The sequence below is a fragment of the Pipistrellus kuhlii genome, unplaced genomic scaffold, assembly GCF_014108245.1.
Source record: "Pipistrellus kuhlii isolate mPipKuh1 unplaced genomic scaffold, mPipKuh1.p scaffold_m20_p_1, whole genome shotgun sequence".
Classification (NCBI taxonomy): Eukaryota; Metazoa; Chordata; class Mammalia; order Chiroptera; family Vespertilionidae; genus Pipistrellus; species Pipistrellus kuhlii.
The window spans coordinates 69,577,953-69,722,131 of NW_023425404.1; the positions used below are offsets into that span (position 1 = coordinate 69,577,953).

At 40.4% G+C, this 144,179-nt stretch overlaps 1 protein-coding gene and 1 pseudogene across 4 annotated transcripts; one reads left to right on the forward strand and one right to left on the reverse strand.

Moving 5' to 3' along the window:
• Positions 1 to 1,840: 1,840 nt before the first annotated feature.
• SCFD1 (sec1 family domain containing 1) lies at positions 1,841 to 95,434 on the forward strand. 4 transcript variants are annotated; one of them, XM_036450866.2, is made up of 25 exons: positions 1,841 to 1,981; positions 6,792 to 6,862; positions 9,824 to 9,912; positions 12,549 to 12,639; positions 14,426 to 14,548; positions 16,832 to 16,919; positions 19,409 to 19,498; positions 20,474 to 20,529; positions 22,273 to 22,358; positions 25,047 to 25,146; positions 35,972 to 36,111; positions 40,459 to 40,549; positions 41,875 to 41,948; positions 42,629 to 42,710; positions 55,609 to 55,705; positions 61,391 to 61,461; positions 64,637 to 64,716; positions 70,831 to 70,893; positions 73,808 to 73,883; positions 77,235 to 77,288; positions 81,253 to 81,305; positions 83,675 to 83,708; positions 85,842 to 85,907; positions 90,133 to 90,201; positions 95,204 to 95,434. In XM_036450866.2, the coding sequence occupies exons 1-25, from the start codon at positions 1,948 to 1,950 to the stop codon at positions 95,225 to 95,227; spliced, it is 1,902 nt and encodes a 633-aa protein (XP_036306759.1). In that variant the 5' UTR covers positions 1,841 to 1,947; the 3' UTR covers positions 95,228 to 95,434. The 4 variants fall into 4 exon arrangements, with proteins under 4 accessions (XP_036306759.1, XP_036306768.2, XP_036306781.1 ...); XM_036450888.2 differs by lacking the exon at positions 9,824 to 9,912 and having other exon boundaries at positions 1,857 to 1,981; XM_045585191.1 differs by lacking the exon at positions 6,792 to 6,862 and having other exon boundaries at positions 1,940 to 1,981.
• Positions 95,435 to 140,674: 45,240 nt separating this feature from the next.
• Positions 140,675 to 140,774, reverse strand: LOC118710697 (annotated as a pseudogene).
• Between the last annotated feature and the right edge of the window lie 3,405 nt (positions 140,775 to 144,179).

The following is a 144,179-nucleotide window of genomic DNA, read 5'->3' on the forward strand; positions in this document are numbered from 1 at the left end:
GTCAACAGAGCTAAATATCAACAGTACAACGATTGAAATTTCTTTTGAGAGCCAAATTTTTAAAACTTAAACAACTTCTAATGCTACTTCTTCAATATAGACTCGCCCAGGCTGTGCTATTTTGTGGAAAAGCCACACTCAAGGGGCCAAAGAGCCTCATGTGGCTCGTGAGCCACAGTTTGCAGACCACTGCTCTTGTCAATAAAAACAAACTCCAATGATGATAAAAATAACTATTAAAAACATTAGTGATAGCACTAAATAAAGCAGTAAATATTCCAGTTAATTTCTTAATGACTATGCTAATTAGCTATAAGAAATGAGAGAGAATGCAGTTCTTAAAAATTTCATAACTTTTACCAACCTCACCCTATGACCTCCAGTTCCCAGCCCCTAGTACATAAAAGATACATGATTCAGTAATGAACTTTCACCTTTAAGCTGAATAAGAAAGGAAAACCTAATATGTAACATAAATGTAGTTATAACTGCATTATATAATTGAAATTTGCTTAGAGTAGAACTTAAATGTTCTCATATATATGGTGATGTGATAATTAAAGGGGGAACCCTTTACTTTTTGTTTATCACGATGTACGCTCAAATATCTTACAAATTTTGTCAATTATTCCTTCATAAAGCTGAAAAAATAATAGGCAACACCAAGACATTTACTGCAAGACAGATGGTTACACAGATTCAGGAATAGGCTTGGACTGAAATATTACACAAGGAAAAAGAATGTAGGCTCACTTTAAGGTGTTTCCTAGAGGTGGTTAAAATAAGATCACCTTAAGTTTCATAAAAATAACTTTTATTTGTACAATAGAGAAATTAATGTTTTGTTATAGAAATGAGCTTTTTGGGTAATTAGGGTAATTATTAACTTACGTCTCATGTAAATTTTTATGTTTTCAAAGCATATTTTGAGGCTCAGGGTCTACGATTTCATTTCAGAATGAACATGCTCAACAGCTCTTGCAATGCCATCAATGAACTCATTGAACATATGGGAGATGAGCTGTCACTGTATCCATTTTTACATCCAATAAAATATAGACTAAATTAGAAAACATCAATATTGGGTACATTTGATCATAACATGACTTCAAGTGTATATTACAACACCAGTCTTGCTGAAGGCGGTTTGGCTCAGTGGATAGAGCATGGGCCTGCAGACTGAAGGGTCCCAGGTTTGATTCCGGTCAAGGGCATGTACCTTGGTTGTGGACACATCTCCAGAGGGGGGTGTGCAGGAGAGAGCTGATCGATGTTTCTCATCGATGTTTCTATCCCTCTCTCTTCCTCTCTGTAAAAACTCAATAAAATATATTTAAAAAAAAAAAACACACCGGCTTACCGTCTCTCCCCCAAAGTAATGTTTTATGATTTTGCAGTTATCTAAGGGATGGGAGGAAACATCACTTTGCCATTTTGCACCCTTCTGGCTCCTGTGTCAACGTTAGCAAACCACCACCATAAACCTGGATCACTGAGAAAAACATTGCTCTGAAGCAGCCAGTGAAGGGGAGCCAAGAGGATACAAAGGAGGGAGCTAGCGTGTAAGCGCCCCGTTGGTTCCAGGAACTTTTCCCGTTAGTCCGGTGGTCTGAAAGTGACCGGTGAGAACAGACCAGCGTTTACCTTCTCGGCACTACACCGCGCCCCCACCGTCAGAGTTCAACTTCAAGCGGCTACCCCTTGAGAGGCGTGGCTTGACTAGACAGGATGAAACCGCATTCTAATTCCGCAGCAGAAAATCTCCATAGGGTTCCAGGTGGAACCCGCACCGGGTTTCACCGTCCCGCCGGGGCGCAGCCGCGGGAGGGTCCGCTCCCGGGAACTTCCTCCGGCCCCGCCCCCCGCGTTTTGCTTCCGGGGCGGCTGCGGCGGCCACGTCACCCCGGGCTCTGCTCGCCGGCCCGGCAGTGGACGGTGGGAGCCAAGATGGCGGCAGCCAGTATTCGAGAGAGACAAACAGGTACCGAGGCCTTGGTTTCCTTCCCCTCCGCGGTCCTGTGCCTGCGGGGGGCCGCCCTCTTCCTGGGCCAGTCGCCGCCCTCGGTCGCCGCGCTGGGAGCTGGGAGGCGGCCCTCCCGGGGGTCCTCCGGCTCCCGGGGCCCCTCCCCTCGGAGTCCGTGGGAAGAGATGCCGCGGGCTCGGGCCCGGGCCCCTCGCCGGGGGCCGGAGGGGCTGGCGCCGCGGGCCGGGCGCGGCGGTCCTGCTCCGTCTCTTTCCTCCGAGGCCGACGGGACGAGCTCTGGCCGGGGGCGTTTTCCCCTCCGGGTCGCCTCTCTGGGCTTGTTTCTGTGTCTGGTTTAGTTCTCTCCGTTTTAACGGTGAAAGCTTGGTGTTCTGGCGTTCCCACCGTTCCCACCGCAGTTAAAAAACAAGTGTTCTTTTCAGGGCATCTTACGTTGGGCCGTTTCACCTTTGGACTCAATCACTGGGGCTACTTGTCTTGAGAAATGCTTGCTGGAATGGGATTGAAGAATGGCAAGAGGAAAAGAAAATAGCCTTACCATTTTAACTGTTTCACTGATTATTGTTTTTAAACTACATGTACAGTATATACAGTGAAACGTAGTGGGGGAGGGAAGTATATATTTCTTCCCTGGAGCTTTGGTATTTTTTTCTATCCTAGATATTCTTAGTGTTGCCTTAATTTTTTAGACAACTTGCATTTTACCTTACCTGTTAGCCAGTTGTCTTAAAAGTTACCAAGCTGGTAGTTCTGAGGAGCTAATGGAAATAAGCCATCAACAATGTGCATACTTGTAAATCCTGTCTCTTGTAATTATTTTATGTTGCATGTAAATTTGAATAGGAAAATAATTGGTTATGATTAATGTGTGCTATAGCAGGGATTTTGTGCTTGATGCCTTCCTTTGGATTTCACAGAAAAAATTAATGGCAGACTTCAGACTGACAATGACACACAGTGCATACTGAGTTGTGTTCTCCTTTCCCCAGTAGGTAATGTAATATAAGCTATCAGATGAAGGCAGGCATAACTTAAATACATGAAAGTCTAACAAGACTTGGGGAATACTTGCCATTCATTTTATCTGTGGAAGCAGATACAAACCCCACTTGTTTTAAAGTATGGTTCTGACAGCTTAATGAAGCTCAGTGAATTAGATTATATTACATATTAAAAAAAAGATGTGAAGGAACACTCTTTACCAATACAAAGGAGCTTTTTTAAAAAATGAAAATTGTATGGTAGTAATTTTTATATGCAGAAAATGTAGAATTTAAAATCTAAGCATATTTCTGCAGAACTAAAGTTAATTATAGCAAGATTGCACATCACTACTAGATAGGTTATGCCAGATTAATCATTTATTATCTTAGTACCCACAAATTCTGTTTTTTATTTTCAGATAAAAATAAACCCTATTATACATATTATAGTTGCAGAATTAAACATCTCCCTGATATATATTGAGAATGTTTTGGGAAATAACTCGCAGTCAACTCTCAGATATTCTAAGTACCAGACAGTGTAATACAGAGGAGTTTGCAATGTATTTGGGTAGATAATGGTTGATATATATTGAGCATTTAGTATTGCTGGGCAATGGTTTTAGTGATTTTCATATGTATTATTATCTCCATTTTGCAGATGCCTGTTTTTTGCTTTGCCTCTCTGAAGAATCTTTATTCATCTTAAAGGTCACCTCAAAAGCCATCTTGTTTGCATGTGTCCTAGACCACTGCCCTCTCTATTTCTGCCTTTAGCTCAACAGGCAGAATCCCGTGTTACCATGGTCCTTCTTGCATGCCTCTGTGTTGCGGTTCTTGCTCAGCTCCCTCACTTCTGAGCATTGGAGAACCATAGATCAACTGCTTTCTCTCTTGTGATCTCTTGAACCTCTTGGATAAATAGGTATTATCTACATACTGATGATCCCCAAGTTTATCTCTCTAGTCCGTCCTCTGAACTCAGTATACCCCATATCAATTAATGGCAGCTCCATTGTGTAGTTGCTCAGGTCAAAAACCTTGGGAGTTTTCTTGACTTGTCTCATATCCCACATCAAGTCTGTCAGTAAATTTTGTCAGCTCTGTTCTGAATTTTTGTTTTTTTGTTTAATATGTTTTATTGATTTCGGAGAGAGTAAGGGAGATAGAGAGAAACATCAATGATAAGAATCCTGCATGTCCCTTACTGGGAATCGAGCCCAAAATCCTGGCATGTGCTCTTGACCAGAATCAAACCCGGGACCTTTCAGTCTGCAAGTTGACGCTTTATCTACCCAGCCAAACCAGCCAGCGTGTCAGCTCTATTCTGAAGATATTTCCAGGATCTGACTGTTGTCATTGCTATCACCCATGTCTAAGCCACCATGAATTTCTGTAATAACTGCCTACTTGGTCTCCTTGCTTTTACATCCCCGTCCTCCTCCGTTTTTCTTTGCACAGTACTCAAATGAACCCTCCAGCTGCTTCCTGTTTCAATCATAGTAAAAGCCAAAGTGATTTTACAGTGGTCTAATACAGCAGTCACCAACCAGAGGTCTGCGGATCACTGGTGGTCCGTGAGGTCCAAAAGGTTGGCAACCGCTGGTCTATAAGGTTCCATATGATCTGATTCGCACTTAACTGTTTGACCTCATTCCCTATTATTATTCCCTTTTCTATTATAAATACACTAGACTTCCTACTTCAGAGCCTTCATATATGTTTTTTCTATTTAGAATATTCTTTTAGAGGTATCTGTGTCTCACCCCCTCACTTCAAATGTTACCTACTCAGGAGACCTTTCCTGACTAAAAATTCCACCACTACTCCTTCTTCCCCTTCCCTTCCTTGTTTTTTTTCCATAGCACTTACCATGATCTCACATTCCACATGTTTTATTTATTTTGTTGTCTCCCCTCCCCCAACTAAAATGAAAGCTATTGTACTTGAGGATAGGTACTTTTTATTGTCTGTTTTGTTTAGTGCCAACAACTAAAGATGTGTCCAGCAGATGGTAAACACTACTAACATTTGTTGAATGAGTATATAGTGAATGAATGCAAAAAAAACATTTCAGGCAAGGGTGATACTACAAATCTCAAACTGGGTAATTTTTATTACTGGGTAATATATTTAGGGCCAATAAAAAAAATTAGTTTGTCACTTGAGCTAAAAGCAATGATTTATGCCTTAGGGTGTTACTCTGATGAAAGTAAAATTATATTCTTATGCCCTGACTGGTTTGGCTCAGTGAATAGAGCATCAGCCTGCGGACTGAAAGGTCCCAGGTTCGATTCTGGTCAAGGGCACATTCCCAGTGGGGGGTTTGGGGAGGCAGCTGACTGATGTTTCTCTCTCGTCAGTGTTTCTAACTCTCCGTCTCCCTTCCTCTCTGTAAAAAAATCAATAAAATGTTTTTTTAAAAATTACATTCTTATATATTATTTGGATACAGACCTTTGCTTTATTAACAAACCCAGTGTCAAAATCCCTGTTAACAAGTTAGCCCTTCAGTGGATAGAGCGTCAGCCTGGGGACTAAAGGGTCTCGGGTTCGATTCCAGTTAAGAGCATATGCCCGGATGGTGGTCTCAGTCCCTGGTGGGGGATGTGCAGGAGGCAGCCAATCGATGAGTCCCTCTCATCATTGATGTTTCTATCTCTCTCCCTTTCTCTCTGAAATAAAATTAAGCACACACACACACACACACACACACACACACACACACACACATAAGTTAGCCCAGGCTCAGAGTTGGGGATACTCATCTAGTTGGGGCGAGAAGGCAAATACCTGCCGTTACTGGCCTCTCAGTTAGCGAGGCCTACCTCTGGAGAACCCTACACCTGGGGCTCCCGTGCAGCTCAGGCTGTGGTTCTTCCCAATTGTCCTAGGTCAAGAGTGTGAACAGCTGTTCCTAGAAACAAGATTTTCTCACTCGGGCTGAGTGCCAGGATGGTGGCATCTCTTGCCTGAAGGTGGGAGGAAGAGCTTTTAAACACAGTGGGAGAGTTAATCCTGCTATGCCTCATGTGCTAACCATCTTTATGCAAAGTGGGTTTTGTTTGTTTATTTTTTGTATAATACCATAACACCCATGAGCTACTGAAGTAGGTATAAATAAGTATTGGCAATGTGTATTACTGCCTGGGCATTAGGTACTAATATTTTACCAAAATGTTGTGCCTGTATGTACACACAAAAATATGCAAGTATATATCTGAAATGCAATTTCTTATTTTACCTGCCTTTAATAGAAGGTTTTCTAATGAGTGAATATGCTGTAAATTAATATCTAGGTAATTGGAGCATTATGTAATTATCTAATACCGTAGGAGTTGAACTTATAGATTATTCTGTATTAATAATAAGGCTTATTCAAAATGCTTTTTAAAATCAACTAAGTAGATTTTAGTGTTGCCAGTCTTTTAAAACTTAAATCACCTGAAGAGTACCTACTCTATTTGGCCATCTTGTCTTCACATAGAGGTACATTGAAATTTTTATTTTCCTTAAAGTTAATTATATCTGAGTCTATTATTTGTAACACATGAACAGATGAGCAATAAAAAACACAAAATAGGCCAATGGGCGTGACTCAGTGGTTGAGCATGGACCTATGAGACAGGAGGTCATGGTTCCATTCCCAGGCAGGGCACATGCCTGAGTTTCAGCTCAATACCCAGTCATTTGATTAATTAGTTTTACTTGAATAATGTGTCTATTTTGTTCTGAGGTAGTAAGTAATAAATGTGGGGGGAAAATAAAATCCTAAAAAAAAAATAAAAAAATGTTATATTTAACAAGACTCTCTTTATTTCCAGTGGCTTTGAAACGTATGTTGAATTTCAATGTGCCTCATGTTAAAAACAGCACTGGAGAACCAGTATGGAAGGTAGGAAAGTTTATTTTAATGGGGACTATTTCCTTTTTCTCAGCATTTACTGGAGGGTGATTGGATAGGATTTTTTTTTTAATACTGAACAGTAGCACATTTTGGTGATAATGCATGAATATTTTATTTTTATTTAACATGACTTCTTAATATGAATCTTTTTGATAAATGTTATATGGAGTAAGACAGGCAATGATAGTAGCATTTCACCTAGATACTCCTGATCTCCTGGGCAGCACCCCTTTCTTAGGTGTTTACGCTGGTTTTACTCTGGTTTATGTTTTGTTCTTTAGCTCCGCTAATCCAGAGTTTGGATCTTGCAAGATTGCTCAGGGTTAGTGAGACTCTGGGGATTGGTCCATTTTTATCAACTCTTGAGAGACTGATCTATAAACCAAAATGGCACTAGCTGGTTTGGCTCAGTGGATATAGCGTTTTCCTGCAGACTGAAGGTTCCCGGATTTGATTCCAGCCAAGAGCACATGTCTGGGTTGTTGGCTCGATACCTGCTGCACCCCTCTCCCCCAACAGTGGGCATACAGGAGACAGCCAGTCAATGATTCTCTCTTATCATTGATGTTTCTATCTCTCTCTCTTCCTCTCTGAAATCAATGAGAAAACAAACAAACAAACAAACAAACAAAAAAAGCCACTTCATTAATTTGTGATTCATAAAATTGTCAGTAAAACTGGTAATTGGATCAGAAAGCAATCCATAATCTTTCTCCCTGAGAAATGCTGGGGAAACCTTTAAACTTCCTATTCAGCTACTTCATTCTAAACTTCATGCTCCCTCTAGCTCTTTCTTCAAAGAGAGAATGCAATCAATTAGTTTCAAACTTATCAGTTTATAATCACGTTAAATTTCTCTCTTGCTAGGAATTAAGAACAAGTCACCTTGGTTTCAGTTTTGGGCATTTCGAAAATTCTCCATGAGTCCTTAGAAGTACTTTGGTTAAAGCTATCTATATTGAATTATTCATAATTCAAGTTTGAGCATATCCCCTAATTGCCCCTTTTCTTCCTCATCATTTATGGTTATCACCTTATTGTCCCTTGCATAAACTATACTTATTTATTGTTTTTTCTTAATGCTTTTATTGATTTTTAGAAAGAGAGGAAGAGAGATGGATAGAGAGATAGAAACATTAATGAGAGAGAAACAGGCCCCCTACTAAGGATCAAGCCTGAAACCTGGGCAACATCAATTTGTTTTCTATATCTGTGAGTTTGTTTCTGTTTTTATTGTTCATTTGTTTTGTTTTTTAGACTTCACATGTAAGTGAAATCTTCCTCTGACTTATTTCAATTAGCATAATGCTCTCTAGGCTCATCAGTGTTGTTGCAGATGGAAAGATTTCATTATTTTTTATGTCTGAGTAATATTCCATTGATTATGTGTACCATATCTTCTTTTTCCAGTTGTCTATTGATGGGCACTTAGGTTGCTTCCATACCTAAGCTATTGTATATGAAATGTCCTTTCTCTCTCTCTCTCTCTCTCTTTCTCTCTCTAAATTCTCCCCAGAGGATATTTTTTTCCATTACTTTTTAAACAGAGTGGAAAGGGAGGAGGGGGAGGGAGAGAGACATCAGTGTGAGAGAGACACATAGATTGGTTGCCTCCTGAATGGTCCCCAACTGGGGTCGGGGATCCAGTGGCAATGGAGGCACATGCCCTTGACCAGCAATCAAACCCATGATCCCTCGGGTTGATGCTCTACCACTGAGCCAAGCCAGCCACGGTTTCTTTGTCTCTTGATGGCCTTTTTTTAAAAGTCTTATTTTATCTGATAAAGGTATTGCTAGCCCAGCTTTTTTTCTTTTTCATTTCCATTTTCATGAAATAGTCTTTTCCGTTTCTTTACTTTCATTCTGTCTGTGTTCTATCTGAAGTGGGATATTTGAAGGACTATTTATCCCGTTGTCACTGAGGGCTAGGATCCCTCATTCTTCAGGAAGGACCTCCACAGCCATGATATCCATCCCACTTTTTTTAAAAATATATTTTATTGATTTTTTTACAGAGAGGAAGGGAGAGGGATAGAGAGTTAGAAACATTGATGAGAGAGAAACATCTGTCAGCTGCCTCCCACACACTCCCCACTGGGGATGCGCAACCAAGGTACATGCCCTTGCCCGGAATCGAATTTGGGACCCTTCAGTCTGCAGGAGACACTCTATCCACTGAGCCAAATCAGTTAGGGCCATCCCAATTCTTAAACTGCCACACATGGGAGTGGGACCAGACTGTTCTGTATGTCTGCCCTTCCTACCAGTCTCAGTACGGCTTCCATTTGCCCTTAGTTGTAGGAGTTCTGTTCAGCTAGTCTTCAGGTAATTCTCAAGGATGGTTGTTCTGTCATTTAGTTGTAATTTTGATGTGGTTGTGGGAGGAAGCAAGCGCAGCATTTACCTACTCTGCCATCTTGATCAAAAGTCCTCTAGTATATATTTTTAACATAGAAAAAGTAGTCTGTAAGAATAAATTTATGTAATTATTAATTTATTTTAGCCTAAGTAGTAATGTTTTTAAGAATGGATTACTGGCCGAAACCGGTTTGGCTCAGTGGTAGAGCGTCGGTCTGCGGACTGAAGGGTCCCAGGTTCGATTCCGGTCAAGGGCATGTACTTTGGTTGCGGACACATCCCCAGTGGGGGATGTGCAGGAGGCAGCTGGTCGATGTTTCTCTCTCAACGATGTTTCTAGTTCTCTATCTCTCTACCTTTCTCTCTGTAAAAAATCAATAAAATGTATTTAAAAAAAAAAAAAAAAAGAATGGATTACTGCATGAATGGACATTTTAAAGAAAATGCTAGAAAATATTAAATTGGTATATGTATAAGGATTCAATATACTTGATTCATTAAAATAAAATATATACCAACATTGTCTTAGTATGGTCTCTCTGTTGACTCTTCACTGATAATGATGTCTAAAACCCACAATTTTTTTATTAGGTGCTCATTTATGACAGGTTTGGCCAGGATATCATCTCTCCTCTTCTATCTGTGAAGGAGCTGAGAGACATGGGAATCACTCTGCATCTGTGAGTTTTAACATATTTCTAATAATGGCATTTGTTTTCAAATGGTTTTTAAAGATTTCTTTGGGTACCTTAAAATTATTAGGGGACATTTATAGGAAATATAATGTTAAGTTACAGTATTTCATAGAATAACATTTTTTAATCTTTTATTCTCAACCCTTTTTAAAAAAAAAATAAAAAATGTATTCTTATTGATTTCAGAGAGAAAGAGAGAATAATCAATGATGAGAGAGAATCATTGATTGGCTGCCTCCTGCACACCCCCCCACTGGTGATCAAGCTAACCCTGGGCATATGCCCTTGACTGGAATAGAACCCGGGACTCATCAGTCCGCAGGCCAACACTCTTATTACTGAACCAAACCAGTGAGGGCAACCCTTAACTTCTTATGTTAAAAATAAATCCTCAGTCTAAGAATTTCTAATTTCAGAATTTAAATTTTCTCTCATCTTTTTCTACAGATTGGTTTACCCTCTTTAGAAAATAACTGGTGGTCTTAAGATCTCTTTCAGCTCTGAACATTTTTTAATTTAATTTACATATACTTTTAACATTAGTTTTCCATTAATATGAAAAATTTAAGTAACTGAAGTAATGGCTTAATCACTATAGGAGGCTATCTATGCTGTCTTCTTAACTACTGAATTTATTTGATTATGTTGCTTCTTATATGTTTGATAAATTGCATGTGCCTTTTCACTCTCTTCTTTATAGGATGACTACAATATTGTATATAGAAGGACACACAAAAGATTGTACATAGAATATTACTTATAGAAGGATGACTATAGAATATAGTAGAAATCAAATTTTAGTTCTATTTCCTGATACAGGCACAGTAAAATCTTACAATGAAAAATAAAGACATTTTGTGATTTGATGTTGCATATTTAAATGAATATACTGGGCCTGGATTGTAAAAAAGAAAATTATCAAGTGATAAAAATCTTTGAGTGCTTAGATAATCTCTTATGCATTCTGTTATGTAGGGGAGGAAAATTCTCTTAAAGGAAGCATTTATATTTCTTTCATTTAAAAAATATATTTGACTTTATGGTTAAATTTTTTTACTGCTTCCAAGGACTTTCAGCTTCCTGTTTTTTTCTCTCTTGGAGAACTTCACTTTCCTTCCACTCACCTCCCCAACCCTTTTTCTTTGAAAAATGGGAATAAAATTCATTTTGAATGTGCTTTAAGTTCTCTTTCAAGAAGAACATTAGTAGAAAAGGTATTAAAAGTAAGGTAACTGGAGTATACTAGGTGTACCAGTTAATACGGAGTTTTTTCAATAGATGGAGTTACACATATGTTGATATATATGCAATTTTATATGTATGCTATTTTGTTGTATTGACAGCAAACTTCAAAACTTCATATGTCAAATTTTCTGAAGGTGTTAACAGCAGATATTTTTACATTTAAAAATGTTGAATTTTGTACCAAAAAAAAAAGAGCATTTGGGGGAAGTTTTAATTCATTACTTTATTTGAAGAAAAGTGCTGCTCAATATTTCAGGAAGCTTATGGTGAGCATGCTCCATCTCAAGATACTTGTGAACACTGGTTAAACCCTTTAAAAATGATGATTTTGTGGTAAAAGAATGTCCAGGTCAACCAAAAAAGTTTAAAGACCAACAATTAAAAGCATTATTGGATGAAGATACGTGTCAAACTCAAAAACAACTTGCAGAAAGATGAAACGTTGCTCAGCAAACAATTTCCGAAAGTCTTTTTTGCATCAAATTGTGACTGGCAGTGAAAATTGGATTTATTTTGAGAATCCCAAAATCATGGGTTGATCCAGGACAACCACCAACATTGACTGCAAGGCCAAATCGCTTCAGAAAGAATTTGGTGGGATCAGGAAGGTGTGACATATTATGTGGGATCAGGAAGGTGTGATGTATTATGAGCTTCTAAAACCAGGTAAAACCGTTAATACTGATCGAAACCGACAACATATCATCAAATTGAACCACGCTTTGATCGTGAAACGACCAGAATATTCCAGAAGACTCGGCAAAGTAATTTTGCTTCATGATGACGCACCGTCACTCACTTCAAAACCAGTTCAAGACACATTAAAAGATCTTGCCTGGGAAGTATTAACCCACCCGCTGTATTCACCAGACCTTGCTCCTTCAGATCATGTCTTGTTCCGGTCACTGGCACATGCACTTTCTGAGCAGCACTTCAAAACGTATGAAGAAGTGGAAAATTGGGTCTCTGAATGGTTTGCCTCAAAACAAGGAAAGTTCTATTGGGATGGTATCCACAAATTACCTGAAAGATGGGCGAAATAAGTAGCTAGCAATGGACATTACTTTGAAATAAAGCACTTTTGTTGTTTCTCTTAAAATTATTGTGTTTCCTTTGATTACAAAATCCGCCATTATTAACCAGTATACTTAGTAAGAAATTAAGACTTAAGAGATTAGGATCTTACTATATAAATAGTAACACTGATACAACGAGAAAGCTGGGTTAAATAAATAATTACAGCAAGAGCTTTTAGAGTAGTGGTTTACTGTTCTTGAACTAATGAACTATTATACTTTGGTGAATAGTGATTTAAACTGTCTTTTTAGATAAGTGACTAAGAAAAAAGTGAGTTTTATGTTCTTTATGTCTTCTAGGCTTTTGCACTCGGATCGAGATCCTATTCCAGATGTTCCTGCAGTGTATTTTGTAATGCCAACTGAAGAAAACATTGACAGAATGTGCCAGGTAACATGAGTTCTTATTTTCCTGACTTTTGAATGTGAAAACAGATTTTTTTTTTTAACTCTAAAGATACCCAGTGTGAAAAATCAGAAATTCCCTTACTCAATTCTCCACTTTGATTTTTTTGAGACTATGTTTGAATTTTAAATACCAGTCTCACAGGTTAAAATTATTTTTTTGGCAGAAGAAAATTTTATTGATTAAGATTGAGTCTAGCTTAAAAAAAAAAAAACACACACAAACAAACCAGAAAACCTAACACTATAGCTTAAAAGCGGGATTTTTTTCTAAGATAATAGTAAGCCTGGAAGTAGGATGTCCAAGGTAGCATAGCTGCTCTATGAGGTAATCAAAGACTCAGCCTCCCTCTGTCTTTCTGATCCATCATCTTTAGTTTGTAGCTTTTCATTGGTTTGCTTATTGCTTCATGGATGCAAGGTAGCAGCTGCAGTTGTAAACATCACAGTTTTGCTCAAGGCAGGAGGAAGGGCAGAATGGATATATCAACCCTGGCTGTTCATTTAGATCAGGAAAGCATGTCATAGTGAGCGATCGAACTCCCAGTCTCCTGATCAAACTCCCGAGCAGACAATTTGCATATTAGGCTTTTATATATATAGATTTAATTTTATAAATCTTCCTACTTATCATTATAGATAGATAGATAGATAGATAGGTAGATAGGTAGGTAGATAGATAGATAGATAAGATAGATAAATGATCTCTAAAACTGTTTCAGTTTAAAAATACAGGATGCATTCTAGCTTTTTCTTTTTCAAGTTTATAACTTCTTTCTCTGATAATAAGAAACATGGCTCTTAATATCCTTAACAGATTTACTTATTTCCTCAGTCCTCTCAATTCTCAGTCCTTTAATGATTCTCCCAACCTTTGTAGAACTACTGCCCTGCTCAGCCACCTTCTTCACACAGGCTCCAACTCCTCAGTTTTTCACATTCCAACATTTCTGAAATCACATGCATCTTAAAACTTATGGTGTGTTATAGCATTTTATTGCAGCATTAATTCTTAATATTACATAAAAAAAATGGTGCCTGTTATGATTGGAAATATTTTAGCTTTGAAAAATGTGGTTATTTTGCCTGAAATTTAGGAAGATAAGTAAATTTGCCCTTGCCATATGACTCAGTGGTTGGAGCATGGGCCCTGCACACTGAAGGGTCTTGGTTTCTATTTCTGGTTTGTGTCTGGGTTCCGGGTTCTATCCCAGCTCCAGTCTGGGCTTGTGTAGGAGGCAGCTAATCAATGTCCCTCACATCAATATTTCTCTTCCTCTCCCCTCTCCAATTAGTTTTTGAGGCTTATGTCTTAATGTTTTTGCTTTTCCAAAATTTATTAGTTTTGTTAAATAATGTAATTAGCAAGTTAAGCGCCATGTCAGTCACCGGTGACTGACATTATACTTTGCGTCCAAACCAGTCAGTCACTGGGCCACTAGCATATCGTTGAAATCAGATATCTTGTACTAAAAAGAAAGGAAGACAAAACAGGCTTGGCGCTTAACGTGTTAATAGGATTTCATTGATAATATAACTAAAATATAACTAATTATTAATATATCTAATTAGTTATGTTTGGAACCAAGTAACCAATACTTCTTTATAACTTTGTTCTCTTAAGATACTTACTTTGATTGTCATTTTTATATAACTTGTCTCTTAAATGATATATTATCCTTCAAACCTTGCTTTTATGATATCTAAAAGATTTTATTTGTGATCATTCTTTATACTAGCCTTTAAGAAGGAAGTGTTCATTGTATTTATAGGATCTTCGGAATCAACTTTATGAATCATATTATTTAAATTTCATTTCTGCTATTTCAAGAAGTAAACTGGAAGATATTGCAAATGCAGCATTAGCAGCTAATGCAGTACCACAAGTAGCCAAGGTAAGAGGTTTTGGTTGCCTGATGAAATTTTGTTAATATAAAATGTAGTAATATTCTGAAACCTGTTAGTTGAAATAGGTATCTAATGTACAAAGGACCACCTAAGAATATTCAGACTCACTACTTTTAGAAAGAGTTCTGATAATGTAAATTATCTTCAACTTGACCTGGACAAAATAAATCAAACCAAAGAAACATACTTAATGAATTTGAAAGATAAAAAGAAGAAGCTGAATCAATGTTTGTTTTAGGCTGGGATTAGTATAATCTTTTTAGCTCAATTTAGAAATATCTTGCCAGTTGTATTATCATAAATTATACTAAAAATGTATTTACATTGTTTTATCTATAATCACTTATTTACCATAACAGCTCTAGCTATTTTCTTACTTAGGAGAGAGGGTCTAAAAAAGCTATACTGCATATCATAAGAAAAATGAAATTCACAATAAACCAGCAATTCTACATCATAGTGACAGGTTCAGCTTTGTTATAAAATCTGTAAAATATATTCTTGGTTATACCCCTGTGCTTCTTAACTTTAGATGAGACATAAATGAAATTCTGGAGAATAATATAGAGTAAATAAAAGACTAAACAACCATGCATTTGCTTCTTATTTTTCTCACTGATTTTAGATAGTCTTCATTCATAGATTTAGATAATACTCTATTATTTCTGATTAGTTTTTGAGGCTTATGTTTTAATGTTCTTGCTTCTTCAAAATTTATTAGTTTTATATAAAACTAGGAGCCCAATGCATGAATTCGTGCATCTTGAAATGAACTGTGGGCCTCAAGGCTGCAGTGGGCACCGGGACGGGTCTTGGCCCATCCTCCGTACCCCCTCCAGGCCCTTCCTGCCATGGCCTCCCAGTCCCGTCTGCCAGCAGCCCCCTTCCCACCACCACTCCCACACTCGCACCTGCTGATGGCGCAGAGTACAAATGGAGCTGGTGCCATCAGTGGGTGTGAGCAGCGGCTGCTGCCCCGATCACCCCTCAGGATCAGAGGTGATGGAGACTCCCTGAGGGGCGATCAGGGCCCTCAGCTACCACTCACACCCACTGATGGCACCCAGCAATCTGGGCTGGCACTGGGCACTGGCAGCAGGTGCCAGCAGCGGCTCTGGTGCCAGCGGCCAGTGCAAACAGGGCTGACGCTGGCACTCGGTTCTAGAGGTGACTGCTGGCCTTGATCACTCCTCAGGAGCAGGGGTAGGTGGAGAAGCCCTGAGGGGCGATCGGGGCTAGCAGCTACTGCTCGCACCCGCTGACAGTGCTGAGCAATCAAAGCCAGTAGTGGGTGTGAGCAGTGGCTCTAATGCCGGCAGTGGGTGCAAGTGGGGCCAGTGCTGGCAGCAGGTGCAAGTGCCAGACAGGTCTTGTAGCATGTGGGAGCAAAGGATTTTCAGTAAACACCAGAGACTTGCACCGATGACAGCAATCAAATCCTTGTGTTGGTCTGGTGCCCCCACTTACCTGCTCCACTATCCTGCCGACACCCACCATGTTCTGTGCTCTGTTGCCTGCTACCAATGCCTTCCACTTTCTGTGCGTGTCCCCTGGCAGTCAGCACATGTCATAGCGACCAATTGTTCAGTTCTGCCATTTGGTCTATTTGCATATTAGGGTTTTATATATATATTTATATAGATTACAATTTTAGTTTTCTTAATTTGTCTCCTGATTTTATTTCTGAAGAAGTAGTATAATTTTCTCCTACTTATAAACATTCATGGTAGAAAAACATGACTTTATTAGATAGGCGTGTTTAAATATAAAAATTTTAATTGTGCTTTTTCTTCAAAATTGATAGCCATTTCCATCCCAACCATAATTTTTTAAAAAACTTGTCTTCATAAATTTTGTTTTCTGAAAACATTACTTTCCTCCTTGATAATTTATTGCTTAAAGGCTTTTATTTTATTTTATTTTATTTTGTTTTATTGATTTGAGAAAGAGAGAAATACATCATTTGTTTTTCCACTTATTTATTCATTGTTTGATTCTTATATATTCCCTAACCAAGAATCAAACCTGCAACCATGGTATATCAGGACCATGCTCTAAAATAAGCCAGAGCTAAAGGGTTTATTTTGTTTTTGTGTGTTTTTTTATATATATATTAAGTTTATTCTTGCCCAGTTAGGCAATCTGTTACGTAGTATGATTTTAGCTATTGAATAAAATTATAATTTTTGCCATTGGTATATTAAATCAAACTAAATGTGCTTTATTGTAAAATTGACTTGTAAACCTTTTGTTTGTTTGTTTGTTTCTAGGTTTTTGATCAGTATCTCAATTTTATTACTTTGGAAGATGATATGTTTGTTTTATGTAATCAAAATAAGGAGCTTGTTTCATATCGTGGTAGGTAAAAATAGGAATATTGAATTCATTGTTAACAAAATGAATGGTGTACTGTAAAAAAATGAACCTGTTTAGTACAGTCCAAAACCAGCTTTGTTTACAGCTATAGAGCTCAATAAGATTTTTAAAAGCATGCAAAGAACACAGGTGTCATACTGAATTCGGTCACATATAAGCAAAATTTATTTAATCTGTTTTGTAAGCTCAGTGAAGTATCGTTTTTTTTACCTTTTAAGTGCTGCACAACAACTTGCATGAAAGATTCACTCATGGCAAGTAAGACAGTATTTTCAGTAGTAAGATTCAATTAATTCTTCACTATTTTAACTGTTGGACAAGAACAAGTTACTTCTCTGTGCTTCAGTTCTTTATAAAATGGGAATAATTCTACTACCTACTTAAGAGAGTTTTTGTGGGCCTTAAATAGATTAGTATAGAATGCCCAGAAAAGTTTCTGGACATGGTAAGCACTCAGAAAAAGTTAGCTAATATTGCTGTTTGTCAAGATCAGACAACCACAAGGAGTCAGCAGCTTCTAGAGTACTGTTATGGGATGAAGTGCCTTTCTCAGATATAGGTTGTTAGATTCCGCAGTAGTGAGGTTGAGTATTGATTTCGTAGCAAATGCTGTCTCACCACCACTAGAGTTTGCTTTCCAGTTTTGGTAAATTGACCATTCCTGGGATGTAGGTTAAAATTAACAGACATTCATACACACTACAGTATATTGCCTGTGTTTCTTTGTTGATTTTTTTTGTAAGAATACTTAACATGAGATCTACTTTTGTAACATTTTAAAGTGTACAGTATTGTTGACTATACATACTATGTTGTATAGTAGATTTCTATAACCCATGTTGTTTAACTGAAATTTAATATCCATTGATTAGTTATGTCAACTAATTTTAAGAAAATTGCAGACTGTAGAAGATGTCATTAGCCAATTCAGTGAAATCATTAATTTGCTACTTAAGGATTGAGATGCTTGATGATGACTAGAATTTCAGTGGCTCTTAAGTGGAAAATATGTTCCCACTTACAGGAGCACTTGGAAATGTGTAAGTGCCAGTTGTCACAACTGAGTGGGCTGCTGCTAGCAGGGATTAGATGTTCTGCATTGTGTAAATCAAATATCTAATGCCATGGATTAGATTATGCTTTCTGTGGGTTGAGAATTTATCTTATAAAGGAGGCAGATTTATATCTCAGTGAGATTCAGGCTACTCTCTCAGACAAACCAGATTGTTATCACAAGTGAGTTGATACTATCGATGAAATATTTTTTGACTATTCAGATCAGTTCTTAGAGTGTGGGATTAGGGTATAGGACCAAAGGACTGGAAGCTTCCAAGTAGATTTTTACCTATTTGTATAAGTTATTAACAGAATGAACTGAGTGTTTTCCTAGATTGGTGTCCTTTGGTTTACATAATTCACAATTTACCGTTATGCCATTTCTATCATCAATTTAAATAGATGGCAGTCTGCACCAAGTAGTAGCATGTTTTTCATACAGATTCTGTATTGCCTGACTCAATCCTTTTTATTTTTATGTTCTTTGCATGGACAAAGTATTTCTTTACATATTTTGATATATCCAGTTCAGTTCTGTTTTCCTTTCATGTTAATCACAAGTAATATTAAATTTAAAATTTTTTCATATTCAGGACGTTTGGAAATTAAAAATAGCATATAGATAATATTTTAGTGTAATCTTTTAACAATGTTACTTGTCAAACACTGGGCCTAGTTATTGTGTGAAATAGGAAGATGAATAAGGTCAAATCTTTGACTGTCAAGGACAGAATTCACAACAATGTTTCTCAAAATATAGCCCCAAGAATCATCTAAGGTGCTTGTCAAAGTTGCATATTTTTTAGAATTATTTCAAATCTATTGAATTGAATCTCTAGGGGAAAGGACCAAGAATCTCTAGCTTTTAATAACTTTCATAGAAATTTCTTTCTCTTCCATATTTTTAGAGTGATTCTTATACTTACTTAAGTTTGGGAACCACTTATGTACCATCTAGTAGATCAGAAAAGAATTTAATATAACTCAACATAATAAAAAGAAAATGATACGTGAGGTTGGTCTTGTCATATTGATTTGCATTATCCTTTTCTGGCAGTAGAAGATTAAGAGGGTTTTTTTAGGCCATCTAGTGCTTGTGAATAAAGCTATGGAATACAATATTTATTTTTCGATTACTCTGACAAAAACTTTGTGTATTTTATGTGGTGTCTTTTTTCTTTTTACTGCTCTGATATTGATACTACTTACTACTGATACTGAGGTGGGATTTTTTTAAGGTAGTATAATTTTTAATGGATACTTGTAAAGTTTAAGCATAAAAAATTTTACTTATTTGAGTATTACATGTTATTAAACTGAGTATTGATTATGAATTTAGTAATAATTTTAAGAATTTAATAAAATAAAGAATATAATTTGGTCTCTTTATTTCTCCTTTACTTGTGTCATTTTAGCTATTAACAGGCCAGATATCACAGACACTGAAATGGAAACTGTTATGGACACTATTGTTGACAGCCTCTTCTGCTTTTTTGTTACATTGGGTAAGTTTTCAAGTCTTTCTTGTTATTTCTTCAAAGTAAATTATTTATCAACTCATTTTAATCTGTTACACTATAATATTCTGCTTTTGTTTTTTTATATACTCCACTTATGCACTTATTTAAACTATAGAAAAAACCCCTGAAAGAACCCATATCTATTTCTTAGTGGGGATTATTTTAGTGTATTGGAATCAAGAGAGTTAACATGGCTAAAATTGAATGTTTTTTATTATGTGTGTGAATAACTTGCCATCAGACCAAATCAAAGTTTAAAAATTTGCTAATAGTCCAATTTTTACTTCTTCAGTTGACTGAGCATGCTTTGTATGGAATCTAAAATGCAACAATTTTAGCATATAAAAAATATAATATCCTAAGGTTTTTTTAATGAACTTCTCAGTGTAATTGTTTTTATTTTATTTTAGAATTTTTTGCCTTTGAAAAATGTGGAGCAATAAAGAAATTAAGTCTAATAAGTTGATATTTTCTAGAAGCATTTAAAATTATGTGAAGAGGTGTTTTCTATTATCTTTTAAATTAGTATTTCAAAAAGACTAATTCTTTATGGTTAATTTGTAATATAGTAAAAAATAATAATACCAAACTGCTAAATTATCTTCATTCTTTTCCTTTAAGTGAAATTAAAGTGAATCTTTTGAGTAGAGAGTAAACTTACTTTTTGAAACTGCCTGTAGGGTGTTAAAATGCTGATTTAGGGAATTCATTGAAAAAAATTTGGTCACATTGATTGCCCAACAATATATAAAAATAGTCTTTCTGACTCCCTAATGTTTTCTTTGTAATTGGGAAGGTCCATTTTGCTTTTACTCTTCAGATTATAAATCCTTTTATGTTTATAGCCTAAAATTATATACATATGTATTGTATGTTATTTTTTAATGCTAATAAATTTTGTAAGTATCCATTTTAATTATTAAGAGTGGAAATCATTGCTAACATCTATTGTTAAAATAGGTGCTGTTCCTATAATCAGATGTTCAAGAGGAACAGCAGCAGAAATGGTAGCAGTGGTGAGTTTATGCAAAAATCCATTGGGGATAAATAATACTGCATTACCTATTTTCCATAAATACCTCAAATGTTTTTGTTAATTTTAAGAATATGATTGCTATTAGTTACATATTAAGTACCTAAAGCAAATATTTTCATAACATTGGGATTTTACCAAAAATAAAAAGTAATCATTGTGTACTTCTATGTAATGGAGTAAGATGATTTACTTCAATGTGCTATTCTAGCCCTATTATTTGAAAAACGAAAGGCCCGGGGCACGGAAAGCCATGCACTTGCAGGGGCGGGGGAGGGGGTTAGGGAGAGGGATCCCTTAGCTGAGCCTGCGCCGCCTTGCAATCTGGAACTGCCTCGGGGGGTTGGGGAGGTATCCATCTGCTGGCTTAGGCACACTCGCTGGGGAATCAGGCCTAAATTGGCAGTCAGACATCCTCTGGCAGCCTGAGAGCCCACGGGCGATGTCTGACTAATGGCTTAGGCCTGCTCCCCCACTCCCCATGAGGAGCAGGCCTAAGCCGTCAGTCAGACATCCTTAGCATCACTGTGAGCCCAGCTTCTGTCTGGTGCTCCCCGTGTGGAAGTGCACTGACCACCAGGGGGCAGCTCTTGGGTTGAGCATCTGCTCTCTGGTGGTCAGTGTGCATCACAGTGATGGGTCTTTCCAGTCATTCCACCATTAGGGTCAGTTTGCGTATTATCCTTATATATTATAGAATAGGATGGGAAACTTTTATTGTTGTTTGTTGTTTGCTTTGTTTTTTTGTTTTTTTTTTTTACAGAGAGAGAAGGGGGAGGGGAGAGAGAGAGAGAGAGAGAGAGAGAGAGAGAGAGAGAGAGAGAGAGAGAGAGAGAGAAACATTGATGAGAGAGAAACATCATCGATCATCTGCCTCCTGTACATCTCCTACTGGGGCACAAGCCTGCAACCCAGGCATGTGCCCTGCCTGGGAATCAAACCATTAACCTCTTGGTTTATGGTCTGAAGCTCAACCACTGAGCCACACTAGTCAAACTAACCCTATTTTTTTTTTTTTTTTACTTACATATGTATGCCTCATTCAGCCTTTTCTTTTTTCTTTTTTTTCAGCCTTATTTTTCAAATAGTATTTGATACCACAAACTGTTTAATGTTTTACTTTATTTAGCAAATATTTATTAACAATCATAACCATTTTAAAAATGGTGAGGGGCATTTTGCTACAATATTGGAATAAAATATTCAATATAAATTGAGCACTCAAAATTTGTTTTAAAGATTAAAAAGTAAATAAGGACTTAGAAAAATTACTGAAAAGGAAAGAGGTAAATGACATATTTTAGTTTTAAAGCCCAGATGAATCAATGACTGGTGGAGGGCTGCTTCCTTTTACATATTTCATTTCTATTCTGGACCCTCTTGTAGCCTCCACTACATATATCACCTTCCTTGGTACAACAGTCATGCTTGGCCTGAGAAGGTGGGTCATTATTGCAAAGCGTTTTCTGTACTTAAAAGTACAAATAGTCACAGAAAAGTGATTGTTGATGAAATCAGATCTAAGTCACAGTAAAAGAGGCATTGGTCTTTTCAAGTCCAAGTTATGATGATATTGAATAGTGAAGAAACTAAAATATTTGAGATTTTAGAATTGCTATTTTGTAAAGAAATTCCAGATTTCTTAGTTATTACACTAACAGTACATATATATTACAGTTCAGTGAAATTATTCTTTAAGAGTAAATATAAAATTTGCTTTTTTCAGAAACTAGACAAAAAACTTCGGGAAAATCTAAGAGATGCAAGAAACAGTCTTTTTACAGGTGACACACTTGGAGCTGGCCAATTCAGGTATTATGTTAGTTAATTATACTTACAGGAATTTAAAATGAAACATTTGTAGTTTTGGGGGTTTTCTTATCTGAGAAAATACTCTTATAGTTGAAATTTGTTTCCTTTTAAAAATGAGGTAACCAGGATCAGGATTTTGACTCAAATTGTTTTTGAAATACAAATGAAATATTTAATTTACTTCCTTTTGTTAGAAATTTTTGTTTTGCATTTTTATCATCTGTTGGAGAAATTTTTCTGTTTCTATGACTTTGAAGGTCAGAAGCCATTAAGTTCTCAGTTAGCTTTTTGGTAATGAAAACAAATAAATAAAACATTTGTGAAGCTTATATCTATTTCTCCCTATTAACTAGTTTCCATTTTTATATTGAAATACTAATAGCTTAAACTAATAAAGTGTTTTTGTCTTTGTTAGCATATCTAGCATGAGTAGATAATGTCAAAGGTACTGGCTGCTCAATTATTATTGCATTTTGCAATAAGGTAACATTTGATTACTAACCATGGATGATATTGGAGTGAAGATCTAAAGAAATTCATACAAATGAATTTGTTTCAAGGGAAGAATACTCCAAGTTTCTTAGTTATGGCACTAATAATACAGTATATACTACAGTTCAGTGAAACTCTTTTTAAGAGTAAATGTAAAATTTGCATTTTTCAGAAACTAGACAAAAAACTTTGGGAAAATCAGCCGAAACCGGTTTGGCTCAATGGATAGAGCGTCAGCTTGGGGACTGAAGGGTCCCGGGTTCGATTCCGGTCAAGGGCATGTACCTTAGTTGCGGGCATATCCCCAGTAGGGGATGTGCAAGAGGCGGCTGATCGATGACTCTTTCATCGATGTTTCTAACTCTCTAGCTCTCTCCCTTACTCTCTGTACAAAATCAATAAAATATAATTAAAATAAATAAATAAATAAATGAAACTGTGGGAAAATCTAAGAGATGTTTCATCATTAAGTGGAGCAGAAACACCAAATTTTCACTTATTTATTGCAACAGAAGCAATCACTGTGTTGTCATACCCTATTTAATAGTTCCGTTTTATAGTGCCAATATACAGTTTTAAATACATATATATTTTATTGATTTTTTTACAGAGAGGAAGGGAGAGGGATAGAGAGCTAGAAACATGGATGAGAGAGAAATATCAACCAGCTGCCTCCTGCACAACTAACACTCTATCCACAGGCTAACACTCTATCCACTGAGCCAAACCAGTTTCGGTTAAAGACACTTTTTAATTTATTTTTTTTAAATATATTTTATTGATTTTTTACAGAAAGGAAGGCAAAGGGACAGAGAGTTAGAAACATCAATGAGAAAAATACCGATTAGCTGCCTCCTGCACAACCCCTACAGGGGATGTGCCTGCAACCAAGGTACATGCCCTTGATTGGAATTGAACCTGGGGCACCTGAGTCCTCAGGCCAACACTCTATCCAATGAGCCAAATTAGTTAGGACTATAAAGACACTTTTATTTGAATAATTAAAGAAAAATTATATTATTATAATGTAGTTGTCTTATTTTTAATTAGTTGGATGCATTTCTAAATTATTTTAATTAGTGGTTAGCAGCCTTGAGGGACTGTTGTTAAATACATTTGAATCCAGTTAGATGTAGGCTAATTATTCTCAATGGGAACTTGGTAATATTTGGTTGTCACAACTAGGAATCTACTGGGCTGTGGTATAGGATGCTGCCAAACATCCTAGGATCTTCCATAATGCAGAATTATGCAGCCCTAAATGTCAGTAATGCTGAGTTAAGAAACCCTGCCCTACGCTCTCCTTCCTTGCTTTCCTTTAACCTAGCTCTGGATTAATAAATGATAGTAAATGATAAAGGTGCCACTTCTAATTTTTATTGCTAGTCTTATATTCAGGGAGAGTTCACTGTCTTGCACCCAGTAGGGTGGGGTGAGTTAACTATAATGGTCAGAGGTCTCTTTGCAGAACAAAATACATATAGTTAATATAATCAGATAGCAATAACTTCTGAAAATGAACATGTATTTCTGATACAATAGTGCCTTTAAAGCAAAGCTCTACAAATTTTGAAGACACATAGTAACCAAATGACTTTTTGCTTTAAGTGTAGTCTATTTCACATCTAAATTATAATAATGGAGTAAAACAACACATGAAGTGACTTGTAAGTGAATAATTATATAATTAGGTACCATTGTGGCATGATGTTTTAGTTTTTGGCAATTATAATGCGATATGGTTTTATGAGACTTCTCTAAAGGCTGCTTTTTAAGTTTTTGTTTACAGGAAAAAAATTATAATTTGCAATTGATGAAACTGTCAAACATTTGTGTAAATTTATAAAATTCTAATAATGGCCTTTCCTTTTTAAAAAAATATGAAATATAAATCTGGTTAGAAGTGACTTATTCCTTCTTTGATAACTTTAATTATTCTGTAAAAGCATTTGTATGGATTTTTTTTCCTTTAAAAAGTACCTAAGTAAGACATAATCCAGCATTTTACACAGACTCTAAGTAGTTCAAAGCATTACTTTACTAGACTGACTGAACTAGAAAAAATTTTAAAAAGCAAAGTATTATGGAATACCATATTTTTTGTTCATATCAAAATGACATATACTGAAACGAATTACAAAAATGTAGATGTATACACTGGCATCAAGTTTATGTTATTGTTTTTAATATTTACAGCTTCCAAAGGCCTTTATTAGTCCTTGTTGACAGAAACATAGATTTGGCAACTCCTTTACACCATACTTGGACTTATCAAGCATTGGTGCATGATGTACTGGTAAGAAGCTAAATATACCCCTTTTTACTAAGATGTAACATTAGTGAGTCCCTTCATTTAAAATTAACATCATGGCTTCACAATACACATGATAATGATGGAGTTTTGGTATCATTGGATGCTGGAGAATAGTGACATTCCAAACTTAAGATATTTAAATTGTAAGATAAATCAATAATATTTTTGTCATAATGGAAAAAAATGAAATGGAAGAAAATGAATGACCTTTTTGTTTTAAATACTGAGTAAGTAAATAAATAAGTTCTTAGGGAGAAAAGCTGTAATTTCTCCCATTTTTCTGGAAGTTAGTTAAGCTTCATTTTATGATAAAAATAAGCATATTACACCATGTTTTTCTGAAGTAATTCCACATATGTAATCTCATGCTTAAAAGAAAACCCTGCATTATTCATCTACATGTTATGAATGGCAGGTGATATACAGAGATAAATAAAATGCAGTCTCAATCTTCAAAGGCAGTGGGAAGGAAATATGTACACATAATTTCTGTACAAGACACTATGTAGTAGGGCCAGAACAGTTCCCATTTAAAAGCAAATTGAGACACAGAAGTTAAAGAATTTGAACCTATATCATTGCTTCTGTTGAGACTATAATTCTAATTTACTAACTCCTATCTGGCCTCTGGGGTTATAGTATAAAGTTGTTTCATTATTGCAAAGATTGCCTGTAATGTCATGTATTAAAGGAAATGAAAGACATGCAGTAAATGATTTGGACTTAATAGTTTATTTCTTTAAAACTCAGATTTAGCCGGGACCGGTTTGGCTCAGTGGATAGAGAGTTGGCCTGCGGACTGAAGTGTCCCGGGTTCGATTCCGGTCAAGGGCATGTACCTTGGTTGCGGGGGGTGTGCAAGAGGCAGCTGGTCGATGTTTCTCTCTCATCAACGTTTCTAACTCTCTGTCCCTTTCAATTCCTCTCTGTGTAAAGTCAATAAAATATATTTAAAAAATAAAATAAAATAAAACTCAGATTTAGCTGTAAAGTATTTCTTTAAATTAGATTTTAGGATTACTAATGGAAATTGGCAGTTCTGCACAATTGTCTATCCTAGAATCCTGTTTCATTCTCAACTCTTTAAGATGAATGTCAATGAAATAGTAGTCAACTCTGAGTCAATAAAGAGAGCAAGAACAAAGCGACCATGGAATTAAATGGACCATGGAAGCCAGTTTTAGGAGGTTAAGAGGCTGAAGAAGAGGACATTAATTCTACCATTACTGGAGTGCTTACTCTCTACAGAACAAGACCTCGTTTTAGCAATAAATAAAACAAAGGAAAATATTTCTTTCTGGAGCATAACATGCTAGCAGGAAAGACAGGTAATGTGTAAAATAAACAAAACATACAACATTTCAGAAGGAAATACTCTGGAGGAAAATTGAGGAATGGAGAACAGAATTATAATTATAAAATAAGGAAGACCTGCTAAAAAGGGGACACATTTGAGGAAAGGTCTAAAGGAAATAAGGTAGTAAATTATGTTTATGTGAGAGAACAGCATTCCAGATAGAAGAATGTCCATTATCAAAGTAGCCAGAGCAAAATAAGGCAGGAGATAGGACTTAGGAAGCAATATAGCATAGAGTGATTTTCAACCTTTTTTATCTTATGGCACACATAAACTAATTACTAAAATTCTGTGCCACACCAAGAAAAATTATTTTTGCCTATCTGACAAAATAGGTATAATTTTGGTTCATTCACACGGGACAGCTTTTATTGTGTTGGCTGTTGTCATTTTTTAATTTGACAATATAAGGGAAAAAAGGTCAGTGCCCCTGACTATCAGGTATTACATGTATTAAAAATTCTTACAGGGGGGAAAAAGTATGTCTTAAGTCTTTAAAAAAATAAAATAAAGTTGAACAATTTAAGCAAAAAATAAATTGTGACACATGGTTGAAAATCCCTGGCATAGGACATTATAGACCATTGTAAGAATATTGACTTTTAAAATCCAGGGAAATGGGGAGTCACTCGTGGTTTTAAGTAAAGGACTGACATCTGATAGACTCCTTGGGGATATAGAAAGAATCAAGGAGACCAATTAGGAGGCTTTTGTATTTATCGTAATAAGAGATGATGATAACTTAAATGGTATGGTTTATGATAATCTGTTGAACATAGGTTTGCTGATGAATTGGGTGTGGGATCCAAAAAACAGAGAGAAGTCACAGTGCTTTGACCTTTGCAAATGAACAGGTCTTATTTACTGAAATGGAAAAGAAAGAGCAATTTCATGGGGGAAGATCAGATGTTGAGTTTTAGACATGTTAAGTGTGAGCTAGCTACCTATTTAGGTATTCAAGTGTAGATACCAAATAGGTAATTAGATACGTCCATCTGACGTTCAGGAGAAACATCTGTTCTAGAGAAATAAATTTAGAGTAGTCCACATATAGATGGCATTTAAAGCCAAGAGATAAGACGAGATAACCTAGGGACTGGGTGTAGGTAGAAGAGAGAAGATGTCCAAGACTGAACTCTGAGGCATTTTAACATTAGAGGTTGGGTGATGAATAGGAACTAGCAGATGAAGCAACCAGTTAGATATGAGAACTAGGTCTGTGCCATTTTGGAAGCCAGTGAATTGAATGTTTCAAAGAGGAGGCAGGCATCAGCTTGGACAAATGTTGAAGACTTTAGTCACCATTGCATGTGGCAGTGTCAAACTTGTTAGTGACTTTGGTAAGAGCAGTCTTCATAGTGTAGGAGCAAAATACTGAAGTGGTTTTAACTTCGAAAGATTGGAGGGGGAGGCAGAAGAGAGTGCATATAGACAAACCTAAATGAGTTTTGCTGTGTAGGAGAGCTGAGAAAAGGGGTGATTTTTGGAAGGAGATGTGAGGTCAAAAAAAGAACAAAGAGTTACAGCATTGTTGAATATCAATGGAGTGATCAAAGGAGAAAAGTTGATACAGGAGATAAGAATATCCTGCAGATCTATAGGAGGCTTTAGTGACGAGGATGACTATAGACCAGGATTTCTCAATCCTGGCATTACTGACATTTAAAACTCAATAATTCTTTATTCTGGGGGGGATTGTCTTGTGCATTGTAGGATTTTTAGCAGCATTTCTGTTTGTACCCTCTAGATATTAGCATTCCCTCAGTTGTGACAACCAAAATGTCTTTACACATTGTCAAATATACCCAGGGGATGGGATGGGGTGGAGGTGGGGGAGCAAATTAGCTCTGATTGAGAACTGTTATAGGCCAGTGATGGGAGTTTCAACACTGGTGTTGTTTTAGGGAAGAGGACAAATAAAGAGTCTGAGAATACCAAGGAAGACTCCTGTGCCAATCTCAGGTCCACTGATAGGAAGTGTGTGATGAGTAAAGAACAACACACAGATGGTCAAGGGATAGTCACTTAGTTCAATTAGAGCAAAAAAGTACGACGGAAGTTTAGAGTTGATGTTCAGAATAGATTTTGCTGATGACTGAGTATGAGTTCCAGAGGGCGTGACCGAAGTGATTTGGGAGTCAGGTAAAAATAAGATTTGGGACCTGAAAAGGGGGTGAGGGGAAATACAAAAAGCATGCAGGGATTGATGGGCATGATGAGATTCTTTTGATAGTCTCAAATTATATTTGGTTAGTGGAGCCCTGACTCTTGGGTAGGACCGAGGGCAGCAATATCTTAGAACAGCAGTGGCCAACTGGTGGTCCGTGAGGTCCGAAAGGTTGGTGACCACTGTCTTAGAACATACAGTTCAGGGGTCACCTCTTCTCTCCTGCAGACGGTGTGTGGAGGCTGTATAGAGCTTTGAGATTCTGAGATCCTTTCTAAGTACTGATCTTGCAGAGTTCTTGGAGGAAATTAGTGCACATGATTCTTTGAATTCAGGAGATAAGACTTACGTATAAGTAATTGCAATTCATGGAATATGCTGTGATTCCCCATTGGGACATGTAAATAGCAGAGATTCCCCAAAACCAAACAAGTTTTCTCTCTTCCAGAGTGAAATGAGAATAATAAGGATAAGGACTATGAATTGAATTTTTATAACTGACCTTTATATTAATTTTTTAGTGCTTTACCTTTTATTGTATCCTTGTGAAATGTACTAATTTTTATTTTCTACTCTTTTAAATTAAAATATTCTTTTAAAAATACAGGATGGTAAAAGTAGATGGTAGGGTTTTGGTTTGGTTTTGTTCTAAGTTTCTTCACTTGGCTTCACAGAATAAAAAGTTGGCAACCTTGCCGAAACCGGTTTGGCTCAGTGGATAGAGCATTAGCCTGTGGATTGAAAGGTCCCAGGTTCGATTCCAATCAAGGGCATATACCTTGGTTGTGGGCACATCCCCAGTAGGGTGTGTGCAAGAGGCAGCTGATCGATGATTCTCTCTCATCGATGTTTCTCTCTCTCTATCCCTCTCTTTTCTTCTCTGTAAAAAAATCAATAAAATATATTAAACAAAAAAAAAAGTTGGCAACCTTGTGTCTCCAAAGAATTCAGTGCAACAAGTATTTATTAAGTGCCTGCTCTGTACCAGACACTGTGGGAGTCACTGAGATACAGGGTGATCAAAGCAGACATGACCCGTGCTTGCATGTTGGGTAGAATAGTGGATTCTCATGGACACTTGGGTTATTGTTTTTATTTTTTGTTATTAGCAATGTACATCTCAAACTTTCAGGAGTAGATTCTCAAATTTTTTTTTTATTGTTTAAAGCATTGTTTTCTCAGTAGCTAACCTAATAATACACTAATATGCAAATTAACCATCCTTCTACACAAGCCATGTCCACCAGTCATTCAGAACAAGTATGCAAATTAACCCAACAGTTAATTTGCATACAAGGAGGGAGGAGGAGTGAAGACTGAGGACAGCATAGAAGTAAGAGGGAGGCGGCCCATGCGGCTGTAGGAGGCAGCAGGTTGGGTGGGCGGGGCCTTGGAGACTGGCGGAGGTGGCCATGGGGGCGGTGGGAGGGATACCTGTCCACCTGCCCCACCCTGCCTGCCACAGTGGCAGGAGAGGTGGGGGTGGTGGGAGGGAACTCATCAGGCAGAGGCTTTAAGCTTGGAAAGGGGCCAAGCCTGCGATCGGAGGGGTGGGGGTATGTGAGAGGGGGCAGGCTGGGCTGAGGGACCTCTCCCTAGTGAACGAATTTCAGGCACCAGGCCCCTAGTATTATTATTAAAACTAGAGACCCAGTACACAAAATTCATGCACAGGTGTGGTCCCTAACCCTGGCCAGTGATTGAAGCATGAGCATCTGGCGTGGAAGGGCAGGTCCCAGCTGATCTCTGTGCCCTGGGCAGCACCTGGACCCCTGGAGTGCTGTGCACCCCCCTCCGCCCAAGTCATGTCACCCGAGTCCCCACGCAGAGATGCAGTGAGCACAGCCAGACACTGTGGGCCTACAGCATGGGGCACAGCATGGGCCTCTGGGTCATCCAGCAGAGCCTTATGGATGCTGGCGGGCAGCTCAGTCTCTCCCAGCCGGCCTCAGAGACTGGCTCTTGCTTGAACCCAAGGGGAACCCAACCGGCCCCTGCAGTCCCTGCGGGTGCAGGATGGGCTCTTCGCAGGCACCTGGTGTGTAGTCCTGGTGCCCCCAGGGGAGTGAGAGTGAACACCCCGCATTCTCATCACATCTCCATTGCCGTCACCCCTGCCCCCAGGTTGCTGGTGAGAGGTTGCTGCACGTTTCTGACGCCTGCCATGTTCTGGACCACCCCCTGGTGGTCAGCGCACGCCATAGTGAGCAGTTGAACTCCCCATTGAACTCTGGTGGAGGGGACACTTTGCATATTAGGCTTTTATTATATAGGACGTTTAGGTGTTTTGAAAAGTCTTTTGAGAATATTGGTTTTAGTAATGATATGACTTATATTGACTTGATCACTAATTTTACTGCAGTTTCTAGATGTGGAAAATCTGTAACTGAGAGAATCAATTTTGTAACACACCATTTTTGGTTGAGTGTTAAAACTGCTGCTTTTGAAGTTTGTTCTAAGCTTTTAAAATTCTTAATTATACTCTTTACCTCCACAAGATGGAGTAAAAGTTCCAGATAGGTATTCTTTTTGTATCTTTGACCCTTTGCTACCTGACTCTTACTATTTGAAACTTTAAATCAGAATTTATGCTTATATACATAGGGACTTTAATTTGGTACTTTGAAGCTTGATGCTCTGTTGATTCTCTAATCTTTATTACCTCTTGGACAGCACTCTGTAGGAATAGTTTCAGGCATTTGCCTAAAACTAAAGAAGGTAATGTAAACATTATTAATTTAATATAAGCACAGATTGTTTATAACTGAACAAACTATAGTTGATCATAAGAAGTTTCTACTAAAGGTGGGAGCTATGTAAAAGCCCAGAAGACAGCCTTGAGTTCATTTGGTATTATTTAGTATTTCCATATTCATTGCTATTTCTAAATTTTTGTTAAAATTTTATTTAAAGGAAAGAAAAGTATTTTTATTTATTTACTATTTGCTGACCTAGTTTTAGATACTACTGATTTTTTTCTCTTATATTCTTGTTGCTTAGTACATAAGATTTTGAGACATTTATGTATGTTTATGATTAATCATTTTCTTTTTCAATTTAATTCTTACAAATATTCTAAATTTGATTTTTTTTTTTTTGGTCTTATGTATACTTTTTTGTTTCTCTCCCTTGTCATCATTGATCAAAGTTAAGTGTTTCTAAATCAGTGTTATCTAATAGAAATACAACCTGCAGATGTAATTTTAGATTTTTCTGTGAACCACATTAAAAGATACAAAGAAACAAGTGAAATTTGTTTTTATATATGTTATATAACCCAGTATATCAAATATATTAGTATTTTAACATAATTTAAAATATTAAATGTTTTATATTCTCTTTTTATATATTGTCTTAAAATCCATTGTATGTTTTTACTTGCATCACATCTCAATTCAGACTAGCCACATTCCAGATACTCAGTAGCCACATGTGGTCATAGTTACATTTCTAAATCATTAAGGCCCAAATTCTTTAAAGGTTTAGAGATTGAATAAATTGTTTAAGAATTCAGATTATCACATGGAAACTGTTAGAAAATGTTTTTATTGTCAGCAGTAAATTGTGGGGGAGGGGGAGAGTTTCAGGTCATGATTTCCAGTTACAAGGAATTCTGTTTTAATAAGAGTAAACAAGCTTACCAAAGCGTCCCTGACATTGTGGAATCTGTATAGGATTCCTTGGCGTCTCAATGAAAATAGGTTTTCTGCTTAATCTAAAACAACCCTCAAGCCGAAATCGGTTTGACTCAGTGGATAGAGCATCGGTCTGCAGACTGAAGGGTCCCAGGTTCAATTCCGGTCAAGGGCATGTACCTTGGTTGCGGGCACATCTCCAGTAGAGAGAGTGCAAGAGGCAGCTGATTGATGTTTCTCTCTCATCAATGTTTCTAGCTTTCTGTCCCTCTCTCTTCCTCTCTGTGAAAACTCAATAAATAACCCTCAAGCCTCTGTGGATTAAAATATTTTTTTCCCCCCTAGTCCAATGTCAATGGGCAAGGGGAAGCTCTGCTCATGGATTCAGTGCAATGAGGCCCTATCTCAACATGTCCTTTCACCATAACTGTGGCAAGGGGCAAACAGTTGTGGGTTGAACTTTAAATCTTGTTTCATTGATAGGAATAAAATTTTAAGATTTTTATTAGGGAACTAGAGGCCCAGTGCACAAAATATATGCACAGGGTTGTATGTCCCTCAGCCCAGCTTGCACTCTCTCCAATCTGGGATCAATCCTAATTGGGCAGTTGGACATCCCTCTCACAATCCAGGACTGCTGGCTCTCAACTTCTCACCAGCCTGCCTTCCTGATTGCCCCTAACCACTTCTGCCTGCCAACCTGATCACCCTTAACCACTCCCCTGCCAGCCTGATAGATGCCTAACTGCTCCCCTGCTAGGACCGCCCTCCCTAGCAGGCCTGGTCCCCCCCAACTGCTCTCCCCTGCAGGCCTGGATCCCCCCTGCAACTCATCCCTATAGTCCTGGTTGTTCCCAACTTCCCACCTCTGCCAGCCTGTTCACCCCTAATTGCCCTCCCTGCAGGCTTGATCGCCTCCAACTGCCCTCCCCTACAGGCCTTTCTACCACCTCCCCCCTCCCCCCCGCCCCGCCAACTGTCCTTCCCTGCAGGCCCGGTTGCCCCCAACTTCTCTTCTTTGCCAGCCTGATCACCCCCAACTGCTCTCCCTTGCAGGCCTGGTCCTTCCCAACTGTCCTCCCTTGCTGTCCTGATTGCCCATAAATGCCCTCCCTTGCAGACCTGGTGCCTCCCAACTGCCCATCCCTTCTGGCTATCTTGTGGCAGCTATCTTGTGTCCACATGGGGGCAGCCATCTTTGCCCACATGGGGGCAGCCATCTTGTGTGTTGGAGTGATGGTCAATTTTTCATATTATTCTTTTATATACCTATCTTTTTTTTTTTTTTTTTTTTTTACAAATAGGATAAATGCCTGGTGCACAGATGGGTCTGGCTGGTTTGCCCTAAGGGTGTCCCAGATCAGGGTGGGGTTCCTTAGGGTTTAGGGTGGCCTGGGTAAGGGGCTTTTGGTAGTTTGCAGGCTGGCCATGCCCCCGCTCTGCATCAGTAGATGTCACGCATATTATTCAAATGCCATTTTGTTAACATTTGCTCTGCCTGTCCAGGTCTGTTTTAATTTGTGAAATGAAAATAAGACTTGCTAGCCAAAACCGGTTTGACTCAGTGGATAGAGCGTTGGTCTACGGACTGAAAGGTCCCAGGTTTGATTGCGGTCAAGGGCATGTACCTTGGTTGCAGGCACATCCCCAGTAAGGGGTGTGCAGGAAGCAGCTGACCGATGATTCTCTGTCATCAATGTTTCTAACTCTCTGTCCTTCTCTCTTCCTCCCTGTAAAAAATCAATAAATTATATATATTTTTTTTTTAAGAAAAGAAAATAAGACTGCTAAAGACTTGCACATTTATATCTGGTGATTTGGGGCACCGTTATCCAGTCTTCTATTAATAAGTCAGGAAAGTGTCAATGTCAGTGGAAACAGATTAGATTCTTTCACGTTAAAACTAATTTTGTTGTCTTTTATTTGTATAAATGTGCAGTTTCTTTAACATGATTGAGTACAACACAGAATATTCTGATTTCCTAATTTTTAAAACTGAAATTAGTTTTCCATATTTGCCTGGCCATTATACAAACAATGGAAGAAAAGTTCTTGCCATTATTATGTTATTTCTCAAAACTCTTAACATCTGTTATATCTTTACCATTTGTGTTTTCTCTAAGTATTTCACCAAAACTTTAGTAATAATATGCTGTCCTATTTATAGAGCAGTAATTTTGTTAATAAGTTTCTTTTACTTTGAATGTGCTGTCATCACTATAGAAATAGTACTTCACTAGAAATTGTAGTTAATAAAGTTGAACTATTTAAAAATGTTTCTCTTCAATATCTTGTTTTATTGATTTTTAAAATCAAAGGGTTTTTCTCAGAGGTAGCTGTTAATGTCTATTGTACTTTCTATATGGGTGATTTGGTATGCAAAGTGAGGCTAAGATATGTAGATGGGAAAATAAGATTAATTAAGTAAGGTTACTGATTATGTTAACAGATTGTAATACAGCACAATATACTCTTGTTATTTATGTCACTGTGACATTTAGACATCTTTTGCTTTCTTGTTTTTTTGGATGGGGGTTTTGTCGTATGGCAAATGGCAAGGAAATAAGCTAGTGTAAAGATTTATTTGAGAAAGTTACATGGTATGGTCTAAGGCTCTAGACTCAGTATTGATGACTTTGTTTTATCAAGAGGAGATTAAATTGTATCCAGTACATTGAATTTACTAAGACCTGCAAGTTAAATCATTAGTTAAAACTTATATCTTAGAACTAAGATGATTGTATTATATTACTATATCATGCTAGATAATTATCCATGTAATTTCTTTCTTGCTCATCATTTACTTATTGATAGCAATGCTTTATCTCTAGCTAGCTATTCAGAGTAGAGATGAACCATAAAATAATGCTATTACACGAAGGAACCCAAGGTTCAAATGCAAGAATAGAAAAAAAAATTATTTTGGGGGTGTGTTTTTTTTTTCTTTTTTCTTTTTGTATGATTGATTTTTGAGAAAGAAAAAAAAAAAAAAATCAAGCCTCAGAGGAACAAAATTAATTCTAGGCAGAAAACTATAACAACTAATTTTCTAACTAGCTCTTAAAACTTATTTGAAGGGAGTACAGTTATTATACCTGTTGGAATTTTTAAAAGGTGCAAGTAACAAATCTATGAATTTACAAATATTTAAGATTGTTTGTATTGGAAACAACTAAGCATCAAAAGATCTGGCCAAATAAACAGGTAGAGCTGAATATTGGAGTACTCTGTTGGCATGAAAAAAATGAGGTAGCTGTACATATACAGATAAAGAGCTCTAAAATACATTATTAAATGAGAAAGGTAAGGCAAAAATATTTATGATCTAATCCATTGTTAAAAGTAAATTTGTCTATGCTGGCATAAAAAATATTTTCTAGTATACACAAGAATCTTAACATGGTTTTTATAAATATTTGAACTTTTAATCCTATACAGCTGTACTTTATACACAAACAAAAGTACGTTTGTGGGGAAAAAGTACATTTGTGCGTAAAAATATGTTGAAAAGAGTCTTCTAAATTTTAGATCCTGTGTTTTGTCCTTGGAAATATTAGAAAAGCCAGCAGTTATTTTCCTTATTGTAGGAAATGTTATGGTTCTTAAATTCAGAAAACTATTATTTAATACAGGATTACTTTTTCTTAGGATTTTCACTTAAACAGAGTTAATTTGGAAGAATCTTCAGGATTGGAAAATACTCCAGCTGGTGCTAGACCAAAGAGGAAAAACAAGAAGTCTTATGATTTAACTCCAGTTGACAAATTTTGGCAGAAACATAAAGGAAGGTAAGTAAGAAAAATATCATTAAGTAAAAACTTTATCTTTAAAAAGAAATGAAGATGTCACTGACTTAATTTATATATTTAAAAAGACAACCCAAAATGTCTTGGTTCATCTATACAATGAATAGGAGCTATATATAATTAAATTAGAGGCCTGGTGCATGAAATTCGTGCACAGGGCCGAGGGGTCCCCTCAGCCCAGCCTGCACCCTCTCCAATCTGGGACCTCTCAGGGATGTCTGACTGCCCGACAGTCAGACATCCCTCTCAAAATCCTGGACCCCTGGCTCCTAATCGCTCACCTGCCTGATTGCCCTTAACTACCTCCAACTGCCCTCTCCCTGCCGACCTGGTTGTCCTAACTGCTCCTCTCCCTCTCCCCTCCCAACCCACCGACCTGGTCACTCCTTACTGCCCCACCTCTGCCAGACTGGCCACACCCAACTGCCCCCTCTGCCAGCCTGGTTGCCCCTAACTGCCTCACCTGCCGATCTGGTTGCCCCCAACTGTTCCCCCCTTCTCCCCCCCTCCCGCACTAGACTAGTTGCCCCTCACTGCCCCCACCCCCATCAGCCTAATCGCCCCCAACTGTACTCCCACCTCTGCCAGCCTGGTCACCCCTAACTATTCCCCTGCCAGCCTGGTTGCCCTGTGTATCCTGCTTATTCAGTCATTTGGTCGTCCCTCACTAACCCCCCTGCGGCCTGGTCATAGGCAGCCATCTTGTGAGGGTGTGAGGGTCAATTTGCATATTACCTCTTTATTATATAGAATAGTTCATAGACTCGTGTCTTCATTGCCTGGTTTCTTCCTGACGCCTTAGTTGTTTTTTGTTATTTTATAGAAGTCATTTCCCCATTCAAGAAGCTCATACCATATGATCTTGTAGGTTTTACAAATAGTCTTTCTAAATTTTGTTGCTATCCCCTCTGACCTTCAATAACACCATTTCTACCTTTCATTAAAATGGGTTTTTGTGATAGGGAAACCATTTAGGTCTGATTTTCCTTTTTTTGCCCCCTTTGCCTTCATACAAACCCAGTTTTATATATCTGTGGAAAGAATGCCTGAGCCTGAAAACCAGATTTATTTAAAGTACATTAGAAATAATAGCTAAAATTTAAAACAGTTTGTCATGTGATTTATTTGTAGGCAGATACACAGATCCTAGACGTTGCTCTGTCATTTGGAAGTTTAGACTACATAATAGGCTCACTAATTGCTCTAAAATTTAGCAGGTGGTCATTATAGCTAGAGAAATCATTCTAAACAAACCAACAAAAATTATTACTCTGAGAGAAACAGTTAAGAAATACTAAGTTATTTTGAATACTTTGTGTTACTGTATGTATATATATATATATACACACACACACACATATATATATACATACATACACATATATACATATATACATATATACATATACATATACATATACATATACATATACGTGTGTGTGTGTGTGTGTGTGTGTGTGTGTGTGTGTGTGTTCTTGATATGGCTGTTCTTTTTGGCCTCATTTATGGTGAGAGAGCTGTAGGACATAAAGTTTCAAAATGTTCGGGGTTATTTTGTTATGTTTTAAAATCGTTATAGCAAAGAATTTTTTTTTCTCTATACAGAAAAAGCCACTATCTTCCTCTTTCTGACTATGGCAAATTTGAGTACTGTTAAGATTTACTTTATTTTAACATTTTTTTAAAATATACTTTATTGATTTTATACAGAGAGGAAGGGAGAGAGAGAGTTAGAAACATCGATGAGAGAGAGTCATCGATCAGCTGCCTCTTGCACATCCCCTACTGGGGATATGCCCGCAACCAAGGTACATGCCCTTGACCGGAATCGAACCCGGGACCCCTCAGTCCCCATGCCAATGCTCTATCCATTGAGCCAAACCGGTCCAGGCAAGATTTACTTTATTTTAAATAATTCTCTCCTCTTTAGAATTTCATAGTCTACATTTCCTTCCAGAATGGGGAAATACAAGAAGTTACCTTATTTATAGAGGATGTAGGGTATTTTAAAGTTTATATTAAATTTATATTTCCTAATAGAGAAAAAGCTTAAACTGGCAGTCGGACATCTCTCTAGCAATCCAGGACTGCTAGTTCTTAACCACTCATCTGCCTGCCTGCCTGTTTGATCGCCCCTAACCACTCTGCTTGCCTGTCTGCTGCCCCCAACTGCCCCCCACCAGCATTCTCTCCCCCAATTATGCCCCCTTGCCAGCCTGCTCATCCCCAGCTGCCGCCCCCAGCCTTCTCACCCCCAACTGCGCCCCCCTTGCCAGCCTGCTCATCCCCAACTGCCACCCCCAGCCTGCTTGTCCCCAACTACTCTCCCAACTGGCCTGATCATACTCAACTGCACCCCCCACCAGCCTGCTTGCCCCCAACTGTTTCCTATTCCTCCCCCAACACACACACACACACACACACCGGCCTGATTACCCGCAACTGCCCTCCTCTCCTGGCCTGATCACCCCTAGCCGCTTCTGTCTTGGCCCCGCCACCGTAGCTTTGTCCAAAAGGACATCTGGAATGTCTCCCAGAAAGTCTCCTGGTCTAATTATCATATATTTTTATTACTATAGATTGTTGACTATATTCCCTATGCTTTACTTAATCCATGTGACTACCAATTAGTACTTTTTAATCCTTTCACCTGTTTTACCTGGCCCCCAATTCTCCTCCCCTCTGGCATCCATCAGTCTACTTCTGTATCTTAAAGTCTATTTTTATTTTGTTCTTTCATTTATTTTGTTTTTTAGATTCCACATATAAATGAAAACATGTGGTATTTTATCTTTCTCTGTTTGGCACATTTCAGTTAGCATAATAACCTCTAGGGCCATCTATGCTGTGACAGATGTTAAGATTTTATTCTATTTTATGGCCAAGTAATATTCCATGGTATGTACCACAGGTTCTTTTTTTTTTTTTTTTTTTAATCAATCTTTATTGTTCATATTGTTACAAAGGTTCCTCATCTCTTCCTCCCTCCACCAGGTTCCCACCCCACCCTCCGCCCCCTCCCCATCCCCCATTGTCCTTATCCATAGGTGCAGTTTATGTTCAGTCTCTTCCTCCCTCCCTTTCCCCGATAGTAAATCCCTTTTCAGATAGTAAATCAGTTACTTAGCATTTTCTCATATTAATAATACCACCACATGCCCAATGATACATTTCACACAAAAGACATTTCCAAATAGGTCAACCAGCCTCATCCAGGCCCCACCCAAGGCACTCACAGATAACACCCCAGCCCTATACTAACTCAACACATCCAGATCTAAGCCTTCATCACTTGATTCAGCAGACCCTCAGGTTCCCACAAAAGTTTCCAGCCATGTCTGAGAGGCAGCCGTGGGGCAGGGGCAGGCGAAGAGCGAGCTGTTCCAGGCCTGGCTGTTCCGGGCCTGGCCTCCGTTGCTCTGGTTTGTTCCACAACCAGCTGCTCCGGGTCTGGTCACTGCTGCTCCCGACCTAGTTGCCCTGGACCTGGCTGCTGCTGCTCCGGGCCTGGCCGCACCAGACCCGGCTGCTCCGGGCCTGGCCGCTCCCAGCCTGGCAGCCGCTGCTCCGGGCCTGGCCGCACCAGACCCGGCTGCTCCGGGCCTGGCCGCTCTCAGCCTGGCAGCCGCCACAGGTTCTTTTTAATGCACTCACGTATTGATGGTTACTTACAAATTGCATACATACCTTGACTATTGTAAATAATGCTGTAGTGAACACAGGGGTGCATATATTCTTCGAAATTAGTCTTTTAGATTTCTTCAGATATGTACCCAGAAGTGGAATTGCTGGGTCATAAAGCAATTCCATTTTTAATATTTTGAGGGCCCAGCTGGTGTGACTCAGTTGGTTGAGCATTGTACCATGGTACTAAGGGTCGCCAGAGGTTGTCTGTTTGATTCCTGGTCAGGGCACATGCCTGGGTTGTGAGCTCAATTCCCAGTCAGGGGCATGCAGGAGGAGGCCGATCCATCATTGATGTTTCTTTCTCTCCCTCTTCCTCTCTCTGTCTCTTAAAAAAAGAAAAAAACTTTAATTTTTTTGAGGAATCTCTACACTGTTTTCCATAGTGGCTTCACCAATTTGTAGTCCCACCAAGAGTGCATGAGATAACCTTTGACAGGTATAAGGTGTTACATTCTTGTTTTCCTCTGATGATTAGTGATGTTGAGCATATTTTCATGTCTGTTAGCCAATTGTATGTCCTCTTGGGAGAAGTGTCTTCAGGTCCTCTGCCCACTTTTTAGTTGAATTGTTTGGATTTTGGGGGAGTTGCCTTGAGTTCTCAATAAAATTGGATATTAATCTCTCTGTCCAATACTGTTTCAGTCCATTCCCAGAAGTTGCAGAATCAGTTCAACAAGAACTAGAATCTTACAGAGCACAGGAAGATGAAGTTAAACGACTTAAAAGCATTATGGTAAGGTTCTGTTTACTTTTTTAGAATTATAGGGAAGCAGAAGACCATCTGGAAGGAGAAGGAAGTTAACTTTTTCTTCTAGAAATTCAAGGCCATTCATTACTTTCATTAAAAAAGAAAAGGAAATACCTCAACTTACATAAAAGATCTTTTTCATAATGAAATCTAAATACTGAGTAAAGCAAATATTTTTAAATATGAATTTACTGTTTGAAATATATATATAAAATGCAATGTTATTTTAGAAATACTAGAGGCCCAATGCAGGAAATTCATGCACAGGGGCAAACAGGGGTTGTCCCTCAGCCCAGCCTGCACCCTCTTCAATCTGGGACCCCTTGAGGGATATCCGACTGCCCGTTTAAGACCAATCCCCTTGTGCCTAAATTGCTCACCTGCCTACCTTCCTAATTGTCCCTAACTGCTTCTGTCTGCCAGCCTGATCATCCTCTAACCACTCCCATGCCAGCCTGATTGATGTGTAACTGCTCCCCTGCCAGCCCCCAAGTTCCCTCCTCTGCCAGCATGGTCACCATTAACTTCCCTCCCCTGCAGGGAAGGAAGTTAAGTACCCAGAAGTGGAATTGCTGGGTCATAAAGCAACTCCCAACTGCTCTCCCTTGCAGGCCTGGTCCCTCTCAACTGCCCTCCCTTGCAGGCCTGGTGCCTCCCAACTGCCCTCCCCTGCTGGCCATCCTGTGTCCACATGGGGGCAGGATCTTTGAACACATGGGGGCAGCTATATTGTGTATTGGAGTGATGGTCAATCTGCATATTACTCTTTTATTAGATAGGATAGAGGCCTGGTGCATGGGCAGGAACCAGCTGGTTTGCCCTGAAGGGTATCCCAGATCAGGGTAGGGATTATCTTGGGGCATGGGGCGGCTTGGGCGAGGGGTCTGTGGTGGTTTGCAGGCCGGCCACGCTCCCCAGCAACGCAAATGGAGGCCCTGGTATCTGGGATATATTTACTTTCTACAATTGAAACTTTGTAGCCTGGAGCAGAGCCAAGCCTCCTGCTTGCTCTGTGGTGGCAGTCATTTAGCTCTACTATTTATTACTCTGTTACCTGTGAAAAGTTTCTGGGCCAATCTGAAACGCCAGCTGATCCTTTTTATAGTCATCAACCATTTATTGGGCTGTTGGTGGCTAGAACTTTTCTATAATTGTCAAAAGACATGTTTATTCCTTAAAGGAGAAGAATTATTATTCTTGATGACCTAAGTCTTACTCTTTACCAGTGATCTTATTAATAGAAATATGTTGATTTTTATGCTTGGACTTTGGGATGTGTGAGTAGTTACTGGAAACTTTTTCCTTTCCAGGGACTAGAAGGGGAAGATGAAGGAGCCATAAGTATGCTTTCTGACAATACTGCTAAGCTAACATCAGCTGTTAGGTAAGTAAGGAATATCTCCTCTTTGAAGTCTTTTTATTGGTAAGATTTACTTAGGTGGTAAAATTTTGTTAATATTTTTAGTAATAGGATATATTAGGTAATAACATATACCTTTAAAGAACTAAATTGTATTTTTAACATGTTCAATCTAAGTTCTTTCTTTAATATAGCAGATCATTTTCTTCTCTTACTAGTTGGAATATTGTATAATGTGGATAATTTTACAAAGAAGATAATATTGATGATAAAGTAATGCAAATTGTTATTAAATTTATCGTTGCTACTATTACTTTATTAACTAAAGGTTAAGCAATTTCTTTGGATACTTTAAATGCTATTAAGGAGAAAGGAAAAATGTTTTAGAAGTATAAGTACAATCATATTTCCATTAACCTGATTTTATTCTAAGCCTCCAGATATTGGAACCAGAAAGTGAACGGTGGAGTAATGATATTTAGGAGGCAGATGATTTTAAACTAAGAAGCACTTCACCTGCATTAGAGTAGTAAATACTGTATGTGTTCAAGACTAGAGATTACATCCAGTTGATAGTTTAATTTGTCATTTTGTTACTGTTTTATCTAAGTTTCCTTAGAGGACATACCAGGTGGGTTTTGTTAAGGTCTATGTCATTAATTAGAAAATATAATGGTTCATTTTCAATTTTTTTATACTTGTAGTTCTTTGCCAGAACTCCTTGAAAAAAAAAGACTTATTGATCTCCACACAAATGTTGCTACTGCTGTTTTAGAACATATAAAGGTAAATTTAACTTTTATCCTCCCCAATATAATTTTTAAAATTTTTATACATATTATTCAATTAACAGTAGAGCTGTATCTCACCATCAGTAATACAGATTTAGACATTCGTTTTATTGTAGTACTATCTAAAATAGCTGTTAATATCATCATCATTTCATTATGTAATTTGGCCCTGAACTTTTTAGTTTTTAGATGAGTCTGTTAGCATTAAAGCTTCTTTCTATCTCCTATTGTACTGTGAAACAAATAAATTTATCTTATATATGTTGTTATAGTTTTTTCTCATTACTTCATTCATGATTACCTGATATTGGCTTGATTTAGTTCCAGCATTGTACAGATACTTATACTCTGGACATGGAACTGAATTCTAGTTACAGCTTCACCATATGCTAGGATGTGATTCCTACTTCCCATTTAATAAACATTTGAAAAGCATTGTAAAAAAGCTGGATATGTCAGCTGCCTATCCAAGATGTTGTTAGTATCTTGGATTTATGGAAATGGAAATTAAATGTTTTCTTTTTAAAATTATTTAAAAAGTCACAGAGTGTTAGAAACGAGCTAATGTAGATAGATAAGAACCATTGTGCAGTTTGGAATTTAAATCTGCAAATTTCTATTAAGCTGATAGCCTAATTTTTTTCTTCCACATATTCATATTCATATTGATAATTACTGTTTTCATGTACCTATAGGAATAGAAACATAAGTGTTCAGTCTAAATGGCTCTGCTGATATTTTCCCTTTTTTTATATGCAACATTTCTATAAAGTGGAAAGAGACTGTTCAGATCTGTTTACCTGAGGTCCTTGTGAGGTTTTAAGAAAGTTCACAGCATAAGCCAAGATAGGCTGTTTGTATGGAAAAGCCAGTGAAAGTATTTTAAGGGAGGTGGGTTATCTTCAGGGTAGGAGAAACAGAATTAGCCAAGTTGATGGAAACTCAACCTGCCTGCTCTGTAGGATAAGGGCTCAGCAACAGAATAATGGCCTCTGCCAGCTCTCACCCACAGCCAGACAATTCAGTTCCTCCATGTATGCCCCTGGTGCCTTTCAATCTGCTGTCCCAACGCTGGAGGTCAGAGCAAGTGAGTTCCAGTAAGTCTGTGTGCTGGCCCTTTATGAAGAATGCCTGGGAATCCAGCAGCCCTCAGCCCTCAATCCCTGTTGGTTTTTACAGCCAGAAGTTATAGGTACTTCTCTTCCTGTGGATCCCTGAGCTGGTGAGGAGGGAGCTGGGAAGGGGCTGGGACACTTTGACCCTCAGGGGGGAACCTCTGAACCAAAGATATCCCTCTGATTTTTAATCGCCACATGTGGGTATGGGACCAGCCTACTGCATATCTTTACCCCGCCGACCAGTTTTGATGTGCTTCTTCTGTAAATCCTTAGCTATAGGACTTCTGTTCAGCTACATTTCATGAGGTTCTCAATGATGGTTGTTCCTTAGTTTGGTTGTAATTCTGATGTGTTTGTGGGAATATTTATGTACCGCGTTTACCTACTCTGTCATCTTGACTGAAAGTTCTGTAATTCATAACTTTTAAACCTTTCCTTTAGTAGTTCTTTTATTTCTCATAAAAATATGATTTTCCCCACTTGCTGGTTGTTAAGGAATGGCTTCTTAGACTACTTAAATAATTTGCAAACATATTTTAATTTTTTAAGAAATATGTCAGAGAGGAAGGGAGAAGGAGACGGAGAGGAAGAGGGAGAGAAATATCAATGATGAGAGAGAATCATTGATCGCTGCCTCTGCATGCCCCCTACTAGAGATTGAGCCCACAACCCAGGCATATGCCCCTGACCGGAATCGATCCCAGGACCCTTCAATCCACAGGCCAATGCTCTATCCACTGAGCCAAACGAGTTAGGCCAGATTTAAATTTTTTTATCGTTAAATTGAATTAAGTACTCTTTAGCATCTGACACCTAAGATAGGAAAAGATACCTACTTACCAACTTATAAATCATAGTATATGAGAGAGAGAAGTAGCATTATGTGCTCTTTCACCTAATGCCCCCCTTTGAGAGGAAGAGCTGTGACATCAGAAAGCTTTATCCTCTTGTAGCCAATAAAGAACCAACTGTTAATAAGCTGTTGTGGATTGAGTCTTCATTGGTGTTGAATCATCACTTTTGTTTTACTACTTCCTGTGAAGAAAGTTATGAGGTCTGAAGACATTATCTGATCAAGCAAACATGTATAGCCCTAGGTCTACACTCTGAGCCCCTGCTAGCAGTGCTAGCTTTTAGCCACAACCCTTGCTCCAGTGGTTAATTTTTAGAAATTCTCTTAATTGGTCTCCACTAGTCAACACATCAAATTAATTGATGCCCTTCATTCTCTCCATAAAGCATAGTGCTAACTTGCCACAATATTGACATGTTGACAACTGACAGCTAGTATGTTTTACAAGTGGAATTTTTAGCTTACCAAAAAATAGCCATTTGTATTTAATTCCAACCTATCGTTTTATGAATAGGAAAATAGTAATATGTGTATAAAACTTAAGTTCACATCTTAGAAACACTCAATGAAGTGGTGATCTAATTATTGTTCAAATTAATAGTAGTGGGTAAAAAACACTAAAAGATTGGAAAATTTCAGAAGTAATAAAATTGCTCTGAAAATGTCTACAAATTTTTTTAGTCCATTAGAAAGAAACAAACTGGAAATCATTGGTGATGCCTTTTAGGTGTACCTTATGCAAGAAAGAAAAAATGTCATATAATTAACCCTTTGCACTCCGCTGTCCCCTCTCAGGGGACATCGGAATTCTAGCATATCACTCGGATGTCTCCTCTCAGGGGGGACATTGCAGTTTATTAGTGATTACGGGGAATTGAGTTAATTCAATGCACGTGTCCGCCGCAAAGTAGCGTCAAACAGGCGTCCTCAAACTTTTTAAAGTGGGGGCCAGATACGGTCCCTCAGAGAGCTGGAGGGCCAGACTATATGAACTACTAATTCCTACTGTAACACCTCGGCTGCGCTCACTGCCCAAAAAACCTGGTGGGCCGGATCAGACTCCTCTGCGGGCCGCATGTGGCCCGTGGGCTGTAGTTTGAAGACGCCTGGAAGTAGCTGGTAGCCAATGTCCAGAATGGTTCGGAGTGCAAAGGGTTAATTGACATATAATTGTACATTCTAGGTCTTAAGTTAAAAGGCAATGTTTAAAATGTAAATATACAACACAGATCTTCTTGTATCTGTCTTTCTATTAACTGCTCAGACCCTCCTGGTCACAGTAGGGAAGGAATTTTACTGTGCTAGAAATTAGAGCATTTCTCTGGCTGGACTTTGACTCATCTATTTAAAATGATCTCTTCTCCAATATACATGCCACGTGAATATTGTTATGACCTAGTTGTCTTTTCTTCAAGGCAGGGGAAAATACGTTCTGTATCAGGAAGTCCCCATGGACAAGCTACCACTACCTTCTACCTCTTCTCATCCCAAATAAGGTTAATCATTACTAGGATTTGAATACGTATTTCTTACTTAAAGTATGACCAAAGATAGCTCTTAAATGAGTAGAATACCCTTATATCTCACACACTGAATTTCTGGAGACTACTTACACATCTCCAAAAAAAAAACAACTGTGAAATTACTTTTCTCGGGCTCTTTGCTTTCACTTCTCTGCCATCTGTTTTTGTGAAGATGAAGCATTGTCATTTAGCATGACCTAGTTTAATAGATTAATATTAAAGGTTAATCTAAAGAAATAAGACTTCTCAAAACCTAATAATAAGAAATAAGCAATTAAGTTTTAAAAATGGCCAAAGTATTTGAACAGAAATTTGACTTAAAAAAAAAATAAAGATAGCCCTAGCTGATTTGGCTCAATAGATAGAGCATTGGCCTGCAGACTGAAGGGACCCGGGTTTAATTCCGGTCAAGAGCGCATGCCTGGGTTACGGGCTTGATCCCTAGTGGGGGGTGTGCGGGAAGCAACTGATCAATGATTCTCTCTCATCATTGATGTTTCTATCTCTTCCTCTCTGAAATGAATAAAAATATATTTAAAAAAAATACAGATAGCAAATAAGTTTCCACATCAATCATCATTAGAAAAATACTAAAACCACAGTGAGATACCACTACACATCTATTAAAGTGTCTAAAATTAAAAGGATTGTTCATGTCAACCTTTGGCAAAAATACAGAGGAACTAGAGAACTCATAAATTGCTGGTAGAAATGTAAAAGGGTACATCCACTTTGGAAAATAATTTCTCAGTTTCTTAAAATGTTAAATACAAACCTCTCATGTACCAGCCATTTCACTCCAAGGCATTTACTCAATGTAAATGAAAGCATATATTCATTGTACACAAATGTTCATAACTGTGTCTTTATAATACCCCAAAACTGGAAACATCCAAATATCATCAGATAAATTGGATAAACAAATCATGGTATATCCAATGGAATACTAATCAGCGATAAACTATTGATACATGCAACAACATGGGTGCATCTCAAAATAGAGTGTAAGGAGTCACATTTTTTTTTAAAAAAAGGAAAGTACAGTAAACCCTTCTTTTTGCGGACCTCGATTTAACAGACTTTGAATTTAATGGAGAATATTTCCAGTCCATGTGTCATATGTGAAAATTAATATCTGTTAATTTTCAAAAGCTCTTAAATAAGATTTGCTTATAATTAAATTAGTTTTTGTTTTGTTTTATTACTAATTTACTATTGTTAACACATTTTAGCAGATTTGCCATCCTATCTAATAAAAGAGTAATATGCAGATTGACCATCATTCCAGCACACAAGATGGCTGCCCCCATGTGATCAAACATCCTGCCCCCATGTGGACAAAAGATGGCCACCACAAGATGGCCAGCAGGGGAGGGCAGTTGGGAGGCATCAGGCATGCAAGGGAGGGCAGTTGAGAGGGACCAGTCCTGCAAGAAAGGGCAGTTGGAGGCGATCAACCCTGCAGGGGAGGGCAGTTAGGGGTGACCAAGTCAGCAGAGGAGGAAAGTGGGGTCAAACAGGCTGGCAGGAGAGCAGTTAGACATCAATCAGGCTGGCATGGGAGTAGGTAGGGGGTGATCAGGCTGTCAGGCAGAAGCGCTTAGGAGCAATCAAGAGGGCCAGCAGTCCTGGGTTGTGAGAGGGATCCAGATTGTAGAGGGTGCAGGCTGGGCTGAGGAACACTCCCCCGCCCCCTGCCCTCGTGCACGAATTTTGTGCACTGGGCCTCCAGTATGTTATGAAAACTTGGCCTATCTGCTGTAGTAATTTTGGCAACATTAATATTACATTTTTGCAAGTATAGTCTACATATTTAAACCCAAGAGTCACCGCTGGTAAACAGAGTTCTGCGAGTGATTACACTGCATCAGTTGCAGTAATTGATTCTGTTGTCTCTGGCATGACTTTCTGCATCAGTTTTAACATCTGCAGTCAATGTTCCCAGATGCACTAAGCAGCACCCCAGCTGTGTACATTTGTTTACTCTCGGTGACTGTGTCTAAGACTTTAATTTGAGTGGTAAGCACTCAATGCAGTATACAGATGATATAAAATTGTATACCCGAATCTTATATAATTGTATTAACCAATGTCATCCCAAAAATTTAATTTTAAAAAAAGAGTACATAATCTTTAATTCAGTTTACATAAATTTGCAAAAATGAAGCTAATTTATAGTAACATAAAGTAGATCAGTGCTTATCTAAGGACAGAAAGAGAAGTGTTAGAAGGTAAAAAGGGATGCATTACAACAAGGAAACTTTTCTGGGTAATGACTGATATGTTCTCTATCTGGATTGTATTCATGAATTCATTCATAAGTTAAAATTTACCAAATTCTGTGTATTGTATGTCAGTTACTCTTCAGAAATTCAAACAAAGCTTAGTGGTTATTTTAAATAAGTTATTTCACAGATAAAAAAAAAACCCACATATTTTTGTTTAAGTCATTGAGAAAACCAAAGATTAATTTTGGTAATGAGAATGTTTGATTTAGGTTTAAAGTGACCTAGAATAGCAAGAAACAGAATATAGTACATAATTTGTGAATAGGTAAGCCCGAAATAATTTTTATATGCTTTTTCCTTACAGAAATAGGCAGTAAGATAAACGCAGAGAATAGAAGCAAATTAAAATGAAGATTAAAATGTTTAAAATAAAAGAGAGGACAGATGCAGTTCTAATTTTTTTGATTAAATTCCTCACAGTTTATTTATGTATACCTTGACTTGTTCTGAGATAGCTTACAATGACAGCACACACAATATCTGAGTAGCGAATGATTGGTGAGAATCAGGGATATATAAGTTAGAGGAGAAAGCCAGAGTCAGACTCAGCCCTTACAATTCCTCTGTTCTTTGGTCTCTATTTTCCAGAGTCCTTCGTGAACCTCCCGTGGAACCTAAGACTGTCAAGCTAGAAGGTACCTAGGGACAGATTCTAAGTAGATTCTACAAATTAGTGAGGTTTCTTCCCTGGTCAAATAAGGTTAGAAATAAAACTTACTCTATTCTCCTCTTGGAGATTCACAGTGCAATGTAATATATAAAGTAGTCTGCAAGTCATGATTTTAGAAAACTTAATTAGCCAGTATTTCTCAAACTCCTTTGACTTTGAAACACTTTTAGGTAATACTTCTTATAACCAACTCTGAGAAGTAGCATTCTGCAGAATATATTTTGTGAGATATTATTTTATAAATGAAGGAATTCCTCCCTTACCTCCAAAACAGGTTAAATGTTTCCTAGTCAATGGCAGGGTTGGAACTCAAACTATTTTGTCTTGCCGTCTTCTTGCCATGTCATTTTTCCTTGTTACTCAGAGAAGCAAAAAATGTTTCATTTAAAGACACGCCTTAAAGAATTTCACATTCTTTTACTTAGCTCCTTCTGATAATACCATTGTTGCTTTCTTTCCTTGTTGATTACCTAAAATGTGCAATTCTATCGATGGTTCTTATTTTAATCCTAGTGAAAATATTTACACCTGATGTTATATGAGTGCTAGAGTACCTTAAAAATAACATCTATTTTAAGACACTTTTGATTTTACTACAGAGCCTTAATGCTTTATACTTCACAAATATTTTATGATCAAACATAGCATCCTTAAATCATAATCCTTAGATGGAAAATGTAAACATATGGTGTGTTTTATTCCCTTTTAAAAGGAAGAACAAACTTTTTTGGCAACTTATATGTCAGATAATTCAACATAATAGGTTATATTCTCTATTCTATGTAGGAATGTGAATCTCAGAGGTACTGAGTACTTGGCTTAAAGCCAGAGCCTAAAATTGAACTTTGGCTTTTTTACTTTTAAATCCCATGCATTACCATACTGCAGTTCTTAAAACATATCTACCAAAAATTCATTGAGCCCTGGCCTGTGTGGCTCATTTGGTTGGGTATCATCCCATGCCCCGGGTTGGGGGATTTTGGCAGTTACTGGTTTGATTTCCAGTCAGGGCACATGCTCAGACTGTGGACTGGATTCCCAGGTGGAGGTGTGTGGGAGGCAGCTAATCAATGTTTCGCTCTCATGTTCATGTTTCTCTCCCTCCCCTCTCTCTTTAAAAAAAAATCAAAATAATTTTTAAAAAATTCAATGAAGACAGAGCAACATTAGAATCAGAAATAATTTCAGCAGAAAGAAAATAGAGTGAAGTAGGGACTCCAGGTGTCTTATTAAAATATTTGATTATTTAATGTGTTTATGCAATTCATTTAAAAAATAGTCTGATCTTTTATATCCATGAATGCTTAAATAAGCAATGAAAATTTAGTAGTCAAAGTTTAAGTTTTATAAAACAAATACAGTTTTTAAAAGAATGGATTTTTTTAAAGGGTAAATTATTGAAGTGTTGATAAGTATCTCAGGAATCGAATTCCATGCTAAGCCCATACTGACTTGATAACAAACATTAATACACACAAACAAATGATTATATTCTCTGCATATCCTATCTAATAAAAGAGTAATATGCAAATTAACTATCACTCCAACACACAAAATGGCTGCCTCCATGTGGACACAAGATGGCCACCACAAGATGGCCAGCAGGGGAGGACAGTTGGGAAGGACCAAGTCTACAAAGGAGGGCAATTGTGGGCCATCAGGCCAGAGGGGAGGGCAGTTGAGAGGGACCAGGCCTGCAGGGGAGGGCAGATAGGGGCTATCAAGCCTACAAGGAAGGGCAGATAGGGGTGACAAAGCCTGCATGGGAGGGCAGTTAGAGGCAAACTGGCTGGCAAAGGAGCAGTTAGGCATCAATCAGGCTGGCAGGGGAGTAGTTAGGGGGTGATCAGGCTGGCAGGCAGAAGTGATTACTGGCAATTAGAAAGGTAGGCAGGCGAGCAGTTGGGAGCCAGCAGTCCTGGATTGTAAGAGGGATGTCCGACTGTCCGTTTAGGCCCAGGTTTCCCACCAGTATATTGTCCCATCTCTGCACAGAAGAGATGTATTCCCTTATGTAGAATGGTTTATTTAAAGTGTCTAAGTCATTCTGACATATGAGCAAGTGCTCCAAAGTAAGCATTTTCAGCCGCCTGTGTTATACAACACCTTCAAATATAAGTTCATGGATCATCTGATTTTTGTGCAACATAATTTTTCATCTTGGTAGACCCATTAAAAACTCACCAATATGAAATGCCAAAAAAATACACATGTAATTAACTGAGAATATATTAATGTGCTGTGTTGTTATATTATAAAAAGTAATTGTGCTTTTGGAGAATTTCAGTCATCTTCCAGGGCACAAGGCATACAACAAAGAACAACTAGTCACAAGGAATTTATACTCTAGGGTAGGGGTGTCGAACTCAATCAGAGAAGGGGCCAAAATCTAAAATCCAGCCTAAATCGCGGGCCGAATGGTTTACTGAACAGTCATAAACAGTCATTGTGATGGAAACGCAGTGGAGTGCAGTGATGACAGCGCGGTGCGGGCCACATTGCAAGGCCTGGCGGGACGGATTTGGCCCGCGGGCCTTGTGTTTGACACATGTGCTCTAGGGGCATATGCAGACTATTAAGTGCAACATACAGATGCTAACCACTGGGAGGATGGGATATCCATATACATTCCTAAAAATTGCTAGGAACTAAACATGAGCAAAAGAAGAAAGAAAAAGAACATCCCGGCTGGCATGGCGCAGTGGTTGAGCGTCGACCATGGTTTGATTCCTGGTCAGGGCATATGCCCGCATTTCGGGCTCGGTTCCCAGTGTGGGGCATGCCCACCAGGGGGCAGCTCCTGCATTGAGCATCCGCCCCCTTGTGGTCAGTGCACATCATAGTAACTGGTCGTTCCTCCGTTCGGCTATTTGCATATTAGCCTTTTAGGTATTCCCAGTATATAGGTTCATTGTTATTATGGAAATGTATGTAAGGTGCACATTTAAAGGAATAATAAATTCTCTTTCATTATTATAGCTAAGAGACTGGGGGAGGGGCAAGAATGGGAAAGATTGGAGATTGAAGAAAGAGTTGCAAAGAAGCTGGTCCTTGAAGTCTTCACCAGGCAGGCGATAGAAGAAGGATATATTCTTAAAAAACTAAGAGAATAATCTGAGCCTAAGCCTAGACACATGATGTCTAATGAAGAAAAGTCAGTGAGTTATTTGATGTGACTTTAGGGAACTATCCAAATGTATAGTAGTTAAACAGAAAAGGTTGGCTGGAGCAGATTGTGAGGGTCTGCAAGTAAACTTAACACCTTACTTTATCATATTACTCCCTCCATTTCTTGCTTCATTCTACAGATGATTAGCCTTTCCCAATATAATATTCACATTAACATAATTACTACTGCCATTATCCTAGTTCCTCATGAATTATCTTAGACTTTTTTCACTATTTGCTTTAAATCTCCATTCTCATGTTAATTATTAAGTATCTGTCTCTTTCCATTTCCACAGCCACCGCTATGGTCTTTTCTAGGATCTCTTTTCTGCTTCTTTTGTCCATTTTTAATGTTATACTTTTTTTTTTTAAATATATTTTATTGATTTTTTACAGAGAGGAAGAGAGAGGGATAGAGAGTTAGAAACATCGATGAGAGAGAATCATCGACCAGCTGCCTCTTGCACACCCTCTACTGGGGATGTGCCTGCAACCAAGGTACATGCCCTTGACCGGAATCGAACCTGGGACCTTTCAGTCCTCAGGCCGACGCTCTATCCACTGAGCCAAACCGGTTTTGGCAGTATTATACTTTTTTATTCCTAGGACTTAACCTCTTCTATTTTGGTATTCAAAATAGCTTGTAGAGTAGCTAAGATAGCTCCTATGTCAGGAAGTCTGAAGAAGATAAAGTGCCAAATAATTTATAAAAAGGAAAACTTGTAAAGTTTATTATACTCTTATCAGGAACTCCTTGATAAGGAAATTCTCCATGTATTTTGTTGAGTAAAAGCAAAGGACAGAAGAGTACAGTATATTAACTTTTGTGGCAGTAAATATAAGGATATTAGGATATAGACCCTATTTACTTACATGCAAAAAAATAAAACTATACAATAAATAAAGTAAATATCCATAAGAATAGGTGGAAATGGGGTGGAAGAGGCCAAGGGTGAGGGCAGATCTCAATGTACATATACCTTTTTATGTTGTTTGGGATTTTAACTGAGTATTTCATCTATTTAGAACTTTGACCTGTGCCACTGCAGGGGAGTGGATTGAGGGACTCTTACTGATCTCCTTGTATTTCATACATATAAAATCACTTCTTAGACTATCATGCCTATTTCTTCAGGCCTATTATGCCTTGGTATGATCCCTTTCACTGAAATGAACTCTATCCTTCAGATCACTTTCAAAATTCAACTCAAATTTTATCACTTCCTCCTCCACAATTTCATTCTGTCACCTTAGCTTTTTTTTATGTTTATATATTTATATTTATTTATGCTCTATATTTATATATTGGTTCTTTGTTGGTATCTACAAACATTCTAACTTATTTCATAAGTGGTTTCTATTCATTTAGAGCAGTGACTTTTTACCAGTGTGCAGCAAGAATTCTTAAAATATGCAATACCTGACTATGTAGTCAGGGGCACTGATCTCTTTTCCCTTAGATTGTCAAATAAAACATGACAACTGGCAACACAATAATAACCATCCAGTGTGAATGAATCAATATTATATCTGTATGGGGGTTTTTTTTGTCAGACTGTAAAAAATATATTTTTTTGATGTGCTGCAGCAGTAATTTGTTTATGTATGCATGAGATGAAAAAGGTTAAAAATCACTGTCTTAGATTAACACCTTCAATAGAAAACATGTTATTTTTTTCTCTCCTGTATTATCTGAAACATAATTTAATAGATACTTGGTATTAATTTTTATTAGGAGGATCCTAACAAGTTAATTTCATTTGGATAATTTTAATCAAATTTTTAATTTGGGAAAAGGTGTGATATCAAAAAGCTAAGCTTGATTACTTTTCTAAAACCTAAAACTTCCAAGTATTAAATTGGGTATTAATGAGGAAAAACAGTTTTATTTAAAAAACATTGAAAATAATTTAGGGTAACTTTCTATTCAGTTAAGGTAAAAATATGTAGATTTTTTCACAAAAAAATATATATATAACTATTACATGACCACTAATTTCCATGGGATAGAATATTATTTGTTAGCTAGTTACTGATGTATATAGCAATTGAGATTTGTGTGGTTTTTATCTTTGCTAATAAAAATATGACAAATTTGAATTTATAAGTCAAATATGGTAAACAAAGGATCAATCTGGGTTTTGTTTTGATTTAATTTCTTTATTAATTAAGATATTACATAAGTGTCCTCATTCTCTCATTACTCCCAAACTCCCCCCCACTCATGTCCTCACCCCCCTGTTGTCCATTGCATACAAGTCCTTTGGTTGATTTCTACCCCTTACCCCCACCCTCCCCTGCCTTCCCTCTGAGGTTTGAACCTGGGGTTTTTTTTACATAAAGTGTATGATTGGAAGTAAGACACTTTAAAATAAATTCTATTAGGAAATGAATGTTTGCTTTTAAAATTGATCATCTATACCAGTGGTTGGCAAACTCATTAGTCAACAGAGCCAAATATCTACAGTATAACAATTGACATTTCTTTTGAGAGCCAAATTTTTTAAACTTAAACTTCTTCTAACGCCACTTCTTCAAAATAGACTCGCCCAGGCTGTGATATTTTGTGGAAGTGTCATACTCAGGGGCCAAAGAGCTGCATGCGGCTTGCGAGCTGCAGTTTGCCGACCACAGATCTATACCAATAAAAGGGTAATATGCTAATTAGACCGGATGTCCTTCTGGACAAAGCCACAGCTTCTGCGAGGGCTAAGGGCCAGTGGCGCGGGAGAGGCAGGGCAGAGCCAGTAGGCCTGGGCTGGTTCCACTTGTGCTGTGTGGCCCTTCCATTCACAGAGGAGGCGCTAGGAGAGGTGGGGCAGCCCGCAGTCCTGGAGCCTACACAGAGGCTGGATAGGGTGCAGCTGTGGTGCCTCAACTTCCCACAGCCCCTCCCACAGCCAGCCTGGCTCCAGATCGCCTCTACACACACAAGTGGGTGGGGGTTGGGGCCAGCGCTAAGAAGCAAGGGCTGGGGCTTGGCAGCCCCAGACGCTGGCTTTGGCTGTAGCAGTGGGGTGATGGGGGTGGCGCCTTCCCCTGATCCTCCCGGTTGCTTCCTGCAGAGGGAGGCCAGCAGGCCTAAGCCATCAGTAGGACATCCCCTGAGGGCTCCCAGACTGAGAGGGGACAGGCCAGGCTGAGGGAACCCCCTCCAGTGCATGAAAATTCGTGCACTGGGCCTCTAGTAGAAAATAAAACTTGTAAGCTGAGAAGCCCTTAATGTGTTTTTATTACTTGAGGTATTCTAATCTAATATTTATTTTGAAACAGGCAAGAAAACTAGATGTATATTTTGAATATGAAGAAAAAATAATGAGCAAAACTACTCTGGATAAATCTCTTCTAGATATAATATCAGACCCTGATGGTATGTATCATAAATTTGAGGTTAATGTAAGTTTCACATTAGGTGAATCCAGCATTTTCAATTTTAGTAAAATCTGAATAGAAATATTTTTTTCTAACCATTTATGCTAATGATGAGATAATTAAATTATTTTCTTTTGAGAAGTTTGTAGCATAGCAGTTCATAAAGTAGAAAAATTATTTGTGTTTTATTTCATTGAACTTTTCTTTAATGGTATTTTATCACTTTTTATATTCACTTAAAGTGCTGTATTTGAAGCTCAATTTCTGTTGGTCCAGGAAGATTTGAAAGTATAACATTCAAAGCAGGTGTCTCTAAGTGATACACTTTCTAAATTTGGTTTAAACCTAAAGAGTTTTCTAAAAAGATGTATCTAAAGCTGGATTCTATTTTAAATATTTAGGGAATTCACTTTTAAAGAAACTCTTTAGTCAGTCTCTTTATATTTTATAATCATTTAAATATTTGTATGTTAAATTTTCTTAAAATAAGACATACTCTTTGTATTTGGAAAATGTAATTTAATTATTGCTTTCAATTATAATGATCATAGGATATACATAGGTTTTAGCATATTAAAATCACAAAACTTTAGAGCACATGTGTCAAACACAAGGCCCGCGGGCCAAATCCGTCCCGCCAGGCCTTGCAATGTGGCCCGCACCGCGCTGTCATCACTGCACTCCGCTGTGTTTCCATCACAATGACAGTTTATGACTGTTCAGTAAACCATTCGGCCCTCGATTTAGGCTGGATTTTAGATTTTGGCCCCTTCTCTGATTGAGTTCGACACCCCTACTTTAGAGAGTTATTAATCATTTCAGAATAGTTATCAGTTCAAATCTCAGCCCTTTTCCAAAGTGAACAAAAAGGATATAAGCTCTACTCATCTTATATTTTGCACAAACATTACTCGCCTGATGATGATGGTTTTTGAGTTGTTGTTGTTTTTAATATGTTTTTATTAATTTTAATTTGTAGAGGGAGAGAGAGAAAAAAACATCAATGATGAGAGAATCACTGATTGGCTGCCTCCTGCATGCCCCCTACTGGGGCTTGAGCCCATAATGCAAGCACTGGGAATGGAACTGACTGGGAATGGAACCTGTGACCTCTGGGTTCATAGGTTGATACTCAACCACTGCACCACATCGGCTGGGCTGGTATGAGCTTTTGACTGTATTTCAAATTAAAGTAATTTTAAGACATCCAAATTATTTGTAATTAAAGATTCTATACATACAACTTCTGAGAAGCCATAAGTATTGCTCTCACTTTAAAAAATATATATATGTTTTTATTGATTTTAGAGTGAGGAAAGGGGAGAGAGAGAAGCATTGACTGGCTGCCTCCTGCATGCACCCTACTGTAGTTTGACCCTACAGCCTGGACATGTGCCCTGATCAGGAATTGAACCAGCAACCTCTTGGTACATGGATTGAGGCTCACCTACTGAGTTATAGCTGGGCTTGCTCACACTTTTAAAAAGCTACATTTGTAGTGAGAGCATAGCATTTTAAGTATTTTTATTTTACAATGAAAAAAATGCAAAATATACATAAGTCCATTACTTAAGAGTTATTAACAAGTAGGCATTTAACTTTTGAGATAAAGTTAAAATAGTGTGTTGATAGAAGGGCAAACAGAACTTTTTATTGTTCTTTCCCCACTACTTGCTCAAACACTTTATTTTTAAAGACATTAAATAAGGCTGAGCAATGTAGGCATTTATGCAGAGCAGAAGCCTAAGTCACTTTCAACCAGAACAATATATTGGAACCTGAGTAAAATGAGAAGGGCATCTACATGTAGGTAATGGGAGTGTTGATAATTTGTAATAAGGTATTGAGTCCGAGTGAAGTGGGCAGTGTCCACAGGTGGAAACAATCCAGCACGGTGTTAGAGCTCTAACAGATCGCTGCCCGGGAGCCAACCCAACCTCAGCCCAAAGGGGTGAGCAGTATGGCCAGGCATGTGAATGGGTCCACTGTAGGGAATCCGTGTCCAGGTGGAGGCTTCCCTGCAGCAAAGATGGCAGCAGAGATATGATATTTGTTACATACAAGGAGCTGGTTAAATAACTAATTATATCAGATAATATAGAGAAAGCCAGGTTTCTCCTTGTTGGAAAAGGAAGTTATATTGGGTCGGCAACTAGGTAATTGCGGATTTTTTAAAGAAAATCAAAGACAATTTTTTCATGGAACTAAATAACTTTATTCTGTAATGTATTGCCCATTTTGATCAATGACCTTTTGCCATCTTTCAGGCAGCATCATAATCCCACGTTCAAAAAACTTCTGGTTTTTATTAGCAAAAAACTGAATCAGGTACGATTTGACATCATCATCATCATTGAAATTTTTACCATTCAAGGAGTTTTGTAAAGATCGAAACAAAAAGTAATCAGATGGTGCAAGGTCAGGACTATATGGTGGATGTGGCAAAACATCCCAACCAAGCTCCATTAATTTTTGCCGAGTGACCAAAGATGTATGTGGCCTTGCATTGTCATGATGGAATACAACACCTTTTCGATTTGTCAATTCGGGCCGCTTTTCTTCAACTGCATTGTTTAATTTCGTTAGTTGTTCAATGTAGACATCAGAATTGATCGTTCGGTTGGGTGGTAAGAGTTCAAAGTAGACAATTCCTTTGTAATCCCACCAAACTGATAACAAAACCTTCTTTTGATGAATATCAGCTTTTGATGTTGTTTGAGTTGGTTCACCTGGCCTGCTCGACGATCTTTTCCGCTTGATATTGTTGTAAACAACCCATTTTTCATCGCCAGTTATCAGTCGTTTTAAAAATGGATCATTTTCATTACGTTTCTTTAGCAAATCGCAGCTGCTAATGCGATGCGTTAACTGTGATTCTTTCAGTTCGTGAGGAACCCATGTATCGAGTTTTTGAACATAGCCAAGTTGTTTTAAGTGATTTTCAATGCATGTATGTGATACATGAAGCTTCTCTGCAATCTCACGTGTTGTACTGTGACAGTCCAAATTGATTATTGCTTTGATTAGGGCGTCATCAACTTCAACTGGACGACCAGAGCGTTTTTCATCTTTGAGTGAAAAATCACCAGAACGAAATTTGGCAAACCAATTTTGACACTGCCGTTCTTTTAAGGCTTCGTCACCATAAACAGCACATAACTTTTTATGAGCTTGCGATGCGTTTTTCCCTTTGCGGAAATAAAAAGCAAAATATGACGAAAATGTTCCTTTTGATTTTCCATTTTTCAACGAATGCCAAACGAAAACTACAAAACAGATCAAAAAACTTTTTTTACTGATTAACAGCTGAATAGCCAACTATCAAATAACAAAATGTGTTTTACATTTGTACTACGTCTGCAAACCTAAAAATTCAACTGAAGCCATATATGTGTGAAACCCGCAATTACTTAGTTGCCGACCCAATAAATAGGAAAGGGAGAGGATGAGAATGAATCCTGGAATGTTGGATTGGAATTGGAGGGGTTTGTATATATAATACTTAGTGTTTTCACTATGTATCTGTCAGAGAAATAAATACAGATGTTTGTGTGTGTGTTTGTGAGTGTGTGTGTGTGTGTGTGTGTGTGTGTATGTGTATACACTTATATAGGGTGCCCCCCCAAAATGTATACACACTTGAACAGCTGATAGCACAATTTTAGAAATGAAATTATTTTATTAAATATTGCCTTTATAATTACTCAAAGTGCATATATAAGTTTTGGGGGACATCCTATATATGTATTATCTAGCTCTGCCAATTGAGCAGGGCTGGAAGCAGCAGTGCCCCTATAGTAAAGATATTAGCTTATAAATACCATTTTACATTGGACTCATTGGAGAAGTGGTTGATTCCAGGGCTGAGATTGGGGAAAGAAAGTATATGATGAGCTGGACACTCTGACTTTAAAATAGAGTGCAGTTACATAGAAACTTACGTGTGACAAGAGGATCCAAGCTGTGGCTACAAGCGCTAGAGTACTTATAACTATGAAGATGCAATTTCAATTTGGTTCCCCTGAGATTCACTTTCATGTTAAGTATTTGGATGCTTTATAGCTCTTACCAGTACTCTTAAAAACATTAGCAGAGGTTTGGGGCATTTATTAGCACATAGCAACTATAAAATGTTTCCCCTTGAGGAATGGGAACTGTTCCTTCTTTAAACAGAAAGTGTGCCTAGCACAGCCTTTCTACTAGATGCTGAGAAGATTAAAAGCAACAGCAGGGAACCGCAGGCCCCTACACTCGAGGGAGGGGACCCTTTCTCTACTACCTACAAGCTGTGGTCCCAAGAACCTAAAGCAAGCCCCATTGCTCTTTTTCTCTATTTCCTCTAGCAGGGTAACTAAAGCCAAAGCTTTTTGGCTGGAGCACCAAAAAGGAAGGGCCAAGGGAACTGGGAAGAACCAGGAAGATTGCAGAGAAGGAGCTCAGAAAAGCTACCCCATCAAGTTGTTTTGAATTCCTGGGCTCACCTCTAAACTGCCTATATGGGAATCTAATCCTAAACAACATTCCAAAGACTAAGAGGTGAAGGGCTGCATGATCTCCCAGTTCTCCTATTGGCCACTGGGCAGTGAGACACATCCCCATAGCACTGCAGAAGGGTTTGAAAATAGAATCAGAGATGGAACCACAACCCACAGGAAGGTGGTAGGAACTTTGGCTGAACCAGCGGGCTAATTACCTGCTAAAACAAAAGTGCCAGCTTTTCCTAGGATTTAAACAAGACCATGAATCTCAACCTTATATTCAAAGTGTCCAAGATACTATATTTGTAAGCATGAGAACCTTGGAGAAAATCTTTATCACCATCGTTGTTATATATAGGGATAAGGATAATTTTAATAATGGGTGTCTAGATTCTAACCATATTTTTAAAAAATGGTTTATCAGTCATATTTTGAAAAAGTTCTCCTTGTTTTTATTCTGTAATAAAGTATAACAATTTGATTTCTTGAGTATTAGGATGTAGTTTGAAGTGAGAGTGCATATTATTTGTTGAGTAGTGAAACTGAGTTACCTATGACTGTTAACACTTTTGACCCAAATAAACCGAGTAGCAGAGGGGAGAATAAGTTAGCTTCTCTGGACAGTTTTGGGCTTTTGGTAATAGGAGTAGTAGTAGCCCAAGGCATCCACTACAAGCAAGACATTTCTTTAAAATCTTGTTTTGTCTTAAAATTTTAGACAAATATGTTATGCATAGTACATCAGTGTTTAATATAAATGCATTAAATGTAACGTAATGCCCTTCAGAAAGAGGAGACATGTATATTTAATGATCCCAATTTAAAAGTATGACCTTAGGCTGATCTGGATGATTTTAGGCCGCAAGATTTCATAACCTAATACCTAGGGTGACCACACAACTTGTGTCCCAGGACAGTCCCATTTTTATGTCGGTTGTCTTTCCATAATTATTATCAACATCCCCTTTTCATTGCAGTAGTATCCTATAAATCTCAAAATAATGTAAAGTATTAACAAAAAGAATGGAGATACTTCCATATCCCATCTCTTTAATCCCAAAGCATTTAAAAAAAATTTCATGTCTATATTTTATCTGATTAAATGAAGATTCACATTTAGATATGTCTTGACTTTTTATATACTTGTGTGGACTAAATACCGAGAATTATGAAGGGTTTTTAAAATTCTGCTTTCCCCTATGTAGCAGGAACTCCAGAAGATAAAATGAGGCTGTTTCTTATCTATTATATAAGCGCACAGCAGGCACCTTCTGAGGTATGGTCTCTATTCATTTATTGGGAAAACGTGTTTGTTTAAAAAATAGAGTTAAAAATCACTATGGGCAAATAATGACTTCATCCCTTTCTTTAAAAGAAAAATAGTTTGTTAAGTCTGGTTCCATATACTGATGAGTTTTATAACAGTGTTTATTACCACCAAGAAAACTGTCCTCTCATTAAATGTCTGACCCCTTTTAAGTTGTTGGAATATGAACTGAATTCAAGTAGCCAACATTTTTATTTGTAGAAAATAGCTATTCTAAACTAAGTTAACCAAGTTTATTTCTCTTGATGTGATGATCTTAAAAGTTCCATTTCTCTTTTGTATTTTTTTATTTTGATTATTATTTTTAATTGATTTTTAGAGAGAGAGGAAGGGAAAGGGGGGAGATAAAGACACATCAGTGTGAAAGCAAAACATAAATTGGCTCCCTCCCATGTTCCCCCTTTGAGGGATCGAGCTGCAGCCCAGACTTGTGCTCTGGCCAGGAATCGAACCGCCAGCCTTTCCGTGCATGGGACAACACCCAACCCACTGAACTACACCAACCAGGGCAAAAGCTCCATTTCTTTAAGTGGTAGCTACTAATATTTATTTGCTTCCCAAAGAATTTATCTTTCACCTCAAGTAAAAATTTGGTAATTTTTAAAGATTTTTTAAAAACTAATGTTTATTATAGAAAATGAGTCACTTAAAGAAAAATATGCAGTGTTCCAAAAAGTCCTGTAATGATTGTAGTTTAATAAGGTTTTGGTAAACTTCAGATTCATTTTGCATGATTCATATAAAAATAAAGTTGAGATACTTTGTATTGCAAAAAACTAACTACTTTTATGTTAGAATAAGTTCCTAAGAATAATTGGAAAATTATAAAGGATCTTTCTAGATTTTTTTTTTTTCTCATTGAAAGCATGGATTGTGGATAATTTTATTGTTTTGGTTTTTTTACCTGTAATGAGCCATCAGTTGCTTTTGAAAAAAATTTTTTTTAATGTATAGGCCATTAAACTTGCTCTGAAGGAAAGCAAAGATTTTGGTATCAGTCCTGTTGTTGAGTTAGAAACCTCTTAACTTGTTCTAATATTAACTCAGTATAATTTTACCAACTTTTCAAAAAGTATAAGAAGCTCGCAGATGACATCTAGAATGATATGGCTCTTGTAAACCCTTTTTCTTTGCTGGTAGTATTGATTTTTTTAAAAAATATCTGGATTATTGTAAGGCTTTTGGTAAAAAATCTGTGGCAAGTTAAACCAGCAAACTAAACCCATCATTTGTTTTCAGCCAATTTTACCTTATTCTAGGAACACATAGTTGATCTTTATTTTATTTCAATAAGAAAGTGTCATTTCCTTTTTAGAAATAATTCTCATTAATAGAGGTATACCTGTATCTTAGGGGATCCTCATAGCCTATTTATAAAATTACCTTAAGAACATATAATTTAAAAACTTAATTCAAGATTTTTTAAATTTGAACACATTTATTTTTTTTACTTGAGGCCTGCCTGGTGCATGAAATTCGTGCAGAGGTAGGTTCCCTAGGCCTGGCTGGCACTCAGAGCTGATCCGTTTCCCTGCCTCCCCACCTCCTTCCCTTGCCACCCCTTTGCCGCCAATGCACAATTCCCATCTTGTTCCACACCACCCCCTGGTGGTCAACACACATCATAGTGAGCAATTGAATTCCTGATCTCCCTGTCAAACTCCCGAGGGGACACTTTGCATATTAGCCTTTTATATAGATAGATAGATAGATAGATAGATAGATAGATAGATAGATAGATAAGGATTATGTTTTTTCTTAACTTTAAGTGACCATTAAGAGGTTTGAAGTAAATTATGACTATTGATATCAGATTTAATAGCCTCAAAAATGCAAAGGAGTAAACATTACTGGTTGAAGATGAGCTTAAAGGTTCTGTCTTATAAAATTTTTAGAATGAAGTCACTGCTAATAAGCTCCTATAAATTACACTATTTCAACTAAACTTATTCATCAGTAAATAAAAAGAGCAAAAAAGAGAAAACAATGATTTTTAAATTGTAAGACAACTTCTATTTAGTTAAGAATTTGACCTCACGAAACTGGTTTGGTTCAGTGGATGGAGTGTCGGCCTGCGGACTGAAAGGTCCCGGGTTCAATTCCAGTCAAGGGCATGTACCTTGGTTGCGGGCACATTCCCAGTTGGGGGTGTGCAGGAGGCAGCTGATAGATGTTTCTCTCTCATTGATGTTTCTAGCTCTCTATCTTTGTTTCTTCCTCTCTGTAAAAAATCAACAAAATATATTTTGTGGAGTTTCTCCTTTTTCCGTGTCCCACACGGAAAAATGACAGGTTCCTGAGGGGAGGAGCTGGGGATTAAGAAATTAGAGAAAGAAAGAGACAAGAGGCAGAAATAGATTTATAAAGCTGGGAGCTAGGTGGGTGCCATCTCTCTGATGGAGAGACAGTCACACTCACCACAGACAACACAGCATATTTATTGGCTTCCAAAAGGGAGTTTAAGATCAAAAGGAGTTTCGGGTGTGCCCAGATCCTATTCATCAAAATCTGGGTAAGCTCCTTATTTTTTGGTACAAGATTTAGCATATCAAGACCTGGGTGAGTCAAGGTCCTATTTGTTCTTCATTCCAAGCACATGGATTAAGAAATCAGTATAAATAACAGGATTCTGCCAGTGCCCTCGGGCTCAGCTGATAAAGATTAAAAGAATGTCCAAGTGCCTTCTCCGGCGGCTCTCTACAATATTTAAAAAAAAAAGAAAAAGAATTTGACCTCTGCAATGAATATGAGATGTCATTTCTCTTGTGTGTCTCCTTTGAAATGATCTTGGTCAAGCCAAATCTTTTATTTAATGCTTATCTTAAGGAAAGGCCATATGTTTCAACAGTGGAGGAAAAAACAGTCTGTTGGCCTTCTTTGACAAAACTGTGTGCTTTATAGGTGATTTGGGAGCATGTCAAAGGTAATTTTCATATGTGATTTTTGTCTCAGGTGCCCAACTTGGATACTCACTTCAAATGCAACTCCACTCCACTTGGGTTCCTCAAATTCAAACTCATGCCTTTAGTCTGACCTTTTTTGAATAATCAAATGACAACAAATAACATGGTCTTTTCTTTCATGAAAGTAAAAATTTTGTCATATCGTTCTTTGCTTATTTTAGGCTGACTTGGAGCAATACAAAAAAGCCTTAACTGATGCAGGATGCAACCTTAACCCCTTACAGTATATCAAACAATGGAAGTAAGTTTTCCTTTTAAATTTTCATCATTTAAGAGAGCATAATGGAAATTGAATTCTCAAGAAAATGGCAATGTTACTAAGAAAATTGAATAATGCCTTAATATATTTTATTCAGTGGTTTGAATATTTTCTTATCCCTCCCTATTCACAATTAATATTATACAAAATAACAATGTTTTTATTTCCAGACATGTTTATTTCTCTTCACTGATAAGATGAGAAAGTCAAAGAATGAAATTTTGCGTCAAATGTCTCAAAAACATTAAAAGAAAGTTTTAATATCACTAGTTCTCAGAGAAATGCAAATTAATATAATGTAAATATTTACAAAATATTGCGCCCAGGATGCAAGCAAAATAACTGATGCATTTATATTCTGCTATTGGAAATATAAATTGTCTCAATTCTGCTGGATAGTATAAAGTTGTTTTTTTTTAAGTTTTAATTTTTTTAAAATTTTAATCCTTACCTGAGGATATTTTCCCATTGATTTTTTTAGAGAGTGAAGAGAGCGAAAGACAGAGAGAAATACTGAAACATATCGATTGGTTGCCTTCTGCATGCCCTGAGCAGAGCCCTGGCCAGGGAGGAGCCTGCAGCCAAGGTACATGCCCTTGACTGGAATCAAACCTGGGACGCTTCAGTCTTCAGGCCAACCAGCTAGGGCTAAGGTTTTAATTTTTTTTTTTTAATTAAATGCCCTTGGTCTATAACTTCTACTCTTGAGGATTTATCCCAAAGAGTATTAGAGTTCTAAAATTTAGAAGCAATTTAATAATGAAATTTTGAAAACCTACCTAAATGTCCAGCAATAAGATTAGTAAATTAATTATGGTATTTCCATAAGATAAAATTCAAGAGTCATTAAAAAATCATTGTAGAAGACTTATTTAATGACAGTGGGCAATGTTCATTGTATTGAAAGTGAAAAAGTATATAGTTTACCACAGTATTCCTTGATTTGTTTGATAAATTGTGGGGGCCTGATGCGGCAGAGGCCAAACATGGTGGGGATCTCCCTTTTCCATGTCCAGCGCAGAGAGAGATGAACAAACCGATTCTAAGTGGAGGCGGCCAGGGATTGAGAAAGAATGGAAACAAAGAGAAAAGACACAGAGATAGATTAAAAGCTGGGAGCTGGGTGGGCTGCCATTTTCTTTGATGGAGAGGCAGGAGGATGACAACGTGATCCTTCCCATCGCATTTATTTTATACCCCCAATACCAGGAAGTAACACCAAAACTTAGGGTCAAAGGAGCTTATTTGCATTCTTAAGTAGGCCCTAGCATTCCTGTTGCTTGTCTGGATTTACAAATCTACACCTGCCCCTGCTAACACCTGGGCTTGATATGAAGGCCAAGCTGATTACACTTTCTGCCATCTTGGTGAAATGTGTATCTGAGCCTCAGCTCTGCCAGTTGTTTCAGATTCAGCTGACAATTTAAAGGAAAATGCCTATGTATCTTCCCAGGCAGCCCTCTCCAATAAATAATTATTTCCCTTGTCTGTGTGCATAGGGACTCTTCTAAACATCAGGAATACAATAGTGAGTATGCTAAAGAAGGCTCCTACACATTGAGTTTGTTTGTGTTAAGGGAACAATAAATCAAGCAAACAAATGAACAAAATATTAAATTATATTAAGTGATATAAAGCAGTGATAAGATCTTAACCTGTTGTGAGTGGTGACTAAATTTATTGAGGAGATATGAAAAGTCTCTGGGAAGTGATATCTGAGCCAAAATTTTTATGACATCATTTATAGTATCCCTAAAATCCATTTACCCATTCATGTGTGTATATGAACGTGTGTGTGTGTGTGTGTGTGTGTGTGTGTGTGTGTGTAAATTATACACACACACACACACACTCACACTCTGAGTGGTCAGATTATTATGATCTCTGAACACATAATAATCTGGTCACTCAGTGTGTATCCTATATAATAAAAGGCTAATGTGCAAATTGTCCCCTTGACCAGGAGTTCAACCAACAGGCAGACTGGCAAAATGCCCATTTTCCTTCCCCCTGGCCAGGCTGGCCCAACCCCACCCATGCACGAATTCATGCTCCGGGCCTCTAATACACACACACACACACACACACACATACATATACACACAGTGGCCAGATTATTATGTGTTCAGAGATCATAAAAATCTGGCCACTCAGTGTATGTAGTTACATAGCTGAAGTGATGTACACCTTAGTGTTATTAGTGACTAACTTTGGTAGAATTTTTTTTTCTTTTGGGTACTTATCTTTATTTTCCAATTTTTCTACAACAAACATTACCTTCAAAATATTTCTTAAAATAACTGTTTTAAGGCTATAAGATTGAATATACTTTCTTATCTCAGCTTTATAAAAAAATATGCATAACTAAATAAAAAAATCATCATTCAGAACTGCCTGAAGTTTAGCTAAGCATAAGTGCTATTACTAAGAATATAAAGAAGCTACATTAAGTCTGGTAGTGCTGACAAAGGTCATTATTCCTTTTCTGGGACCTCTCCCCATAAAATTGGCAGGTGGGTGCCATATATGAGTCTCCATCAGCCTGGCTAACACTGTCCCTCCCTGGTGATTTTCCGAAGTTGTCCCACTCAACTTGCAAGCCACCCAAGCTGTTTCCAATGGATTTTCAATGCAGCCTCTCTTAACTCAGGCTTTAGACTTTCCTAAAATCTCTCAAACTAGCAGCATGCCCTTTTCCTTTTGCTAAGTGGCTCCAGATCTGGCACTAGCATCACTCAGCCTTGGTTTTCAACTTGCCTCTCCTAGGCACCACCAAGCCAGCACAAGTAGCCTTTTACAGATCGCTCTGTAGCTCATGGCAGGTGATGTGGGCAGGGCACAGGCAGTGGCTGACCTTGCATCTTTTGGAAGGGCCCCAGAGCCAGTGCAACCAGTAGACAGCTTCAGACTACACTGGATTAAAACCCAAATACCTCCACAAGTGACACACTCAAGAGGCAAACTCATCTGGCACTAAAGCCTACTGGAGCGAGTCCTGCTCCATGGGGTCAGCCCCTGCACAGAAACTTCTCCACTGTAGTTACAGCCGGTCCTCCCAGCCAATCAGCCTTAGGGTCACTTCCTCCCAGTCACCTGCCCATAGCAATCAAAGCTCAATTGTATCAGGACACTGCACATAGTCCACACAGGGACGTACCTGAAGTGCCCAGCTCAGGTTACTAGGGAGGTTACACCACTGGATACCTACTACAAAAAAACACTTGACGAAGTATAGAAGATGTAGCAGCTCTACCTAATACATAGAAACAAACATGGGGAAGCAGCCAAAGAAACAGATCCCAAATGAAAGAACAGGAGAAATCTCCAGAAAAAGAACTAAATGAAATGGAGGCAAACAAACTACCAGATACAGAGTTCAAAATACTGATTATAAGGATGCTTAATGAACTTACTGAAAAATTAAACAGCATATAAAAAGACAGGAACCAGTCAGAAATGAAGAAGAGTACACTAACTGAAATGTAGAATAAATTACAGGGAATCAATAGGAGAATAGATGAAGCAGAAAATCAATCAGCAATTTGGAATATAAAAAGCAAAATATGCCTAATCAGAACAGCAAAAAGAAAAAGGAATCCCCAAAAGTGAGTCTGAAACAACTTTATATATACCAACATTCATGTCATGGCAGTACTAGAAGGAGAAGAGAGAGAGCAAGAAATTGAAAATTCTTTTTGAAAAATAATGCCAGAAAACATCCCTAACTTGGTGAAGGAGCTAGACATACAAGTTCAGAAAAACAGAGTCTCAAATAAGATGAACCCAAAGAGGCCTGTACCAAGACACATCATAATTAAAATGCCAAAGGACAAAGGCAGAGAGGGAATCTTAAAAGCAGCAGAAGAATGACTGTCACTTTCCTACAAGAGAGCCTCCACAAGACTGGTGTCTGGTTTCTCAACAGAAATGTGTCTATCAGAAAGGATTGGCACAAAATATCAAAATTAAGAAAAGGAAGGACCTATAAACAAGATTACTTTACCCAGCAAAACTATCCTTTAGAATTTGAAGATAAATTGATAAGGAGCTTCTAGACAAGAAAAAGCTAAAAGAGTTCATCACCACCAAACCACTAGAATAAGAAAGGATGAAGGGTCTTCTTTAAGAAGAAGGGGAAAAGTCAAAATATGAATAATAAAATTACAATAAATATATATCACTGGATACCTCAATCAAAAGACATATATATGATGACTGAATGGATAACAAAACAAGAACCTTACATGCCTCAATCAAAAGACATATATATGATGACTGAATGGATAACAAAACAAGAACCTTACATAATACTGTCTACCAGAGACTCATTTCAGATTAAAAGACACACAGAGACTGAAAGAAAAGGGGTTTCCATTTCATGAAAATGGAAACGAAACAAAACAAAGCGGTAGAGTAATACTTGTATCAGACGAAATAGACTTTAAAACAAAGGCTATGCCGAGACCGGTTTGGCTCAATGGATAGAGCGTCGGCTTGGGGACTGAAGGGTCCTGGGTTCGATTCCAGTCAAGGGCATGTACCTTGGTTGCGGGCACATCCCCAGTGGGGGGTGTGCAAGAGGCAGCTGATCGATGACTCTCTCTCATCGATGTTTCTAACTCTATCTCTCTCCCTTCCTCTCTGTACAAAATCAATAAAATATATTTTTTAAAACAAAGGCTATACCAGAGACAAAGGACTCAGCAACTCCACTACACCCACAAGCCACACAGTCCTGGATTGTAAGAGGGATGTCCAACTGCCCATTTAGGCCCAATCTTACTGGGATTCCAGATTGGAGAGGGGTCCCAGATTGGAGAGGGTGCAGGCTGGGCTGAGGAACACCACCATCCTCTCCCCACCCCGTGCACAAATTTCGTGCACCGGGCCTCTCATTAGTTAATAAATTATATAGGTTTCAAGTTTACAATTCTATAATATATTACCTGTATATTATATTACCATACCAAGTCAAGTCTCTTTCCATCACCATTTATCTAACCTGTACCTTCTTCTACCTCCCCCGTGCTTCTCTGTCAATCCTACTTAATAAAAGACTAATATGCAAATTAACCATTACCCTGCTACACCAACAAGCCATGCCCACCAGCCAATCAGAGCAAGTATGCAAATAAACCCAACCAAGATGGCTACAGCCACAGAAAGCAGGAGGGAGGCTTGGGTTTCCCAGGCAACAGAAGAAACCAAGCTTTCTGCCTGCCATAGCCAGCCTAAGCCTCCACTCAAGGCTACAAAGTTTTCATTATAGAAGGTAAACAAATCCAAACAGAAATGGCTGCCACCTCGGAGCGAGCAGGAGGCTTGGCTCCACTCCAGGCTACAAAGTTTCAATTGTAGAAGGTAAATAAATTCCAGATACCAGGGCCTCCGCTTGGGTTGCCAGGGGGTGTTGCCACCTGCAAACCACCACAGGCCCCTGGCTCAGGCCACCCCACTCCCCAAGGGAACCCCCACCCTGAACTGGGACATCCTTCAGGGCAAACCAGCTGGCCCCCACCCGTGCAGCAGGCCTCTATCCTATCTAATAAAAGAGTAATATGCAGATTGACCATCACTCCCAACACAAATAGCTGCCCCAATGTGTTCAAAGATCATGCCCCCAGGTGGACACAAGATGGCCACCATAAGATGGCCAGCAGGGGAGAATAGTTGGGCCTAAACGGGCAGTTGGACATCCCTCTAGGGGTCCCAGATTGGAGAGGGTGTAGGCTGGGCTGAGGGACACCCAACTCAATCCCTGCCCCCATGCATGAATTTCGTGCACTGGGCCTCTAGTAAATACTTATTTTTAAAAAATATTTTATTTTATATTTTCATTTCAGAGAGGAAGGGCGAGAAGTATCAATGATGAGAATCACTGACTGGCTGCCCCCTGCATGCCCCCTGCATGCCTCACGCAGGGGAACAAGCCCACAACTCAGATATATGCCCTGACCGGGAATCAAACTGTGACCTGGCTCATGGGTCAAAGCTCAACCACTGAGCCACAGCAGCCGGGCTCAATATATATTTTAATCCATGATACTGAATGTTAGCTCTAATAACTAACATTTACCTATAAATTTTATTTCTTAGGGCTTTTGCCAAGATGGCCTCAGCTCCTACCAGCTATGGCAACACTACTACTAAACCAATGGGGTAAGTGTTTTTAATAATTCTGATTGGGTAAGTCTGGTACGTTAGACCATAATTAGACTTTCAGGCCTTAAAACTACAGACACTTTAAATGCAGAATATTTTTAGTGATAGAGAATAAATATCAATATGCCTTTAGCTTCTTAGTTTAAATTTTCATTTTAAAATATAAGTTCATGTATTTTATATGGTATGAGCTATTGGCTTCTTTTGCTTCCTTCTTAAAACATTACATTTTTCATTTCCAGAAGATAAATGAAGGTTAAAGGCATCTATACATCAATGTTGTTAACTAATATATTCTTGAAGCTAGGCACTTAAGACCTAGCTTCAGGATAGACCTGGGCATCCTGCTAAATAAAGGGAGGAAGTCCCCAGGGCTGGGCATGACTTCTGACTCCACAGTATCGTACAGAGTCTGCATGATTTTCAGAGGAGCTGAACAAAGTAATTCTAACCACTCTTTTTCATATCACACTAGTTTCAAGTTCTTAACTTACATTTTATAGTTTAGAGCAAACGCATGAAGCCCAGAGAAAAACAGGTTTGTCCTAGCCCTATCCTGAGCTACCATTTTTTAAAAATATCAATATGCCTGATGCTGAGCCTTAGCTATAGCTTTTTAAAAAAAGAGAGAGGAAGAAAGAGATAGAAACATCAGTGAGGAGAATCATTGATCAACTGAGTCCTGCACACCACCTATTGGAATTGAGCCCACAGCCCGGGGCCTGTGCCATGACCTAGAATCTAACCGTGACCTCCTGGTTCATAGGTCGATGCTCAGCCACTGAGCTACGCCTGGCACTACCACTTTTTAAAAAAAATGGGTTTTTATTGATTTTAGATAGAAAGAGGAAGGGAAAGAAACAGAGAAACATAGATGAGAGAGAATCATTGATCACCTGTCTCCTGCACAGCTCCTATTGGGGCATGTTCCTTGACTGGAAATTGAACCAGCGACCTTTTAGTGCATGAGATGATGCTCAACCAACTGAGCCACACCTCCCAGGGCTTGAGCTACACCTTTTAATGAAACCATTCACAAAAACAAAATTACTTATCATAATGCAGGGCTTTATAAGTGTTTTGACAAAATGAGTCCAGCTGACTTCACCTACAGTCGTGCTGTATAAGTTAGCATACTTCCTCAGAGTTGCCTGGTACTAGGGAACCACCTGAAAATTGTCCATTCCAACAAAGGTTGCTTTCTGTTGTTTCTGATCTTTGTCCATCTCTTCATTTCAGAGAGGAATAAGGACAAGATAGGGAAAAAGAAAATATATATTTTTAAATTTTTTTTAATTGATTATGGTCTCACATAATTGTCCTTATTCCCCCATTCCCATCCCAGACCCCTCCCTAGATATGCCCCCCCCCCAACCCCCGTTGTCCATGGCCACTGGCTAGGCCCATATGTTTGCACACAAGTCCTTCGGTTGATCTCTTCCCCTTACCCCCATCCTCCCTTACTTTCCCTCTGAGGTTTGAGAGTCTGATCGCTGGTTCTCTTTCTCTGGGTCTGTTTATGTTGTTCATTATTTCCTCTAGATGTGTGAGAACATGTGATCCAGAAATACCGTTGTAAGAACCTAAACTGCAAAGAAAATATATTTTAAGGCATGAAAATCCTATTGAATAGTAAAAACCTCTTATATTTCTTATGGATCTTGTAGTTGAGGATTTAAATAAAATTGTGACAATAAAATTTTAGATGCTTTAAAGGATATCTCTAGCCTTCTGATACCTTAACACAGGATTACCAATCTGTCTCACAAAGCATCCTTTGGTCCCAAAAGAGAGGCTGTTGGAAACACACGTATAAACCTAGTATGGCAAATCATTTGTTGGTATTTTTTATGTTAAAATTTTAGATAACATTCTTCAGAATCGAGGTAAAATTCACCAGGTGTGTGTACTTCACATTTTATATGATAGATTTTATATATAGAAAGACCATTTACAATGCAGGATTGGATCTAACTGCTAGGATAAATAGAAAATAGTTATCTTTTGACCTCATCGTTCTTATGGGCATACACACACACACACACATACTGTTGGTGTTTTGAATTCCTAAAGCAACTTAATTTGCTATCTTTAACTTTTTTCTTTCAGCATTAAGGCAACCAAGAAAGCAAGCAGTTCTCTATAAGTATAATTTGCCTAAAAACTATAGCTAAGGCTCATTATTTACAATCGCTAAGATCTGGAAACAGCCCAAGTGTCCATCAGTAGATGAATGGATAAAAAAACTATGATACATTTTACGCCATGGAACACTATGCGGTTGTAAAAAGAAGGGTCTCTTACCCTTTGAGACAGCATGGATGGACTTGGAAAGTATTATGCTAAGCAAAATAAGTCAGTCAGAGAAACACAAATATCACATGATCTCACTTATATGTGGAATCTAATGAAGAAAATAAACTGACAATCAAAATGGGTCCAGAGACATGGATACATGGAACAGACTGACAGATCTCAGAGTGGGTGGGAGGGATGGGAAGAGATTAATCAGAGAATAGTACATGCATAGCGCGTGGACACAGACAGTAGTGTAAGGAAGGCCTGGGATGGGGAGGACTGGTGGAAGGAGGAAATCCGGGACATCTGTAATACTGTCAACAGCTTTTTAAAAAGCTATAGCTAAGGCTCAACAATCAAAATGTTTATTTTTTAGGGCATTTCATTTTTACATTTTGTTAATAATTATTGACTAGTTAGTATTTTATTATTTTTTCATTGTTAAATAAAATTGCAGCAGTAATACCAGAATTCTCAGGTTACTTCTGTTTAGTAAAAACAAATATGGTAGGTATAGAGGGCATCAGCATGTGGTATGTAATTAAGCAAATATTTTATCTATAACCTATTGGAGAGATAGTTTATGCTTATTGTGATCCTCTTTTGCCCCTAGTCTCTTGTCACGAGTCATGAATACTGGATCGCAGTTTGTGATGGAAGGAGTGAAGAACCTGGTATTGAAACAGCAAGTAAGTACACTTGTTAGGAAACATACTGGTAATCTTTCAGTATAAGTTCACATGTTGACAGGTTGCTCAGCTAAAGCAACTTCTAGATATATTCAAATTATAACTATTAGGAATAAAGTAAAACTAGGGTTCTTTTGTTGATATATTTAAGAATTTTTCTGAGGTCTGTCATTGTTTTTGTTTTTTTGTTTTTAATTTGCTCTTGGATTTTACTGACATTTTTGTGTATATTTGTAATAATAAAGCCATAAGAGTCTTGAGAAAAATAAAACCTATTTAGAATAACAAACTGATACATAATCCATATTATTTAAGTTTTAGCATATTAAGAGAGTAGAGTAATGAATTTAGTAGCCTAAAGGCTTGTGTAAATTAGAATAAGTAAAAGATTTTAAGCCCTCACTGGTTTGGCTCAGTGGATAGAGCATCAGCCTGTGGACTTGAAGGGTCTTGGGTTCGATTCTGGTCAAGGGTACATGCCTGGGTTGCGGGCTCCATCCTCAGTGTGGGGCATGCAGGAGGCAACCAATCAATGATTTTCTCTCATCATTCATGTTTCTATCTCTCCCTCTCCCTTCCTCTCTGAAATCAATAAAAATATATTTTTAAAAATTTAAGTATAATTTATGTATTGGGGTAATAAAACTGCCACTTGATTTCATACTTCATTTTGAAATCAAATGACAGTTTTACACATATGACATTTTAAAATGGTTTTCGTATTTGTATTGTTTTTCTCTTATTCTATTACCAGTAGCCCTGCACACGAATCCATTCACCAGTAGCTTGCCAGTAACTCATTGCTGCCCTCCAGTGGCTCTCTGCCCGCTGACCCACCCTCCTATAGCTCCTCCCTCTTTTCCCCCCACTCCACCCCTCTCATAGCTTATTGCTCTTCCCCCTCCTGTAGCTCTCCACCACCCGCTTGTAGCTCGCTGCCCCACTCTCTTGCCGATCCATGATCAGGTCATTATGTGGTTGGTCATTAAGCTTTACAGCGTAATGACCATTTGCATATTATGTTGAAATCGGTTTTGCTCAGTGGATAGAGCATAGGCCTGTAGACTGAAAGGTCCCAGGTTCGATTCCGGTCAAGGGCATGTACCTTGGTTGCAAGCACATCCCCAGTGGGGGCTGTGCAGGTAGCAGCTGATCGATGTTTCTCTTTCATTGGTGTTTGTAACTTTCTATCTCTCTCCTCTCTGTAAAAAGCCAATAAAATATATTAAAAAAATAAATACATCGTATACTTCCTTTATCATTCTCTACACATGAAGTTTCCCTTTATCTGTGACAGTGTGTGAATATTGTATGGGGCAGAAGTGGTAAATGATTCTTTTGGCGTTGTCTGGTTGTAAAGACCAGACAAAAATATAAAGAATTGTCTATGGGCTTATGAACATTTGAACTGTTCTACTAGAAAGAAATTTTTCTTAAGTGATTTAATGGCTTATTCACTGGTAAGCTTGTCTTTGTTGTCTACTGAGCTATAAAATAAAAAGCAAAATTTGTATCTTTTTAAAAAATCTCATTTTTTTCAAATATCGTTGAAAGTTTTACTTATGTCCCCTTTTTCCCCCACAATGACCCCTTCTAGCCCACCCCTAACCCCATCCCCTATTGTCTGTGTCCATAGGTCATGTATATGTGCATACAAGTTCTGTGGTTGATCTCTTTCTTTCCACCCATCCATCCCTGCCTTTCCTCTGAGATTCGACCGTCTGTTCCATGGGAAAATCTTTTATACTAAATAAAGATTTATTATGAGACATAGGTATAAATATTAAAATGGCTTTATTATTACAAAATCTCTTCAGAATTTTTCTCCATTGCACAAATCAAATAGTACAATTCAGGGAACTAAAGAGTTATATGTAAATAAAGAAATGCATATAAAGTTAACTTTCGTAAAATCTTATAATTTATAATGTTCCCTTAATCCAGATTTTTAAAAAATTATTTCTCTCTGTTATGTTGCAAAGTACTCCATCATTTTCTATTAGTATTGCTTAGAATAAATTTACAACTATAGTTTTTTCTTTTGGATAAAGCATTTTTATAGATTTAAATTTGTACCATTATTGCTTAGAGAAAGTAATGGCTTAGACTTTTTCTTTCATGAACAAACTCAATTTTACTTGAAACAAACTTAAAAGAACATTTTTGTATTACTTTTTTTTTTCTTTAATCCTAAATAATAGAATTCAGGAAGCACATTTAGTCAGCTTGAGCATTCAGTGCTGTGTTTATATTAAAAAGTTCCTGGCCAACAAATATCAGATAATGAAATAGCTTTTAATTTTAAAAGGCTTTTACTTGCCATCCAGAGTAAGTAAAAGAAAAAAAATGCATATTTTTCTGTTTGCTCAAGGCAGTATTTTCCTTAGTGATGGTCCATTTTAGTAACTCAAAAATGTTTTATTGCCTAAGGAAAGTAAAACTACTTGCAAAATAGTAATGTGTTATATACAGATATTTAAATAATCAGACTTAATGTTGCCTTTGTTATGTGAAGTCTCTAAGATTCAAAACTTTTTTCCAGAACTTCCTGTACAGCTCACAAAGGAAATATCAGTTCAAAGTAGACAGAATACCATCCCAGTAGGAATGCACTTTGAATAGGCATAATAATCACATAGTAAATTTTCTATATTCCATGTGTTATTTTCAAAATAATGATAAAAATCATCAGACTGAAATGTAACAATAGTATTACTTATCCCAAAGGCATGTCAAAAGGCAATCTTCTGCCAACAACATTTCATATTCAAGGTGCAGTTTGTTCCATAAGAAGACATTGCAGAATGTCATTGAAAATTTGGAATTTATCCCAGGCAAAATAAAAATGGTCAGTAAAGTTTGTATATATTCATTTCCCCATTTTTTAAAGAGCACAAGTATCTTTTGGCATAGAAGAATATACAGTAGAAATTAAAGAACTCTGGTAGGTCATTTAATCTCATACATCTTCACAAAGTTTAAGTTACTCTGTTTTTAAAGAAACAATTTTCAAAGAGGAAATGAAAGAAAAAACACACACAATAGGAATCTTATGTGATCAAAACAAAAGCTTTCCATTACTAATGTTAAAAAGCAGACATCTAACAAAGTAAAGAAGCCCAAACATGTAAAATCTAGATACATCTAAACATTAAAAGGACCTTTTGGTTTAGAGTTTGTTTTTCTATGGAAACTTGAGTAGTGCCAAGCTATTTATGTCTATGAAAAACTTCACAGAATACTTAATCTTAGAATGTGTTCAGTTGGAAGGTAAGTATACTTAACTTTAGAATGATTTCGTTGTTTAATATTAGAGAACTTTTCTCATGAAAATACTAATCTCTTCCACAGAATCTACCTGTTACTCGTATTTTAGACAATCTCATGGAGATGAAGTCAAACCCTGTGAGTAGCATGTAACATTATACTTGTAAAATTCTTAAACATATCAAACTGACTAAATGAAGGTGATAAAAGATGAATTTGCTGTGACCTTAAGTACAACAGACTATATGAGGGGAAGAAAAGAGTCCATGTTCTTTTTTAGTTGTTATCACAGATAATGGGAATTAGTTTCTCAGCTACTACAACCATTCTGGCAGTCCACATCCAAATTAAATGTATAATCTACATGTATAATTTAATATAAATATATCCTAAGGAGCACATTTCTATAAATGAAAAAGAATAGTAAGTATCAGCTGGTATAACAAAGAGAACTAAACAAATTTAATTTTCTAAAAATTAGGAAAGGAATGTATAGTGAAATTTTTAAGTATATGTGTTCAGGTGGTACTGAAGTCTTTGGGGCTGAAAAGTAAATTGAGAGATAAAATGTTGAGTGAATAGACAAATGAGTAAATATTGTTATCATTTACTTAAAGAATCAGTTTTCAAGCTATGTATGTGTGTGTGTGTGTGTGTGTGTGTGTATACACACATATATATAATTAATATGCAAATTAGCTGGGATGCCTTAGGGCTGTGGTTGGCAAACTGCAGTTTCGCGAGCCGCATGCGGCTCTTTGGCCCCTTGAGTGTGGCTCTTCCACCAAAATACCACAGCCTGGGCAAGTCTATTTTGAAGAAGTGGCGTTAGAAGAAGTTTAAGTTTAAAAAATTTGACTCTCAAGAGAAATTTCAATTGTTGTACTGTTTGATATTTGGCTCTGTTGACTAATGAGTTTGCCCACCACTGTCCTAGAATATATGAGGAAGGAGCTCTCTTGAAAAGCCTGCAAGAAATACATACTTACAATGATCTTAGTGAATATGACTTTATTATAGGCAGTAAATGTCTGGAATATATTCCAAACAGTAATCCTCCTATCTAATAAAAGAGTATTATGCAAATTGGCCATACCTCTGTTGCACCCACAAGCCACTTCACCAGTCAATCAGGAGCGAGTATGCAAATTAACCCAGCCAAGGTGGCTGCAGCCCCGGAGGGAGCAGGAAGCTTGGGTTTCCCCAGCAATGGAGGAAGCCAAGCTTCCTACACACCCTGGCCAGCCATGGACTCCTCTTAAGGCTACAAAATTATAGACAATAAATAAATCCCAACAAAAATGGTGGCATCCATAGAGCGAGCAGGAGGCTTTGGTTTCCCTGGCAATGGCCTGCCCAAGCCTCCGCTCAAGGCTAAAAAGTTTCAATTGTAGAAGATAAATAAATCCCAGATACCAGGGACTCCGCTTGGGTCGCTGGGGGGCATGGCTGGCCTGCAAAACACCACAGGCCCCTCACCCAGGCCACCCTACATCCAAAAGGATCCCCACCTTTATCTGGGACACCCTTCAGGGCAAACCAGCCAGCCCCCACCCTTGTACCAGGCCTCTATCCCATCTAATAAAAGAGTAATATGCAAATTGACCATCATTCCAACACACAAGAGGGCTGCCCCTATGTGGTCAAAGATCCTGCCCCAATGTGAACATAAGATGGCCACTACAAGATGGCCAGCAGGGGAGGGACCAGGTCTGCAAGGGAGGGCAGTTGTTGGCAATCAGGCCAGCAGCGGAGCACAATTGGGAAGGATTAGGCCTGCAAGGTAGGACAGTTGGGGGTGACCCGGCCAGCAGAGGAGGAAAGTTGGGTGCAATCAGATCTGTAGGGAAGGGCAGTTGGGTGGGACTCTGGTCTGCAGGGGAGGGCAGTTGGGCTGGCAGGGGAGCAGTTAGGCATCAATCAGGCTGGCAGGGGAGTGGTTAGGGGGTGATCAGGCTGGCAGGCAGATGCAGTTAGAGGCAATCAGGAAGGCAGGCAGGCGAGCAGTTGAGAGCCAGCAGTCCTGGATTGTGAGAGGGATGTCCGACTGCCCGTTTAGGTCCAATCCGATCGGACCTAAACGGGCAGTCGGACATCCCTCAAGGGGTTCCAGATTGGAGAGAGTTCAGGCTGGGCTGAGGGACACACCCTTCCCCACTCCCACCCCCCCATCCCGCACAAATTTTGTGCACCGGGCCTGTAGTAAAGAGTAAAACTATAAATAAATGTGAACTTTTAGACTGATACCAAATCTACAAGGCGTTGAGGAAGTTTATTGTATTTTATTACTATCCCTATCTTGAAGCTGAGATGATGAATAAAGACAGTGATAATGGTAATAGCTAATATTCATTACACACTTAAGTGCCTAATAAGAATTAAATGAGATAATATGTAAAAATGTTTTGAATGGCTTTAAAATGCTATAAACATTCTAGGTGCATTCTTATAACTTATATTTGTTAATTTATGTTCTCTATTTGTCTTAATTGAATAAACTGAAAGAAAAGGATTAAGGCTATATCAGATAGGTTGTATATTACTTTGTAAATCTAGCCAGTAATGGTTTCCTGGATCAGAATATTAATGGATCTGACACTGTATTTGGTTCACTGAGAGTTCTATGATTGATTATTACAGAGTACAAGACTTGATAGTGGCAGCACTTTAGTAGTTTGTCATCAGTCAGGTTTGGATAGTGCCATCCATACTGTAGAAAAGAACGAGTTCCTTTGGCTGGTTGGGCTATGGAAGGAGAGAGGGAGGCAGAGATTAGTGATTACATCATAAGCAGAAAAGCAGTCCTTTCCAACTCCTTTAATATTGAGACACTAGTTTCCAATATAGAGGAGGTCCACAACCCCTTATCCACCACTTCTAAAATCCAAAATGTTCTGAAAACTAAATGATTTTATAGAACTCATTTGGTGACAAACCTAACCTTAATTGAAGTTGAGGCTCTATAGTTTTTAGTTATCCTCCTTTATATTGATATTCGTATACTTAGCTGCAGAAATGTAAATGTGGTAGATGATGGGGTGCTATCCACTGGGAGTTTAGCCGTGTACAGTTTATGCATGATGTTATCTAAAACATTTTTTAATTAAAAATTCAATATACCTATAACTCCAAATGTTTCAAATAAGAGATTGTGAACCTGTATTAGGTATTCTGTACATTCAATAAAATCATTCTCATATAGCCTTACCTGGTTTGGTTCAGTGGGTGGAGCATGGGCCTGAGGACTAAAGGGTCCCAGATTCGATTCCTGTTCAGGGCACATGCCGGTTTGTGAGCTCAATCCCCAGGGTGGGGCATGCAGGAGGCAACCAATCAATGGTTCTCTCTCATCATTGATGTTTCTCTCTCTCCCTCTCCCTTCCTCTCTAAAATCAATAAAAATATATATATATTTTTTAAATCATGGACATATAAAGTTAATAAAATTCTAAAAAAAAAAAAAAAATACATCACTTGTAAACCTGATACATTTTCAAGAAGCAGGATAGTAAAATGATTAAGAGTGTGGGCATTTGCCGAAACCGGTTTGGCTCAATGGATAGAGCGTCGGCTTGGGACTGAAGGGTCCCGGGTTCAATTCTAGTCAAGGGAATGTACCTTGGTTTCGGGCATATCCCCAGTAGGGGTTGTGCAAGAGGCAGCTGATCGATGACTCACTCTCATCGATGTTTCTAACTCTCTATCTCTCTCCCTTCCTCTCTGTACAAAATCAATAAAATATATATATTTTTTTAAAAGAGTGTGGGCATTAAAACTAGATTACCTGGGCTCAGATCTTGGAGTTAACATAAATGCTAATTATGTGACCTTAGCAAAGTTATATACTCTATGTATTCCAGCTTGCTCCCCTGAAAAATAGGGATAATAATTACTACCTCACTGATATTATCAGGATTAAGTTATTTTATTGAAAGCAGTAGAATAATGTTTAACACATAGAAGGTGCTTGGTAAATGATGGTGGTGGTGGTGGTGGTTACGCATTCTATCAGACTAATGGGTTCATTAAAATAAATTAAGCCAAACTGTACCTTTCTGAAGACAAATTCCATAGTCATGGTAAAATTCTATTTTTTTAATAGGAAACTGATGACTTCAGATATTTTGATCCCAAAATGCTTCGAGGCAATGACAGGTAAGCAGCTCTTGTGTGTTTGTTATAGGTTTCCCCATCCTTGCCAAGAATGGAAGTAACATAATTACAGTATTTTTGTTATAAATTAGTAACTGCTTAATATTAAGAAATTAAACTGCATGGAAAACTGGTAAGTAAACCCAGAGATAATCACTGGTAATTATACTTAAAATGTTTTTGTGCTTTTCCTTTCAAGATATACACATATCGATACAAAAGTACCTTTAGATGCTTTTTGTTTTGTTTTTAGTGAAATGATGTGGTATAACAAGCTGTGGGGTAGAGGAGGAATCTTGGATAATATGTATGTTTTTAAATAAATACTCTTTATTGGACCAAATGAAAAACGTGTCTTTATGTTAGATACCAGTTGGGTTCTTTTTTGGGAGGGGAAGGAGGAAGGTGTGTTTTGTTGCTGTTAATTCTCGATATTTTTTCCCGTTGATTCCTAGAGTGGAAGGGGAGAGGAGAGAAAGAGAGACATCCATTAATGTGAGAGACACATTGATTGGTTGCCCCCTGTATATGCCCCAATAAGGGCCAGGGATCGAAACTGGACCCAAGTACATACCTTGACCAGGAGTCAAATCCAAGACTCTTTAGTGCTCGGGCTGATGCTCTAACCACTGAGTAGCACTGGCCAGGGCAGATACCAGTTGTTTCGTTGTTTTTACTTTTTACTTAACTGGTCCATGTAATCTAAGTCACTATGGATTGCTGTAAATACTTCTTTTTGACAATGAAACATTCTACAGAGAATTTCTGTATATCATGACAAAAATGGAATTTTTGTCTTTGCTTTACCCCAAGCTTTCACATCTTTGTAGGTAGTCAGGATAGATAATCTAATCATTAGATAGCTGATGATTTGGTACTTTTGGTAACTTATAAGGTTATTCTCATTTTTGAACTTATCAGAAATACAAAGTTGCAAATAAGCTGCTGATAGTAGCTACAGCTGGCAAGAAGGAATTTACAAAGGATAAGTTATAGAAGAGAGAGATGAAGAGTGACAACTAATGGGTATTAAGGCTTCTTTGGGGGATGATAAAAATAGTTCTCAAGTAGACACTAGTAATGGTTTTAAAACTCTGTAAACATACTAAAAATCACTGAGTGCACACTTTAAAACGGTGGGTTTTACAATTATTTTCCTATCTCAATATTCTCTGGGCTTTTTTCCTTGCATTTTCATATACTAACAAGTAAATAACATTTTTCTTCTTGGAAACTTACTGAGCAGCTCTTTTCATCTGACTTGTCTGTTAAGTGTGATAATGAGGAGGAATACCGGCATTGATAAAACGGGAGCTCAGGCTTTTCTTCTTCTCTGAACTGTCATCACAACTGGATCTGGGTGATTAGTAACTAGTAATGCTGAGCTACTTAAATCTTATCTCTCCTCATTCCACTTCTACTCAGAGCAACTAAAGCAGTGATTGCCCAGGATCAGTGGTCACCAACTGGTGGTCCGCGAGGTCCAGAAGCTTGGCAACCGCTTGAACTTAAAGCACTCTAGAAGGAAGTTCAATACTGGGGAGGTGTTTCAGTCAGATGGGCTCTGGTCTCTGTAGAATATTCCAATAAACCAAAGAAATTACAAGATGATAGGACTGTGGAATCAGCCTCTGAATAACTAAAGGAAGTTATAATAGCTCTCCTCTCTTGGTTGGGATTTTCAAAAATTGTTTCTGAGGAAAAACTGAGTTGTCTTTGTACAACCTATTTTAGTGCCCAACACAAATATACATCTGATTCACAAGAGCTTTGAAAACGTCTTTATAAAAAGATCTCTTGGACACTAAGGAAGTATTTTTAAACTATATTATAAATATACTAGTATAAATAAATATGTAATTTGTATATAATACTAATACTAATGCTATAGTAAAATGCAAATCCCTACTCCCTTCCCTTTTTCTTTCCTAAATTGTTATCCTTCTGTTTACATGATTTTTTTACAAATGTAGATATCCACACTGTAATATTATGTTGAATATGGTAAAAATTTTATATAATTTATCACTAAAATATATACTTTATCAACTCATCTTAAACCCAGATTTCCACTCCTTATGGGAGCTGCTGCTCAGTCTTCTCCTATAATTTTATTTTAAGGTCCAAAGGTTGCCCCATTTCCTTTTAGACACTGAGACATGTACCTCTTCTGTATTCTTCCTCTGCATCCCAATTCATTACCAGGCTACACAAAACTAAAGGACCCACCCTCCAAGACAGTGAAAGAGGAAGAATTGTAAATATATATCTAATTGTGTGTGTGTGTGTGTGTGTGTGTGTGTCCCATGCCTATTTTTCTCCATCAGAAAAGCCGTGGGTGAAATTTTCAGTATGGTTTTTCTTTGTTACAGCTCAGTTCCGAGGAACAAAAGTCCATTCCAAGAGGTACGTCTCATTTAAAAATAATCTGTCCCTGAAAAGGAAAGATGAAAAGATGACCAAGCAGTCAAGAACATCTTTATCCTAAACATGATTTATTATGGTGCCTACTAGTGGCCCAGTGCACAAAATTCATGCACTGGGGGAAAGGGGTTCCCTTAGCACTACCTGCCCCTCTCCAATTGGAGACATCCCTCTCACAATCTTGGACCACTGGCTCCTAACCGCTCACCTGCCTGCCTGATCGCCCCTAACTGCCCTCCTCTGCTGGCCTGGTCTTGCCCCTAACTGCTCTCCCCTGCCAGCCTGATCACCCATAACTGCCTCTGCCTGCCTGATCACCCCTTACGGCCCTTCCCTGCCAGCCTGATTGCCCCCAACTGCCCTCCTCTGCTGGCCTGCTTTTGCCCTTAACTGCTCTCCCCCGCTGGCCTGATTGCCCCTTAACCCCCTGCCATTCTGATCTCACTCCCAACTGCCCTCCACTGCCGGCCCCATCATCCCTAACTGCCTCTGCCTCAGCCCCCACCACCATGGCTTTGTCTGGAAGGAAGTCAGAAATCCAAAAGGTGGCAAGTCAACCCAGTCTAATTAGCATATTACCCTTTTATTAGTATGAATAAATTATCTAGGATAGGATTACTTTAATGGTTGGGGCAGGGGGAGCCTTTTTCAGCAGGAAGAGATGCTCTTGGCAGACAAAAAAAATACATAATCCCTATACCTGGACTGATAGTCAGCCATATGCACTGTGCTGCCAAACCGGTCATTAAAAAATTGAACCACTTCCTTACACCTTACACCAAAGAGCTGTTGCCCTTAAAACCCCTCCTTAGCCCGCAACTTAGGTTCTGCCTTCGCAGTTCACCCAGATTAGTTCCTGATTGGTATGTTTCTATCCCAGTCATCATCAAAAGCTCCGCCTCTTAGGCAGCCATTGGCTCCTTACAGTTCACCCAGGTTTGGTTCTGATTGGTCAGTTTCTATGCCAGTCAGTATCAAAAACTTCGCCTCCTAGGCAGCCATTGGCTCCTGGCAATTCACTCAGATTTGGTTCTGATTGGTTGGTTTCTAGGCCAGTTGGCATCAAAAGCTCCGCCTCATAGGCAGCCATTGGCTCCTTACAGTTCAACCCAGATTTGGTTCTGATTGGTCAGTTTCTATGCCAGTCAGTGTCTCTGGGCCTAATCAGAGAGGTCAGTATTTCAGCCCACTTGCCAGGCCCCGCCCGCCAGAGCCAGCTGTGAGCACAGCCTGGCTTTCAGCCATCCCTTTGGTCGTTTTGGACATTATGGATCCTGGCTCATTATATATATAAATATGGCAGTCTTGATAAATCCAATTCTGTGCACCCAAGATTCTTTAAAAAAATATATTCTTAGCAACTATATTTTTCTGATTTATAAAGCTGCTTTAAACACTGAGAATCATTTAAGCTTAAAATACCTGACATGAAATTAAGTAATTCTCAGAAAAAGAAGTCTTTAAGGAAGTTTTATATGTTTGGAACTTCTAAAATTAGATTCTAAACTTTTGTGACTATGCTTGCATTTGAAATACAAAGAAGATTCTTGGTAAAAATACAATAAAGGACATACGGGGTTGGGCAAAAATGGGTTTACAGTTGTAAGTACACAGAAACAGTTTATTATTGTGTTATTATTAATTAGTTATTGCATTGTTTTTTATATGGACAGCTGTGAACCTTTTACCCCACCCTGTATATTGCCCCATCCTGTATATTGGGAATTATATAATTGCTAAGTTTTGTTCTTTCTACCTATAGTAAATAACCTAAAATTCAAAAATGCCTTTGGAGAAGGCCCTTTGGATTTCCTTGCTATTGCTTATGTGAAGAATGAGGTTTATTTTCCTCTGAATTGTTTCTGAAAATCTGTCTCATTTACTTCTTAATAGACATTAGAAATTTATAAATGTGTAAACTTTTTAGAAACAAATTTCTTTATAAGTAACATCAGGCATGCAGGATATGACCTTTGCTAGCTAGTTTTTCTTTTATCTGTGTTGTAGAGTATGTTCCCACTTAAAAACTTTCTGCTTGTAAACTTAAAATACTGTTTTAAAATAGTATTTTAACTATTTCTTTTAACTTACTTATTTTTCTGTTTGCATTTTTAGGCAATTGTTTTTGTGGTTGGAGGAGGCAACTACATTGAATATCAAAATCTTATTGACTACATAAAGGTACATGTTGACTTTTTTATTCTTTTACCAGAGGCCCAAGGCATGAAAATTTATGCACTGGAGGAGGGGTCTCTCAGCCCAGCCTGCCCCCTCTCACAGTCTGGGAGCACTCAGGGGCAGGAGGCAACCTGGCGATCAGGGGAAGGCAACGCCCCCATCACACCTCTGCTGCTGCCACTGCCGGCAGTGCAAGCCTCAGATGGCCCCGGGCAGCTGGGAAGCCGCCATCCGAGGCTTGCCTGCGCCTCTGGCCTGCCCTGGGTGGCTGGGCAGTTGACATCTGAAGCTTGCCTGCACCTTGGGCCAGCCCTGGGCGGCTGGGGGGCTGAGGGCAGACCATGTGTCTGTCTGTTTCCCCCCCCCCCCCCCCCCCCAGGCTGGCTCGGCTGAAAGGACTGGGAGACTCCAGCTGAGCTGAGGGGACTGGGAGCAGCCGTCTTGTGGCTGTGGGCGCTGCCAGCTTTATGATGATGTGACGGCAAATTTGCATATCCCTTCTTTATTACCTAGGATCATTTAACTAGAGGCCTGGTACATAAAATTTGTGCACAAAGAAGTTTGTCCCTCAGTCCAGCCTGCACCCTCTTCAATATGGAACACCTCAGGGCATGTCCGACTGCCAGTTTAGGCCCGATCCCACAGTAATTGGGCCTAAACCGGCAGTCAGACATCCTCCTCACAATCTGGGACTACTGGCTCCTAACCGCCTGCCTGCCTGCCCGCCTGATTGTCCCTAACCGTTCCCCTGCCAGCCCAATTGTCCCCAACTTCCCTCCCCTGCCAGCTCGATCTCCCACAACTGCCCTCCCCTGCCAGCTCGATCTCCCACAACTGCCCTCCCCTGCCAGCCATCTTGTGACATTGCAGTGTCACACGATGCCACCTAGGCTTTTATTATATAGGAAGTTTATAAGAGTTGTTCTGTCTTTCGAATGCTGACATCCTCTATCTTGAGGGCTCTCCTGATTCTTACATAAACCACTTACATAGGATTTTTTTATTCTATCACATTCATTTCTAGACTAAAATTGTACTTGAGGTGGAAAATATTTCATCTTTTTGATGTAGTGTATTTTACAGCTACCTATCTTAGTTTGACTTTACATGTTTAGAGACTTCAAGTAACCCCTCTCCCAAAGAGTCTCCCATGGTGAAATGATTTATCAAACACATTTACCTGAATCATAAGCACTTTTCTCCCATCCCATTGACTTCAGTCAGCAACATACTTCTCACAAATTTAGAATGCTGCTTTTTCAGCATACAAGAGCTTTAAAGGTAGCAAATTAGCAGTGGAGTTCTCCTCAGAGCTGACAGCAGCCGGGAGTGATGGACAACTAAGCAGGAGAATATGGAGGAAAGGGTGTGATTTGAAAAGCTAAATATATTAATAAATGCAGGGGTGATGGAATTAGTGATTGTTAGAAAGACATCTTGGAATCTTCATTTATTTACTTAACATTAAAGAATGATCATTCCTTATGTCTTATGTTATGTAAGGTTTTAATAAAGATAGAGATTTTGGTACAACAGGAGGGGGGAAAAATATGCCGATGCCATAAATCTTCAAACTCCAGCACAACTGCTATGTCACTTGCACAGGATATATTTCATCTTCACAGTGTAAATCCCCAAGATCTGTGGAAGATCCTCTGGTCTCAGGGGCATCATCTTGTACAAGGAGGGATCTTTTATACCTCTGTGGCCATAGAGCCAGAATCAAAAAATGGGAACCAAGAGCACATAACATAAACCAGGTGCCAACTGATACTTTTTATAAACAGTGGTGACAAGCTAGTGCTAATTGTCTCCTGGTCTATCCATGACCCTTAGGACTGTATTAATCACAAGATGGTCTATTTTAGGGGTGTCGAACTCAATCAGAGAAGGGGCCAAAATCTAAAATCCAGCCTAAATCACGGGCCGAATGGTTTACTGAACAGTCATAAACTGTCATTGTGATGGAAACGCAGCGGAGTGCGGTGCGGGCCACATTGCAAGGCCTGGCGGGACGGATTTGGCCCGCGGGCCTTGTGTTTGACACATGTGGTCTATTTCATTCAGGTTTGACCAAAGGTCAACCACAGGACTGGTTCTAAGTGTTCCCAAGAATAAACACAGGGTTGCCACAGACCTAAGTGCCATCAATGGGTGAATGGATAAGGAAACTTGGCCAATCCTCAATAAACTGTACTAACTAGTGATTTATTTGGTCTTGTGCTAGTATACAGGGTAGACCAGCACTGTTTAACAGAAAATGTAAAGATTAATGGTTGGCACCTGGTTTCTGTCATATATTCTTGTTTCTGCTATTGAACCTGCTCATGATTTTGGCTATGTGGTCAGAGAGGTATAAAAGACCCCTCCTTGAGCTCCTCTGAGACCAAGCAATTTTCACTGTATCTTGGTGATTCACAATTAAAAATGAATTATGCTACTGAGATGGAATCCTAGGAGCTGTGCCTAAAAGTTAGGACCTCTGTAATGTTTCCCTGTGCCTTCTTTATCGTGTGTGTGTGTGTGTGTGTGTGTGTGTGTGTGTGTGTGTGTATGTACTAGAGGTCTGGTGCACGAAATTCATGCATTGAGGGGGTGGTGTCCTTCAGTCCAGCCTGCACCTTCTCCAATCTGGAATCCCTCTCAAAATCCAGGACTGCTGGCTCCCAACTGCTCACCTGCCTGTCTTCCTGATTGCCCCTAACCGCTTCTGCCTGCCAGCTTGATCACCCCCTAACCACTCCCCTGCCAGCCTGATTGATGCCTAACTGCTCCCCTGCCAGCATGTTTGCCCCTAACTGCCCTCCCCTACAGGCTTGATCGCCCCCAGCTTCCCTACCCTGCTATCCTGATCGCCCACAACTGCCCTCCCTCATAAGCCTGTTCCCTCCCAACTGCCCTCCCCTGCTGGCCATCTTGTGGGGGCCATCTTGTGTCTACATGGGGGCAGCCATCTTTGACCACATGGGGCAGCCATCTTGTGTGTTGGAGTGATGGTCAATTTGCATATTACGTATTTTCCGGCATATAAGACGACCCCCCTAATTTTACAGTTAAAACATAGGTTTAGGCCTATATTCGCTGTATAAGATTACTCCCCACTTCCGAGGCAACACCAGTTCTTTTTTTAATAGACCGCCTCTCTGACTCTGGCCAATCTGAGCAGGCTTTTTTTTTTTCGTTTCAAAACTCGTCTTATACGCCGGAAAATACGGTACTCATTTATTAGACAGGATATATTGATTTCAGAGAGGGAGAGGAAAAGGAAGATAGAAACATCAGTAATGAGAGAGAATCACTGATTGGCTGTCTCCTACGCCCATACCCTGACAGGGAATCGAACTGTGACCTCCTGGTTCATAGGTCTACGCTCAACCACTGAGCCACACTGGGCTGCTTTATCTTTATATGCTATGATCTCTACCTCTATTAATGTCTCATGCAAGTATATCTTGTGAAGCCTCAAAATCAAAATTTTATAACCCTGTGTAATTGTTGCACCTACCATCTCATTCTGAAAAAAATTGAGTGAGGTGTAACTATTGTTTTGTTCTCAGAGATGGCCAGCTGTATGAGATTTATTCAGCCTCTACGTCACAGCGAAATGTCCTTCTCTTGGATTGCAAAGCCATAATTCTTTAGTTCCATGGCGAATTATATTTGCCTTGTTATGGAATAAACTTTTTACATTGCAAAAGAAATATGAATTTACCTTCAAGTTCACAATACATATAATAATTTTAGCATTAAGAACTTACCAAAATTCTTAGTAAAAAAGTTTTGACTGCTGTAATTGGATTGCAAATTTCTGTCAAAATTAGGAATGGAAATTCATTGTTACAAAATGGAATGGGATGTATTAACATGCAAATACTGTATTGCACAAGTGAGACTAAAATGACAGTCCATGCTAACTGCACCATCTCCCACTTTCCACATAAAAAAGTGAGAATGTTTTCTTCAAATAATACAGATCCTTCATTGCAAGAGTGTTGGCCTAAGTTTTTATAGATAGTTATGAAATGTGGCAGTTATCAAATCCCTTCTGTTAACATATTTTAAAAAATACTATGCCACTTCACCACTTTTTCTATGCAATTTTGGGTTAAAATCCAACACCCTCCCCGCAAAAAAAAAAAAAAAATCTTTAAGAATAACAAAAAGATTTATTAGCTTTAGTCCCTCTTCTTGAGAATACTTGTTACTTACTTGATTCTGATTTTTACAGGGGAAACCAGGCAAACACATTCTATATGGCTGCAGTGAACTTTTTAATGCTACACAATTCGTAAAACAGGTAAAGTTTACCTTTTTAGTTTGTTTCTGTTAACATACCCTAAGTTGCTGTTGGTATTTTTCAAAAAAGAACAAAAGAATAATTATATTCATCCAAACCAGCTGAAACCATAGAGCTATAATAAAATGTAAGGTTTTAACATGGACAACTATACAAAAAACTGTCTGATAAGTAAATTATTTTCAGTATCCCAAATCTGTAAAAAGATAAATTCAGAAAATTTTAAATTCAAGTAATATACTTAGTTAGGAAAATTTTAATTCAACATTTCCTTAGATACTGTCTACATTTCTGATTTTGCAAAGCATATCACAAATTAGGCTAAGAAATAAAGTAACTTTCTTGGGCTGTTACTACCAAATGTGCTCAGGTGATAACAGTGGAATTACATTCACTATGAAAGTTAATGACAGCAGTAACTGAGGTGCACCAGGTCTGTACGTTATAGTATTGTTCCTCCAGTGTTCTCAGTAATATATTAACTTTATGGCTTTCGTAAGCTTGAACTACCTGAATTGCTCAGTAGACTGACCAGTCATGTTCACTCACCTTTGCCATGACTGCCACAAAAGTGACTATATTCTTTACTCATTTTTAGTAGCTATTCCTTTTCTAGCACAACTTTCTTACCCCATTATGTAGTTCTTATATTTTTAACCTCAATATAGTGGCCCAATGGTATTATGAGAATTTTAAATACAGAAAAGTTGGAGAATTTGCAGTGAGCACCTGTACATTCCCCATTAACATTTTACTGTACTTCCTAAGATACCTACCCACCTATCCATTTTCATTCATCATCCCAACTTACTGTATTAATTTTAAAGTAAATTATAGATATCAATATACTTCCCTCTTAACACATCATACTATTACTTAGAGTTCATTGTTTGCTTAGGGTGTTGTTTTTAAGCCTTGGGAGGTAAAATTTACAGCAATGAAATACACAGATCTTAATTGTACATCCCTGAGTTGTGTCAGATACGTTCACCTGAGTAACCCAAACCCCCAACAAGATACAAAATCATCTCACCACAAAGTTTCTTTATGGCCATTCCCAGGCAATTCTAGCCCCTCGTTAACCCCTGCCCAACAACACTGTATTAATGTTTTTCTATTGCTGATTAGTTTTGCCTATTCTAGAACATCATGTAAACAATCTTTTTGTTTGATTAGGTTAACTAGAGAATCCTCAAATTTGTTAATATTTTCTAATGAACAAGATGTTCTTTGTGCTAATTTTCTGTTTTCTAGTCATTGATTTCAAGGCTTTTATCATTTTATTTTGATTACTTTGAGTTTACTTTATCCTTTTCTGAAGTTGGAATATTAAGTTAACAACTTTAGTTTTTCTTTTCTAAAATAAGCATTTAAAAAAAAACTATAAAATTGAAACTTGCCAAACACTGCTTTAGCTGTGCTCCACAAATGTTGATATATCTTCATAATCATTGTTTGAAATATTTTTAATTTACCAGGTGGATTATTCTTTAGCCCATATATTATGTAGAGATCTATTGTTTTCAAGTGTTTGTAGGGTTTCTAGATATATTATTCTTATTGAATTCTAATTTCATACCCTTGTGGTTAGAGAACATAAATTCTTTTTATGGCCCAACATATGGTCTATTTTGCTAGGCACTTCATATGCACTTAATTAGGACATGCATTATGCAGAAATTGAGGGAAGGGATCTATAAATAGCAACTTGGTCAAGATAGTTGAAGGCATTACTTAGATTGTGTCATTTTTTTTTTTTTTGGTATATTTTTATTAGGTATGAAAAGACATTAAAATCAACTATATAGAATTATCTCTTTCAATTTCTGCTTTGTACACTTTTAGCTCTGTTATTAGTAAGCACACATATATGATTGTTGTATTCCCTAATAGCCCCTTTTGTTATTATGTAATACAAGAGGCCCGGTGCATGAAATTCAGCCAAGCCTGCACCCTCTCCAATCTGGGACCCCTTGAGGGATGTCTGACTCCTTCTCACAATCCAGGACTGATGGCTCTCAACTACTTGCCTGCCTGCCTTCCTGATTGCCCCTAACCACTTCTGCCTGCCAGCCTGATCACCCCCTAACCACTCCTCTGCCAGCCAGCCCAATTGCCCCTAACTGCCCTCCCCTGCTGGCCCAATTGCCCCCAACTACCCTTCCTTGAAGGCCCAGTCACCCCAACTCCCCTCCTCTGCTGGCCTGGTCACCCCTAACTGCCTTCTCCTTCAGGCTTGATCGCCCCCAACTGCCCTCCCCTGCTGACCATCTTGTTGTGGCCATCTTGTGTCCACATGGGGGCAGCCATCTTGTGTGTTGGAGTGATGGTCAATTTGCATATTACTCTTTTATTATATATGATTCTTCTACACATCTGATAATACGTACTTTGTCTTGAAGTCTACTTTATCTGGTATTAACATAGCCACTCTAGCTTTCTCACACTTATAGCTTACATATTACAACTTTTCCATCTGTTTACTTTCAACTTACATATCTTATAGGTAGCATATAGTTGGATCTTTTGGGTTTTTTACAACCATTTTGACAATCTGCCTTTTTTTTAATAAATATTTTTTAAAATAATTTTTTATTGATTTCAGAAAGGAGGGGAGACAGAGAAAGAAACAGCAATGATGAGAAAGAATCATTGGTTGGCTGCCTCCTCTACATCCCCTACTGGGGATCGAGCCTGCAACCTGGGTATGTGCTCTGACTGGGAAGTGAACCATGACTTCAAACCCTGAGCCACACCAGCTGGGCAGTAATCTCTGTCTTTTAATTGGAGTCTGTTGCTATCTAATTAATTATTTATATCATTGGATTTAGGCTACCATACTGTTTGCTTTCTACTAGTCTTCTGTTTGGTGTTCATCTGTTCTTCCTTCCCTGCCTTACTTTGAATTATTCGAACACTTTTTAGTCTATTTTTTTTTAAATATATTTTATTGATTTTTTTTTTGCCCCCTCCCTTCCTCCCATACATACCCTCCCTCCCCAGAGTTTTTTGTCCATTGGTTGTACTTATATGCATGTACACAAGTCCTTCGGTTGATCTATTATCTCCCCCAGATCTTCCTCCCCTCCCACTGTAATTTGACAGTCTGCCTGTTGCTTTTACTGAATTCTATTTTAATTCACCCACAGATTTTTTTTTAGCTATATCTCCACATTATTTAGTGGTTTCTGTGGAGATCATCATATGTACACACACATCTTTCACTGTTCATAGATTAAATATTGTGCCATTTGCATTAAATGCAGAAATCTTGCAATCATATAGACTTATTTCCTCAATATTCTGTGATTGTCATATCATTTGTATATATGCATATTACTAACATTGCATAATGGACAGTGTTCCCATTTGTACTTCAGATATAAAGAAGTCTTTCGCATTTACACAGATATGATTTCCAGTGCTCTTCATCCCTTAGAATAATTCTAATTTTTATCTGTTGACTGAAAAACTTTTTCTATCACTCACTGTAGCTCAGGCACTTTTTCTAGTATTCACTGTAGCTCAGGAATGCTGGCAGTGAATTCTCTTAATTTTCTTTTATATGAAAATGTCTTTATCTCACCTTCAATTAAATTATTGTTGGATATAGAATTCTGAATTGACAGTTTTTCAATGCTTTAAAGATCATTCCATAATCTTCTGTCTTCCATTGCTTCTGATGGGAAGTCAGCAGGAATTCAGATGGATATAACTTTATATGTAATATATAATTTTTCTCTGGATTTTAATATTTTTTTTATTATCTTTGGTTTTCAGCAATTTAGTTATGTTTTTTGTCTGTTATATTTCAGGATCACTGAATTTTTTAAAGCCTATATATTTATACAATCACAAAATTAAGGGATTTTCAGCTTTTATTTCTTCAAATATTTTTATACCCAATTCTCTTTCTCCTCTCCTTTTGGGGCTCCATCTACATATATGTTCAACTTTTTATATTGTTTCACAGATCCCTGAGAACTCTGTTCATTAGAGTGTACAGTTTTAAGTTTCTCCGTCCTCAGCTTCACTAAGTCTGTTTACCGTATTAATATTATCCCATTCTACTGTTGAATAATATTATATTTACCAGTTCTAGAATTTTTACTTTTTATCATTGTTAGCATATTTTTCATAATTTTATTGAGGAAAGTTGTCGTAGCTGCTTTTAAAACCTGGATTATCTTGCTGTCAGTCTCCATTGTCTTTACTCCTAGAGAATGGATCATATTTTCCTGTTTCTTCATATATTGACTTAATTTTAGATTGTATCTTTAATATTGTTTGTTGTTGTTTTTTAACTGAATTCTATTTCTCTAAAGAGTGTTGACTTGTGGTGTTAGCAGGTGATTACCTTGGTTAGACTCAGATTTCAAACTCTGTCTCTGGGACAGTTCTTACTCTCTCATTCACAAGTGGTTCAGGGTGTTACCATAGACTTAGGAAAAGTCTAGCACAGAGTTTAGGACCGCATCACACTGACTTTTGCCTTTCCAGGATTTCTCCCTCACTTCCCAATGACTTTCATTGCCCCACACTCCTCTAGTCCTTCAGGCCAGAACGACGGCAGTTTTTCTGTCAGAATTTAGCTTCCAGTGTGGCACCAGCTGTGCCCTCCCAGAGGCTGAGAGCCGCTGGAGCAGGGACTCGGCCAGTGCTGTCCCCTCCGGTCAGTTTAAAGTAGAGAAGTATTCTGTCAGCAGTGAAATCCCACATGACATTTTTTCTTTGCATTTTCATGTTAAGTATTAATTTTATTCTCAGGGTTTATAAGTTTCATTGGTTGAATTTGCACCTATGTTTTCCACATTTTTTGCCATGACAGTGTTTATTGCTATTTAGTTTTAAAATATCTACAAATCTTAAACGTTTGAGTTAGTGCTGAAAATGTATTATTATTCTAGAAATGCAATAAATGCAAATGTGCATTTTAAGGTGTTTAAAATATTTGAATGCATGTATCTTTTGTGATTAATAAAAAGCTGTATTTATGTTGTAGCTGTCACAACTTGGACAGAAATAGCACAGAAGAACCCTAATATGAGACTCTACTTGGACTTGGACAAATGTAAAAAGAAAAGTCGAAAGGGCCAGATGTTTTCTTCCCTCTATAAGTGTCCTAACAGTGAAACTTAAAATTATTTGTTAATTTTTAAGGAAATTCTATACTTAATATATGTATACTGATTAAAAGAATAAAGCATTTCAGAAATAAATTTTTAACATTGTACATTATCTCTCCTGTTATGTTTCCCAAATGAGAAAGTGCTTGGAAGGAAAGAAACCTCTGTCTGAATATAATGTTGAAATATTGCTATAATAACAAATACGTTATTGAAACTAGAGAAGTTTAAGAATATAATTTACAAATGTTACTTTATTGGTTCATGACTCTCCTACTTGTATGCATTTTTATTATGAAATCACTGTCTTGTGGTTTTTGGTTTCCCATATAGCCCCTAGATTTTAAGTGGAGATTTTAAAACCACTTTAATGTCTCTTCTCCCTCTAGCATAGGGGTGTCGAACTCAATCAGAGAAGGGGCCAAATGGTTTACTGAACAGTCATAAACTGTCATTGTGATGGAAACACAGCGGAGTGCAGTGATGACAGCGCGGTGCGGGCCACATTGCAAGGCCTGGCGGGACGGATTTGGCCCGAGGGCCTTGTGTTTGACACATGTGCTCTAGCACATCTAAGTACATCTTATCACATAAAAGCCTTCCTTTATATAATATCAACAAACACAACATCTAGAATGAACATATATAAAACATTTATCCAATGAAGTTCTAAATCTTACATAAAAGTGAGTGTTAAATTTGGTGCCAGCCTTCCTGGTATGCAGCACCAAGAAGGAATGCTGGTCAATCATAAATCAAGGCAGCTATAAAGTAAAAGCTAGTCTATTGCTCCAAAGAAAGAGCTGTTCCTTTTATGAAGGGCAGGGACCTTTCCTCCTAATGAGCCTCATCAAGAGGAACCTGTAATTTACCGACAACATCCTACTAGTACAAGACTCACAGGACTATTTCTGCCCCTTGTCAGTGTCATCACACCAAAGCACAGGCCAGAATGGCTGTCATCGATAGGTCAACAAACAAATGTTCTCAAGGATGTGGAGAAAAGGGAACTGTTGTGGGATTGTAAATTGGTGCAGTAAATACTATGGAGGTTCCTCAAAAAATTAAAAATAGAACTAAGAGCAATTACTCAGCAATTTCACTTCTGGCTATTTATCCAAAGAAATAAAAAACACTAATTCAAAAATAATATGCATCCTAAGTTCATTGCAGTGTCACTTAATAATAGCCAAGACTTAGAAGCAACCTGTGTCCATCAATAGACAGATAGATAAAGAAGTGGTACATATATACAATGAAATATTACATCGCCATAAAAAAGAGTGAAATCTTGCCATTTGCAACAAATTGACTTGGAGGTTATTATGCTAAGTGAAATAAGTCAGAGAAAGACAAATATCATGTGATATGTGTAGAATCTAAAAAACAAACTCGTAGATACAGATAACTGATGGTTGTCAGAGGGTGGTTGGGAAGATGAGTGAAAAGGGTGAAGGGATTCAGTTGTACAAATTGGCAGTTAAAAAATAGTTATGGGGATGTTAAGTAGAGCATAGGGAATATAGTCAATAATATTGTAATAACTATGTAATATGGGTACTAGCATTATTGAGGCTATCACTTCATAAATTATATAAATGTCTAATCATTGTCTTGTATACCTTAAACTAATATAATATTGTATGTGATCTGTAATTGGAAAAAAATTTAAGGGAAATATTCTCATCAATGAAAATACAATTTTTTAAAGCTTGTCTTATGGCCACAAAAAAGAAGTCCATTGCTAAGGTTATAAGATAGAAACATTCCTGTGGAGTCTATAAAGGTTTGGTCTTTAAAATAAAAAGTCTTGGGGAAATCTTGGCCTTTCTCAAACTGTCCACAGCTTAGTCCCATCTGTCCTGGTGTGGGTGACTCAGCAGGCCATCCAGCGTATCGCCAGGGCCACCGTGTACTACCGGATGGCCGCTCAGCAGGGCTTACGTGGCTAATTCAGAAACCAGTTTTATTGTATCCACGAGGGCGATGCTCCTCAGAGTTGATTACTGCCCTGGGAAAGCTCGGAGCAGGGGTACAGGTCAGAAGGAAAGGGAACTGCTCCGCCAAGTGATTCACAAAGGTCCCGCCGCTTCATCCTCACAACACTGACAAGGAGATAATACAATTTTAACTTTATAGATGGAAACAAAACCCAGAAGGTGAAGTACCCTGCTAACAGTCATGGCACACGGTGGGGCCAAGGACAACACACATCTTTCTGCTCCAAATCTGCCTTCCACTGCTTGAGGCTTGGAGTCGGGCCAAGCCACTCCTCCCTGGCCACCCTCAGTCAGTCACTTCCTCCCCCTTTGCTCCTGTGAGGTGTTGTGCCGGGTAGGAGCATTAGTCCTGGGCCCTCCAGCCAGGGCACCGCCCCTGAGCCGGCTCGCTCAGGGTGGTCGACAAAACAGATAACCTCACTAGTGAGCTCACACATGAGCTGGCAGGCTTGGCCACCTGTCAGAGAGGATCTCAGCAGTTTGGCATAAACATGGGAAAGATGAGTTTGCTTGGCATAGATGGGGCTCTAAATGAAAGAAAAGGCAAAATCAAAAAGAAAAGTTTGCCCTGGAATGAAAGCTCCCATTTCATCACCACCACCAGGTAATTGGGTGCTGTGACTGATTGCAAGACAGCCTTACGTCCTAGTGTGATCAAAATTATGAAATTTTTACTTAGGCCCTTAAAATTTACAATTTTTAGGTAATATTCTAAAGAAGTTGAAGCTGGGTATGAACATTTGAATTCACTTAAATACATCCAGATCAAACTGTGGACATTACAGAAAGTTGTGGGGTTTTTTTTTTAATAATTTTTTAAATTATAAGTCCCTGGAGTCAGAGTATCTTAACTCCAGGTGCTTATAAGAAAGACTGTGAGTAAAGAAAACTGGGAGCTGGATTTCTGGTTTGTCAGGGTAACCACATCGAGATCTACATAAACTAAGCAGAGATAACTGGGGACTAATTCAGCTTCACTTGGCCGAATTGCTCTAGCTTCAGCAGAATCATGAAATTTCAAAAACTGATATGCGAACAGATTCCTGGCTGTTGGTGAGTGTGTGCTAGGCTTTAAACATTTGTAGCTGCTTTTACAAGGGGAACCTCAGGATGGGTGTAGACTATCAGGCAGCAGCACCGTCGGCATGCTCGGCTTCCAGAGGAGCTAACAGCAGGCTCTACGGACCAAGATGGCCTGGTCTCCTGAGAACCCGGAGGCCCACATGAACGCCAGGACTCGCCGGGAGGATTATGGCTGTGGCTGTAATAACCTGTTGAGTTGCCGGTCAGCATCATTTTCCCTGGTTTTTGTCACCTGATCTCTCGCGTGTCTCAGGTGGAGCGGACACTATTCCTGATAACAGTAATTGATGAAGGCATAGATAACTAACCAAACCCAGCCAATGGGAGGCCATCAGACTCCCGCTGAGATCTTGCTTGGACGGCACAAGAAGCGCAGTCTTTTTACACGGGAGGGCTTTAACCAGGCTGTAGACATCACAGCAGGACGCCGAGAATGAAGCCAATGCAGAGCCCAGAGAAGTCCTAATAACATCATTTGAACTCCTCAGTCTCTCCTTAGTATAACTGAGTGTTGCAGCCAGGGGCAGACACAGCCTTGAAAAGGGTGCAAAATCCAATGGCTGATTTAAACATCCTAAGAGAGGCAACGAAATGCAAACCAGACAAAAATATAAGCAGCCAGATTATAAGCACTGGACATCAGATAGCACAGGACAGTGTGCTAAGAGAAGGAAATAAAGTAAGTGCTGCCATTGCACCAATTGACCTGGAGAGAGATTGTCACTATAGCACCGGCAGTTGTAGCCGAGTGGCCTCCCTGAGCTGCAGAGATAGAGTGGACATCTGGGGAAGTCAAGGCAGGCTGGACAGGGTCGAGTACTGGAGAGAAGAGAGCCATAGAGGAAGCAAGTTCTGGAGATGTGCAGATCAGATGAATATGATGAGTGCATGTGTGTAAGGAAACCACCTGAGGCATGGGAACGAACCACAGAGGGGCATGGGGAGCAGGAACAATCTGCTCATATGGGGCCAGAATTAGTCTGTTCCTATCAACCAGTTGCCTCATTATTCATGAGGAATTGGCAGAGTACTCACACGGTAATGAGGGAAATTGGACTAAATGCTATTCTGTTGCTACCTAACAAACCTTAAATGCAAGAGCCAATAGAATCCAATTGCTTCTAAGTAACTTAATGATGTGCAAGGAAGCTCAAGAATAGAGGAATACAAGATAATAGTGTTTGCAATCCAACCAAAACTTACCAGATAAGACACAGGAAAATAAAGCTCAGGAAGAGGAAAATTGTCAGTAGAAATATATATAGAAATGTCACAGATGACATAATAAACAGACATTAAAACAATTATTGTAACTATATTCCCTATATTCAAGAAGGTAAAAGAAAGTTGGAACATTTAATTATAGTTAAAGTTGAACTTATTAATTATAAGAACTGAGTTTTTCAGTTTAGGTTTAATAAGCCAAAAATAAACTTTTAAAACAAAAATATCTCCTAAATTTAAAAAAAATATATATATATATATTACTGATTTTTTACAGAGAGGAAGGGAGAGGGACAGAGAGTCAGAAACATTGATGAGAGAGAAACATCGATCAACTGTTTCCTGCACACCCCCCATTGGAGATGTGCCCGCAACCAAGATACAGGCCGACACTCTATCCATTGAGCCAAACTGGTTTCAGCATCTCCTAAATATTTTTATGACCAAAAACTTACATTGATAGAATCAAGACATACCTGAAGATTCCCCCCCCCCTCTTTTTTTTTTTTTAATTACCTGAGTCATTAAGTTCATTTTTTGGCTTAAGACAGTTTAAGAGGACTTTCTGCCATTTGGGGGGTGGGGAGTCGTGAAATAGTTGCCAATATCAGTCTGATTCAGAGAAAACACATTCTCTTTTAGAGAATTGCTAATCATTTTGATGTGAACATTGATTCAGAATTGAGAGAGAATAGATTCAGAGTTGAAATAGAATACAAGCCACAATTCAAGAATTCTCCTTGATTTTTATTATATTTACCTATAACTTAAACTAGGCCTATTACTAGGAACTTCTATGAGAATAAAACTGATTAAACCATTTTTGTGTTGCTAAAATATATTTTGAATTGTTAATTGTACCTTTGTGAGTAATTTTTTAAATTATGCAGTTCACACACAAAGGAATTTTTGATCATGTATCCTCTATTTAAAATCCTATATAATAAAAGGGCAATATGCAAATTGGCCCTGACGGTGGAACAACTGGTCACTATGATGCACACTGACCACTAGGGGGCAGATGCTCCATACAGGAGCTGCCCCTGGTGGTCAGTGCACTTCCACAGGGGGTCACTGCCCAGCCAGAAGCCGCCTCATGGCTGGCCAGTGCAGAGGCAGTGGCAGGTGCCTCTCCCGCCTCTGTGGCAGTGCTAAGGATGTCCAACTAATGGCTTAGATGAGAGAGCACAGGCCAGACGGAGGGACCCCCCTCAAGTGCATGAATTTTCATGCACCGGGCCTCTAGTAAAAATTAAAAGATTTTATTCTAAGACTACAACAAAACACAGAAAACTGATTTATAAATATCTATTCCAATTTTTAAGTTAACATATATCAAAAATGAGCAATGATCAGTTGCATGGGTCATCCTATCTAATAAAAGGGTAGTGTGCAAATTAATCATCACTCCGTCACAAAGATGGTGGCACCCATAGCCACAAGATGGTGGCACCCATAGCCACAAGATAGCAGTGCCCAGTCCTCTCAGCCCCACCAGAGTGCCCCCAATCCTGGGATTGGGGGGGGGGGGCAGCGTGAGCAGTTGTAGGGGGGAATGCAAGCATTCCACCCTGGCCTCGGAGGGCCTCTGGGCAGTGGCACGGAGCAGCTGGGGGGGAGGGGTGCTTCCATCATCACCCCAGCAATGAGGCAAGCATTCTGTGCCCAGCAACAGATGGGCCCCTGGGCCGCAGAGAGCTTCTGGACAGCAGGCGCAGAGCAACCAGGCTCCACAGAGAGCTACTGGCACACGTATTTGTGTGCAGGGCTACTAGTACCTTATAAGAGGCAGAAGAGCAAAACAGAGAAAACAAATAATTTAAACTTTTTCTGACAAGGACTTTGTTAGGTGTTCTAAATGTTACCTCATTTAATCCTAATAAAAACCCTAAGGAAATAGGTAATACAGTTCCTGCTTTATAGATGAGATATGAGGTCAGGGTTCAGCCATTATCCATAGTCAGTCAGTAGTGGATTTTAAACTGGTCAAGTCTGAGTGAAGAATTTTCTCTACTGGAAATGAATTAGAGGATGTTACACATATTAGGATATTAGGAATTAGAAGCTAGAAAATGAAAAGATACTTAGATTCTCTGAGGATGCTTGAGTTACAAAGATGAGAAAGATTTATTACTTACCTCATTTCACAAAAGATTGAAGATAGTATCTTGCCTGCTCCTCTAGCTAATGTGTAAGGAGGTATGCCATTTTCAGAAATTAAGTTTATAAATCATAATGTAGGTTGTAAGAAAGCCCCTCTGAAGTAAGCTAGTTCTTGCTGAGGTCAGTTAGCCCTAGTACAGTACCCCTTTCCACATGAGAGTTCCTCAGCTCTACTTACCCAGGCAGCTACCTTTCTGTCCAAAGAGAAAGCCCTTTGTGGTATCTTTCCTAGATGTCAGTGCTTTTGAGGGTCAGCTGGAAGCATACCTTTATTAAGTAAATCAGGAAACATCCACACCATGGAACCCTGTGCATCTGCAGAAACTAATGAGGAACCTGCTGTACTGTTATGGAAGGTTCTACAAGACCAGAGAATATTGTTAAATTAACAGAGGTCCATAACACTGCATATAGTATGAGCCTTTATTAAAAAAAAAAAAAAAAAAAAAAAAAAAAAGTTTATGCACTTGTTTTCAGAAGCACAGTGCACGAAATTCTTGCACTCAGGGTGGGGGGAAGAGGGGAAGAGTCCCTCAGCCCAGCCTGCACCCTCTTGCAGTCTGGGAGCCCTTTGGGGATGTCCAACTGCAAGTTTAGGCCCAATCCCAGGGATTGGACATCCCTCTCACAATCCTGGACCACTGCCTCCTAATCGCTCACCTGTCTGCCTTCCTGGTCGCCCATATCTGCCCCTCCCTGCCAACCTGATTGCCCTTCACTGCCTCTGCATGCCAGCCTGATCATGCCTAACTGCCCCCCCTGCTGGCCTGGTCACCCCTAACTGCCCCCTCCCTGCTGGCCTGGTAACTCCTAACTGAGCCCCCCTGCCAGCTTGGTCACTCCTTACTGCCCCCTCTGACGGCCTGGTCACCCTCAACTGTCCCCAACTTCCCTTCTCTGCCAGCTTGGTTGCCCCTAACTTCCCTCCCACCCCCCACCAGCCTGGTTGCCCCCAACTGCTCTCCCTGCCATCCTGGTAGCCCCACACAGCCTGCTGTTCAGTCGTTGGTTGTCCCTCACTAACCCCCCTGCTAACCTGTTCATAGGCAGCCATCTTGTGAAGGTGTGATGGTCAATTTGCATATTACCTCTTTATTATATAGGATATGTATACAGAGTATCTCAGGATACACAATAAGTTGGTAATATGGTTTGCTTCCTGGAAAGGGAACTGGGTACCTAGGGTCCAGGAATGGGAGGGAGACCTAGGCTTTTCATTGTGTGCCTCAGATATTTTGAATTTGGTACCACATATATATGATCAGTTCATTTAAACTGGGGGAGGAAGACCTCTTTTGGTTTACAATAGATATAAACCTATATAATTTTATTAACCAATGTCACCCCAGTAAGTTTAATAAAAATAAAAAAATTTAATCACAAGTCTGATGGAATCTTATAAGTTCCCATTTTATTGACTTTTGCATAGCATATAACATTTTTAACAACTCCCTTCTTGAAATTCTCCTTTGTTGGCCTCCTTGGTTTAAAAGTACCAAATCAGGGTCATTTGATTTGCAAGTCTGTTCCTCCCGTTCCCAAGATTCAGACACTATGGATAAGAATCAAGGTAAGCCCTAACTGGTTTGGCTTAGTAGATTGAGCATAGGCCTGCGGACTGAAAGGTCCCAAGTTTGATTCCGGTCAAGGGCATGTACCTTGGTTATGGGCACATCTCCAGTAGGAGGTGTGCAGGAGGCAGCTGATGGATGTTTCTCTCTCATCAATGTTTCTAACTTTCTATCCCTCTCCCTTCCTCTCTGTAAAAAAAAAAAAAAGAAAAGAAAAGAAAAAGAATCAAGGTAAGAAAGTGTCATTAGCCCTAGCCTAGTGGTCGGCAAACCACGACTCACAAACCACATGTGGCTCTCTGGCCCCTTGAGTGTGGCTCTTCCATAAAATACCATGTGCAGGCACACACGTACAGTGCGATTGAAACTCCGTGGCCCATGCACAGAAGTCGATTTTCGGCCTGGGTGAGTCTATTTTGAAGAAGCGGCATTAGAACACTCAAGGCCCAAAGAGCCGCATGTGGCTCCTGAGTCGTGGTTTGCCGACCGCTGCCCTAGCCAGTTTGGCTCAGTGGATAGAGTGTCGGCCCTTGGACTGACAGGTCCCGCGTTCAGTTCCAAACAAGGGCACATACCTCGGTTGCAGGCTTGATCCCTGGCCCTGGTTGGGGCTTTTGTGGGAGAAACCAATCGGTGCCTCTCTCACACATTGATGTTTCTCTCCCTGTCTCCACCACTCCCTCTCTAAAAACCAAGGGGAAAAATATCCTCAAGTGAGGATTAACGAACAAAAAATAAAGTGTGATTGCATTTATCAAAGAATACTTTCTTCCTGTAGGATCACCTAGTTTGACTAGATCTTTCCATTAGTGAAAAACTAAGACACTATAAAAATACTACAGAGGCTGTTACTAATGTCTATATTTTAAAAATATTAATAGGTCAATGGGGTGAAAAAGAGGGACATCTATAATACTTGTAACAATAAAGATACACTTTTAAAATATTAATTCACAACTGATCATCCAGAAACAGACTACTAAATTCAATTCCAGCCTCATCTTATATTATATATTAGCTGTGGGTGCTGGGCAAGCTACTCAAGGTCCATAAGCTTCAATCTCATCTCAGAAGGGGAAAATAATTGTCCAACCTCATAAGGTTGCTGTGAGATGAAGTGACATAATCCAGGGGAGTGCTAGTTACAGGGTCTGGAGCTCAGTGCGTGCCAGCTGCACTCTAACTTCCGTGAGGGCGGGAGCTGAAGTGGACCGGCAGAGACCGTCACAGCCACAGGCCCCTTCCGGTTCCTTCGGAGGGTTCTCACAGACCGGAACCCAGGAGCTGGCCTGTCAGCACTGCGATCGTGGGGCTCTATGTGGCTGCAGACACACCTGAGACCTGCCTAAAGACTCTTTTGCTTGAGAAGCCTGCTGTGGCCATGACACACAGCAGAGGCATAAGATGCTATGGACCAAGCATGTCAAACTCACAGACCATATACAGCCCACAACAAATATTTTAGCGGCCCAACCAATATAACGGTATGTAAGCAATGTTTTAATAAAGATTTTGTAACTTAATTTTTACAATATTTTGTTATCCATAATCCTAATATATAAAATACCAGGGTCTGTAACGACTGAAGGCTCGACCAAACTCCAGGCTGCACGCGCAGCAGGCTCTGGTGAGCAGGGACTGAGAGAAGCGGGGCTGATCAGTGGCTGCAGTGGCTGCTGGCTGGCAAGGCCCTGAGAGAGAGAGAAGCAGAGTCTGACCCACAGTTTCTCTCTTGGGGCCTCAACAGCAGCTGCCTCTCTCTCTCTGAGAGATCAGCAGTTCAGCCCACTTGCCAGCAGCCTGGAGTGGCTGTTGATCAGCCCCGCCTCTCTAATCAGGCCCAGAGATAGGCCCGGAGATGCTGACTGACATAGAAACTGAACAATCAGAACCAAATCTGGGTGAACTGCGAGGAGCCTTGGAGGCAAAGCTTCTGACACTGACTGTCATAGAAACCAACCAACCAATCTGGGTGAACTGCAAAGTCTGCAGGGGCTGATGAGGGGTTTTAAGGGCAACAGCTGTTTGGTGTAAGATGTAAGAAAGTGGTTTGATTTTTTAATGACTGGTTTGGCAGTATAGTGCACATGACTATCAGGCAGATAAAAAGATTATGTGTGTTTTTCAAATATATTTTTATTGATTTTTTACAGAGAGGAAGAGAGAGGGACAGAGAGTTAGAAACACCAATGAGAGAGAATCATTGATAGCTGCTTCTTGCACACCCCCTACTGGGGATGTGCCCGCAACCAAGGTACATGGTTGAAAAAGGCTCTCCTGCTGAAAAAGGCTTTCCCTCCTATTTAAGCAATCCTATCCTCTACAATTCATCTATACTAATAAAAGGGTAATATGCTAATTAGACCAGGTCAACCAGCCATCTTACAGATGTCTGACTTCCTTCCGGACAAAGCCATGGTGGTGGGGGCCAAGGCAGAGACAATTAGGGGCAATCAGGCTGGCAGGAGAGGGTAGTTGGGGGCAAGATTAGGCCAGCAGGGGAGAGTGATTGGGGGCAAGCTCAGGCTGGCAGAGGAGGGCAGTTAGGGGTGATCAGGCAGGCAGAGGCAGTTAGTGGTGATCAGCCAGGCAGGCAGAGAGGTTAGGGGCAATCAGGCAGTCAGGCAAAGGCAGTTAGGGGTGATCAGACAGGCAGGCAGGTGAACTGTTAGGAGCCAGCAGTCCCAGATTGAGAGAGGGATGTCAACTGCTTGTTGGGATCAGGCTTAAACTGGCAGTTGGACATCCCCTAAGGTGTCCCCAATTGGAGAGGGTGCAGGCTGGGCTGAGGGAACCCTCCCCCCATGCATGAATTTCATGCACCGGGCCTCTAGTTATCAATAACGAACTACAATTTTCGCTATTGACTGATTATAATTGTGTTGCATTCATTCCCCTTACGTGCCTTATGCACAAGTGCACCATTTCTCTTCACTAATACTAGCAGCGAATATTTTAGCAGCTGATTGCCAAGTCATGAGTCCTCTACTGACTTGTTTGATGTGGGCAACAGGAAATATATAGCTTTTGGAGAAAAATAGGTTTAGCGGAAACCGATTTGGCTCAGTGGATGGAGCATCAGCCTGAGGACTGAGGGGTCCCGGTTCGATTCCGGTCAGGGGCATGTGCCTTGGTTGCAGGCACATCCCCAGTAGGGGGTGTGCAGGAGGCGGCTGATTGATGTTTCTAACTATCTATCCCTTTACCTTCCACTCTGTAATAAACCAATAAAGTATATTTTTTTAAAAGAAAAATAGGTGTATTTGTATTACACTTATTATTTGTGCAGTTATTCAGTGTCAGGTAAGTTAATGTTCAAGAAAAAATATTGATTTTTATTAAAATGTTCTATTATTTTATGTTAACGATTACTCACTTATTTCAGCCCTTTGTATTCAGCATTGTCTCTATTGAAATAAACCTATGTTTCTATGAAAATTGAAGCTTTTTTTTTTTTTGCGGCTCACATAAACTTAAGCCTTGTTTATTTGGCCTGTGTCAGCGGTTGAGTTTGACATGCTTGCTGTAGACTGCACAGCAAGATTCTGTGCTCCATTCTGCACCTCTCCTGGCTGCTGACAGTCAAAGGTGTGGCCATCCTATGTGTTCACAACCATTTCCCCTCTTTCCCCCTCTCCCGCCCAGTTAGAGAGACAGGGCTCCCTCTCTGGCCTCTGTGTAGATAGCAGGTCAAACGTCTCCTCTGGGAAGGCCACAAAATGTCCCAGCCGTCCCCAAGCTGTAGGAACAGGAAGGGAAGGAAATAAGTCAACAATTTTCTCTCTCCTCAGGTGTCATCTCCAATCCGCTCTGCCTCCCTCCTGGCACAGCGTCTGACGTGACCACCCCTGTGTGGTCTGCATGTGGGTGACAGTGCCAGCTGTCACCTCTCTTGGCAGTCCATGTGGCCAAATCTGCCAGTGTCCATATCCCATGTACCGGCCTCGGTGTGGGCTCCAGTCCCTGACGTGACACCCGGAGTCCGCAGCAGCATCTCAACAAAGCCCAGGACTCAGCCTCGGCAGCCTGGCACTCGGGCCCCGGCGCTCAGAAAAACATCCGCTAGCCAACAACCCTGGTGCTGACACGAGGACAGCTCCAGCCCCGGAGACAATCCTTTGGCTCCAGAGGGCTGGATGCTCCGGTTTCTAATGACCGGCTTGTGTTTAGAAGGAAAGCAATCCAAAGGTGAACTCGAAGGACACCTCTGTGGATCTGAAGCTGGTGAAAGGATAACAGTCCCAAAAATGAGAAATAAGCTCCCACATCAAAGGGATCTTTGAACTTCGTCCCCTTTAGGCCACTGACCTTTTCACCGAATGTCTTCCTTCTCTCCTCCACCTCCTCATGCACCACATCTTCATCTCCACAGAGAACTCCACAGGCTGGTAGATTTACCCCCACACACTTCCAGAGACAGACGCCCAGGGATGAGCAAAATTTAAAAAAGCTTTGCCCAACTTCTTGTAAATATCCTAACTGCATTTACCTTCTCATCCAGGTGTCCCATACACTGTCACGGAGGAGCTATGGCATCATATATGATCTGAGGCTATGTTCTCGTCTCTAGGTCCACACCGGGTGCCATGCTTTCAAAAAGTCTAAAACATTTTCATTTTAAAGGCAAGAAAGAGAAAGGGTGGTATCGATAATAAGGGAATAGAGAACATCAGGGTTTGGAAGCCATTGCCTTCATATTATCTTAGAAAAAAAATGTCCACAAGTATAGGACTGGAAAAGCTCACATCCCCTCTCTGACCACCTACCTCGTGACCCCCTCCCCACCCTCTGCCCCCCTCTCCTCCCAGCCTCGAACCGCACCCTGGACCCCTCAGGAAGCCCTGCCTCTGGCGCCATGCTCTGTCCTCACTGGCTGCAAAGGCCGTGATTCGGTTGGAAGGAAGTGCTTCTCAACCAATCATCGGAGAGCAGGTCATTCTAGAACTGCGGGTGCACTTGGGAAAGCAGACGTCTTCTTACAGAGAAAGTCCCACCAACTCTCCAAAAGTCTGTTTTCACAGCCACGGAGGACCCTGACACAGTGCCTGCGGCCCACTACGGCAGTGGTCGGCAAACCGCGGCTCGAGAGCCACATTTGGCTCTTTGGCCCCTTGAGTGTGGCTCTTCCACAAAATACCACGGCCTGGGCGAGTCTATTTTGAAGAAGTGGCGTTAGAAGAAGTTGTTTAAAAACTGTGGCTCTCAAAAGAAATTTCAATCCTTGTACTGCTGACCTTTGGCTCTGTGGACTATTGAGGTGGCCGACCACTGCCCCAGGGGAAAGCCCCCCTGCCCTGCAGACGGACGAGGGTGCGCAGGAAGAGCGGGGTCCCTCGCACAGGAAGCGGGCCTGCTGGCACCCTCCCGGGAAAGGCACCTCGGACACAGGAAGCGAACGCACAGGATGGCCACACCTCTGCCAGCACGGAAAACCCAGCATCAGCCCAGCCGGCCTCCCTCCTGCTTGTGTGCTGGTTTGTCTGGTGCCCCTGCGCCTAAAGAAATGGACCTTATGGTCATCAATGCACAGGCCACCGCGGGGCTCAGAGCTTCGCTTGCTTTAAGTTGCTTCTGCTGTGTCTCTGAGGTGCTTCCTAATGAGAGGAGCACTGGAACCTGTAGCTTCAGTAAGCAGACTGCCGCCCCATGTGGGCGGGCACTGTTTAACTGGTTGAAGGCATGAGCGGGGCTAGAGGAGAGGAAGAAGCAGTGGCCCCCTTTCCTCCTGCCTGCCTGCGTGAGCTGCGACATGGGTCTTCTCCCGCCGGTGGACTGAGATTTACGCCATCAGCTCCCCTGGTCCCCAAGCCTTCAGAGGAAGACCAGGATACACCGCCGCTGTCCGAGATCTCCAGCCTGCAGGCTTCTCGGCCCGTAATCATGGGAGCCTCTTCCTCATAATCTCCTCTCCCTACTCTCCCCTCTCTGTTGTGATACTGGTATACCACATCCAAATACATGAGCTAGAAGACGATATAAGGATACATGCACACATGTTATCTCCTTGTCTGGACAACCCTGACCAATACAGATAGATTCTGGAGGGAGGGAGGGAGGGAGGGAAGGAGGGAGGGAAGGAGAGAAGAGGGGGGGGTGAGAGGAGAGAAAGAGAGAGAGCAAGAGAGAGAGAGAGAGAGAGAGAAAGAGAGGAGGAGGAGAGAGACAGAGAGAGAGAGGAGAGAGGAGAGAGACAGAGAGAGGGGGGGAGTAAGAGGAGGAAGAGATGGGAGAGTAGAGAGGGGGAGAAGATCGCGAGATTACTCAGGAGAGAGAGAGGTAGAACGACTAGGATGAGGCGAAGAGAGCGCTGGTCGTCAGTTCTGCTAGTCGCTGCTCTATCACTCTTGCTCTCTCTTATTCTTCGGCCGCATCTACGCTTATTTCTTGATCTCATCTCCCTCGCATCGCTCTACGCTCCAGCGCTCGCGTTCGCCTGCCGTTATAGCGCGCCTCTTGTGGCTAGCGCTTATCTTTTCGTGCTGCTTCTCTAGCTTGTTATCGTAGCTCTCGAGCGCGCTCCTCTGTATCGCTCGCATTCCACTCGCCTTCCTTTCTCGTCTCCCTTTACCCCCCACCAATCTTGCCCTGCCGTTTGCTATGTTGGAGCATCACCTGGAGACCCCTTGCCTGCTGCTCCCTGAGGGGGGTGGTCACGGGGGTGGGATTAGAGGGGCATCTCAACCTCTAGGCTGGGCTGGGGCACCCTCAGCCCCCTCCCCGGGGTCCCCTCCCTGAAACGCTGTGCAGAGAGAAGGCGCAGGGAGCCACAGGCGTGACCGCAGAATGACACCCAGAGACAACGACCTCAGAGAGAGCTCCGAAGGGCTGCGTGCGGGTGGTGCAGTGGTTAGTCCTGGCTCAGGGAGAGGACTCGCCCGGGGTCGAAAGGCATCCGGCTGGCCTTTCAGGGACTGACCTGGTGGCGAGTCTGTTCCTGGGCCCCACAGGGCTGGCCAGGACGTCCGCTGTGTCTGTGTGGGTCCTCCTGGCGCAGCCACCCAGTCACTGAGTTGGCTGGGTGAGCCTTTAACCAGGCAGCTAGCACCCGCCAAAGGGATCGCCTGCCAAGCCAACCACAACCAGGGTCCGTTTCTATTTCAGTGGGAATATTTGGGGAATGGTCATTTCTCCCAACACAACGCTGAGACTCAGGAGCAGCCAAGCTGGAGGCGGGCGGCAGCTGCGGACAGCGTGGTGCATGGGGAACAGGGCCGGCTGGCTTTGCCACGCTGATCTGCCTTGTTAGCCTTCCCCGTCCTCCTCCCAAATCTCTCAGGCACTTCTCTTGAGCCTTCATGTCGTCATCCATTTATTCACACTCACCACCTTGCTTCCTGACGATGAGATTCGGGCACTCCTGGGAACCAGGCAGCAAAAACGCTGATAAAAACTAGCCCATCATCTGGACCCTTCAACTGCCACCTCTTGCTTGAAGTCACTGCAATGTCTTCGTTGGCTTTTGTTTACTTCCCTGGGCCAATCTATGAGCAAACAGAGGCCAACAGGGGTCTGGCCTCCTTCCCAGGGGCTACAGAGCGCCCCCTGCTCTGCCACAGAGTTGTCACCGTCTTCTGAAGTTAAACAAACATGATTGCTCGCCCACCCCAAGTCACAGTGCTGGCCCTAACCACATCGCGCTGTGCTTTTCTCATGCTCAAGACTCTGGACCGCTATGGGGCTCGAAAAATCTCAGTGACCCCCAAGCCTGGACTCTGGCTTGTTGCTGTTATTAGGAAAGCCTGAAAATATTTAAAACTTTGTTTTGAAGAAAATAATATTTAACTGTGTGGATGTGAATGTATTATTCCTAAAAGTGTTTCTCCACCATACCAAATCTTAACAACGCCTGTTACAGAATCTAAGCGATAAAGGGATGCATTATACAAACTTGTCTACTCATTAAACCATCAAGTGTTACTAAACTGTGAGTCCGGCTGGTACACTGGCACTGTTATACTCATCTCAGACTCACCACCATTTGGCACAATGCCTGATTCATGAAAAAGGCTCAGGAATGATGGAATAATGGAAGGGAAGAAGAGAGAGAGAGAGAGAGAGAGAGAGAGAGAGAGAGAGAGAGAGAGAGAGAGAGAGAGAGAGAGAGAGAGAGAGAGGGAGAGAGAGAGAGAAAGAGAGAGAGATGGATGAATCAATTGATCAATCAATCAATCAATCTTAAGATCATATATCAAAACTGGATTTCAGGCCACCTGGCGTGGCTCAGTAGTTGAGCATTGGCCTATAGACCATGAGGTCATGGTTCAATTTCCCATGAGGCCATATGCCTGGGTTGTAGGCTTGATGCCGTGTGGGGCCTGCAAGAGGCAGCAAATCAATGATTCTCTCTCATCACTGATGTTTCTATCTCTCTCCCTTCCTCTCTAAAATCCTCAATTAAAAAACAAAACTGGATTTCATATTATAAAATCTAAACACATCCACTACCAGGTGAAAGAAGAAACACATACTACCTGCCTGTTTTAGTCCTGACTTTTCCTGGCCTCCAAAGTCTGCTCTCAGATCAAATTATCTGTGAACATGTACATGGGGACATGGGGAGAGGGTGAGGGAAAGAGGGGGAGGAGAGGGGGGAGAGAGGAGGGAGAGAGGGAGAGAGGGAGAGAGGGAGAGAGGGAGAGAGGGAGAGAGGGAGAGGGAGAGGGAGAGAGAGAGAGAGAGAGAGAGAGAGAGAGAGAGAGAGAGGGAGAGAGAGAGGTTGAGAAACTGATGTAAAAGAGAAACATAGATTGGTTTCCTCCCGTCTGCATCCCTGTAGGAAATTAAACCTGCAACCTTTTTGGTAAAATACAGACTGACTCATCACATCCTCAGCCTCCAAGCAGGACCAGAGCTGACCTGTTTGTGTCTATAACAATGTGGCTATTCTCTCATGTTTTTAAGGAAGCGTTTGGAGATGTCACTGAGTTGTGTGGTCTTACTGGGCGTCCTCTTAAATGCCCCCACTGTGAGTTATTCTAGAGAAGAGCTACCCTGGCTGTAATAGGCACATGAATGACTTTTAAGCTAAAATTTAAATGTTAAATTATGTGGCTGAAACTTCTAAAATAAATGACTCTTACTAGCCAAACAAACTCTATTTTAAGAATTGGCAACATCATTATCTAGTTTTTCCAATGTGGTTGAAAATTTGTACATACTGCACTTTCAACTCTTTCACTGAAGTTCAAAATCAACATTATTAATGTGCAAAATAAAAGCTAATTCTTATTGAGAAGATTTCCACAGGAGTTGAATGTCTCCAAACTGGGTTCCCAGCAGAATGACCTTGGTGAGGTGGACTTTGAGAACTTTACCCCGGATGGCTCATAGCAGGATGACATTGTGTAGGTCAAGTCATCTCTGAGTTATACTGAGAAGGACACTAACTCCTGCCCTAGCTGGTTTGGCTTGGTGGATAGAGCCTCGGCCTGCGAACTGAAGGGTCCTGGGTTGGATTCCGGTCAAGGGCATGTACATTGGTTGTGGGCACATCCCCAATAGGGGGTGTGCAGGAGGCAGCTGATCGATGATTCTCTGTCATCGATGTTTCTAACTCTCTCTCCCTCTCCCTTCCTCTCTGTAAAAAAATCAATAAAATGTATATATATATTTTAAAACGGACAGTAATTCCCCACAAGTGAAGGACAAGTGTATTGCCCTCGTAGAATTTATATTATGGAAAGAGGACACAAAATAAAATACAAATTTGAAAAAATTACCTAATGTTGTTTAAAGTTTACAAATTCTGTTGGGAAAAGAAAACTTACTTCAAGGTCAGGGGTGAAAAATGTGGTGGAAGAGGAGTATCCAGCAGTGTAGGGCTGGCTTTGTTGAAAAGGTCATAGGTGAGCAGAGACGTGAAGGAGATGAAGCTTTGAAGAAATGCTGTGAGATTTCTTCATGAAAGGATCCTGCCACTGTGACCTCAGCGTCCAGCAGAGATGCCGAGGGTGATGACAAAAAGGAAGGCAAACTCTCCTAGCTTCATGGTAGATTCATTCTTTTATTTTTAATCCTTACCTAAGGATATGTTGAGAGCGGGGTTGGGGAGAAGGAGAGGGGAAGAGGAAGGGAGGGAGGGAGGGAGGGAGGGAGGGAGGGAGGGAGGGAGAGAAAAAAACTGATGTGAGAGAGAAACATAGATTGGTTGCCTCCCATCTGCAACCCTATAGGGAATTGAACCTGCAACCTTTTTGGTATATGTGATGATGCTCCAACCAACTGAGCCATTGACCTGGGCTAGATTAGTTCTTATTAAATAAATTTCTATATCCATACTTGGGATATAGTAATGACAATGAAAATTGGGACTAGGACATATTTTTATATGCACAAAACTCAACTTTGATCTGAGAATTTTACTGCTGAACAAACTTAAAGCACACGCAATAGATAAAGGTAAGGAGATTGAGTAATCACCCAACACTGTTTGTCTTAGTCAATCTGGGCTATGACAAATTGCCACAGACGGGTGACTTAAACACAAACTCTTACTTCTCATAATTCTGGAGGCTGGGAAGTCGAGATCAAAGAGCCGACAGATCTGGTGTCTGACAAGGGCCCACTTTCTGGTTTGGAGATGGTCAAATCCTCGTATCCTAATGTGGAAGAGGCAGGAAGCAAGCTTTCTCAGTCTCTCCTTCTAAGGGCATAATCCATCCATGAGGACCCCGGCCTTTGACTAATCACCTCCCCGACCCCCCACCCCCGCAAAAAACAAAACAACAATAAACGGAAAAAAACCCACCTCCTAATGCCATCACATAGAATTTCAACATGAAGTGGGCAGAAGGAGACACAAATAATCAGTCCATAATACCATAAAAAAGTCATTTTTAACAATATTGTAAACTTGGATTGACCGCAAGTCTATAAATGTCTATACACTTCGGATTTCATTTGGACATTGCTTCCACTTTTGAATTTTAAAGACCCTTGGCAATGTTCTTTCTCTTTGGGTGTTCATCTGAGCTACCAGGTCTGGTTAACCTTGGCCCCAACCCCAGTGCCATAGGCTGAGGAGTTAAAGCCTTCAACTCCCCTCAGGTGATCTTATAGTTTCCTTCCCCTCATTACCCATGCTCCCTTGTCAGCCCTAGCTGCCCTCTTCAACCCATGTGCATTCAGACCCAGCCCCTACATGGTGTCTGTTTTTGTGTGTGTGCGCTGCAAGAAAATACACAACAAAACATTTACCATTTCAAAGTGCACAATTCAGTGACACTAATACATTCATAGTGTTATATAACTATCACCATTATCTACTTACAACGGCTAAATAATATTCCATTGTATGGATGTACCACATTTTATTTTTCCATTTGTCCAGTTTATGGACATTTGGGTTATTTCATATTTTGGCTACTGTGAACAGTGCTGCTATGAACATTCATGCACAACTTTTTTTTGTTTGGACACCTGCTTTCAATTGTAACATTAACTTTTTTTTTTCTTTTTTAAAACCTCTCATTCCAAGCCTGATATGAAGTTGGTAAGTTCACTGACTATGTGGGGGTCATAGAAGTGAAGAGGGGTCACATTACAAAGCAAGCTGCCTTCCATTCTCCCTCTGGCTCCAGGTCCTTGGTCTCCTGCTGGGCCTATGTACACATCTCCCATATTTTCGCTCAGATTTGTTCTGTTCCCAATGAGGTCCCTTGAGGTCTCTCTCTCTTTTTTTTAATCCCAAGAAAGTTTGTCAAGGAAGTTCTTCTAAACAAAACCTTCCCTTGCTGAAAAGAATTCTGCTGAATAGAATTTCCTTCCTCTTGTTACATAAGAACCTTTTTGCAGAAGTGGCCCGGGGCGATGAGCCCCTGAACCGGAGGAGCCAGGAGGCGTGTGGGCTTCCTGCGCTGAGGAAGGACACGCACTGATAGCACAGGGAACTAACCCCACCCTCAGACAGCCCATTAGTTAACTATGTGCTGACTGTCAAAGAAATTAGTGTTTTTTTAAAGTATCTTTGGGGACTCTGACATACAATAAATAGAAAATAGGAGTATGAAGCTCCCGAACAGAGCAAACAGTGAGATGTTTTATTGAGGCCTAACTCCCCGCCATATTTCACAGGTAACATCTATGTGTCCTTGTCTTTTCCTGCAGACCACCAGAAACAGGACAAGGTTAGGGGGAAAGTTGGGCTCTAGCTGGAATCAGAGGGAGGAGTTACGTGGCTCCTGGGAAGGAAATGTTCCAGCAACTGAACATCCAAGGACAGGCCACCGGACAGCGGCTGCAGTGCGATGCAGGGAGCAGGAACACTTTCCTGTCGAGTTCAAGACAATGCACTTGATGGCTGCTCTACACTGGACACTGTGCGAAGCACCAGGAATACACTCACCAATCAGACATGGCCCATCTCTCGAAGGATTCCAAGTTAATAGAGAGAAAGATATTCAAACAAACAATTACAAGGCAATGCGATACTGAACAGGGGTTAATGGAGAAGGATGAGAAAGCAACCACATGACACTTGATTACACGTAAGTCTTTTGAGTCCATCTCCTTTTTATAGACCTAGTGCAAGTCCTCTCATCGGGTCTGAATTTATTTGCTAACTGGCCTTCCAGCCTCTTAGCTCTGTTCCCCATAGTCTTTCCTCCGCTCTGCCACCAGGTTTACTCATATAAAATTTAAATCAGATGATAATGACCATCTACTGAGCATTTTCTATGGGTCAAAATTGTTAAGCATTTGCATACATTATTTCATTTAATCCTTACCTTACAAATGAGGGAAATGAATTATAGAGTTAAATAATTTGCTCAAGATCTCCTAGTTAATAAAGTTAATAAGGTGCCCCAGTCAGTTTGGAGAGAGTGTCGGCTCTTGGACTGAAAGACCATGGGTTTGATTCCAGTCAAGGGCACGTACTTTGGTTACAGGCTCATGCGGGAGACAACAAATCCATGTGTTTCTCACATTGATGTTTCTCTCCTTGTCTCTCCCCCTTCCTTTCACTCTCTCTCAAAAAAAAAAAAAAAAAAAAAAAAAATCAATGGAAAAATATCCTCTGGTGAAGAGTAACAAAAATAAAAAATTAAAATAAAGTTAGTGATAAGGTAAATGGTAGAACTGGGAGTCAAACCAGTTCTGTCTGAACTCTTCTTTGTTTTGATTACTCAGCCAAAAATTTTAGTTATATAGAACTGATTTAATCAGAAAATCAGTTTATTAAAAGACTATTAAGTATTGTTCTGTTTCCACTTAAGTTGTAGAAAACCACAAGACACCTAACAATATGGAAAACTGAATAATTTAGTATACAAAGTTTTAACTTTTGCTGAGCCTATGAGATCACAAGGGCCTGCTAAAATTTGCAGGTAGATGACACACTGAGAAAAGTCCTCCTGCATCTTATTGAGCATAAGATAACAACAGAGGGATTTGAAGTCTGGTGCACTGAAGGTAACCATAGAAACGACAAACCCCAAACTTACTAGATTGACTCAACTCTCCACAAAGGGCCTGGAAGAATAAAAAGTGTGCCCATTTCTGATTTATCTCATTCTCTACTCTTCTATGTAGCATCCAGTAAATAAATAAATAAATAAATAAATAAATAAATAAATAAATAAAGACTGAGTATTATTTTATAAACCACACAAGAAAACACAACCCATTTTCAAGACACAAAGCAGCGTGCAGTACCAGACACATATATGATTAATTTAAAGTATCAGAAAAGATGTTAAAAGTATGAAAAAAGAATTTTAAAATAGCTATAATTAATCTATTAAAGCTCTAGTGGGCCCTGGCCAGTTTGGCTCAGCAGTTAGTCCCATTGGCCCACAGACAAAAGGGACACGAGTTCAATTCCTGGCCAAGTGCACATGCTTCAGTCGCAGGTTCATCTCCAGCCCCAAGGGGCATGTATGGGAAATCAATGTCTCTCTCTCTCTTTCTCTCTCTGTCTCTCTCTGTTTCTCTGTCTCTCTGTCTCTCTCTTTCTCTCTCTCTCCCCCCTCCTCTCCTTCACTTTCCCTTTCTTTAAAAAAAATAAAAATCAATGGAAAAAATATCTTCATGTGAGGATTTAGAAAAAAGAAAAAAAAAGATCTGGTGGGAAAGGTGAATAACATGCATAAATGGATGGGGAATTTCAGGATAGAGATAAAAATTAATTTTTAAAGTGAAAATTCTAAAAGTAAAAACATGATATCAGGGATGATGTATTCCTTTAACAGGTTTAGCAGCAGAGTAAACACAGCAGAAAAAAAGAATTAGTGAACTTGAAAATAGGTAAACAAAAATCATACAAGCTGAAGCACAAGGTGGGGAAAAGGTGACAAAAGAAGATATTGTAGGACAACATCAAATAGGAGTGATAAGAAATGCAAAAGGAGAAGAGATAAATAATGGGCAGAAGAAATATTTGAAGAGATAATAACCATACATTTTCCAAAACTAATAAACCACAAAATCAAGGAGCTCAGAGACCCCCAAACAGAATTAATAAATTTAAAACATACACACACACCTTGACACTTCAGACTCCAGTAGCTAGAAATTAGTATTAAAGAAGAAAATTAGACAGCAGCCAGAGAAATAAGAAACCCCACATAAAAAGGAAGAAAGACAAGATATAACAGCAAACTTTCTGTCAGAAAATATAAAAACCAGAATATAACAGAAGTGACATTGTTTATGTACTGAAAGATTAAAAACAAAACAAAACAAAAAAAAAACAGTCCAGAATGTTATACTCAGCAAAAATCTTTCAAAAATAATGCTTAAGACTTTTCAGGCTAACAAAAACCAGAGAATTCATTTCCATGCACTGTGAATGTCAAAGAATGTTCTTCAGGCAGAAAGACTGAAACCAGATGGAAATTTGAATTTATGCAAAGAATTGAAGAGTCCTGAAGATGGTAAAAAATAAAAAGAGATACATTTTTAAAAGTTTTATTTCTTAATCTTTAAAAAAGATTGATTATGTAAAGCATAAATAAAAACTAGATATTATAAGTTTAATAACACATGTATTAATAGAAGCAAAAAGTAAAACAGAAGCACAAAAGATGAAAGGGAGGAAATAAAAGTATTTTGTTATAAGATATATTATTTGAAGGTTAAGTGTGAAAAATTAAAAAATGTATGTTGTGAACTCAAGAGCAAAACCTTAAAAAATGCATGTAACTAATGAAATAATAGCAGAGACAAATGGAATTATTTAAAATGCCTTGCAAATTTGAAAAAACGCAGAAAAAGAGAATAAAATCAAAGAAGATATGGAACAAGTGAAAAACCACTAGCAAGATTATAGGTGTAAACACAACCATTATCAATAATTACATAAAATATAAATGGTCTAATGATTAAAAGGTAAAGATTAGAGAAAAAATCTACAAAAATGCCACCTTATTATTTTTTAAAAACTTTTTTATTAAGAGAGAGAAACACCATTCGGCTGCCTCCTACATGCCCCCTCCTGGGGATTAAGCCTGCAGCCCTAGCATGTGCCCTGACCAGGATTGAACCAGCAACTTTTGGTTCATAGGACAATGTCCAACCAAGTGAGCCACACTGGCCAGGGTAGTATGCCACATTAAATATAAAGACATAAATATATTAAAAATAAAAGAATGGGGGAAAATATACTATAATATGTGACCTACTCAAAAGGAAGCTAAAGAGGTTATATTAATGTTAGACAAAGCAGACTTCAGAACTAATACCTCCAGAGGTAAGAAGCATTACCAATAGATAAGTGGGTCAGTTTATGAAGAAGACATAACATTCTTAAATATCTTCACATCTAATAACAGAATCTTCAAAATACATAAGGGACAAGTGACAGAACTAAGAAGAAAAAGAGACAAATCTACAATTACTAAAATAGAGACTTCAATACACTCCTCTCGATAAAACAAGAACAAAAAATCAGTAATGATATAGATGACTTGAACAGCACGGTCAACTTGACCCAATTAATAAAATATTATATCTGAAAGATCCCCAAAGATTTCAATACTAAACGCTCACTCTTAGATAACCCTTAAGCCACAGAAGAAATCCCATGAGGAAGTAATACATATTTTGAATGGAATGAAAATACAACATATCAAAATTTGTTGAATACAACTAAAGCAGTGTTTGAAGGGAAATCTATAGCATTAAATTATTTTATTAGAAAAGAAGAATAGTCTTAAATCAGTGATCAACATTTCTATATAATAAAATAGGAAAATAAAAGCAGATTATATCAAAATAAGTAGAAGGAAGCAAATGATAAAAAGCAGAAATCAATGAAAAAGACCACAGAGATACAGAAAATTCACAAAATTGAAGAAAGCTCATTCTTTAAAAAGTGCAGTAAAGCTATAAACCTTTAGCCAGATAGATATAGAAAGAAGAAGGAAGATAAAAATTATCAAAATTAAGAATGAAAGAGAAAATGTCACCACAGATCTCACAGATATTAAAAAGAATGATAAGGAAAAATTAGGAAAAACTTAAGGCCAATAATTTTATTAACTTAGATAAAATTGATGATTTATTTGAAAAAATACAGACTGCCAAAGCTCACTTAAAAAATAGATAACCTGCCCTAACTGGTTTGGCTTAGTGGATAAAGTGTTGGCCTATGGACTAAAGGGTCCCAGGTTTGATTCCAGTCAAGGTCGCATGCCCAGGCTGTGTGCTCAATCCCCAGTGGGGGGGGTGCTGGAGGCAGCCAATCAATGTTTCTCTCTCATCATTGATGTTTCTCTCTCTCCTTCTCCTTTCCTCTCTGAAATCAATTAAAATCTATTTTAAAAAAATAGATAACCAGAGTACCCCTATACTTATTAAAGAAATTGGAGCCCTAGTTTTTAAAAGGTTCCACAAAGAAAACTTCATGTTCAGATGGTTTCACTGATGCATTTGTCAAACATTTAAGGAAAAAATAATACCACTTCTACACTTTATCTTCCCAGTTCATTACATGAGGCCCAGCATTATCCTCCTACTAAAACCAGAAAAAGACATAAGAAAACTAAATATGAAAAGTCCTCAACAAAATATTAGTAAATTTAATCCAGTACCTACATAGAGATAAATACATCATGAACAAGTAGGGTCAATGCAAAGTTGGCTCAGAATTTTAAAAACAATCAATGTAACTAACAGTAACAGATAGCAAGAAAAAAACCTACTATGATCATCTCAATAGATGCAGGAAACACCTGACAATATTCAACATCCATTCCTGAAAAAAACTTTCTGCAAACTAGTGTAAATGGCATGCCTGAATCTGGTAAAGGATATATGAAAACCTACAGTTAGATCATACTTAGTGATAAAAGACTAAATGCTTTCCCTTTAATATGGTTTGTTCTCATAGCCTGTTCAATGACTATCAACTAGAGGTCCTAGCTAGAGAAAGAGAGTTAAAAAAAAAAAGCATCAAATAAGAGGAGTGAATATCACTACCTTTTAAAATATATATTTATATTGATTTCACAGAGGAAGGGAGCAGGAGAGAGAGAGACAACTTTGAGAGAGAATCATCTATTGGCTGCCTCCTGCACAGCCCCCCTGGGAATCGAGCCCACAACCTGGGCATGTGCCCTGTGGCCTCCTGGTTCACGGTCAACACCCAACCACTGATCCACAAAATCCAGGCTTTATTCATAGGTGGCATGATTACCTGCACAAAGAATAGCAAAGAATCTAGAAAAAAAAAAAGACCTACAGGAATCGATAGATGAGTTTAGCAAGGTTGCAAGATTCAAGGTCAAAAATACAAAAATCAATTGTATATCCTGGGCACAAACCATTGGAAACTGAAATTAAAATTTTTTTTTAAAACAATGTCTTTTACAAGCACATTATAAAACATGAGAAATTAAAACTACCAGGAGATACCACCACATGCCTACTCATGACTAAAGTGAACCTGACTGACAAGTACTGTTGAGGATGCAGAACAACGAAACACGCGTGCCTTGGTTGCACATTTTGCACACACATCAGCACCTTAGGAAACACTTTGGCAGTTTCTTATAGTTTAATATGTTTTTACCCTATGATCCAGTGATCTCATTACTAGGTATATATTTACCTAAGAAAAATGAAAACGTATATCCACACATGAATGTGCACAGTGGCTTTATACAGAATACGTAAAAACTGGAAAGAAACCAAATGTTCATCAACTGATGAATGAATCAACAAATAGTGATGTAATCCAATATAATTTGAATATTATTCACCGATAAACAGGAAATGTACTGATGCACACAACAAAAACATTATGCTAAGTGGGGGGGAAAGTCAGACACAAAGCCTCATGTCTATGACCCATTTATATGGGTGTTTGGAAAAGACAAAACTTCAAGGACAAAATCTCAGATCAGATCAGGGGCTGGGAATAGGGAGAAGGGTTGGCTACAAAGGGGCACTGGGCCAAAACCGGTTTGGCTCAGTGGACAGAGCATCCGCCTTCGTACTGAGAGGTCCCAGGTTCGAATTTGGTCAAGGGCATGTACTTTGGTTGCGGGCACATCCCAAGTAGAGGGTGTGCAGGAGGCAGCTGATCGATGTCTCTCATTGATGCTTCTGGCTCTCTATCCCTCTCCGTTCTTTGTTAAAAAAATAAAAATAGAAAAAACAAAGGGGCACTGGGAAATTTGGGGGGTGATGGAGATAGTTTGTTTCTCGTGGTATCGGTTACACAACTGAATATACTTGTAAAAACTCATTAAACTATACATTTTAATAGGGTGCATCTTACTGTCCATAAATTATGCCTCAATAAAAGAAGAGAGGGAAGGAGAGAGAGGGGGGGAGGACATTGCGCAGCTCACAGGGCCTCTCGGAGCATTGGAGAACCAGTTTTGGAGACTCTGCAGTCAGCAGCAATGACCCAAATCACACGGAGGAGACGGTGGTGAAGCTGCAGAGACACCGCAGACGGCTTCCATCACGGCCCTGACCCTGGGGTCACGGCCCTGACCCAGGTGCTGCCCTAGTGACTGGTGGCTCCGTCTCCAGAAATGGACGTTGCTGAGGCCCCAGCTCCTCCATGTCCCTCTCTAAGGCCTGGATGGAGACATCTGGCTGGCAGCGCTCAGGCCATGTTCCTATTACGTACCTGGCAGTGAAGCTGGGGAGAGCACATAGCACTTCAGCCTCCACAGCGGAGCGGACTCTGCACCGGGAAGAGGTGGGTTTCTCCAACACAGGAAGCATGTTCCCCACCACCTCTCCAGCATAATCCTTTGCTGGGTTAAGATTTTATAAGATTAAAAAATGTCCAATCACGAACAACATAAACTGATAAACAAAAATATTAATAGTTCCAGAGACACAGAGGCATCGAACAGACTGTCAAACCTCAGAGGGAAAGGATGGGGGGTGGGGGGAGGGACCTATATGCATGGATATAAGCATGATCAACGGACGCAGACAGTAGGGGGGTGGGGCATGTGCTGGGGGGCAGAGCGGGCCGGGAGAGGCCAATGGGGAAAAAGGAGACACTTGCAAAACTTTAACAATAAAGAATTGTTTATATATATATATATATATATATATATATATATATATATATATATATATATTTCAGAGAGGAAGGGAGAGAGAAATAGAAACATCAGTGATGACAGAGAATCATTGATTGGACGCCTCCCACACGCCCCCCATTGGGGGGGATTGAGCCAGCAGCCAGGGCATGTGCCCTTGGCCGGAATGGAACCTGGGACCTTCCAGTCCACAACCAGATGCTCTATCCACTGAGCCAAACTGGCCAGGGCAACAATAAAGAATTTTATTTTATTTTTTTAAAAGGAAAGAACTCATCTCTGATTTCTTTTAAAAAAAAATGTCCCACTCTACACCTCCCATATCTGATTAAGAGATGTAGATGAGTGCCCAGAGCTTACAGCACAAAATGTGAACTCTCTACTTGCATAGAAAGCTTGACCTTTCTCTTCCTAACTTCAATGCCTCTTGTGTCCCACCACCTGGCTGGCTGGCATCACCCAGAACTGCCCTGCCCCCCACCCCTCCTTTGCCTGGCTCTGCGGCCCTGCTGGGCTGGAAATGCCCATCTGCCCGCTCCCCCTGAGCGGCTGTCCCCCCTCAGAGCCACTGCGGGAAAGCCCGCTCAAACCCATGGCCGCTCCACTTGGCTCGCCGATAGCATACAAATGTTTGGTAGGTGAGAATCGACCTCCAAAACACAAACAGAGAAATATAAGCTTTAAACGCAAAAGGTAAAATTCTACTCAGATAGTCCAAAGTAACACACTTGTTTATGTTTATCAAAGATTCTGAACCAACAGATGAACTTTGGCCCGATATCCTTTTCCGCCCTGTGTCCTGAAAGTTCTCTCTGAACAAACGAGTCAAGTTAAGACGCATCTGAACGTTCTCAGGGAGCCAAGAAACACAGAGAAATTAAACACCCTCAGATCCCAGAGGGGCCGGGCCCGGGGCCCGCCTGACGGGGGGCTGAGCTGGGAACATGGCGTGTTGTTGAAACTGGTTGTGAAATGTTCCTTACTGAGAACCAGCCACGTCAACAACAGGGCTGGAGGCCCTACATCAGTCCCTGCGGAGCACACCCACAGGGTGCAGCTACCAGACCCTGCGGGCCTGACGCTGAAGGCCAGGCCGAGGGACCCCACCGGGGCATGCCTGGGGCCAGGGGGGGACATGGGAGGTTGGCCAGCTGGGGAGGGACCATGGGAGGGCTCCAGGGCATGCCTGGCCCATCTCGCTCAGTCCTGGTCTCCATCTCATTTCTGTCCCCACCGACGCCCAGGCCGCGGTGTGAGGTGGGGGGGTCCCGGGGTAGATACCCGCAGACCCTGGGTGGGGAAGAGGTCCGCTGCCCCTCCTTTCACAGCCCCGGCTCCGGCCTGGTGGACCGCGCTGACGGATGGCTCCAGGTCCCCTGCATGTGGTCAGCCACACATGCATCTCCCAACCTAGGTCCTCTCCCTCCGCTAGGTCCCGCCCAGGATCTCGCCTGCCTGCCTTGTTTGCGATGGCAGCCTGCCCTTCGGTCCCTTTCATCTCTGCTTTCCCCTCCACAGAAGCCTTCCGAGCACATAAGGTTCCTGAATCTGTTATTTGTGGGTTTTAAAACTTTCCAGGCCCCTCCAAGCGTGGAATGAAGTCCCTCACTCACTCCCCACACATACTGCGCCCTGCCCTCTCCGGTGGGCAGCATTAATGCTGATGTCAACGGACCAACAGGTCCTGGCGAGAGCTGATGGCCAGGAAGGAGTCAAGAAGGAGAAAAGCTTGCCCCAACAGGTTTGGCTCAGTAGGTAGAGCATTGGTCTGCGGACTGAAGGGTCCCAGGTTCCATTCCGGTCAAGGGCATGTACCTTGGTTGCGGGCACATCTCTGGTGGTGGTGTGTGTGTGTGTGTGGGGGCGGTTTGCAGGAGGCAGCTGGTCGATGTTTCTCTCTAGTCAATGTTTCTAGCTCTCTATCTCTCTCCCTTCCTCTCTGTAAAAAAAAAAAAAAAAAAAAAAAAAAAAATCAGTAAAATATTTTTTAAAAAGAAGAAGAAGAAAATCTGAACCAGAACTGTGTTGGGCCCAGGTTGAAGGAGTCCTGCTGGGCCCCTGGCGGGAACAGAAGCAGCAGGTGGGAGCTGGGGGCGATGTGGAGCCGCTTCCCCACATCCTGTCCTCCTCCACCAGAGGGGGGGGTGGCACCTCCCCAGAGCCCCCTGCCCATCCAGCTGAGGGGCCTGAGGACAGCTCTCAGGGCCAAGAGAGATGACCCAACCTACCAGCTCCCAACAACCCTTCCCAAGAGCATTCAGAGCAGAATCTTAAAAAAAAAAAAAAAAAATAAAAATGTTTTCCCCACAAGGGAGAAAGGCTGGAGTCATTAGCAAAGGAAAATCCCAAAGGATGGCCTTGCTTTCCCAAACAGCCTCGAGGCCTCGGAGCACGGCACCAGCCCCATTCTGTGCCCAGGGAGAGAAACACTTTTAGAACCTCACCAAAAAAGTTACATAAACAACACTATCTCCTTTGTTGGTTTCTTTTTTTTTTTTTTCCTCTTAAGTTTGTTTTGAAAATAGATAATTTTACTGATCCAGGAGCCAAGAATTGTTGCTGTGTCTTGGGGAGCTGTTGGATGCCCCTCCTGGCAGGCCTGCTGTTTGCCTACGATTATGCATGCGCGCTGGGGACATAAAGCCGAGGCGCTGGGACCCACAGGCCAGCACCTGCCACCTGCTCGGGGCTCTGTGGCCCCCGCTCCCGAGGAGACCAGCCCACTCCCTCACCGCTCAGGACAGCCCCAAACCAGGGCTCTCCCTACTGAGGGCACAGGGTAGCTGGGGCGGGGAGATGGTCAGGTGCATGATCCTCAGCAGGCAAGGGGAAAGAAACGATAAACTGCCAGATAAAACACAGCAAGATATCGGGTCTAGTAACAATTAATGTCGTTTTTAAACATTCGTTTAAAATCTTGCTTGGCGTTGACTTGTATTGACATAACCTTCAAACACGTGGTATCTACAGAACGTGTGAAGTGCAATTAACAAGTTTTGCTTGAAAAAGTTTGTGTTTGGTTTGGTTTTTGTTGCAAAACTAGGGCTGAGAAGATGGCGGATGAAGAGCATATTCGGCACTGCATGCTTTACGAGTTCCAATTAGGAAGAAAAGCAAGTGAGGCTGCAAAAAACATCTGTAGTGCTCTTGGTCAAGATGCAGTTAGCGCCAGAAAATGCCAGCGTTGATTTGAGAAATTTCGCGAGGGAAATTTTTCGTTAGATGACAAGAGTGGTCGAGGCCGTGTGTCCAATTTTGATCAAGAAGCTCTTCAAGCTCTTTTGGTGCAAAATCCTCAAATTACCCAACAAGAGCTTGCGACAACTTTAAATTGTTCACAAAAAACAATTTCCAATCAATTGCGTGCACTTGGCAAAGTCCAAAAGTTTGGAAAATGGGTTCCTCATGAGTTGACCGACAACAACCGTAATCAAAGAGTCACCATTTGCAGTTCGCTCCTCTCTCGTCAAAACCGTTTGCCGTTTTTAGAGCAAATTGTTACCAGAGATGAAAAATGGGTGCTGTATGTTAATTTGAAAAGGCGGCCTCAATGGTTGGACAAAAATGAGGCTCCGCAGCCCATGCCAAAACCTGACTTGCATGCGAAAAAAGTGATGTTGTGTGTTTGGTGAAATTTTAAAGGAATTCTTCATTATGAACTTTTACCATCTAACGGTTAGATTCTAACCAAACCATTACAAGTGCAGTGTATAGTGCCCAATTGGAAAGGTTAGCCCAAGCTTTAAGAGAAAAAGAACCTGCGCTGATTAATCGGAAGGGCGTAATTCTTCACCACGATAACGCACGACCGCATACTGCAAGAATCACTGCTGAAAAACTGCGCCAGTTGGAATGGGAAGTTCTCCCTCAACCTGCATATTCTCCTGATATTGCCCCTTCCGATTACCATTTGTTTCGTTCTTTGCAAAACTTTCTTCTTGGAAAAAAATTTAATAATGAAGAATGCCTCAAAAATGCATTGACCAAATTTTTTGCATCAAAATCACAAGAATTTTACAACAGAGGGATTAAAATGCTTCCTGAGCGTTGGGCACAAGTAGTAGAAAACAACGGCAACTATATTGTTGATTAAATTTTGTTGTATTGTTTAAATAAATTCGATTTAAAAAAGTATTAGAAAACGACATTAATTATTACTAGACCTAATAGAAGGAACTCTCTGGAGCAGGCCCTTCAAACTACAGCCCGCGGGCCACCCTGCTCTGGAGGCGGTTACTCCAGTAAAATGACGAGCCGGAGAGACAGAAAGAAGTGAAGGAAGCGCCCGAGAGCAGCGGTTTCACACAGGTACGCTGCCCAGGAGCGGGTAAGTTCGCTCTGCCTTCCCCGCTGTGTCAGAGCTGGGGCAGACGAACTTCCAGAGCCGATGCCGCCCCGAGTCAGGTTCCTCTTATGCAGAATAATAGGCTACACCCTCGCAGGAGGGACCTTGAAGCACATGCGTTTTGCGTGTGAATCTGTTTGAATAGAACTAAAGAAGCTTCTACAAATGTAAGCTCCTCAGTCCAAAAATACAGGAACAAGTAACTCCAAGAGAGGACCACAACTATTCTCCCTTCAGCTACGTGTGCAGATATCTGAAAGCAGTTTTCCAGCAACAATCACACGCCTCCGAGGTGTGAGTTTTCTTCACTTCGATTCTGGCCACTCAGAATAGTAATTTTAAAAAATATATTGATTTCAGAGAGGGAGAGAGAGAAACATTAGTGATGAGAGGGAATCATTGATTGACTGCCTCCCGCACACCCCACACTGGGGATCGAGCCTCCAACTTGGGCATGTGCCCCGACTGGGAATCGAACCCAGGACCCTTCAGTACACAGGCCAACACTTCACTGATGCTCTATCCACAGAGCCACGGTGGCCTGGCATCAGAATAGTAATTTTAATATTAAATATTCTTCCCCAACAAAAGGATGAAAGGCAAGTGTTTAAGAAGTTACGTATAGCCGAAACCAGTTTGGCTCAGTGGATAAAGCGTTGGCCTGCGGACTGAAAGGTTCCGGATTTGATTCCGGTCAAGGGCATGTACCTTGGTTGCAGGCACATCCCCAGTAGAGGGTGTGCAAGAGGCAGCTGATCGATGATTCTCTCTCATTGATGTTTCTAACTCTCTATCCCTCTCTCTTCATCTCTGTAAAAAAATCAATAAAATATATAAAAAATCAATAAAAAAAAAGAAGTTATGTATACTGTATGATAACACAGGACATTTTTAAAATATATATATTTTATTGATTTTTTACAGAGAGGAAGGGAGAGAGATAGAGAGTTAGAAAGATCGATCGGCTGCCTCCTACACACCTCCTACTGGGGATGTGCCCCCAACCCAGGTACATGCCCTCAACTGGAATCGAATCTGGGACCTTTCAGTCTGCAGGCTGATGTTCTATCTACTGAGCCAAACCAGTTAGGGCCACAGGACATTTTTTTTTTTAATATATTTTATTGATTTTGTACAGAGAGGAAGGGAGAGAGATAGAAAGTTAGAAACATCGATGAGAGAGAGTCATCGATCAGCTGCCTCTTACACACCCTCTACTGGGGATATGCCCGCAACCAAGGTACATGCCCTTGACCGGAATCGAACCCGGGACCCTTCAGTCCCCAAGCCGACGCTCTATCCATTGAGCCAAACCGGTCTCGGCCACAGGACATTTTTAAACCCACATTTTCAATGTTCGGTTTTCTTCTGCACAGTAACACCACCTCCAATAACCAGGTTCTCTCCTTGAAGACGGAAGCTGCTTCGAGGGGAGAGGCTCCTTCGTCGCTCTTGACCCCAGGCCCAGCCCCAGAGCCTGGCTCAGAGTGGTGCTCCATAAGGACTGGTTGAATTATCAAAAAAAAAAAAAAAAAAAAATATGAGCAAACAAACGCAAAATGACAACCACCTACTTCCACTCTCTGGGCAGTGCCCTCCCCACAAACACTGTCAGGAGTCATTTTCTGAGCAGAGGAGAATGTTTTTAAATTGGCACATCAGCCTTCCGAGAACGAGCCGGGGTCCGTACTTGTTGATTTACAAAAACACATCAGTTTTATCCGCTTCGAGCCGAGAACCAGCTTGGCAACACGAGAGGAGGCAGAGCCGTGCGCATGCTGACTCCTCAGAGACCCTGCCAGTCAGCAGCTCCTGAGCCTCAACACAAGTGCATTCTTCGCTGTTTTTCTTGGAAAACTATGAGAGTGTGCAACGAGGGTGTCTTATCGGCTTCCAGGTGGAGGCAGTCCGCCCAGTCACTTCAAACGGGGACACAGGGGGGGCCTCGCCGGGTGAGGAGCCCAGGATGTGCCCGCTGGGGAGAGCCTCCTCGGACACAAAGCCCCATTCTTCCTGCCACCTGGGCTTCCCACTCCGCTCCCCTTGGCTTTTTGTTCTTTAAGCCCCTTCGTGGGACACCTAATGGAGGGCCCTGTCTACCCTTTTGGAGAAAACAGCTGAACCCAAACAAACCGCAGCACTTCTCACGCTGTCACACCTGCATTAACCCTTTGCGATCACATCGAATGAAACCGAAAAAGAAGGGAAACAACTGTTCTTCGGGCCACGGCACCTGTGCCTTCTGTGAGGGTCTCACGCTTGCTCCGTGTTTAAAGGGCTGTTTTCCGCTGATCTGAAAGCATCCATGTTGCCCTTTCTCCTCTGCAGTCAGGGATGGTCACTTGTCTTCCCATATCCCTTCCGCTGGGAGGGAAGGCACGTTTCTGACTCCTCCCTGTCCTCCCGCCTTTGTTCTGGTCCCCAGTTCTTCCATCGCTTCCATCGCAGCCCCTGGCCTCCCCTGGGGACTGCTCTTCTGAGTGTCTTCCTTTTCCGGCACCTCTCCCCACAGCTCCCCAAAGCGATGGCACCCTTGAGAGCATGTTCCTTGTAAGCCAGGGAGCAGAGGGGAGTCTAGCAGCGACTTGCACGTGTCCTGCATTTTGAGATGTTTCCATGTGTGCTATCGCTGAGCTCTCCTCTCAGACCCACCCTGCCGCTGTCTGCAGTGCTGGGAAGCTTTGCCCCTCTCCTTGCCTGTTCCATTCTCGGAAGGTACGGGAGTCATGGGACTTTCCTCCCGAAAGTCCCCGGGAAAAGCCTCCTGGACTAGTTTCTCGGTGCCAGAGAAGGAGAACCATTCTGTAGCTTCAGACTACGAAGCAGCTGGGGCAAACCAGGTGGAGGAAAGTGGCGAGGAGCCATGTCAGGGCTTTAGGGGACGTGTTCGCATGGCTTGCAGAACTAGACGTCAGAGCTACTAATGAAGTTTGCTCATTGGCTCACACACCAATGCACACGTGTTGAGCGCTTTCTCACTGCTGTTGTGTTAGGGGTTCGGGGAACAGCTTTTATGCCTCGCTCCCTCAGCAGGATCTGACTGCAGGCATGGAAGTTAGAGTCTCTGCCTTCATCAGCACAGCAGCTCTAGGACGTGAAGGTTTTATTTCACAAACAGTATGCCCACTTCGGGAAACAGCTCTCCTCTTAGCCTGCCAGAGCCGCCAGCTAGCTCTAAAATGGCCCTGCTTTGCCAAAACAGGTTTGGCTCAGTGGATAGAGCATCAGCCTGCAGACTGAAGGGTCGCAGGTTCGATTCTGGTCAAGGGCATGTACTTTGGTTGTGGGCATATCCCCAGCAGGGGGTGTATAAGAGGAGCTGATCGATGTTTCTCTCTCATCGATGTTTCTAGATTTCTATCCTTCTCTCTTCCTCTCTGTAAAAACTCAATAAAATATATAGTTTTTTTAAAAATAAATAAAATAATAAAATGGCCCTGCTTTGCTGACCGTACCCAGACAAAATATAGACAGCTGATTCGGACCTGTTTGGTGGGCCACCTCGGTAACCAGGACCGAAGTCTAAGGCCGGCTACGTGCACACGCCCAGCGTGCCCAGGACTTGCCAGCAGGCTCTCTGGGGGAAGCACACACCGAGCGGCAGTGCTGCCCAAAGCACAGGGGCATCCAGAAAACCGGAGGCCACGCTAAGAAGGCAGGAACCCCCTGGGAAGGCCAGCAGACAGCAGGGCGCCAACACGACACCAGCTCCAGACCAACGTCAGCCCTGATAAGTCAGGGGCAGCATCTGACCTCTCCTAGGGCCGGGCACACCGGGACCCGCCACCGATGCCACACCCGACTTCAGCGGTTCCCCTGGGGCGGCCTCCCAGCGCGCCTGAAGGTAAACTCGCACAGGCCCCGTCCCTCAGGCCTGGGATGTGGCCGGTCTGCCAAAACGGAAGCCACAGCCATTACAGAGTAAGTCAGCAGCCAGCACAGCCAGGACACGTCAGCCGCAGGGCCCCGGTGCGCTGGGCGGGCGGCAGGGGAAGCCCTCAGGGTGGTGCCACAGGAGTGAGACCCACAGGCAATTCTGAAGAGCAGGGCACCAACTTCACACTCTCTGTTTCCTAGAAAGAGAACTGGAAAGTTTGGGTTGGGCTTCTTGGTAGATTTTTTAAAAATATATTTTTTTAATATATTTTATTGATTTTTTTTTTACAGAGAGGAAGAGAGAGGGATAGAGAGCTAGAAATATCAATGAGAGAGAGACATTGATCAGCTGCCTCTTGCACACACCCCACTGGGAATGTGCCTGCAACCAAGGTACATGCCCTTGACTGCAATCGAACCTGGGACCTTTCAGTCTGCAAGCCGACGCTCTATCCATTGAGCCAAACCGGCAAGGGCTAGATTTTTTTTTATTTTTTTTTTTATGGATGGAGACAAATCTTAATCTTTTACTCTACTAAATATCATTATTCTACTAAATGCCTCCTCTCCTGCTCTCCACCTCACTGAAGCAGCTGATGAGTCAAAGCAAACACTGAGCCGAACCAATAATGATATTGTCAAGTTATGTGAACACGAGCACATTTCACCTGTGTGGTGGCTTTCCCTTGAGGTAACTGGAAAATAGTTGCCTACGAGTTAACAGAGCAAGACGCCTTTCCAAGTGTCCAGGTTTTCGCCCAAAGGCTCCTCGGCCAGGTAAGGGCGGAGGCCGGAGATTTAAAACTAAGCTGGCTGCACTGCCTTACCCATGAGGTGTTCCCAGCAATGCCGCAGCCCGTGACATGTCACAATAAGCTACAAACTAGGAAATTAAGTACTTTCAGCTCAGTGTTGGGGGCCCGGGAGAAGTACACACTAATTCACACATAATGCTCAATTATATTCAAATGCTTTATGTAGAAATCACAGTCCCTCATCAAAGAGGGAAGGGATTTATTTTTAAAAAATCATTCCAACCGGGTGAAGTTCAGCCCGGAAAAGAGACAGGGGGGAATGGAAAAATAAGTTCATATGTTTGGTGCTTTCAACTTGTATTGAATTCATAATTAAAAAAACCAATGTATGATATCTCATTACATAAACTCCTGATGATAGCAACATTGATACAATGTTCACCATGAAACAGCTCAAAGGAACGGGAGCTGTTCCCCTAGTTCACCACCCCAGCTTCCTAGATGAAGAGAACAGAAGTCACATCTGGGGACGCGTACAGACCACGGGCAGCTCAGTGCTGCTGACAAGCAAGCACAGCAGCCTTACCACTGCCCCGATCCCAGGACCTGTGACACTGCCTGCCACGCCACTGCTTCGCCATCTTTCCAAACTGCATCTGGCTTGTGGACGCCTTGAAGATGGCCCAAAGAAGAGCACAGAGTGCCTGGAAGAATGGAAAGAGGGGCCTCAAACAAAGATGGGAAACAAATGGAAGTCAAGCAAAGATTTCTGTGGCTGGCGATCTTACTGGGTAACAGTTTCTCAGGATCCTCATAGGGTACACAGGGCTCTCCGCGGGTAAGGAATTTGGTAACCGTCGTAACTATTTTTAAGCATATACTTTGAGTAACGTTAAGTACTAGTACATTCTTATTGTTGTACTACCATCACTACCATCCACCCACAGAACCCTTTTCATCTTGTGGAATTAAACTCTGATCCATTACATAGCAAAGCCCCATTCCCCCTCCCCCTGGCCCCTGGCCCCGGCCACCACCATTCCTCTCTCTGCTGACTTTGACTGCTCTAGCTACCTCACATAATGGAAGAGTACCGTCTTTGCCCTTTGGTGACTCGTTTATTTCACTGAGCACAGTGTCCTCAAGCTAAGGATCACAGACGTACCTCCGAGAAATCGTGGGTCTGGTCCCAGGCCACCGCCACGAAGCGAGCCTTCATCTCGCTGCTCGGGGAGAGTCTTGCCTTCAGTTTGTAAAAGAAATGCAACATCTGTGACACGCCACACAACGAGCTCTGCCTGTATCTTTCAAGAAGGCATTTAACAAGTATTAGCTGAGGATGCTGACCAGCTGTTTCCCATCTTCCATAAGAACAGAGAAAACAAGAGAAAATTAGTTTACACAGCAAGGGTACCGAAAGCTGTCAGATGCTGGAATATAAAGTCTTAAAGGAAAAACCTACACCTTTATTAGCACTTACAGAAGTGCTATAAACAATGTGTTAAACACGTATCATGTTGACTCGTTTCCTTATAAGATCTCTTAAAATTATGAAATTAATTCGCAAGCCCTAATCAAGCTTCTGGTGGTAATGGTGTGGGAACTATTAAAGAAACAGAACATATTGTCCTTTTCCTTGAAAAACACAATTTGCTCTAGGAAACAATGTGTTCTTATGGTATTTACCAGGGTTACCGTAAACCAGGATGGCAAATAGCTTTCAACTCAAGTGCCAACTCTTACAAGACGTTAGACTGCCTAAAGCCCTGCCGTGAACTTTGAGCCCAAGGCTGGGCCCAGACCAAACACCATAGTTATTTTGCTTGTCGTGGTCCAGAAGTGACAAGCAAGGGTGAAAGTGTCATAGTCAGGCCATTCCTGTTTAAACTCGTGAACCTTGATATGCACTATTGATTACTTGGCACAGATCAATGTTTGTTTTGTATTTGTCTGTTTGTCTCTCAGCTAAAATAGGCCTCACAGTAGGCATCAGTACTATATCTCCTGCTTATTTATTACTAGAGACCCATTGTATGAAGAGATCTGTGCAATAGGCCTTCCTTCCCTTGGCTTCCAGCAACAGTTTTCCTCCGGCACCCGCAACCCAGGCCTTCGCTCTGGCCAGAGTCTGCCTTCTTCATCTTCACTGCAGACTCTGGAGTCTGCCGCCTTGTCTTGGCTGAGGGAGAGGGAGAGAAACATGGATGCGTGAGAAAAACAATGATTGGCTGCCTCCCCGACATGCTCCGACTGGGGATAGAACCTGCAACCCTGGTCTGGGCTCTGACTGGGAATTGAACCCACAACCTCTCAGTGCACGGGAGGATGCTCCAACCAACTGAACAACTCCAGCCAGGGCTCTCTGGCCACAATTTAAATGCCTGTCCCCCAAAGTCAGTACCTCTTCTTTCCTCACCACACAATTCTTTCTGAGCACACTTCAGCAACCGTGATTTATATATGATTACCCAGCTTCCTCCTGCAGGATCCAACTGAAATCCCCCAGCACTTCTATCTCAACACATCCAAAATGAAACTCAGCAGCTCTCTTTCTGTTACCCTCTCTCCACACATCTGTGCTGCGCGTGCGTGCGCACACACTTACACACACACACACACACACACACACACACACACACTCCTCTATTTCCTATCTTGATTATTAGCATCTTCATCCACACTGCTGTCCAAGTCAGAAGCCTGGGAGTCATCCTGTTCAATATCCTCCACATCCAGTCACCTTTTTTCACTGTTAATTCTCCCTCTTGGCTATTGTTCATGTATTTTCCCTTCTCGCCATTTCCACTTGGTCTTTCATTATTTCTCACCTGGACAACTGTAGCTGGCCTATAACTGGTGTCCTTACCTCCCTTCTAATCCTTTTATGCCAGCATTAGAACCAAGTCCTAGCCCATAAGTTTCATCTTTCTCCCTTGCTCAGAATTCTTTAATGCCCTTCCCAGCCTGCAGGATAAAATCTAAACAGCTTAGAAGGGCGTGAGAGGCCCTTCATGAAATGTCTGCAGGACCATCCTCATCTCCAGTTCTATTCCCTTCTACTGTTGTCTCCAGCAACAAGCAAGTCCCCGGCCTTCCCAGAACACACCACTTCTCAACTCCTCCCCTCTCTGCATCTTGCAGCTGTTCTTCCCTCTGCCTGGACCCGGTCCCTCCCATATTCACCTGGTATGCCGCCATTATTCTTCAGAACTCAATGCCAAAACGAAGCCCTCTGCATTAGGAAGGACTCCGTAAGTGGTAAATGATAGAAATGCATCTAGATTAGCTTACCCTCAAAGGGAATTGACTGGGATATGTACAATAGCAAGGAAGGATGCTAGGGCAGACCACAGATGCCATTCAGCATTTTTAAAATCCATGCCCCAGCCTACCAGCTTAACTCAAAAGGTTATTCACTTCCTGGTTCTGCTTTTGATTCAGTTAAGCTTCTTAAAGAGTATTTTTAAAGACAACAGCTGTAGTAATCTAGACATGGAAATGAAGTATGGCTGTTCTATTATGCCTGTCAATAACTAGTATAATTTTATGGGTTCTTTCACTGTAACAGAAATAAGAGAAGCACATAAAATTTAAACCAATAAAAAATAACTTATGAAGTAGTTTTGTGATCTCAGATTAAAAAAAAAAAAAAAAAAAAAAGCAGTAGTCGATAATGGCAAGTGTCCCTAAAGGTGACATTTTGCAATTCTGATTTAGTTTTAAACGCCTTACAGATGCTTTCCAAGCAATAAAAAAATAAAGAAAAATTGGAAAGGAAAGAGACAAACAACCTCTGCAAAATCAATCAGATGATCCACCCAGGGCAATAAGAAGCCAAGCCCAGTGGTAAAACATCTGGATAGGAAAAAGAAAAAAAAAAATCATCTTCTTTTGTCCATTTTCAAAGTTACTATAAAAATGCATTCTTCCCAAGAGCCTCCCCTTTCTCCTACATTAGAGATCTGCAAACTAGAATCTATGGGCCAAATTCAGTCCAATGCCTGCTTTTGGAAATAAAGTTTTATTAGAATACAAACACACCTCATCCTGGGGCCTGGTCCTCAAGCTTGCATAGCCCATTTATGGAAAGAATTATGCTAAGTCATTTTACCAAAAATCCCTGATCACCCTCTTTATCTGATGAGATCTTCTCCCCTTTCTCCCCCCACTTGCCCCGGGGATATCTGGTTATGCTGGCCTGCCTTCAGCAAGAATCCAATGAATTCCGTTTAGTAAGAAATTTCCCTAGCCTAGATGTTTCCTATTAGTAATTTTCCGTCCACCAGTTCCAGCCCTCCCAACAACTACAACCTGCTCCTTAGCTATAAACCTCCATTTGTCCAAGCTATATTCAAAATTAAGCCCGGTTCTATACTAGGCCTCTTTTCCCTTATTGTAGTGGTTCCTAAGATATACCATTTTTATCTCACTATTGTTTGGTTCTGTTTTTCTTTAAGAAAGTCAGTCATAAAAATCACATATTGTATGAGTTCACTGACATGAAATATTCCAAATAGACAAATCTGTAGAGACAGAAAGTAGATTAGTTATTGCCTAGGGCAGTGGTCGGCAAACTCATTAGTCAACAGAGCCAAATGTCAGCAGTACAACGATTGAAATTTCTTTTGAGAGCCAAATTTTTTAAACTTAAACTTCTTCTAATGCCACTTCTTCAAAATAGACTCACCCAGGCCTGGTATTTTGTAGAAGAGCCACACTCAAGGGGCCAAAGAGCCTCATGTGGCTCTCGAGCTGCAGTTTGCCAACCACTGGCCTAGGAAAAGAGGAAGGGAGAGGGTACAGGGGCAGTAATGGAAAGTTTGCTGATGGATATAGAATTTTGGGGGGATGATGAAAATGTTTTTAAATTGTGATGATGGGTGCACAACTCTGTGAATATATTAAAAGCCATTGAGTTATTCACTTTAAAATGGACAAATTATGTGGTGTGTAAATCATAGATTTTTAAAGCTATTTTCAAAAAGCATTGGTTATGTTCTTTGGATGACGGAAAAGGATATAAATTTAAGTACTTTGGTTATGAACTTCTGGGAACTAAAGACAAAAGGGAAATCCTCTTCAAAGCAGCCAGAGATGTAAAGTCAGCAAGTGACAAAACTATATTTTTAGGGGTGTGTATGTAAGTAGAGTAAGTTTTTTGAAAGCAAGCAATCATCATTTTAAGACTTAAGGTATCTGTTGTCCCTGGAGCGGATGATGTCAGGAAGAACCACACAGGGACTTCTATGTGCCAGGCATGTTCCATCTCTTCATCTGAACGATGGCTACCTGAGGGGTCACTTATAATTATTCATTAAGCTGCACATACATGTTCTGTGTGCTTTTCTGTCTATACTTCCTGTTGCTCAATGGAAGGAGAATGTATTAAGGAGTGCCTTATATGTTCCATAAGTGGCATGGTTTGGGTTTTTCCTTAGAGATCTTTTGATGACAAGAGGACTTTCTTGGGACGTGCTTCTTGTGTTAGCATCATTGCAGTGTTGTTTTGACCTGTAGAAGCTTTTTTCCCACAGAACTTAAAAATATCCACTTCTTGTAGATCATGCCAATGAAGAAATTTAACCCAAGATGGGATTTTCAAAACTAAGAGAACAATTGGTTAAAAAATGACTACCAGCCGAAACCGGTTTGGCTCAATGGATAGAGCGTCGGCTTGGGGACAGAAAGGTCCCGGGTTCGATTCCGGTCAAGGGCATGTACCTTGGTTGTGGGCATATCCCCAGTAGGGGGTGTGCAAGAGGCAGCTGATCGATGACGCTCTCTCATCAATGTTTCTAACTCTCTATCTCTCTCCCTTCCTCTCTGTACAAAATCAATAAAATATATTTTTTAAAAAATGACTACCAAATATAATTGCAGAACCAAACGGAAACATGCTATAGATAAGGAATAATATTTTGTGTTGAATGGGTGTGCAATTTTTATCTGTTTGGACACTTACATCTGTTCATTTCAATGTCTACCTAAAAAGCTATTTCTTTTTAAATATCAAAACAGATTTTAATGCATAATACATTTTCGTTGTTATTATTTGAGCCTGCATAGTTACCCTCTTATTTTTCTTTCTTAAGCCAACAGGAAGCTGTTTTGTATGACAAACTTTCAATGATTGTAGCATAGTCAGTGCCTTTTTATTTTGTTTCTGAGTCTGACCTGGCTCCAAGCTGGCCCTGCCCCTGAAGTCTGTCCAGTTCACATGGCTTTGGTGATGAAATCAGACCTCCAATACCCAGGTTTGGTTGGGGCAGCAGACAGGAGGCGGGGGCTTAGGACATTTCAGGAGCCCCTTCCCAGGGTTAAGGTTGTCTTTACATCAAAACAAGGATCACTGCCTGACTCCTTGTGGAATGCAACCAACAACATAAACTGGTGAACAAAAACAGATCCAGAGACATAGAAGCCTTGAACAGATTATCAAGCCTCAGAGAGAAGCCAGGGGAGGATAAGAGGGGGGGTAAGGGATCAACCAAAGGACTTGTATGCATGCAGATAAGCCTAACCGATGGACTCAGACAGTAGGAGGGCCGGGACATGTGCTGGGACAGGAGTGGCTAGGGAGAGGTCAATGGGGGGGAAAGGAAACTTATGTAATATTTTAAATTAAAAATATTAAATTAAATTAAATTTAAAAATTTAAATTAAAGAAAAACAACACAAGGATCATTGAACCTGGAAAATTAACCAACTCATAGATTCCTTTTGGGAACCGAATATTCCCTGAAATGTCAGGGAATAAATATTGCCGGGTTTTCCTCCTAGCCATATGTGAAACTTCAACTCCCATTCCATGGAGCAAACTATTATCACGCTTATAATCCCACCCTTTCCTGGATACTGAGCGCTCCTCTCCTGGGCAGAAAATTCCCAGCATCCTCACCAGTGGGTTAATTTTTATCTGCCTCCACTGTGTGTATAAGGACCTGCTAAACTTCCTGAAACCTCCTCCTTATGTGTTATGAGGAAAGATATTTTATAGACATAAGTTGGTTTGAAAAACAGTAACACACCAGACTTACGGGGATGTGAGTCCAAAGAGATGCCATAGATGCTAGGTCAGCAAATTGCGGCTCGCGAGCCACATGTGGCTCTTTGGCCCCTTGAGTGTGGCTCTTCCGCAAAATACCTCATGTGGGCGCACACATACAGTGCGATTGAAACTTCGTGGCCCATGCGCAGAAGTCGGTTTTCGGCTCTCAGAAATTTAAATCGTACTGTTGATATTTGGCTCTGTTGACTAATAAGTTTGCCCACCAGTGCCATCGATGATTCCAGTGGTTCCCAGGTGCTAGTTCTCAGCTCTACCGCAGCCAGGGGTGGGCCACATGTGCTGCCTGAGGACGAGCCATCCTTTACCATACAATTATGGCCTTCTGAATTTATGTTACAAGGGTTTTTTTCCTTTTATGAAAATGAGGCTGATCAGACTGTGGTGTTTTGAATGATCTTTTAAAAAATATCTCGTCACCGAAGCCAGTTTGGCTCAGTGGTAGAGCGTCGGTCTGCGGACTAAAGGTCCCAGGTTCGATTCTGATCAAAGGCATGTACATTGGTTGCGGGCACATCCCCGGTAAGGGGTGTGCAAGAGGCAGCTGGCCAATGTTTCTCTCTCATTGACGTTTCTATCTCTCTATCTCTCTCCCTTCCTCTCTGTTAAAAATCAATAAAATATATTTTAAAAAATATCTCGTTCCCTTAAATATTTTTAAATATTACTGGTCTGTGAAATCTAAAAGTCTGCAAAAAGATCTGTCTAAAACTCTATTTTTAACCCTATTTTTGTTGTTGTTGTTGTTGTTGAATCACAGAATATTAAACCACCCAGGGCCAACTGCCATCCTCTTCAATCAACACTATTGTATTTGACATATTGAACTATCCCCTTCTTCCTGAAACTCCCTCAATGAACAGGCTGAGTGGCAAAAAGCAAACAAATAAACCCAAGAAGTTTTTCTCCTTTAATTGATCCTCTATCGCTTCTTGTGTGTGTGTATGTGTGTGTGTTAAGCCTCACCAGAGGGTATTTTTTCCACTGAATTTTAGAGAGAGTGGAAAGAAGAGAGAGAGAGAAACATTGGTGTGGGAGAGACACGTAGATTCATTGCCTCCCACTGATGCCGCAATCAGGGGCTGAGGATTGAACCTGCAACCCAAGTAGGTGCCCTTGACCAAGAATTGAGCCAGAGACCCTTTGGTAAATAGGCCAACACTCTAACCACTTAGCAACACAGGCCCAGGCTCCTTGTTGGCATTTCTATTTCACCAAGTAGAAAGTTGTAAGACTGGGTACTCCTAAAGACACACACATACACTCTCTCTCTCTCTCTCCCATTAAATTGTGTTAAAAACACAACATGAAATTTACCCTCTAAACACATTTTTAAGTGCACGATGTCTGTCTGCTCTTTATTTGTACCCATTCTTACGGGAATGCTGTGGTCAGATTTTAAATGCCACCTCTGTGCTAATGACTTTCCACACTTCAGATCTGAGAGCTTCCAGTCACCAGGGTCCCAAGGATCTAGAAACCATCTGCACGGGGGTGGCCACACCAGCTCAGACTTTCCTTCTGCCACAAGGAACTCATTTTGTTTTCCACCCAACTAGTTTACCCTTGCAAATTCCCATTCCATCAAGCGCTTTACTGGAAACCAAAGCCTCGTTGTTCTATTATCCTGCCTTATTTTTTGTCTTCTACATCCAGTCACCACTCAAGCTATTTTAATCAATTTTTCAAAATTTCAACACAAACTTTGGAGTAAAAGAATACTTACATCCCCCCCCCCCCCTCCACAAAACCCCACCCTCATGTCCTGGGCATGAATCAGCATGGGCACAGACCAAAAGCCAGGCTGGCATAAACAAGGAGTTCCTTTGTCCTGGCTGCTATTGATAGAGGGGACTTATAATCTAACTAGAGGCCTGGTGCATGGGATTCGTGCACTGGTGGGGGTCATGGCCCACAGAGATCAGCTCACTGTGGGAGCACCATTCAGCCCAGTCTGCTGAGTGTCTGTGGACCCGCCCTCTGAGCAGCTATTCCCTGGTCCAGCATCTTCCCTGGAGCCGGAGCACTCGCCTCTCCAGGGAACCCGGTTGGGCTGGGCCCATGGATAACAACACTGAGAGGCAGCGGAGTAGGCCTCAGTCCTGCTGCAGCCACAAACCTGCCTCCCAGCCTCCAGGGTCAGCTCTGTGAGCCTTGTGGAGGTGCTGTGTGGCCTGCAGGTGTCTGGAGGAGGTGGCAGGGGGTGAGGAGGAGGAGCCTGGGGCAAGGAAGCGGCAATTGTAGCCCAGGTTTCTGCCTGTTGGCCTTTGGCCTGGAGTTTGCAGCAGAAGCAGCTGGTTATCCTGGTCAACTGAGCACCCTGACCACCAATGGGCAGCTCCTGCATTGAGCATCTGCCCCCTGGTAGTCATTGCACACCATAGCGACTGGTCGACTGGTCGTTCCACTGTTCACTCCCTGGGCTTTTATTATATAGGACAGATAGAGCACCTGAAAAATAATCATAATTACTTTAAATCTGAGAACACGTATACTTATGTGAACAGGGGGTTAAGTTTCTTGAGTGAATAGGAGGTTACGTTTTTCTTAAAGTTTCCTTTTCTAGGCCTGTGCAAAGTGATTGGGAAGGTGACTCAGCTGTGAATCCAGCAAGCAGAACCGATAAGCATGGTCAGGACGACCCACCAAGAGTCAAAACATCATCTCATCAACATCACCTCATCGCCTGATGACTAATTACAACAACTAAAATCTACGGACCACCAAGCCTGCAAGTAGCTGCGTTCCTCACACTAGCCCCATCCCCTTCATCATCTTGTCCCCTCCACCTTCCTGGAAGGCAGGATTGGATGCTTGTAAGCGCCCTGTCTTCCTGGTTGGCCGGCCTTCTCAATAAGCGCCTAATGACTTAACCATGCCTCCGTCATTGGACACGGCGACAGGCAGCCTGAGCCCGCCCGCCCGAGGGTTTCCCAGTAACAACCTGAAACAAAGCACCACGAAACCAGGTGCCACTACCCAGGTCAGGGACAAAAAGAGGCCTAGATGTAACTGCAGGTTCTGGCCCTTAATATCTATGAGAACTTTGGAGAAATGATTTTAGAGATGAAATGTCTCTGTCCCTACAGGTCTATACCGAGTTCTTATGTTGAAGCGCCAACCCTTAATACAACAGTATTTGGAGATGGCCTAGATTTCATTGCAGGTTCTGGCCCTCATTACCTAATTCGGGAAGTAGCTAAGGTTAGATGAGGTCATGATGGGATGAGAGCCCTGAGTCGGAAGAGACCGCAGGGAGCTCCTGTCATGTGAGCACACAGAGGCGGCAGCCGCCTCAGAGCCAAGACAAGTGGCCTCAGAATGAAACCTCCCCTGTCAGCACCTCGATCATGGGTTTCCCAGCCTCCCGCGGTGTGAGCCATCCAGGCTGCGGTATGTTGTTATAGGAGCCCATGCAGACAAAAGCACATGCCTCGTTGGTGCCTTTGTAAACTGTTATCAGGAATACCTGCCCTGCTGGGAAATACCGGTTCTTTCTTTTCTCCATCTCCATTACCACCAGCTCACCTGAGGTCTCCGCCTGCCAACTGCTAGACTGAGACACCTACGGTAGCTGAGTTCCCTGTTTCTACTCTTCCCTATTCCAGTCTACCCTGCAAACCACAGACGGAAACACTCAGAGATCAAATCAATTGTCACCCCAATTCCACAGAGTTGCCAATGGTTCATCACTTAGCTAATGGATACGGTTTAAATTCCTAGACGTGGCATTAAAGTACCTCAGAGTACTTTTAACACTACCTATTCAATTATCTTTCATAGAGCAAGCACACACACAAACAGAAAGCCCCTCTCCACTCCTCCGATGCCTCTCAAACCCGGGCATCTGATGCTTCCCTCAGCTGGAAGGTGCTTAACCTCCCCTCTGTCCATCCGATCTGCTCGTCAAGTTTGCTATCCTTCAGTGGATCTTCTCCAGCTGCTCCCAGGACTGGTTTCCAAGCTTCCACCCCTCGTTTTGATACATAATCATATGCTAACGCCCACAGCTTAGCTGCTTCCTGCAAGGATGTATTATTATTTGAACTAAGAAACAGACTTCTGGGGAGCAAAGCCCAGGTCTTACTTGACTTCTCTATAACCTGAACACCCAGCTCGACAGTCAATTCTCAGGAAATACTGTTGAACAAACTTGATATAGATACAACTTACAGGGGATTTTTTTTGTTTGTTTGTTTTTTAATTACAAAATGTTTTAAATACTATATAGCAAACTCCAGGGAATAACAACGAAAACCCTGGTTTTACTTTTAAACTGTTACTATATTGTCACGTTGATTTCCAAACTTTTTTAGGAAATAAAACTTTGCAAATGCTATTGAAGTGACTCCCTTGATCCCTCTTCCCATCCTCTTGCCTTAGAGGTATTCATTTGGATGTGTCCCCACCATCAATGTTTTAATACTTCAACCACTCATATATGTGGCCTTAAATGCTAGTTTTTCTGTTTTTAAATTTATATAAATGTTCATACCATATTTATCCATCTACAAATTGCTCATGTCAACTCATTATTAGATTTTGAGTGCTATTCTCACTGATAATTCAAGATCTAGTTTAGCCACCTTACTGTTCCACAATGCTCCATTGTGTGACTGTACCATAATGTAGTTATCTATTCCCATATTAATGAACATTTAAGTTGTTCCCAATGTTTGCTGTAGTAGGCATTATTGCAACAAAAATTATCCAGAGTGTGAGGCAGCCTAAGCAACTAACCCCACACATAAAGTCTTTAATTCCTCAACAATGGTTCATATGTGTTCTCTAATTTTTAAAATTTCAAATATTCTAATCAGGCCTCTCCTGGTTCTCAACATCCCACAGCTGACACAGCATCATGACCAGGACCCGATCTCCCAGCCTCAGTGTAGTTACCTCTTCTTAAAGTCCACCAACCTCTAGATATTAGTAACTACTGTATCTTTCATTCAATTCACCACAGCCAATATCCACAAGCAATGTGAAAATGAGTACTCTATGTCTAGGTAAACATTTCTAGACCCAGCCCAAAGTTTTTTAAAATCTGATTTATTGAACTCAGTAATGCCAGGCACTGAGAAGGAAACGGTGTGCTAGGGCAAATTCCAGTACGTAGTTAGCAAGTAAATGGGAGAAGTTCATCAGAAGGTTGATGGACAGCTTCAGCAGGGCTGAAGCTTTGCATTATGATTGCCTGCTGCCAGACAGCTGAGGGCAATTCCCCCGACCTAATGGTCCTTTATTGTTTACCAGGTCTT

Excerpts from the sequence above, each read along its gene's own strand:
- SCFD1 (XM_036450866.2), top strand. The coding sequence starts at position 1,948 with ATGGCGGCAGCCAGTATTCGAGAGAGACAAACAG. Across the intron at positions 14,549-16,831 it reads CAGTACCACAAGTAGCCAAG|GTTTTTGATCAGTATCTCAA; the intron begins GTAAGAGGTTTT and ends GTTTGTTTCTAG. Across the intron at positions 19,499-20,473 it reads CTGCTTTTTTGTTACATTGG|GTGCTGTTCCTATAATCAGA; the intron begins GTAAGTTTTCAA and ends TTGTTAAAATAG.